The following is a 144,179-nucleotide window of genomic DNA, read 5'->3' as shown; positions in this document are numbered from 1 at the left end:
GGTTAGCAGAAGGAAAGGTAAGGTAGGCTGATAGAGGCAGGAAAGGGCAAATAACTATTTTACCAGTTTAGCTCAAATTTTAGTACATATGTAAACAGAACCAAGAACATGAGACTTTAAGTTATTTTTTTAAGTGAAATAAAACTCAAAGCATGGGCTGAAGGACAAAAAAGGAGTTCCAGGGACTAGAAACTGAGCAGTTAGTGGCCAGGAAACCTTTTATGTAATGAGTCTAAGGCGTAGGGAGATGTCCCTCAACACAGTCAATAGGAGCAGAGGATGGAGAGGCGACTTGGATTTAAGACAGTCTAACCAAAGTGCTAGCCATTTGTGTATTTTTATAATTCTATAATTTTATAACCTACGTAATTCTGCTTACCAACTGAAACTCAGACTAAACACCTCTTGTAGAAAATTCCTGGCATCAAAAAATTCCGTTTAGACCATCTCTGCATCTTATCTTTTGGTTTTCACCTCTAAACTTTTTCAGTCACCACTCGGATGTATTCTGCCCTGCTATCTCCAGTATTTTCCTACTTTTCCCTTTACTGCCCTCCTCACCCCACCTTTTCTATCCTTTACTACATATATGACATTTTCCCATAACACCAACTTGCTGATTTACTCTTAGTATCCCCTACTAGACTGTAAATTCCTTCATGGATAGAGTCCTGCCCTGTTAGGCCTTCTATCTTCAGACCCAAGATTAGTGTTTGCAACTAGTAATAGGTAGTCAGATGCTATATGATGTGTGGAAAGGTTGACTCAAAGAATGATTGGAAAAATGGGAGGCTGTGCTTTATTGGCTGATGAACGAATTGGTCTGGGGGAAGAAATTATAAATTTTGGGATGATTAGAGGAGTCAATGAGAAAACTATTACACTAAAAGTGTTCCAAAGACTTGAATTTATTTTCATTTTACTTTAAAAATGAACTTATTTGACTTTGTGTCTGCTTAAACTATTTTTTTCTTCAGTTATGTCCAGGTTTAGGAGAATATTATTTGGGATTGTGTTTGACAAAGATTATCTATCAAATGTTCAAGACAGTGCAAATGTGGAATAGGAGATTCAGTCTCAACTCACAGTGTCTGGAGCTCCCAGGTCAGAACACACTGTGATAGGATGAGCCCAAGAGACAGTGGGCACACTGGATTTGGGTCACAGTCCTGTGCTGCCGCAGGTAACACATAAATCTGAACCACAGACCTTTTCAAGTGATGGTAACGTTGGCGTTCACTCATTTGTCAGAGTCCTTAGTAAGAATGACATAGTCTGAGTTGAGTTCCCAGCACTAAGCAGCCTTTAGCAAGATTGAGTGCTGCCCCACCTCCAACTCCAAACCCAAGAGAAGAACATGGGTATTTGCTATCTTGCCAGCAACTGTGTCTTACCCAATGATAAGAGCTGGGGTTTAGGCAGAAAATGCAGGGTTTGAACTCCAACTCTACCGCTGATGTCAGTGCTTGCTTGACACTGTCCTTTGCCTGCAGACCCAGCTATCTGCAGAATCCCTGGCTTGTGCCACTGCCTCTGACATTCTTCTAGTTGTCTCATTCACTCAGCACAGCATCTGGGGAATCAGGGGATTCTTGCAACTTAATCTAAGGAAAGCAGAGTGCTTTCTGTGTAGTCTACTATTAATATGCCAATTAGGGCTCAGTCTCTGGGTTTCACTTATAATTCTGCTTTCTCCCACAGTGTCACTTCCTAAAACCCCTAAAATCAAGAGCTCAGCTTTCTTTTATAATGGAATCAAGCAGAAGAGAAGAGTGATCCTGTCTCCTCATCTTTGGCCATTGACCTTATTGTCGCTCACATCTATGCAAGCTCAGGAACCGCCTGTTTGACATTCAGACTATCCTTTTCATGGCCATCTGGGCTCTGAGGAATCATCTCTGGTTAGTCACTGAATTCCAGCCTTTTGTTTCAGCTTAGCTCTTGCCTGATGTGCTAATCATGGGCCAGGCCCAGTGGGGCAGGTGGAAAGCATCACAAATCAATGTCAGCCGAGAAACAGGTCTGGGGAGGAGGATATTGTAAGCTTAATCAAGAATCTGGGCTTACTGGCAGAGCTGTGGAGAGCAACTGAAGGGACTCAGGCAGAAGAGTGATGCTTAAATTTCCTGTGGCTGCTGGAAGCCAGGTGTGAATAGGTTACTGTAGGTGATTGGCACATGGGAATTGGCCAGTATGAGAGGTGTGGAGAGGAGGAACCTGGGCACTGTTTACTGGGTATAAGCCTTCATCCCTCAAGGGTCTCACCTTCTGGAGCAGGGAGACGACACTGCACAGGCAGCCATATAGATAAACAAGACACCTTGAGATTAATAAGTATGGGGAACAAACTAAAACAATAAAGTAAGGCGGCATGACAGTAGCAGGAGCTTCTTTCTGAGAAAGTGGCATCAATTCTGAGGTCTGAGTATCAGGGGACCTCAAGGGACAGAACTGCAGAGGCTCAAAGTAGGAAGGAGCTCAACGTAGCACATTGTTGGAGACACAGGTGGAGTCAGGGGAAACAAAAGAAGTATGCTGTTTATTCTGCTGGGCTCTTAGGAGGAGAGGATGACCTGTGATTAGTACTTGGTGCATGGCTGACCCTGAGCTGTGAAGGGAGAGAGCCAAGTGAAGGCTGGGGTCTCGAGTTGTAGCCTGGGCACCATAGTCAGTGACATGGCCACATCCTGAGATGGGGGCATCAAATACCTGAGTGACGTGGCTGGCTGTGTGAATGGCAAATAGATAATGGGGCACCGAGTTTATACCTGTGGTCCTTATAAATCAAAAGGCAAAGTTTGATACACAAAGCCCATTTTAGGGAATGGAAATGCTCTTCGCACAAAGCCTGCAGGTAAAGCCCCTTGGCTTCACCCAGGTTTTGTGTGCCCGAGGATGGGTATCCCACTGTGGTCTGAAAGACAACAGCTGAGGAAAAGTTTGCAGAGGTGGGCAGGGCTTGAGGGAGCTGAGCAAGGAAAGACAAGTTACTTTCTGATGTTAGGATTCTTCTAGGAAAATATGCTCAAAGGTGATACAATCTCAGGACCTTCACTGATATCCAAATACTGGAGACTGTGCAAAGTACAAAGTGTATATCACACCATTCTTAAACTGGGAGATTAAAAAAAATTAAGAAATTTGACATCACAAAAGGCACAGTCCTGGGCATATCAGATATGTGCTGTAGTCAAGAACATGGGCTCCAGGCCTCTTCTGACACTACATTGTCATCCAGTATCTTCTAAAACTCTATTTAAAACAAAAATCTAAATGTTTTGGCTTAGAATTGAAGGTCTTCCCAAACTGGGCTTCAGCCTGTCATTCCAGGCTTCAGAGAATAGGTGGTCCTTGAGTTGTGTGCTTTGAGTAGCCATGGGAAATCAGTGTTCCGAGTACGGAATGTGGGGATGATAGTGTAAGGAAGATGACTAAATGCCATAACGTTCCAGAACTCAGCAGGGGGGACTGGAGACAGGGCTCAGCAGTAAAGCATGCTTGCTGCTCTTGCAGGTGACTGGAGTCTGGTTTCCAAACACACACTGGGTGGCTCACAACTGCCTGGGAGCTGGTAGTCTAGCTCCAGGAGATCTGACAGGCTTTCTGACCTCTGGTGCACCTCTACTCATGTACACACACACACACACACACACACACACACACACACACACACACACACACACACACTTAAAAATAAAATCTTGAAAACTTTTCCACTATTTCCTCTCCTCATTAACAACTTGCAACATAGACACATTATCTTCACTTCTTAAGTGAAAAAAAAAGTAAGAAAGTAAAACAAAAACAAAAAGTAGTAGCCATTCTGCCAGGAATGAGAAAATTTGAACCAGGTGTTTTTGAATGTAGGGAAACCAATTGTAGCACCTTACCATACAATGGTCAGAGTTCAAGTACACGCTCATTAATCATAGTCTTGCCTTGACTTTCAGACATTTTTATAGTATTGCTGGAAACTGTGATTATAGTGATAATGAAATGTGGCAAAATTATAGTCAAATGGTGTAAAATCTTAATGGCATCAAACACATGATATTTAACAGTGGTGGCTCTTTGTGACCTGGGCCAATAGCTTAAAACATACTTTTGTTTCCTTGAAGCTCTATTGGATTTAATGGGTTTTACCTGGTTGGTACAGTGGCTTAATAAGTAGACCAGTTCTGGTTAAAAACCTGCTTTGGAGATGTTACAGTCACTTAATTATATGCAGGCACCTCATACAAAAGGTAGACCAGAGAGACAAGGCAACCATTGTCTTTAAAGCTTCATTCATTTTAGTTTATGTGAGTGTGTGAGGCACTGCATATATATGTGCAGTCCCATGTGTGTGCCTGGTGCCCTCCAGGACTAGAAGAAGGTGGTGGCTCCCTTGGAACTGGAGTTACAAATGATTGTGAGCAACTTTAGGAAAATAGAGTAAGGGATTATGTTAGAGACATCCAGGAGGAGGCTGTTTCCCTGAAATGACCTTGATCATGACCCCTTGGGAGGAGATCCAAAGGGAAAAAACGGAAGTCAAAGGCAGCCTTGTCAGTGGTGTGCAGATCTAGAAAAAAACGACCAGAATTTGAGGATCACGTTCACAGCCACATTCATAGCCACGTTCAGCTGGACTCAAGGGAGTTGATATGCTCCGTCATGGTTAGAGGAATTTCCTCCTGTGTTCTCAGCCATTGTGCTTATGTTGATGGGTCAGAGGACAGAGATTTAGGCCAAGGCACAGGACCAAAGCTTGGAGTTATCCTCGCTCTGGAAAGGAACAGGCCTGTCTATCTAGGCCTGCGGGCTTGGGGTGTGATGGGAACCTTGTTTCGCTACACAGTCTATGAAAATGTCCTTCAGTCATGGACTACCAGGGATATGGTTAGCACAGCAAAATCGACTTTACTGACTTCCTGCAATACAGGAAGAGAGGACGGTTGAACTGTGCAAGGTCTAATTGGAAATGAGGGACACAGAGAGTTAATGATGAGCCTTGTCCAGTGGTTCTTAGAGGAGTCAGGATTCAGTTCTCTGAATCACTTGTTTTGAGATGCACAGTTTGAGGGGGAGGCGGAAGTTGCCGAGCTGGACCAGGATATCTTTTGTAAGACATCAGCAGCCCTCGAAGAAGAGGGTCATTACACCCTGCTGCGGCAGCAGAGTGACCTTTGAAGAAATACTTTACCTGTGCACTTTGCAGCAGGCTTTATCTGCGTCTGTTATCACAATCTGGTTAATGGCAGGCCTGATATTTAGTGCCTCAGAGGAAAAGTGTAAAATGTCCCTGACATTTTTAAGAAATCAGGGCTACAATCAATAGTGTTTTTAGCCCCATGTGCTGGAGCAACAGTATAAACTCAGAGAATGGCTCCAGGCCAGGTTCTGTCACACTGCCTTTCTTCCATCCAGGTCAGTCTGGCCCTGGGTAGAACAAGAGGCCAAACTGAAAAGGCCTATTTTGCTGAACTCTGCTGAATTTAAATATGCATTTTTATTGAACATTAACAAAAAAATCACCAAAAATATTTATCTAAGGCAAGATAACCCAACAAGCTCATTCAAGTGAAAATTTAAACAACCTTTCAAAATTAAAAATATTTTTTATCTTTAGAAACTGTATACATGCATATGAGCATTTTAACCACCCCCATTACCCTCCGTTATTCTCCTCTCGCTTCTAAAATAATTTCTCTTGAGATAGTCTTACTTGCTTTTTAGCCTAGGCTGGCCTAGAACTTGCTATGTAGCCCAAGCTGGTCTGAACCCCTGATAATCCTCCTTCCTCAGCCTTCTGAGTGCTAGGGTATAGGCATGACCCAGGATTCCCAGCTCAACCTAGTGAAACTATGTACTGTCATTATTATTAGTGTGTGTGTGGAGGTTGGAGGATAACTTTGAGAGGTTGGTTCTTTCCTTCTACCTTGCTGAGGAAGGGTCTTTCTTTTTTCTACTTTGATATGTACTCCACACTAGCCATCCAGTGACTTCCTCAAAGATTCCCCTGCCTTGGTCTACCATCTTTCCATAAAAATGCTCAGATTACAGATGAACACCAAGAGCGTTCATTTTTATCCATATGGGTTCGGGCTGGAAATCACGTTGTCAGTCTTGAATGGGAAGGCTTTTACCTGCTGAACCATTTCTGCTGCCTACTCCTGTTTTAGGTGTTCATGTACTCTGTGAACTTCATTCAGATAAGTGCCATTAAGTGCTGATTTTGCAGAAAAACTATGTGGTTAGAGATGTTTTGAAGAGGCTTACAGAGCACGTACCAGCATTGTCTGAGTTTCCTGAGGTGGAAGCAGAACTCTCCACCCTCTTTTATGCTTCTTTTGCTCTGTGAACAAATTTTTTAGATGTCACACCAGGCACGTGGGAGACAAAGAAAAACAATGATGGCCCATGTTCTTCATTTTTAGAATTATAAACCAAACTTCAAAAAAACTTAGAGAAATTAACTTAAAACTGTTTTGGGTGATTGACTAATCTGGGATGTCCATTTGTGCATGCCCGAGCACAGTTCCAGTAGAGAAAACCTTTGTTGGAAAGAAACCTAGAGTCTGGGATGATATAAGCATCTATTAAAGGGTCTCTTGGGTCCTTTCCCCTTGTACAGTCTGCTTTCAAGTCTGTTCTGTCTCACCCCAGACTCATTGTCCCTTTGTAATCCACACTGACTCAGAAGTCTTCCATGGACTGGTGTGCATGAATGACACCCTTCTTTTGTGCTGCATGAAAGAGGCAACCCTAGCTTCCTCCAGGTTCAGAGGGAAAATTAGTCTTCGATAGGGAGCAAGAAATTGGCTGAGCTGATATACGGCTTTCAGGAGAGTGGCCTATATATTTTCTTTGCTCTGGCTTCTTTTCTTCTACTTAGAAAATGAGGGTTAGTGAAACTCACCTCCCAGTGAGAGCTTCTACCCTCGAGATTGATAAAAACCCAGTGGAGGTGGCATAGATATTTCAGAGAACTGCACTGTGGAGCAACCCTGCAGTTTTCAATTAGGTTCCTGGGAATGTGGCTGTCAAAGTAGGGGGGAAAACCCGCTGAATGTCCACTCGAGGTTTTAGGTGGCTGGCCAGGGTGATAGTGGGCTATCAAGGAATTATTATGGGAGGGGACGCTCCCTCTTCTTTTCCTCGCCTAATAAGGGGTTTGGGCAGACAGGAAATTAGAAACAGACTCAAAGTGCTGCCTTTGAAGACCTCTGGCCAGGAAAAGGACAGCTTTCGTGCATGTCCATGCTGGGAAGAAGAGCAAGAGAGACTGAAGAACTCTTTATTACATTTCATTCTGTTTGGTTTCCAGGTAAAATGTAATCAGGGAATACAGTACAGAACAAAATATTCCATTGACTTTTCACTCATTTGTTTAAGGTGTGGTCTTTTCTTTCCCTTCCCTCTTGTACTTGTAAGTGGTGACAGAGGTGGGTGGGGGCAGGGTGATAGACACCCACTTTTCTTGCATCCTTAGCTGATAAAGTTACAGAAACTTGGAGCAATGACTAGTGCTGTCCCTAATTAATCGAGAATGGCAGCCTTTATAAATGCTTTGAAAGAAAGTTGATCCTCTTTGGACATGGAGGACACAATATGAGCAGCTGATGTAGATTATTTTTTAATTTTCTTAAATAATTGGACGAGATACTATCAGGACTGCATGCACAAAATCTTAACAGTGGGCAATCTTGTATCTCTTAGGGTGTTCCATATGCCTACATTTAAACTAATTAAAATATACGCCCAGCTGTTGTGTTGCATTGTATCTGCAAGAAAAACAATCTATCAAAACATCCCAGAGTTCTTTAGAACACAGTAAACTGCTTGTTTTTTTCAGTATCTTGGGGGAGATTTCTAACTTTCACGAAAGCCTTTGTTTGCTTTGCTACATGGAATCGGAATAGAGTTCTGTCTGTGAGAACTAGCCAGAATTTGAGCTCTTTTATCAAATCCATTACTAAAAGAAGAGACAATGTGTCTACGCCAGGGTTTAAGATTAAACATTAACAGTTCCTGCTCTGTCCTTATGTAAATATTATACTCTGACAAAGGCAGACATTTTCTAGAACTGCATCTCCTAAGCGCTGCTGTATGCCTCCTTTCTGGCATCACTTTGTTGCTCAGGTGCAAGAGGCTGGGGCACAGATGTTTTGCAGACATCATTTAATGTTAAAAGTGACATGAAAGGTCTCAGGTTCATTGAGAACTTAGGGTAAATTTGAGAAACAATTCACCTGCTTTTTGTTATAGTAATCATGCCAAAGGTGAAGGTACTTTTCATGATACACTAACAATTTTCCTTTAGGAAAAGAAAATCTGTCCTGAAGAGATGATTCAACACTAAAGACCATGTGTGGCTCTTGCGGAGGACCAGAGTTCTGTTCCCAGCACCTACATCAAGAGGTTTGCACTCATACACATGCACAAACCCACCATGCTTTAAAAAAAAAAAAACTTTAAAAATCCACAACAGCGTACTATCAAAGTACAACAGATTGCAGTGAACAAAATTTTCAACATCTTGTTTTGATTTTTAAAGAATGTCATAAATGTGATTAAAAGTTTTTCTTTCTTAAATATTTTATTAGCATATGGAAACATAACTGACTTTGGTGTTGATTATGTATCCTGAAATTTTATTGAATTCATTTATTAATATTTCTCATGTGAGGAATCTGGAGTTTTATACATATTAGATACTTTTATTTGTGAACATAGGTACATATACCTCTTCTCTTCTGGTTTGGGTGCTTTTTATTTCTTTATCTCCCTTTTTTATTTAATTTTTCTTTTTCATTTTACAAACCAACCACAGTTTCTCCCTCTTTCCCCTCTCCCATCCACGGAGAGGGTAAGGCCTCCCATGGGGAGTCAACAAAGCTTGGCATATCAAGTTGAGGCAGGTCCAAGGCAACCTCCCTCCATCAAGGCTGGGCAAGACATCCCTCCATAGGCAATGGGTTCCAAAAAGCCAGTTCATGCACCAGGGATAAATCCTGGTCCCATGCCAGAGGCCCCACAAACAGACCAAGCCACACAACTGTCATCCACATTCAGGAGGGCCTAGTTTGGTCCTATGCAGGCTCCCTATCTGTCAGTCCAGAGTCCTTGAGCTCCCACTAGCATGGATCAGCTGTTTCTGTGGGTTTCCCCATCGTGATCTTGACCCCTTCTTGCTCATATAATCCCTCCCTCCTCTTTTACTGGACTACAAAAGCCCAGGCCCAGTGCTCGGCTGTGGATCACTGCACCTGCTTCCATCAGATACTGGATGAAAGTTCAATGATGACAGTTCTTTATCTTCCTAATTACCCTGACAAATACACGGAGTATAGTGATTCTCAGCCTGTGGGTCACAACCCCCTTGGGGATTGTATAACTTTTCACAAGGATTGCATATTAGCTATCCTGTCTGTATACTAGATATTTGCATTAAGATTCATTACAGCAGCAAAATTACAGTTATGATGTAGCAATGAAATAATTTTCTGGTTGTGGCTCACCACAACATGATGAACTGTTTTAAAGGGTTGCAGCCCTAGGAAGGTTGAGAACTGCTCTAGTGCTATGCTGCACACAGGTGCTAAGAGTGAGAGTTCTTGTCTTATTCTCAAGATTAGAGGAAAGATCATTCAGATTGTTACCACTATACATGATGATGTCTGTGGGCCTTTCACACATAACCTTTGTTATGGTCAGATAATGCCTTCCGTTTCTAGTTTTTTATTTTACTTCTTCGAATCTATGGAAGCGGCTAAAGAAAAATGCACAAATGGTAGCAGGAGTTCTTCACAGCAGCTCGGAGCCAGAGCCATCCAAACACTTCACTGGTTGTTGAATGGACAAGACTCAGACAATGAAACACCACTCTACCATCAGGAGGTAGATCATCTTTGGATATATGCAACAGATGTTTAAATCATTACACTGAAGTGCAAGTAGTCAGACTTATAGGACTACGTATGTCCTGACTTCACGAAACTCAGTTTCTATAAAAGGCAAGGCTATAGAGACACAGCAGTGATTGCCTATGATGGTTATAGAATGGGGATCAGAACATTTGGAGGTGAAAGAAATGTGCTCTAATTGTACGGATTTTCTAAATCTCAACATAGTGTGCACTGGAAATGGATACATTTTATATCCCAGGAACTTTACCTCATTAAAATTTGGATAAATGGACCAGGAAGATGGCTCAGCAGGTAAAGGCACTTGTAGCCAAGCCTGATGACCTGAGTTCAATCTCCAGGCCTCACATGGTTGGAGAAAGACATGACTCCTACAATCCCCATCCCCAAACAAACAAAGAACATATAATAAAAAAATCTTGGTTGGCAATGAGTTACCATGGTCTCATGTGACATTTGAGAATGGCAGATGAGACACTGTGAATCCAGTCATAGACTGTTAGCTTCAGAGAACAACTGTCCTTTGTAGATCAATGTTCCTTACTTCATATCATCCCTGGTAACTGTGTTGTTATCATTACACACGAAGAAATTATGTTTCTAAAGTTATCATTGCACACAAAGAAATTATGTTTCTAAATCAATATCTAGAATATGTGTTTTACTGTATTAAAATCTTGATTAATAATGATAGTCGTGTGTGTGTGTGTGTGTGTGTGTGTGTGCATGTGTGCACATGCCAGAGTGTGTATATGTAGGTCAGAGGATAACTTTTGGGGGGCACTTTTCTCCTTGCACTGTAGGCTCAGGGCATTGAAGTCAGGTTAGCAGCCTTACGCAGGAGGAACTTTCACTTGCTAAGTCATCTCACTCTCCTGGGGTTTTCTTATTGGAACTAACACTAACTCCAAAGCTCAGCCTCTCCTACTTTCTTGGTTGGGGGACTGAAGATTATATCCTGCTACGTCTGTCCTCCTGATGGTGATCTTGAACGGAAGGCTACACTGCAGGAGAGAGCAGCCTGGGGAATAAGCAACCATTGCCCTGCTTTGATGACTTTCCATTGGGCTACCCTGGTGCATCCTTGCAGGGCAGGATAAAAAGACCCACAGACCAGAATAGATGTGCTATGGAGTTTGTGATTGAAATAGGAATGAAAGCTTTGCAGTCTTTGAAGCAAGACATGTTCATTTTTTGCTTGGGCACCCTTCTTTAGAGAGGGAGCTCCAGCAACCAGGCTCCACCTTCCTTATCAAATGATTGGGGTGAGAATGGGGCTTTCAGGATCATCACCAAATGGTCTCATAAGTCTTTGCCATAAGAATCTCACCACACTCAAAACAAACTAAATTGCCTGCTAAGCAGACCACACAGTCCCAGGCCCAGAGTTTAAACAGGCAGTGATCTATCTAGAAAAAAAAAATCACTTCCTTCTTCAGTCTCATCATCAAGGAGACCTAAGTAGGTAGATTCTCACTCCTGAGGACATTACTGGGGAATTTTGCTGAAAGGTGTATTCTGTTCCAGCTAGTCTGGGGTGGCACTCCTGGGCCACATTTTGACTAACAATGACTTTGATGGTTTCCTACTTCTTAGAAAAACAGAATACAGTTTACATGGAGAATGAGTCTAGAAGAAATCATCTTCCTTTTCATTGATATTCCTTTAATTTCACACAGAAACAGAGGTGTTCATGGAACTCAAGAATCTAAGAGTAAGTTGATTGTTATCTTCGAGCACATTACAAAGAAACAACCAATTTGTTAGTCAAGGCATCTTGAACTGTTCAAACACTAAAGCTGTGTCAGCAAGTGGGTAGCTCTGGGGGAGGCTTGAATGCAGGAATGTGTTGTCTCTATGACGGTCAAACTTCTAAGAGTTTCTACTACTTATAAAATATTTTTGTGATTAAAACATAATAATTGTGCATGTTTGTGGGACACAGTGTGACATCTCAATATAGATATATGTTGGGTAATAACCAATGGTATTTACATACCCAACAAATGAAATATTTAATATTTCTTTATAATGAGAACATCCAAAATCTTTTCTTCTAGAAATTTTGAAATACACAGTCTGCTATTGTTTTCTATAGCCAGTCTACCAGGTAGAAAATGCTAGAATTTATTTTTCCTTTCTAACCCATTGTTCTATCCCTCCCACTCACTTCTGCCTTATCCTTGCCAGCCTCAGATTACCCCTATTCTTTGACAACAGATTTAGATTCCACAAACACTTGTGACCATGGAATGTTAGTCTGTCTGTGCCTGGATTGTTCCACTGCACATAATACTTTTCAATTTCACCTATAATGGAGCAAATAATAAGAGTATTTCATTCTCTTAGTAGCTGAGTAGCATTCTGATGTATATATGTGCCATATTTTCTTTGTCCATTCATTTATTGCTAAACATGTATTTGGCTCCATATTGCAACCATCATGAAGAGTGAAGTGCTGCAGAAAACATGGCTGAGCAGATGCCTCTCTGAAACACTGATTTCATTTCCTTTGTATTTATACCAAGTAATAGGATTTCTGGGTCATATAGCAGTTTTTTTTTCAAATGTTTTAGTTTTAACGTTATTTATGCTATTATTGTTTAATAAGAAAAGTTACTTATCTCTAAACCAATAGTTAACATTTGCAAAAGAAATGTTAAAGTTACTATAAGTTAAAATTCTACAATGTCTTGTCAAAGACTTTTTCTGAGCATCACTTAATCCCATTTACCCCTCCCAATGACCCATCCAGGCAGTCTCAGTATTACAGTTACTTTACAGCCAAAGATGCTGATGCTTAGAAAAGAATGCTCTTGGGTCATACCATTTGCATGCTTGACCTCTCCCACAATGCCTTCAGCTTCCTCACAGGTCACAGATTTCTTGCCATGGTTGTACATTGAAGTTGATTTCTTAGGTAAGGTCACTGTAAGAAAATAATAGCAGACTTAGTGGTGTAAACAATAGTAAAGGCTAAGGTCAAATTGCTCAGCAGCCCGGTTCTTCATGTCTCCTCTGCAAGTTTGCAGATGATCACATTGTTAATGTATCTCCACAATGCAGAGAGGGCTTCCCTCTAATATCTAATGAAGCTATTCATAAGGACTTTTCCCTCATGAGTTAATTAGCACCTAAAGCCCATGCTTCCAGACATCACAGAGTGGGGGTAGGGGTGTGGCATCAGACTTTAAACATATGAATTTAGAAGAAGTGTGTTTATTCCATAGCCATCACCTAGGGGACTTTACTAATACTGGTACCTGAATCCCACCAACACCAAAGAAATCATTTGAAGAGTACAGACATTTATTTTAGTACCTAAGGTGATTGTCGTGCACTTGAATTGAGTGGCAGAGAGCACTCTAGAGAGATGTACTTGGAAGTTGTTTTGGTTGCCAATAACAATACAAAGGCTAAGGGGTTGGTAGGGGAATAGATTATGAATAATGATAGTGGCTAATTGAAACAGCCATGCCACCTATAAGACCCTTCCTTTTCTTTGGAGGCTGATAAATAACAATTCACTATGAAGATCCATCTCCTCTTCAGCGATGGCTACATCTGGGAAGTCTTCCGAGAATCCAACTCAAACTGTGGTTGGCTGAGCCTGCCTAGGACTTACATCTGGAGAGGAGAGGGACAATCCTTGGTGCTGTAAGCAAGGAAGGGATTTTGACTGATAATGTATTTTTACTTTACTTTACTTTCATAATAACTTAAAAAAACACCACTCTTGCAAAAGTATTTAATTGCCATGTTTTGAATTCATATTGCTTACCTATTCTACTGTGGGTTTTTTCCTATTATTTCTCTTACCTACAGCCTTGTACTTTCCCTCTCATCCCTGCTCTATTTGCTCTCATTCATTCTCTTCATTCCCTCCTCAATATTCCCTCCTCACTCTCCTTTGCTCTCTATGCATAGGGAAGAGAGTGACCATTGTTTCCCACTACCACAAAATATGTAGTTGAGTTTCTCACTGCTGGAGAAATCACAGGGTTAGCACATCTGGAGAGCAAGGGATAAGCCTCACGCCTAGAGAGGGACTTCCATGATCACGACAGCTCTCCTGCCAGGTAATACCACATATCTTCTTGAATGATCATTTTCTACAGCTTTGATGATGCTTAAGCCTCTATTTACTCCAGCGCCTACTGTTTACTTCCCCCTTTCTGTTTCTTCTCCGCTGCTCTTTATGCCAATTCCTGTTCTTACTCCATGCATTTCCTGCCTACGGAAAGTTCCAGAAATCTGTTTTAACACATGCTTAGTGTGGATCTGATGCACCACGAAGCTAAAGATCAAACCACCTTATTCAAAGCCATTCTTCTCTGCTCACTCTCGTGCAAAATGTTAGCCCAGTCACAAGTTTGTTTTGGTGTGTCATACAACTCCTGTCAGGTCTACAGCAATCAGTCGTCAGACACATCCCAATTTCAGAGCCGTTAAGATGTGAAAGCCCTGTCTTCAAATCACCCAGATGTGGTGAGATGAAAGGAAAGTCTATATCGACAGACATTTCGAAAGAAATCCTACAGGAAGAGGGCATGCGACAGGACATTGATTTTGCCCGAGAAGTCTGTGTGTTTCCTGTTTTCACTTCTTTTTCTCAGTGGTGTTCACTCACAGGGCTGGTAGACAAAGCGGGCAGAATGGTCTCATGGTTCCTAGATCCTTGGCCCCTTATCCTGAGCCCAGGACACAAATCCTCATTGTGATGCAGGGTTAGGAGTTCAGCTTCCTCAGGAGCAGCCAAGGGATTTCCACATGGTAGTGTGCATTTCTGTTATGGAAACAAAATGAAAGGAGATCTCAGAAATGTTTTCAATGCACACAAAATATAACTGTGGGGGAGATGTATATGCTAATGAACATATTTTTAAAAATTTGAACAGAAATTAGAAAAAGTGTAACATGAATCTTAAGAGGTCTTAAAATAAAATAAAATAAAAAAAAAAAAACCAGAGCCAGATATCAGGGTGAAAGCTGAAAGATCAGAGAAGCAGAATGCCAGCCACTAGCATACCTCTATGAAATCCTCAGTCTAAAGAGAGTGAGTTTTTGTTTCCTTATACCTTATATACTGCCCAGACATCAGTTCCTGGGATTAAAGTCATGTGTGCTTCACAGTACTGGGATTAAAGGTATGTGAGACCACTGCCTGGCTCTGTTTCCACTGTGGCCTTGAACACTCAGAGATCCAGACAATCTCTGCCTCCTGAGTGATAGGATTAAGGTTGTGTGCCACCACTGTCTGGCCTCTATGTCTAATCTAGTGGCTGTCTTTGTCCTCTAATCCCCAGGCAAGTTTATTAGGGTATACAATATTTCACTACAGAAAATACTTGGATTTATTTTTCAAACTGAAAAGAGAGAATAGAGTTGGAAAATAAATGTATTGATATAGGAGGTATGGTTGTTTGAAAGAAAATAGCCGTCATAATCTCATAGGGAGTGGCAGTATTGGGAGGTGTGGCTTTGTTGAAGTGGGTGTGGCTTTCTTGAAGGAAGTGTGTCACTGTGGAGGCTGGCTTTGAGATCTCATATATGCTCAAACCACACCCAATGAGACAGTCCATTTCCTGTTGCCTGCAAGTCAAGATGTAGGACTCTATGCTCCATCTCCAGCACTATGCCTGCCTGCACAGCACCATGTTGTACCATGATGATTATGAACTAAACCTCCGAAGATGTAAGCTACCCCAAATAAATGTTTTTCCTTTATAGGAGTTGCCATGTTTATGGTTTCTCTTCACAGCAATAGAAACCCTAAGACAAGGGGATATTGGTGATATTTTAGATTGAAAAGTGGTTTAAACATGAATATATATTGCAGTACTTTATTTTGTTAATCACACATGTGTACAGGTATACACACATGCACATGTACACACATATAGATGGGACGAAGTTTGTAGTAAAGGTTAGGAGCAGATGTCCCTAAATAAAGGGTGGTATGTGTGTATATGTCTGCCTGTCTGTCTGTCTGTCTATCTGTGTGTGTGTGTGTGTGTGTGTGTGTGTCTGTGTTTAACTCCTTTTTAAGGTAATTTGTTCAGATAAGGACCATTTATTCTCCCAAGATAAAAAGCAGACTGTGAGGTGTTGCTGATAGAAGTCGGTTCCTATAAAGAAGATGGAAAGAATCCTAGCTCAGCCTTCTCTTTCACAGGCTGTGACTCCATTATTTAATAAAAAACACTTGGCTGGTGAAAGAGCCCTGTTTTGTGCCTGGAGTTTGTGACCAATTGCAGCAGAGTCTCGAATAGGAGAGTGTGTGGTAAGCAAATCCTGAACTTGCCACATTTACGACACCCAATGACAGTCTCCAGCAAAGATCTCCAAGTGTTATTATGCAGTAAGGTCTTTAGAGCACTTTAAAAATAGCACATACATGTGAATAGCGATCGCAGCACTTACTTGTAGATTTTGGTTGGTGTTGTGACTGTAAATTATACCAAGTCCTTTGAGTAGTTTGCCAATGAGTGCACATGGAATTAAAGGGGTACTCATTCTTGGAGGTCACTCGGTTCTAGGTGTTTTTAAGACATCTTATCAGCTCCAAGTTCTAGACAACCTCCGATTTTTAGTGTGGTAACTAACTCTGGTGCAGTTCCCACTTGATGGCAGTAGAGCAGGGCTCTCTTACTCTCAATGGATATTTAGAGACTCCACAATGCCAGGTATAACCTCCCTGCATTTGAAGGCAACTTTATTTGGAACCTGATACACATGACCATGACCTTAGGTGGGAGGTTTTAAGAGACTCCCTTAATGCCCTCCTTCTGTCAGGACCATGACAATAGTGGTGGGAAAGCCCTGAGTAATGCTAACCAAAGATAGTCCCATGAGGACCTTTCTCTATAAGCAATGGCCATGCAGAACCTCAGAGTGCTCTTCCCTGCACAGGCTTGGATGCCAGGGGCAGAAGCCAGAACCACCTATGCTGGTTTTCAAATGGTGTTTGCATTGGCAAATTCCTCCCCATAAAAATAAGAGCATGGATACTGGAATACCAATGTTTAGAGTATCATTATTCACAAAAGCCAAAAAGTGGAAATAATTTACACAACCACTGATGGATGATGGGTTAAAAATAAATGTGGTATATACAAACAATGGACTATTAGTCATGCCTAAAAGAGAGCAAAGTTCTATCACATATTACAGTATAAACAAGCTTTGACGATGTTATAATCTTCCCAAAAGCCAGACACAAAAGGACAAACTATGTAAGACTACTTACATGAAGTTCCAAGGAAAGTAATACCCACTGAAACAGGAAAAAGAAAAACGCTTGCCGGAGGCTAAGAGGAGGAAGGAAGGGGAGTCACTGTCTAGTAGATAAAGAGTAGAGTCTAGAGATGGTGAGGCACAATGTGAATGTACTTAGTAATACTGAGACATGCCCTAAAAAGACAAAAATGTTAAATTTTCATCATTGATTTTTTACCTCAACAAAAGTAAATAAACAAAAGTTATTCAACATTCTTTTGCACCATCATAATAAATTGTACTCAAACTCCCCTCCCCCCCAAAAAAACATAAGGAAAATCACTAGGAAATACTTGGTTTTGTTCATTCAGAGGGCATCCAAATTAGCAGTAACTGCCAACTTGACATAGCTGAGAATCACCTGAACAAAAGAGTCTCAATTGAGGAATTGTCTCTACCAGATTGGAATGTGGGCATGTCTGTGAGGGATTGCAGCGGTACCCAGCCCATTGTGAGCAGCACCATTCCTTGGTTGGGTGGTCCTGAACTGTAAAGTGAATCTTAAAAGGTCTTATTAATAAAAACAAACCCAGAGTCAAGTATTGGGGTGAGCGCTGAAAGATCAGAGAAACTATACAAGCCACATCCTTACCTTGCCAGTTCCTCAGCTGATCTTGTTTCCTCAGACTGAAGGCCTTTGAGTCCTCATCCAGAATGGATCTCAGCTGAACTGCTGCTAAAAACCTAAGAGCTTAACAGAGCCTAAAAAGCCTCTAGTTCCTGGTCCTCATGATATATATATATATATATATATATATATATATATATATATATATATATGATTTTGTATGTTTTACATATATATGTTTTATATATATATGATTTTATATGTATATATTATATATATATATATATAAACATGCCTTTCTGCTTCTTGCCATAACTTCCTGGGATTAAAGACATGTGTCACCATGCCTGGCTGTTTCCAGTGTGGCTTTGAACTCACAGAGATCTGGATGGATCTCTGCCTCCAGAATGCAAGGATTAAAGGTCCGTGTGCCACCATTTCCTGGCCTCTATGTCTGTCTAGTAGCTGTTCTGTTCTCTGACGCCAGATAAGTTTTTTAGGGTGCACAATATATTGGGGGACATAATATCACCACACTGGACTGTATCCTAGCTAAGGGTGAGAGGGCCAGCGAGCAACTTCCCTCCATAGTTTTCGCATCAAGTTCTTGCTCAAGCTTCTGACCTGACATCTTTTCAAGGACGGACTGTGACCTGGAGGAATAAGACAAATAAACCCTTGCCTCCCCCAAGTTGCTTTTGGTCAGAGTGTGTCATTAGTGCAACAAAGCCAGGAGAGTGAGTAAATGTATTGATGACTTGTGTAAGAGACAAAAAAGTGTTCAGCTATTTTGAGAGTTCTAAGTGCTTTTCGCACACGGCACTGATACACACAGCGGTGGCACTGTAGGCGTGAAACAAACACTCCCCTGAGCTGTAGATACTGTAATCTTTGCTTTGATGTTTGCAACACTTTCTTCCTCTTCCTCCATAACCTGCAGCTGCCAAGTACCCTTCATCAACACGGGTCTGCGTGAGGTCAGCCATCAGCAAGGAGTGTTTGGTGGCGTGAATACTGACTGCCTTCTTCATCCATTTGCAACAGAGTTTAAAAATAAGCAAGCAACAAAAGTGTGAAATAAACGAAATGGAATCAGTTTGAGGTCTCCCTTTCCTCGAGTGTTGCTCTTTGATTTTATGAAATGTTATGCACGTAATAGAAAGAGCAGGAGCTTTGGAGCTCAGTGTTGATTTTCTTAGTGTTAGAACCCAAACTTGTCTCAGCCTCAGTTTCCCCATGTGCAAATTAGAGGGAATGAAGTCAACCTTTCTGAATTTCTTTGAGGGATATGTGAGATAAGCAAAGTGCTTGAGCATAGAGGATCACGGCACAGCACATGTTGGATAAAGTCCAGCTCATCTGCCTTTCTCTCCTTTCTGCTCCTCGCAGCTGAACAAGACATCAGAGGTGCAGAGATGGGGTTGGAAGGCGCAGTGTGCAGGGTGAGGAGGAACGTGAGCGCTGATGAATGCCAGCTGTCAGCACTGGAATCCCAGCTCAGCAATTAGCCAGCTGTGCAGCCCCGGGCATGTTGATCTCTCACTTATTTGCAGAACTGGAATGTGGCATATGAAATTATAAATATACTTTACATTTTTATGGAAACAGTGTGAGATGGAGTTTATCAGGATACACTTCTGTAAGGCCACACTTACATGACTGTGTTGCACATGGGAGGCATGTCTACATGCCAACTGGCATATTTTTATGAATAAGCACCCACATCCAAATTAAAAAAAAATGCAACAATTGACCAGGCTAGAGGAAAATATAATAGCCCTTCTGTTCTTTCTAGACAAACTAGAAAAAAAATGGTCACATTTGAAAGTAGAGTATTAAAAATTCATAAAAAGTTATGTATTTTCTGGTAATGTGTTAGGGGTCTGATGCAGGAAAAATGCTGTATGTATAGTTTGTGATAATGTTGATATATATTTTTAAATTCCATGTGTATGAGTTTTTTGCATGTTGGTATGTATGTGGACTACATGCATTCCTGGTACCCTGAGAGGGCAGAAGAGGTCTTTAGATCCTATGTAACTAGAGTTTGGGTGGTTCTGAGCTATCTTGTGGGTGCTGGGAACTGATCCTGGGTTCTCTACAAGAGAAGCAAAGTGCTCTTAAATGCTGAACTCTCTCTCTAGTTCCTAACTTTGGTATTTTTATGACTTTAGTAAATTTTCTTCTTCTTGAACTACAAAACTACATATACTAAAATTATCAAGGGTACAATTCCATGACATTAATTACATTCCCATTGTAGTGCAAATATTCTCATTATTCATCTCAGTAATTTTCATCTTAGAAATCTGAATATTTGTACTTCTTTTCTGTTCTAATAATATTTTTATTCAATGAATAAAATATGTATCTATAAAATGTATATTGATTTTATCCATCCACTACTACTTCCCTCTGACTCTCGTTTCAAGATTCAGGTCCTATTTTTGTGACTTTTGATTCAAAATAAGCATGTACATTGAACATAGTTCTGTATTTATCTTTTTTCTGTTCTTTGTTCTTAATTGGGAAACACTGTTCATTGCTAGAATTATTGCTTTCCAGTTCCTTGTGGGAGGGAGATAATGAGAAATCATGGGTCAGAAAGAGGTAGTGAGGGAAAAAAATCACCAATAGAATCATGACATATTTAGATAACTGTTTTAAACAACTTCATTGGTAATAGTACATGTAAGAAAAAAGGAATGTTAATGACTTTTAAAATGATTTATGATGGTTTTTTAATTTGAGACTAAAAATTGTCAGGTTTATTAATCAGACCTTTTTATCACTTCCACAAAATACTCGACACGAACAGCTTCAGGAAGGGAAGAGTTGTTGTGTTTTTTTTTTTTTTTTTTTTTTTTTTTTTTTTTTTTATTTAGCTTATAGTTTCAGAGGGCTCAGCCCATGGTCATTTGACTCTGCATTTCTCAACTCATGTGCAACAAAACAACCATGGCTGTGGGAACATGGGAAAGAGGAGCATGTTCACATCATAGCAGACAGGAAGTAGTCCAGGGGACCAGACGCAACCTTTAAGGGCACTCTCCCACTGACTTACTTCCTCCAAGGAGGCTCTACTTCCTCAAGTTTGCAGAACCTCCCAGATGAAGACCAAGTGTTCAGCAGTGTTTGAGGCAGCGGGAGCATCTCAAATCCAAACCATAGCACGAGGCATCAATGAACACTTCTCATGCATTACTTCATTTAATAATCACACTTCTCTGGGGACGTATGCAGTCATTCTCCCACTGTAATAAGGGAAGAGACTGATGTTTGGAAGGATGATTGAAAAGTGCAAAACAAATAGAGATTCTGAGAACTCAGAAGGGTGGTGGGAATGCCATTTGAAGGCATAGTGTGTGCACATTACCTGTGTGTCACTGGATCTGTTTCTTAACATATTTCTGCTGTGGGTCAATGAATGAAAGGACTTGAGGGCCTCCGTTAAGACTGTGGGAGCTAAATTTTTCTAGTTACTAAGCAGAGAATAGGGCTTTTTAAAAATTAGCTTCCATTTATCACAACTAAAGAGGGCTAATTGGAGGGACAGGTCAGAAGTTTTCTATTGTTTATGGTTTTACTATGAAAAAATATTTCCTAAAACTGGCATGATTTGTTTTTACCATGATTAGAATAATCTTTTACATTATTTCCTTTGGAAAAAAAACTAAATGTGAGGGCTCAACTTCCTTGACATTGCCTATTCAATTAAAATGATTTATAAATAATATAAGACAATTAATCATCCTAACTGCACTAACATTACCATTTTGTGACCCACACAGAGGTCACACTATGTAAATGATGCAAAATAAAGAACAGGAGGGCTCTGTTTACTTTAAACAGTGAAAAATGATGTCACAAGTCAGGTCCTTTATTCTCCAAATTCATTTATGGGTTAGTTAATCATCACATAGTTTGTGTACATAGAGAAAAACACATTCTATGATATTATCTGTTAGGAATTTTGAATAAACAGAAAAATTTACAGTAAAAATAAGAGTACATATATGCAAAAGATTTGATCATTTGAACAGTTTGGTAGAGAAATGAGCATGAATTAGAGAGTGATGTTACAGAAATGGCATAAAATAGTCTGAAACTCTCCACAGTCCCCTTCTAGAACTTTTCATTATGGAGAATTCCACTCACACAGATAAAATACATTTAAAAATAAACCATAACAATCCTCTACTTGGTGCATGTCAACATTTTGTTCATTAAAAAAAAGATTCCTGCATAGTTTCTTTTGTGTGCTGACCCTAGAGTATTTTTAAGCAGCATGTCAGTATATCCATTGAAATTGCGTCTTGGGGCTAGAGAGATGGATAAGTGGTTAAGAGCATTTGCTGTTCTTACAGAGGACCTGACTTCAGTCCCCAGGTTCCATGTTCTGCAACTCACAATTGCCTTTAACTCCAACTTCAGGGGATCCAATGCTTTATTCTGGCCTATGGTTTACCTACACACACACACATGTACACACACACACACACACACACACACACACACACACACACAAATTCAAAATAAAATAAATATGCTTCAGAAATTGGATCTGATGCTGAAGGCAAATATAATTCATAGTCTCCAAGTTGGCAGAGTTGACAGTCTGTAGAGTCATGATCATGCACCATGTACCACATGAACAGTGTTGTTTACAATGACAGAGTGAAAACATGACTATAGAGGGTAACATTTGAATATAAACATAGAGATATGTGTAGATGAAACTCTAAACAACAGTCTTAGTAAATAAGAAACACAGAGCCAAATACAGAGTTAAAGCCTAAGAGATCTGAGCAAGAGCCATGATTCCCTTTAGCTTACCACTTGCTGCCATTGCTTCCCCTGAGAAAGAGACCTTCTCCTTTGTGACCTGTCCTTTTATTGCCTTTCTGTTCTACCTTCTCATTGGCCCTAAACCCAACCACATGATTTCCTCATCACTGCCTGTCTATACAGACCTCCAGATCTCTATGGTTGGTACTGGGATTAAAGGTTTGGGTCACCACTTGGCTGTGTCCTTGAACACACAGAGACTCTGCCTGCCATGTGATTGGATTAAGGGCATGTGCCACCACCACTGGACTTCTGCTAAATGACTTGCTTTTTGCTCTGATTCCCAGGCAACTTTATTTATTAACATACAAATAAAATCACATTTCAGCACAAATAAAATATCACCATAGGTATGTGTGTACATAGTAATGTTGGCTATGTCCTGAACCTAGATGGATTGGGAGACCTTAAAGAAAAGGACAATGGTTGTACAAGATATTTTGTAGAAGGCAATGGATTATTAAATTATACTTAATGTAGAGTAATAGATGTTGGATAACGATGATGATGATGATGGTGATGATGGTGATGATGGTGACGGTGATGGTGATTATAATGTGATGGGTGACTTGTTTGGGCCCGCTTGCACTAGTTCAGGCATGAAGTTATGGAAGACTATATTACAGTGAAGATTAAGGAAAAATGTAAAACCTCCAGATATATCAGTAAATACACATTTTGCCCATAAGGAAATTCCAGCAGGAGTTAATTGTGAACATGTACAGGAATATGAGAGAAAACTGCCATGTTTTCATTGACCAAATGAAAAGTAGTTACATTTTTTTCCTTTGGTGCATATGTATTTCATAAAATTGAAGTCAAATTGAATAGAGTTTTCATCTTGCCTTTTGTATTATGTTTAAAGTATTCAAAATGTGATTTTTTTTAAAGTATGCTTAAACTAAATAGGCTGCTGAGTGGTTAAGAATGTTTGCTGATTTTTCAAAGGGCTTGAATTTGGTTCCCAGCATTCAGGTTTGTAACCCTTTGTAGCTTCATCTCCAGGAGACCAATGCTCTCTCTGGTCTCTGTGGACATATGTACTTTTGCACACATGTACACATGCATACAGATGCAAACACACATGCACAAGCACACATACACACATATGTGCACACACACATTCATGCACACACAGGAACATACACACATGGATGTACACACACATGCACGCACACTCATATATACATGAATGCATGAATACACACAACTAAATAAAGATAAAATAAATCTACAAGAAAATAAGAAAAAGTACATCGTCTTGAAGGAGAATATAAACTCAGTTTTTCCCATGTCACCTTGCACAAAGGCTTTTGATACATGTGCATGTGTGTATGAAATCTCAATTTATATCCAAGAAATCCCACTTGTTTAGTAATCTGAAACAACTTCCAGTTGTTGCTTTGGGTTTTTAGACAGGTGCCATTACATAGCTATGACTCAATGGCCATTGGTGATCAATTGAAATATCACCTGTTTTGTTTTCCCAGGAGCCTGGATTGAGAGACCTTAAATTCCAACCCTCAGATCCTGTCTTGGTCTGTCATGTCACGTGTTCCTGTCATCAGCCTACCTAGAGGTTACCAGTCAACTCATAGCACAGACACAAAATCACTTATTTTAGGAATTGCATGATGGGAAAGATGAACTACATATTCATTATACAATATCATAAGATGACTCTACATTCAAAATGTTATATCATAACTATACATTCTGATGACTTCTAGAATCACAACTATACATTTTGATGGTTTCTGGCTTTGCCACAGTAAATATCAGAATTTATTGGTTGAAGGTATGACAGGAAATCTCTGCCCACTCATTAAATGAGCATCAAGGTAACTGAGCCAGTGACTCAGTGACAGTATATGACAAAGAATACAGATCATGTGGAATAAATCAGGAGAGTCATTAAATATGCAGAAACATCAGCAATCTGGATAAGAAGGGATATGATTTCTAGAACTGACACATTGTGTTGCATTTTCTGGTTTTCAACAAAACAAATTATGAGATGTGAAGAAAGAGGAGAGCAACCCATGGATAGGAAAGGAAAAGCCTTTGGTCCCCAGCAAGCTCAGATGCTAGGTAACCAGATAAAGATATATTATCTCTCATAATAAACATGCCCTAGAACTACAGCAAGCCACATTTAAGTTACTAAATTGGGATTTTACTAAACATTGCAGATAAAAAATAAACAGTGTAGATTGGAACCAAATACAAATGGTAGAGTTGAAAAGTACAGTAACTAAAATGAAAAAAAAAATACAGCAATACCAGAGCTGATCTGAGCAGGCAGAGGAATCAGAGACCATGAAATTAGGTCAATGGAGGCTATACAGTCTGAGAAACAAAAGGAGAGTAGCATGAAGATAAAGATAGGAGCTGAAAGTCCTGGAGCGCATTACCAAGAGAGGAGAGAGAGAGAGAGAGCAAAGAGGGTGTTGCAGGAATTAGATGCCCCCAATTTAAAGGTTTATTTTTAAATTTTTTAAGTTACGTGTTTGTGTGTGTATGCACACTCATTCAGGTGTCCATAGAGGCCAGAGGAGGGCATTGGATCTCCTGGAGCTAGAGTTATAGATGGCTATGAGCCACCCTACATGTGTTGAGAACAAAGCCCTGGTCCTTTGCAAGAGCAGCCATGCTTTTCTTAACAGCTGATCCATCCCCTCAGCCTCCAAATCCCCCAAATTTGATGAAAAAAATGTAACCTTCAAATCCAAGAAGACTTTAATAAATTCCAAGCAAGACAGTTTTTGAAATCTACACTAATGTGTTTCAGTCTACACTGTGGATAGCCTGAGAGAGAGAAAACAACACAGAGAAAGACAGAATTAGAGAGACAGATAGACAGACAGACAGACAGACAGACACACACACACACACACACACAGAGGGAGAGAGAGAAACAGCAAAAAGCTTCATTTTCTTTTCTATGAAGACAAAAAAAAACACACAAGTTAGGTATATCTAACAATTTCAATATTTGATATAGAATAATGAAACATAAATATAAATATTTCTTATTGTATATATAAAACCTCCCTTTAATTCTTCAGAGGTCAAACATTAGGACAGCTTATCAACATTTTTAGGATGCCACAGACCGAAAGTCCCAGGAATCCGGAATGGAGTGGAAATCAGACTGGTTGTTGGTACCTCAGCCGCTGCCTAGCGTTGTCAATTCTTACCATCTAATGCTTGCTGTTTTATGGCCACAAGATGGCTACAAAACCATGCACATTCTGCTTCCCACAGTTTGTAGAGGGCTCGGACCAAAAAGAGCTTCCTTCCTCTTGACTCTCTTTCCTTACATCCTCTAGACTGAAGGGGACCTCACAGCTAGCTACAGGGTAGCCTGGAAGCATCCATACTGAACAAAGGAAATGAAATAGTGCTAAGGAGCTTGGGCAAAGCAGAGCTCATTCTCCATAGAGTGATGCATTGCTACTCTGAACAAAATTTAAGTTCTGTTTTGTCTTTTGAGATAGTCTTATGTAGCCCAGGCTGGCCTTGGAGTCTCTGTATAGTCAAGGGTGGCATCAAACTTCTGATCTTCCTGCCCCTACCGCCCGGATGCTGGGATTACTTGCAATTGCCACGACACAAAGTTTTATATGGTACCGGGGATTGAACTCAGAGTTTCATGTATGCAAGGAAAACAGTCAGTCAACTGAGCTATGTTTCCAGCTCCAGAATCTATATTCTATTAATAAGAAAGAACGGATAGAAATGATGCATTGGTAAGCGACTAACCCATCCCAAAGTGGATGGTTTGGAGAGTTGATTGAGAGCAAGAACTAATTTTCATTTGTCTTCCACTCTCATATTTTTTCAGTGCTCAGTAGAACATATCAAAAGATACCTGCTTTTCCAGCTATAGGTTGGATGCATAAATGAATGGGTAAAATTCTTGGTCTTTGATACCTTGCAATTTGGGCTGCAAAATATCCAACCCACTGATAGAAATAGGAAGCCAGGAAAGTGTCACTACCCTGAAATTTTGTACCCAGAGAAAATCCTCAGTTATAACTGAAAAGAAGCTAAAGTACCATATTAACTAATTTCCTAGCTTTTATGTAAGTAGAAAAGTGCTGAACGTATCAAGGATTTAGTGTCCCCAAGCAGTGCTCAAACCTCAGAGGCAGATGCAGAAGCTCCCTTAACCATCTTCCCACTTAACTGCCAAGCACTGAGCAAAAGCCTATTGCAAACTCCTTCCCGGAACTGCAGCTGTTGACAGCAAGACAAAAGCTCTGAGGGGAAAAAGGCTAATCAGGGAGTAGTTTATCGGCTTCTCTCCTTTTCCATGTCCTGTAGCCACGCTTTCCCAGACGGTTTCCTGGTGCTCTCGGGAGTGGCTATCCAGAATTCTCCCCTCTGTGTGAATCTGAGACTTGAGACATTGTAGTTCATTTGGAATGACACATCTAGATACTTCACAATGATTTCTTCTATTATACAAAATTGGGGATCTTGAAGGACAAGAATTTAAGGCTAAATTCTTCAGGAGTTATAGATTTTTTTTTTTTTGCCACCAGTATATGATTTGGGTAATAAATGTCAGCTTGAAATCTTCAAAATTTTATGATCAAGACACTGGCTACTAATACTTTTGTAAATTCTCTTATTAAGTTGGAATTAATGTCATTGAAAAGCATGACGGTAATGCATATTCATTGTACAGAATAAGGAGAAGGGAAGAGGAGAAATCAGTTTGCTTCTTCTATTCCAAGAGCCACTCTGTAAAGTTAGGTCCTCTCAGAATTTAGTCATCCATCCCTACAAGCATTTTAAGATGTTTATTTATTTTAAAATTGTTATTTTTCATTTGTATTTATGTGTGTCTGTATGCGGCTTTGCATATGTGAGTGCAGTGCTTGTGGAGGTCAGAAGAGGCGTGAGATCTCCTGGATCTGGAGTTACCGGCAGTTGGGCACCTCCTAACATGGGTGCTGGGAACTGAGTATGTGTCTTCTGGAAGAGCAGTCAGTCCTTGTAACCACTGAGCCATCTCATCCATCTGTAACATGCTTATTGTTAAAACTAAGAAAGTTTTACTCATCATCTGATTCCATGAGAAAAAGGAGAATTGGATTTTGCTTACTGTAAGAAGACTCCTTTTTGTGGCTGGCTTCTGATAGATAATGCATTAAACTTCAATATGAAAATCTTTTATTTACAGTTCAGCCTAAGACTCACTTCTGAAAGATACTTAAGTCCTTTGTACTATTTATCTACTTGCAAAGTGTTATTCAATTAGTTTATAAATATTTATAGCATAGCTATAATGTGCTTGGTATATAGTGTTGGGCACCTAGCAGGGTATGAAAAGGTTGTCGAGTGAATTTGTATGTTCCTTGTGAGAGAAAGACACAAAGGTCTGTGCCTGTAGGTATTCTGGCCATTTAATTTGCATAACAGGTTCTCCTTGTGACCTCTGATGCTGATCGTCAGCTTGCCAGGATCTAGACTCACATATGGGCATCTGTGATGAAGCTTCTGTATTAGGTTACCTGAGATGAGATGGCTCACCTTCACTGTGAATGGCGCCATCCTGTAGGCGTGTTATTGGGCTGAATAAAAAGAATAAAAGGAGCCAAGCACCAGCTTTTACTCTCCCTGCTCTCAGATGCCATGTGACCTTATGCCTTATGCTCTGGCTGCCATGACTACCCTTCCCCTCCACAATGACCGGGACCCTGGAACCACAAGCCAAAGTAAGCTGCTTTTGTCAGTCATTTTGACAAAGCAGTGAGAAAAGTAATTAATATACTCCTACTGCTTGATGGGCAGTGGCTTAAAACACAGCAGTCTGCCCACAAACTGGGCAAGCAAGCTGGGCTGAGCTCCACAGAAGGTTCTGTTAGCTGTCTTCATTGTCAGAGGGTGGGGTGGGAGGACCCGGCTGGTGGGGGAGGGTATACTCACAGGTGCCTCACTCACATAACAGGCAGTCCGTCCTGTCTGTTGTCTCAGAGCTCAGGTGGATAAGACGGCTGTGGACTTTGTTTCTTTCCTGCATGGGCTTCTGCATCTACTTTCCTAGAGTACTGTGGCTGCTTTCCCAGAGTGAACCCAAGAGAGGACCACTTATAGCCTCTGACTCTTTAGATGGAATGCTGGGAAGCAGACTCATTGCTGTATTCTATTGGCCAAGCAGAGGCAGAGCAAGGCTCAAAGGCAGGGACTTGGATCCACTTCTCAACAAGTGGCTCAGGAAAAGGATTTGACACTTCACTTTGTGTGTGTGTATGTGCCTGTTCATGTATATGTATTTGTGCATACCTCTGTGTGTATCTGAGTATGTATTCATGTGTTTGTTCATGTGTATGTAATATACGTGTCTGTATATGTGTGCATGTATGTTGTGTGTGTGTATATGTGTTTATTACTTCATGTAATGCTGCCACCTTCCTCTGAGATCACTCTCCTTCCCTGGAGGAATTTCATCTCTACCACTCATTCCACAGAGTGGGGCTTTCACTCAGCCTTCATTGAACTGATTGCAAGATGGCCAAGGTAAACACAGTATGCATAGGCATGTGGCCACAATGGTTGGTGCTGGCTCCTGCTTAAGAACATCTACTTGGTTTATCACGCCCCTCCTCTGTTGCTACAACACACAGAGCCAAAGACAGGAACATTCTTCATGATTGTTCTGAGACTGTTGTAATGGGGTGTAAGCCTGAAAGCCACGTTTTCATTTCTTGTCATAATTTAAAAGAACCTTGTTGGCATTATGTTGGCATCTTGGTGCCACCTAAATCCTTGTACATATTAGATACCTTTCCTAGGTGTCAGTTCCCCCTTACTAATAGTGTCTACCTTACAGTGTTGTCATAGAGACTAAATGAGACACTCATAAATGTAAAATATGATTTCCATAAAATGTTGATTAGTGTCAGTGTATAAAATGGCAAAAAAAATCTTGATGTTTTATAAAACAGAAGTTTCCAAGTGTTTGAAGCTGCACTGTCCATGTATTTCAGAAGGCATGAAAACTTGATCAAAGACAGATAAGTGAACCATCGAAGTTAACAAAAGTGGACTTATGCATGAAATGCATATTAGATTCTGTATGTGATTCCCTTTCTTGGATACTAATTCATAACAGTGCCCTGGTCTAGATGTCCCATTTGGAGCTGGACATTCTACAACAATGGTTAGCAACATGTGGGTTGTGTCTCCTTCAGGGGTCGAATGACACTTTTCACCAAATATCCTGTTTATCAGATATTTACATTATGATTCACAAAAGTAGCAGAATTACAGTTATGAAGTAGCAATGAAATAATTTTATGGTTGGGGATCACCACAACATGAGGAATTGTATTAAAGGTCACAGCATTAGGAAGGTGGAAAATAACTGCTCTACAGACACATATTTTCTATGCTTTGACCAGTTGTGAGTCTTTGTATTAACCATCATCTGCTGCCTAAAGAAGCTTCTTTGATGATGGGTGAGAGTTACACTAGCCTATCAATAAAAGGCTAAGTATTTAGAAGGCAGTTTGATACTATGCCCCTTTAGTAAAATAATAGTAGCAGGTAGGTCCTCTATCTTAATGGATCATTCTTCTGTGAATGGACTAATTTATTATGAAGTTATCTATCCCATGATCCAACCACCCCTCAGCAGAATTACCAGCTTGTGACTAAGTCTTTAATAGGTGAATTTTGAGCCTCATTCTAGATCCAAATAATAAACTGGATTAACAGAAGCCAACCTAAAAATCCTTAGATATTATGATAGCTACAAACTCATATGTGAATCAACACTCTGATAGTAATCACAAAATACCCTTTAGATTCCAACCATTCACTTTTCTTATTAAGCCATAAATAGAGAAAATGTGTGAAGGCCTGAAGTGAATAGACCATTGGTTTAGGGATTCATCTTTGGATAATTACACAATCTTTTATCTGGCTGGGGAGACCTGTCACCCTTTTCTATTTACCTGGTCAATGGAGAAGATGCGATATTCCAGGTGTTATACTTAAATTACTTTGAAAAAAAAAAGCCTTACTTGAGAAAGCTGTTCAGTTGTATCCTTTTGGCCTTTTATTTTCTTCTCAAAACATACCCGATCCTTACACTTAAGCCAAGATGGAAAATAAGACAAAATTTAAAAAGTAGTTTTATATTTGTAGGGAAGTTTACTACCAATTAAAGTTTCTCAACATAGCATAAATTAGGAAAGAGTAAAATAGTACAGTAGGATGTGTGAGTAGCAAAAAATGTGTCCCTTTTTGAGACTCTCAGTAATACGTATTTTTAGAGGAAAAAAAAAGGTCATTCCTCATGTTGCTACATTAAACGTGTTCACAAAATTCCTCTTTCATATTTACTATTCTCACTAGAAGATGCATTTGGTTTTCGCCTTATGTTCAGTAATATCAATGTCACTTTGAAAAAGATACCAACATGGTAGTGTGTACCAATACAAACTTGATTAGAACATTTAGTGCTATGTTTTAGGTTAGCCAAACAACGTCAGTTCTCTCTCATGATTTACACTTCATGCGTCATTCATTGCCCCAAGTATATTGGGGCAGTACTTGACATCAGTTAAAGCAGTGATATATATGCTACATTGTCCATCATTATTCCATCGAAAAAGCCCTTAACAAAAACATGAGGGGCTGGAGAGATGGCTCAGTGGTTAGAAGCATTTACTGTTCTTTTTTTTTTTTTTTTTTTTTTTTTTGGTTTTTCGAGACAAGGTTTCTCTGTGTAGCTTTGCGCCTTTCCTGGAGCTCACTTGGTAGCCCAGGCTGGCCTCGAACTCACAGAGATCCGCCTGGCTCTGCCTCCCGAGTGCTGGGATTAAAGGCGTGCGCCACCAACGCCCGGCGACATTTACTGTTCTTGTAGAGGACCTTTGTGCAGCTCCCAGTCATTGGGGATCTAGAACCCTCTGTTGGCCTCTGTGCTTCCTAGTAGTCACTTGCATGTACCCACACTTACATATTCAGGCATACACATAATCATAAAAATAATAAAAGAAATTTTAAATTGTGGACTATAAGAGTGTAAAATTGAGAGGTTGGAGAGATAGTCCAGTGGTTAAGAGCACTTGTTGTCTAAATGAGAAAGTTCTAACCTAATACTAAACTATACAATAGGAACAATTATCAAGCATTGTCCAGGAGAGGGGAAAAGTAATAACCTAAACAAAATTAGAACTACAACCAGCAAGAACAACATCAAACAAGAGACACATACTAAAATCCAGAGATATCCAGAACATAAGTAAATGGCATGTTATGGAGATTATTCCAAAAGTTGTCCTATCCTGAAGAATCTGAATCTAGTACTTAATATGTTCTAGCTAAGATACGAGAAGATTGTAACTGTAACTCTCTAGTCTTCAACTCAATCAAAGACTCGAGAAGGGACATAATAATACCTGAGAAAATGGGAAATGTACACAAGTAATTTACAAAAATCTTGCGAGAATGGACAGAGACAGCTGGCAGCCTAAAGTTTCTTAGCACCATTGGGGCATCTAACTTGGCTACAGGCCTAGAATATCTGACAGATCATTTTCAGAAGCAGGAATTTTGAAAGATCATCCTGCCCTGTCTTGGCAAGTTTCAGCAGTCGATTTTCTTTGTGCCCTGCTCATCTGGAAGGGACAGCATTCTTACTGTCAGTTGTCAAAGCAAGGGCGGTTCTTTGCCCAGCAGGCCATTTTGTGCCAAGAAGAAGACAATTTCTAATGGAGTGTCTTAGAAGCCCAACATTCTCTCAGAATCAGATCAGTGTTGCCAGGAGCAATTGTGCCTCAAGTCAACAGAATTCTAAGTTATGAAAACATTTAAATGCCATGTTCTCTAGGTCTATAAAGTGTTTGAAGATTACCTGTCCATCTGACCTGTTTCTGTAAATCTGAACAACCTAACCAACATAACTATAGAAATGACAAGCATGGGTGACTATAAATCTGTAAACCTTATCTACCTAAATAACCTAAGGACCAAGGATTCACATTAACAAGGTAAATAGTCTGTAAACAAAAGTACAGTAAAGGACGATGACCTCAAATTGTGACAATACACAAAATATCTTAAACAGAAGTAGAAATGTATAGTGCAATATGCAATATGACAATGACTTTCTGCTCTTCAGAGGATCTGAGTTTAGTTCCCAGCTCCCACATTCAGTTCCAAGAACCCATATCCACTTCCTATTGCCCTCAAAACCTTGTAACTCTACTTCCAGGGTAATCTCACACCCCTTTCTGGCCGCTGCAGTTATCTGCATACGCGTGGAAGCTACTCACAAAGACACATAGGCAGACACATAAGTACAAATCAATTACAATGTAAAAAATTGAAAATCCAATATGAAATTGGAAGAGATCTCAGGCTTTGTGTCACCCCTTCTTTTTTCATATTTCCAAAACACTCCACATTGCACCACACAACACTCCCAAGCAAATACATCTTAACCAAAACACAAAGAGAGTTTTAATGGAAACAATCTTTCTCACAGGTATAATTCATTCTTGCTTAATCTTTACCATCCACAGAGTGGTTTCTCAGAAGTTTGTGTGGCTGGAAGCGCTGCTGGAGGACACAGAAGTTACAAGGAGAAGATTATTAAACACCTGCTGTATGAAACTACACTTCATTCCCACACCTGCTGAAACACCTGGTTCCCTGCTTGGGGACAGAGGCACAGAGAGCCCACTTTAATGAGTTACCTCTTTTGATTTGAGTCTGAAGAAAATTTACTATAGTGGGGGAAAATTTTCATAAGTCTTAAGAAAAATTATAGCCTGTTAGATGGAATATCATTTGGCTCATCTGAACAGAGGTTCATATCATCCACGAATGGCTGCATAGTGGTTATTTTAATAATATTTCCTTTTTTATTTATTTTTCTTTGTTTTGTGTTCTTTTTGTTTATTTATACCTTCTATAGCCCAAGCTGCGTTGGAACTCACTATATAGCTCATGTTGGCTTCTAACTCATGGAAATCCTTCTGTCTTATCCTCCAGTGTCTTGAGGTTATAGTCATAAGCCATTGTGCTTTAATATTCTTTCTGCTTTTATTAGATTTTTTCTCAATTTTCTATAATTAATATCAATGTATCTTCTAATGAGGAAAAGTTTTTTTTTAATATCATATTTTAAGGAAGTGGAGAGATGGCTCAGCTGCTGAGAATGTTTGCTGCTCTTGTGGAAGACCCGAGTTTAGTTCCCAGCACCCATGTAGGGTGGTTCACAGCCACCTGTAGCTCCAGCTCCAGGAGATCCAACCTCCTCTTCTGGCCTCTGCAGGTACCCACATGCTCATACCCACACACAATTACACGCACAAACATATAAATAAAAATAGAGCAAACCTCTAAGAAATAAATTACAATTTAAGCATCTCCTACCTTAAAGGATTATAAAATAGCAATCAATTTTGTAAGATATTTCATAGGAGAGTACTGTCTTGTCGTAATGATTTCCCGACAGGAGGCTTTCATTACAGAGAGATGAAAGCATGTGTGAGGCATTCTGTCTCCTGGCAACTACCCTTCCCCCCAAAATGAAGGTGGAGACAGATTTCTTCCCTAAGTGTCTCTCTGGAAGTCTTCGCTCTGTCCCAGTCGGGCGGCACTGCTGTTGCCTGGTTCCAAGGTAAGGCAATTTTCAGAGCTGTGGAGGAAGGCAGATGGTTTTCTGGAGGCAAGGACCTGATGGAAGGAACAGAAAGCTTCAGGAGGGCTGGGGTGCCCAGTAAGAGCAGACAATAAATCACTCAACTTGTAAAATCTGACTGGACTGGGCCTGAGAGCCATGGGTTACTCTCATCTATCCCACGGCTGCTTAATTTACTTTGGGGGCAGTTCTGTCTCTGTGGGCTCTGGAGCTGGGAAATAGACTTCTTGATAGGTAAATCCTTTTGAAAGATTAGGTGTCGGGCTGGCTGCTGTGCTCCCTGCAAAGCAATTCAGGTTTCTGGAAACATGGAAGGCTCGCCATTGCTATTTCCTCTAGTGAGGGAACGTGGGGTTTCCTGGTGTCGGTAGACAACCAACTTTCTCGTGCCTACCATCTGATATAGTTCCATGCAATTGTGACCATGATATCTTTTCAATGAAGGAGCAATAAAATATTATGGACTATGGACTTGCTCCACCCGCCCCCCCCCCAGCCTCATGCAGAGATGCCAAGGACAATCCCCTCCTGAGTTTCCTTGTTTCCAGTTTGTCCTCCACCTCACCCCTTCTTCCTTCTTCGACTGGCTGCTGGAAGGTCAATCTGACATGCATGTCCAATCTGCTTGGTTTAAGTCTCTCATTGCCACTGCTTCCGTTTTCAGGATCTTATGCTCTGGGCTTTTTCTGACCTACTGGAGGTAGATGCTTCCATTCCCATTTCTCAAAACTCTTTTGTGCCATAACCATATGCTTTGGAAGTGTTTCCAGCAGGTCTTGTTCTCTTTCTTTCCCACCTTTGGAGATCCATCTTCCCTGGGGCATGGATGCTCATCTCCCTCGTTGCCTCTGGTTCTCCTGTATATCATGACCCTGCTCTCAGAGCATGCTCCTCTTCCACACTCAAATTTACCCTTTCTCTAGAGTTATTGCTACTGGGTTACTTATCTATTTCTAAAGCATATAACAAATTTGAGTTTGGAAAGATGTATGTACCTCAAATTTTCACCTATTTTTAAACTTCTTTCATTGTTTTTTCTTACTACCTAGCCATGCCTAGCTTGGAACTCTCTGTGTTGACTAGCTTGGCTTTGAACTCACAGAGTTCTATCTAACTCTGCTGCCTAAGTGCTGAGATTACAGGCTTCTGTCACCACACCTCACCACCACTTATTTTTGCTTTATTATAGAGTTTGCCTCCAGACTGGCAAGCTGGCTCAGATGGGTAAAGGTTCTTGCTGTCAAACCTGACCTGAGTTTCATCTCCTACAGCCCACATGGTGGAAAGAAAAATGTTTGAAAGTTGTTTTCTGATTCCCCTACACCAGTAAATGTAAATAAGCTTTAACAAAAAGTCCTGCTGTATTGCTGACAGCATCTAATTCCCTTCACTCTGTATTCTCATTTGGCTCCCATGCCTCAGAAAGTGATGGCAGCCTGTTTTCCCTCCTTTAACACCCATAGAGTGTTCAAATGATGCAAATAGCATCCCAGGCATAAGAACCCTCATCCTAGCCACTGCTTATAACCAATACCAACACCCCCACCAGAAATCCCTTCTGTCTGCTCACCCCAAGAATTTCTCCATTTGCTTGGGAGTCTACCCAGCTGTGTACAGGGCACTTTGTTATATGAGCAGTGAGTGTGTCCACACCTTTGTGATGTGTGGAATTATTTATGTCTCATCATCTGATCCAATAAGAATTTCTATCTGCCTCTGAGGGGCAAATATAACAACTCTTGATGCACGTGTCTCTGGGCTCAAATAATATCTTATATACTGTGGGATGTCATTCTGTATGCTGTGAATATGTGTTGCTCTGATTGGTTGATAAATAAAACACTGATTGGACATTAGCCAGGCAGGAAGTATAGGCGGAGTAAGCAGAGAGGAGAATTCTGAAAAGAGGAAGGCTGAGTCAGGAGTTGCCAGCCAGACACAGAGAAAGCAAGATGACAAGAAAGAACTGAGAAAAGGTACCAAGCCACATGGCTAAACATAAATAAAAATTATGGGTTAATTTAAGTGTAAGAGTTAGGCAGTAATAAGCCTGAGCTAATGGCCAAGCAGTTGTAAATAATATTAAGCCTCTGTGTGCTTATTTTATAAACAGCTGAGGGAGCGCACAGTGGGGCAGGACACAGAAAAACTTCCAGCTATGCTTATATATAGAATAGTCACATAATTCCTGTAGTATAGCAAAAAGCAAGGAGTGCAGATTACGGGCACCTCAGTGTGTAGGTTGATAAGCATGGTTTAGCTTTTTATCGGAAGTTTGAGAGGAGGTGGGATAAGGATTTATAAGCATTTAAAAACCATGAAGGAAATTTTGGAGGCTGTTCCTTTTGCAACAAAGTGGCTGTAACTAGTGGGATGTTTTCTGTGAAACTGACTTTAATAAGTACACAATGTTGTCCAAGAGTTTGCTTCCTGGTTCCTGCCAGCTTCTTTGAAATAAACAAAGTGGGCATGGTTGACTTCTACCTAATAAACTCATACCTACAAACATTCAGAGTGAAGCCTCATCCAGCTACTAAGGTCCTACTTGGAGGGCATGAGGATCCAAGACCCCTGTATTAGTCAGCTTTTAATATACATTAAGAGGAGATTTATTAGATTGGCTTATGCAATGAGGTCTGGGTAGCCCAACAATGGTTATCTCACACCAGAGACAGGGAATCCAGTAGTTGCTTAGTTCACGATGCTGGATGTCTCAGCCATCCCAACTGGGCACTTGCATCCCTGAGGAATTCCTGGAGCTGCCAGTCTTCAGGCTACACAGGAATCCTGAAGAAGGAGGTTCTAACTGCAGTGAAGGAATACCTCAGCAGAAGGCTAGGTGAACTTGCCAATAAGAGTGAAGATAGGCAGGCAGGTAGACAGCAATTTCCCCTTGTCCTTTTATTTGGGCTTCCTCTGATAAGTGCCACCTGGGTTCAGGGCGGGTCTTCTAGCTTCAGATAATCGGATTAAGGAGGTCTCTCCTAGGAGTGTTCTGTGACTTGGGTTTTAGTTGATTCCAGATGCAGTCGAGTTGACAACCAAGATTAGCCATCACAACCTCTTAGTTTCAGCATTATCATCGACATCTAGGACATCCTCTTGGGAGAGTGTCAAGGTCAAGGTGGCTCAGCCTTCAAAGGGCTAGGCACAGGGATGGATCCTGCATTCCAGGCCGCATGTGAACTGTGTTAGTGACTGAAAGAACAAGTTACTCTTATTAAGTAACTAATCCCAATTCAAGCACTTTGAAAATAGCTATAATGAAAATTCCCATCAGGAGAAGGGCATCAGACGTCTGTTCCCAGAACAAAGGCTAATGAAAGCCTTTACTTTACTCAATTACAAGTACCCAAACCACAGGCTACTGAAGAGATGCTAAAGAATGCCATTTCTTTCTTTCTTCTTTTCTTTTTGAAAAATGTCACTGATGTAACAACACAAAGGAAATGTCAAAAATAGAAAATGTGTCCTGTAATCCAATTCTTTTCAATATGCATCATTACTGTTCAGGACTCGTTCCAGTGATTATATATTTTTAAGAAAGTATAAATCTTTTATGTTCTACTTCGTTTTAATGGGTCATATATTTTTTTTCCTCTTAGAAGCACTGTTTTCAATGTGATGTTTTAAAAATAACTGTATGACAACATGTGTAATTAATGAATCAACTTTTCCAGAATGATATCACTTTAAAAGTTTTCCATTGTAATGCCACATACTTTGTGTTTTGTTTTTGTATTTGTTTTTTGTTTTTGTTTTCCAAATTTTGGATCTGTCTTTATGTTGACACATTTACTGAAACAGATTGAACTTATCTTACTTGAATCTCTAGATCAGCCTGTTTACAAAAGGAAGACTGCTAAACAATGTTATAACCAGTAGCTTAATAGGAGTCAGAGTTCTTTTGGACTGCATTGTTAGCGAAATCCATGAGAGTCTATTTAAGGGGTATCAGGGATTTCTTAAGATAAGAAATGGGGAAATACAACCATGAATACAGAATATGGTAAATCCAGTTGCAGAGTCCTTGGAAAACTGGGTACCGATCACACACTGCTTCATTCCGCCTGACCTGGTCTTCACCACCCAAGAGAGAGCCCAGCTTCCCTTTCTCTTCCCTTTTAAGAGGTCAAGTAGGCAGACAAGAAGTACCACCTCTATTGTGCCAGGTAGCCCAAGGTCATTGGCAGAGCGAATAACACTATACTGCATGGTACTGATGGGCTTAGCCATAAATGTGATGTATGTAACTTTATCTAGAATTATTTTTTAAGATTTATTTATTTAGTGTGTATGTACATGTGAGTGTGCACACATGTGCATGAGTGTTTGTGGAGGTCAGAGGACACTCTGTAGGAGCCATTCTCTCCTTCCACCATGTGGATCACCCAGGCTGTCAGGATTGATGGCAAGTGCCTTTTACCCACTAGGCCCTCTTACTGGGCCATATCTGACTTTAAACAAGCACAGCAGAGCTGGTATGTACTCATAATTGGTTAGCACTAAACTGTGATGACCTCAATAATTTGCAGTCTATACCAAGTAGCTTGTTTACAAAGACATACTTCGAAAGAGATGGCATTAGCTTCTATAGTTCATTAATATTGTACCTAAAGGGGAAAAAAAAAGCAATGGGTTTACTTGACTCAAATATTATTCTATAAGCAAAATGCTAATAATGGAAGCAAGAATAAATATTTTAAATTAAGTCAGGTTTGTGAAATGGCATTTTCATGGAAGTGAAGAGGTGACTGAAGGTGGTGAGCTGCTGGACCAGCACTGGTGTGGCCTGCCTACTGTTTGCTGTGTGATTGAGAAGAATCCCTGATGTTGTTATGACCAGGGGAGGGAGGCTGGTAGTGTAAACTGTAAAAGACTTTGAAATGAGAAAAGTTGATAGACAGCTGTCTGTACCCCTTTCCAAGTTACCTGCTCTCCCCCATGCCCCTGCACTTGACCTGGTTTGTACCTCTGTAACCAGTAAAAAGGTTTTGGTGATATAATTGATCACTGCCCATAAAACCATAGATGCATCTTGTCTCATGCTGTATGACTGACGGTTGCTTGGTGGACACATGCTAATTTTACACTTATTTGGAAGTTGATCTCAGCATTTCTGATTACTTATGTGTGTATATGTATGTTATCAGACCATTTACACAAATTTTTACCTGTTATTGGTTTCATAGTAAAAAAATGGATTTGATGAAACCACAGTTGGTGGTTTTGTTTGTGTTTGACAGTCACAACTTTAATTTTTGGAAAAAGAGGCATCTTTTAACAACAGGAGCCAGAGCAGCCAAGTGGTTTTCTGACATAGCCGTTACTAAAGGCCATACTGGGAGTTTCCTAGGATTTCTTTTTCTTTTTCTTTCTTCCTTCCTTCCTTCCTTTCTTTTGCTTTTTGTAGTGGTATTTTTGTTTGTTTGTTTTTTTGAGACAGGGTTTCTCTGCATAGTTTCGGAGCCTTTCCTGGAGCTCGCTCTATAGCCCAGGCTGGCCTCGAACTCAGAGATCCGCCTGGCTCTGCTTCCTGAGTGCTGAGATTAAAGGCATGTGTCACCCTGCCTGGTGCTTTTTGTAATTTTTAAATTCAGTGTTTTTATTGTTCTCTCATATATTACACCCTGACTGCAGTTCCCCTCCCCTCCTCTCCCTTCCCCTCCCCTCCCTGCAGTCTCTTATCTCTACTCCACCCCCCCCATCCACACTCCCTCCATCTCTGCTCAGAGAAGAGCAGGCTTCCTAGGAACATCAATTAAACATTACATAATACACTACAATAAGACCAGGTACATACCATCATGTCAAGGCTGGACAAGGCAATCCAGATGGAAAAGACTCCCACACGTAGGCAAAAGAGTTGTTGACAGCCACCACTCCCACTGTTAGGTATCCCACAAGAACCCCAAGCTACCTAGGTTGGACCCCTATAGTTCCCTGATCTCTGTGAGCCCCCATGAGTACCAGTCAATTGATTCTGTGGGACCTTTTCTTGTGGGGTACCTGACCCCTCTGGTTCCTTTGAACGCTCCTCCCTAGCATTGCGGAACTCTGCAAGCTCCACCTACTGTTTAGCTGTCGGACTCCGCATCTGCTCCCATCAATTGCTGGATGACGTTTCTCTGGTCTCTTTGCTGAGGATTCTGCTAGACTCGGGTCCCGGAGCACTCTGCAGGCAGGACAAACTGCAGGCCAAAGGTTTTGTGGCTGGGCTGTTGTCCCAGTCCCTCTACTTGAGGCCTTGCCTAGTTACAGAAGATGGCCAGTTCAGACTCCCTGTCCCCATGACTAGGAGTCTTTGCTGTGGTTACTCTGTAGATTCCATTGCACGAGGTTTCTACCTTGCCCTGGAAATGTCCCCCAATTCCAGTAGTTTCTCCCAGAATTTTCTCCCTCCCTCCCCCACTTTATCCCTCCTGTTCCTATCCACCTGCCCCCAGTCCACACATGAAATCTACTCTATTTCCTCTTCTCAGGGAGATCCCTGGTCTTCCTCTTTACACCTTTTTTTCTGAGTCTGTGGACTGTAGCATGACTATCTTCTACTTTACTCCCAAAATCCACTTGTAAGTGAGTACATATCTTGTTTGTCTTTCTGGGTCTCAGTGACCTCACTCAGAATAATTGTTTTAAGTTCCATCCTTTTGCCTGCAAATTTCATGATGTCAATGTTTTTAACAACAGAGTATGACTCCATTGTATAAATGTATCACACATTTTCTTTCAGTTGAGGGCCATCTAAGTTGTTTCCAATTTCTGGATATTGTGAATAAAGCTGCCATGAACATAGTTGAGCAAGTGTCCTTGTGATAGGATGGAGCATCTTTTGGGTATATACCCAAGAGTAATATAGCTGGGTCTTGAGGTAGATCGATTCCCAATTTTCTGAGAAACCACCATGTTGATTTCCTTGGTGACCGTACAGGTTCACACTCTCACCAGCAATGGAGGTATGTTCCCCTTGCTCCATATCCTCTCAAGCAGGAGCTGTCACTTTGGTTTTGGTCTTAGCCATTCTGACGGGTGTAAGATGGAATTTCAATGTTGATTTGCATTTCTCTAATGACTAAGGATGTTGGACATTCCTTTTAAATGTCTCTCAGTCATTTGAGTTTCCTCTATTGAGAATTCTTTGTCTAGAGCTGTACCCCATTTTTAAATTGGATTATTTGGTTTGTTGATGTCTGGTTTCTTGAGTTCTTCTTATATTTTATTAGCTCTCTGTCAGATGTGGAGTTGGTGAAAATCATTTATCATTCTGTAGGCTGCTATTTTGTCCTTTTCACAGTGTCTTTTGTCTTATAGAAGCTTTTCAACTTCATGAGGTTCCATTTATTAACTGCTGATCTAAGTGCCTGTGCTATTGGTGTTCTGTTCAGAAAGCAGTCTCCTGTGTCAATGTGTTCAAGGTTATCCCCCTACTTTCTCTTCTATCAGGTTCAGTGTATCTGGTTTTATGTTGAGGTCTTTGATTCACTTGGACTTGAGTTTTGTGCAGAGTGATAGATATGGATCTATTTGCATTCTTCTGCATACCAACATCAATTTATACCAGCACTATTTGTTGAAGATACTTTCTTTTTTCTATTGTATATTTTCTGGCTTCTTTATCAAAAACCAAGTGTCCATAGGTGTGTGATTTTATATTTGACTCTTCGATTCCATTCCATTGATTAATGTGTCCATTTTTATGCCAACACAATTCAGTTGCTATTTCTACAGCTCTGTAGTACAGAAATAAGGATGGTTATACTTCCAGAAGATCTTCTGTTGTATAGGATTGTTTTAGCTATCCTGGGTTTCTTGTTTCCTATATAAAGTTGAGTATTGTTCTTTGAAGGTCTTTAAAGAATTGTGTTGGAATTTTGATGGGGATTGCATTGAATCTGTAAATTGCTTTTGGACATTTTCACTGTGTTAGTTCTACCGATCCATGAGCATGGAAGATCTTTCCATCTTCTGATATCTTCTTCAATTTCCTTATTGAAGACTTTCTAAAGACTTGAAGTTTTTACAAGACAGGTCTTTCACTTGCTTGATTAGAGTTACTTCAAGGTATTTTGTAATTTTTGTGGCTATTGTGAAGGGTTTTGTTTCCAATTTCTTTCTCAGCCTGTTCATCTTTTGAATATAGCTACTAATTTTTTTTTAAATCTTGAATCCAGCCACTGAAGGTGTTTAATCAGTGGTAGGAGTTCCCTGGCAGAATTTTTGGGGTCACTTACGTATACCATCATATCATGTGCAAGAAGAATACTTTGACTTCTTCCATCCCAATTTGTATCCCCTTCATCTCCTTTACTTGTCTTATTGTTCTAGCTAGAACTATAGAATTCTAGCTAGTACTATACTGAATAGATGTGGAGAGAGTGGACAGCTTTGTCTTGTTCCTGATTTTAGTGGCACTGCTTTGAGTTTTTCTCCACTTAATTTGATTCTGGCTATTGGCTTGCTGTATATTGCTCTTATTTTGTTTAGGTATGCTGATTGTATCCCTGATCTCTCCAAGACTTTTTTTTTTTCGTTTTTTTGAGACTGGGTTTCTACGTGTAGCTCTGGATGTCCTGGAATTCACTCTATAGACCAGGCTGGCCTTGAACTCACAGAGATTCACTTGCCTCTGCCTCTTGAGTGCTAGGATTAAAGGTGTGCACCACCACTGCCTGACTTCTCCAAGACTTTTTATCATAAAGTGATGTTGGATTTTGTCAAAGGCTTTTCAGAATCTAATGAGATGATCATAAGTTTTTTTTTTCTCTCTCAGTTTGTTTATATGGTGGATATTTTACATTGACAGATTTTGGTATGTTGAACTATCCCTGCATTTCTGGGATGAAGCCTACTTGGCCATGATGGATGATCTTTTTAATGTGTTCTTGGATTTGGTTTGTGAGTATTTTAGCATCAATGTTCATGAGGAAAATCGGTTTGTAATTCTTTTCCTTTGTTGAATCTTTGTGCAGTTTGAGTATCAGGATGACTGTGACCTCAAAAATGAATTTGGCAATATTCCTTCTGTTTCTATTTTGTGAAATAATTTAAGGAGTATTGGTGTTAAGCCTTTGAAAGTCTGGTAGAATTCTTCAATTCTTCATTAAAACAGTCCGACTTGGGCTTTTTTGCAGGGTGGGGTAGACTTTTAACATCTGCTTCTATTTCCTTCAGCATTATAGGTCTATATTGTTTGTCTCATCTTGACTTAACTTTGGTAACTGGTATATATAGAGAAAACTGTCCATTTCTTTTAGAATTTCCAATTTTGTAGAATATAGGTTTTTGAAGTATGACCTCTAGATTCTGGTGGATTCTCTGGGTTTCCTTGGTATCTGTTGTTATATTCCACTTTTTGTTTCTGATTTTATTAATTTGGACATAAATATGTCTTTTAGTTAGTTTATAAGGGTTTATCTATCTTTAGTTAGTTTATAAGGGCTGATTTTTTGCAAAGAACCAATTCTTTATTTCATTGATTCTTTGCATTATTCTCTTTGTTTCTATTTTATTGATTTCAGTTCTCAGTTTGAATAATATCTGCCCTCTACTCCTTTTGGTTTGTTGTTGTTGTTGTTGTTGTTCTAGACCTTTCAAGTATGCTGTTAAGTTGCTAGCATGAGATCTCTGCAATGTCTTTATGCAGGCACTTAGTGCTATGAACTTTCCTCTAAGTACTGCTTTCATTGTGCCCCATAAGTTTGGGTATATTGTGCATTCATTTTCATTGAATTCTAGAGAGTCTTTATTTCTTTATTTCTGCCTTGACATTGTAGTCATTCAGTAGAGTTTTTCAGTGTCCATGCATTTGTAGGCTTTCTGTTGTTGAAATCCAGCTTTAATACGTGGTGGTTTTGATAGGATACAGGGGGATATTTCAATTTGCTTATGTTGTTTTTGAGACTTGCTTTGTGACTGAGTATGTGATCCATTTTCTATTTTGGAGAATGTTCTGTGAAGCGCTGAGAAGAAGGCATGTTATTCTATGTTTGAATGAAATGTTCTGCAGTTATTGTTAGGTCCATTTGATTCATAAAATTCATTAGCTCCATTATTTTTCTGTTTAGTTTTTGTCTGAGTGACCTATCCATTGCTGAGAATGGGGTTTTGAAATCTCCCACTATTAATCTGTGAGGTTCGATGTGTGATTTAAGCTTTAGTAATGTTTCTTTTACAAATGTGGGTACCTTTTCATTTGGGGCATAGATGTTAAGAATTGAAATGTCATCTTGGTAGATTTTTCTTTTGATGAGTATGGAATGTCCTCCATCTTTTTTTTATTATTAATTTTGAAGTCTATTTTGTTAGGTATTAGGATATCTACATCAGCTTGCTTCTTTGGTTCTTTTGATTGGAAAATCTTTTTACAACCTTTTACTCTGAGGTAATATCTATCTTTGATGTTAAGGTGTGTTTCTTGTATGCAGCAGAAAGATGGATCCTGTTTTTGTATCCATTCTGTTAGCCTGTGCCTTTTTATTGGGGAATTAAGTCCATTGATATTGAGAAATATTAATAACCAATGATTATTAATTCTTTTTTTTGTTGTGTTGTTGTTGTTGGTGGTGGTGATGGTGGTGGTGGGGTGTGTGTGTTTGTGTTTCCTTTCTTTGGATTTGATGGTGTGAGATTATTTATTGCCTGCGTTTTTGTGGGTATAGATTTCCTTGTGCTGGAGTTTTTTTTCTAGTACTTTTTGTAGGGTTAGATTTGTGGATATATATTGTTTAAATTTGATTTTTTTTTTGTCAAATATGTTGTTTTCTTCATCTGTGGTGATTGAAAGTTTTGCTGGGTCTAGTAGTCTGGGTTGGCATCCATGGTCTTTTTGAGTCTGCAAGACATCTGTCCAGGCCCTTCTGGCTTTTAGAGTCTCCATTGAGAAGTGAGGTATAATTCTGATAGGTCTGCCTTTATATGTTACTTGGCATTTCCCCCCTTGCAGCTTTTAATATTTTTAATATCTTTCTTTGTTCTGTATGTTTAGTGTTTTGATTATTGTGTAATGAGGGGACTTTCTTTTCTGATCCAGTCGATTTTGTGTTCTGTAAGCTTCTTGTACCTTTTATAGGCATGTCTTTCTTTAGGTTGGGAAAGTTTTCTTCTGTGCCTTTGAGCTGGGATTCTCTTTCTTCTATTCCTATTATTTTTACATTTGCTCTTTTCATAATGGGCCAGATTTCCTGGATGTTTTGTGTTAGGAGTTTTTTAGATTTAACACTTTTTTTTGATTGATGAATCTATTTCTTCTATCTTATCTTCTACCCCTGAGATTATTTCTTCCATCTCTTGTATTCTGTTGGTGATAGTTCCTGTTCACTTACCAAGATTTTTCCATTCTCAGAATTCCCTCAATTTGTGTTTTCCTTATTGCTTCTATTTCAATTTTTGGGTCTTTAACAGTTTTCTTTTTACATGTTTGTTTGTTTCTTTGCTTTCTTGACATTCTTTAAGGGATTTATCGATTTTCTCCAATTTTTTGTTTGTCCTTTCCTCCATTTCTCTAAGGAATTTCTTTCATTTCCTCATTATAGACCTCTATCATCTTCATAAAGTTATTTTCTTGGCTTCCACTGTGTCAGAATATTCAGGTCTTGCTGTAGTAGGATAGCTGGGCTCTGGTGGTGCCATATTGTCACTGCTATTGTTGATTGTACTCTTACACTGGCACTTAGGCATCTGGGTTGGATGATTATAGGTCTAGTCCCAATTTCTGAGTTTGTCTTTGATGGGTATTTTGTTCCTTGGTTTCTGTTTCCCCTTTGGTCTTCTGGTTCTTGTGGCCTGGTTTTCTAGAGACTGGCATGACCTCTGATCTAGTAGAGTCTTGGTACAAGTTGGGGGCTGGCCTTCTGGAGGCTAGCTTGGCCTTTGGTGCAGCAGGACATCTCTGTCCTTCTGACTGGTGTGACCTATGTTTTTCTGACTGGAGTGGCCTGAACCTGCACCTGAGCAGTAGAAGTCACTGGGAGTTGGAGATAGGGGCCATCTGTGGAGCAGGTGATGAGGTGGAAGGGGGTGGACAGTGGAATGGATCTTTAGGAACAGAATCTAGGGAGTGGGGCAGTTCAGCTGGTAGGCAGGTCATTTACCTGATCTTTTCATTGGTGTGGCCTGAGCAGCAGAAGTCTTTCTTGGGGTTTCTATCAAGACTGACTCTTAACGGTATTATTTGGCAATTATCCAGCCCAATTTAAGTCCAAAAGATTTATTGAGACTTTGTTCCATGCAGACAGGTGAGAAATCAATAAGATCCATGTGGACCCTAGATCATATACCTGGGTGCAATTATGACTCTAACCTTGATGACACAATATGTGTAATGATGGAGCTCCAGCACAAATGTCTTAGAGTCCAGAGCTGCCTCAAGAAATTCCAGACCAGGATGTGCTCTGTGCTACAAAGAAAACAGCACTGAGTCTTATAGGATTAGTCATTTTTACTGAAGAAATGACAACAGCCCCTGCTGTCCCTTGACATCCCTCCTTCACATGGCCTCTTAATTTCTTCCTGCCTTCTATGGGGACTCAAAGGTAAACACACAGCTCTAAAAACTCACAGGTAGCACTCACAAATGAGAGAGAACATAAAGCTTTTGCCTTTCTGGGTTTGGGTTAGTTACATCTCCCAGGATGACTATTTCTGGCTCTGTTCATTTACCTATGCATTTTTAAGTTCATTTTTCTTTACAGTTGAATAATAGCCCATTGTGCATATGCGCCCCATTTTCATTATCCATTATTCTGTTGATGGACATTGAGGATGTTTCCAATTCCTGGCTCTTGTGAATAGAGTAGCAGTGACATGGATAAACAGGTATTTCTGTAGTAAGATATGGAGTCCTTTGGGAATATACCCAGGCATGGTACAGTTGCATCATGTGGTAGATCTATTTCTAGCTATTTGAGACCCTCCCCCCACCCAATGGCATTCACAGTGGCTGCACCAGATTGCATTTCTATCAACAGAGAGTAGATGTTCTCTTTTCCCGGCCTCCCAGTACTTGTCATTTTTAAAAATCTTAGATGAACATTTTCAAAGGACCATGGAATGGCATTTTGGCTGAAAGGCAGAATCTCATGAAGAGGCTGTGGGTGGGCTGAGACATTCTTTCAGAGACATGGAATTAGGGTCAGCACCCATTTGTGTTGCTCTTTGCTGCCAGCCCCCAATTCAAATGCCATTAAGGTTATTTGTGACTTCTTATCCAATGCTAATTTTACATGAATAATTTTTCTGTTCTTCCCTGTAAAGGGATATTTTCAAATCATAGAGATTCAAGTTTGTTGAAGTCTGGACTCACCCTGGGTATGTACCAGCAGATTCATTAGAAGAAGGTGATGTAGCAGGCAAGTTTGGGATGGCTCTTGCATAAACCATTGCACAGGGACTCTTAACAAGTTCAGTGATGACCTAATTACTGTACTCTGTAGGTAACTTGCTCATTTTTAAAAATTCTAAAGATATTTATTGCATGCAAAAACTAAAAAAAATATAAGTGATGAAAAATTGGTTTCCTTCTCACTTTACTCTTGATTCTTCAGGTTTTCCAACTGTAATCAACATTTGATTAATAGGTCCTCAACATTCTCTCTCCTACTCATCTGTATATGTGTCTACGTGCTTATGTGTGCATACAGATATGCATCTACTATACATGCAGGTATGTGCTCGTGTTTCCATTTGCAGTTTATATATTATAGACATTATTTTTTATTGCAGTGTGGAGATAATGCAATACATAATGTTCTGAAGCTTGCTTTCATTTAAGTGTATCAGAGTTCCCCATATTGGCAGAGTAGAAACATCCCTTTATATTTAGCATCATTAATATTGCCTAAGATGGAGATATCTCAGATTTGTCAAGTATTGGTTTATTGAGAAGCACTGGGGTATATTCTAATTATTTGTTAGTGTCATGAGCATCCTTAAATACACAACATTGTACAACACCCTGCACTTCTATAGGATAAACTCCAAGAAACCGAATTCTTCAACACTGGAGAATAAAGCGATACGTGTGACCATGAGATAGATAGAAGAATAAAGGCAAACAAAATGGTGAAAAATAAGATCTAAATGGAAACTTGTCAAAACAGAGAGAAACTTTACAGCAAAGTACAGGTTTTGGGTTCCAATAGGACTGGAAGGTAAGAAGAATGGTTTGGATATACCATGAGATTCAGATGTGAGCCTGTTTCATGGATGTTGTCAAAGGCATCTGTGTGATGTTTAGTGCCAGGGCCTGGAGACCATTGTGAACATAGATCAAAGGTTTGTCACAGTAAAGGGGCCCTTGAGGACAGCAGTACTTGGCAGATTGTGACTTTACTGGAAAAGATACTTCCACAGGTGCCTTCTCCGAGACTAAATCGAATGGGCTCAGGATGACACAGTCAGAATGAAAGAATGTAAACCATTAGTCACTGCAAGTCACTTAGAAATAATCACAAAGGAATGCAAGCATGTAAAAGCCACAGCAACCTGTGCTGCTGACAGAAGGTCATGTTTTTTTAACCTCTGCTGCTCATTAGAATGACTGGATGGCTTTAAAAAGTTCTGGATCCCAGCTGGATCCTAGCACTCAGAGGGTGCACCAGGCCTCAGGTTGGCCAGTCTGGGCTACCTAGTGAAACCTCGTCTCAAAAAGATATATGCATTATATTATTCTCTGGCTATTGAGTAGACCAATTATATCATAAGCCTTGAGAGTAGAGTATCAGGACAGTAGTCCTCCTGATCTATTGCTTCAATTTCTACAGATTCAATTATGTATGGTCAACTGTGGCTCGGAAATATTAAATGGAAATGCCCAGAAGTAAACAACTCATGGACTTTAAATTGCTCAGCACTCTTGATAATATGATGAAGTCTCATACTATTCTGTCTTGAGTGGACTAGGACACAAATAATTTCTCAGTCCAGTATAACCATACCGTATACATGACCCAACCACTAATCACTTCCTGGCCATATTGTTATCAGATCAACTATCAGGGTATCTTGCTGCTTGTGTGTTCAAGTTACTCCAGGTTTCTTTCACAGTGACCCCAGAGAACAAGGATCGAGTACAGTAAGATATACATAGATAGAGAGATGATAGATAGATAGATAGATAGATAGATAGATAGATAGATAGATAGATACATATATACATACATACATACATACACACAGACACAGAGGGAGAGAGAGAAGAGGGAGATCATACTCATATAACATAGACTATTGTTATAATTGCATTTGATTAGTGTATGTATCACTTGCTGTTGCTAACATATGTTAACCTTTGCTATAATTTTTCATGCATATGTGAGAATAAAATAGAGGAGGTTCAGTACTATCCAGCATTTCATATATCTATTGGACATCTTAGAATGTGTACCCCTTGGAAGAGGGGCTATTTTTTTAAATCCTCTACTCTGCCCTAGTAATTCCAAGATTTCTTAAAGCCCAATGGAATTAGAAATTACTAATGATGGACATTAATCAGCCATGTAGAACTACAGATGACAGATTTTTCTGGGACACTCTCTGCCTTCAAATAACATAACATTCAGTGAAAGTGTCTGAAGCCCCCCCCCCCCACTTTCTGTTCTCAGAGGTAAGTAAGTCAGCTTGTAGGTGTGGAATCCGTTGTGAACCCAAATGAAGAAAATTCCACAAAAATTGCTAATAACCAGCTCTGATTGATAGGTATTCATACAATGTGCTTTTCCTTGGCTTTGTTGATTTATTTTTAGGATTTGATGTTTCCTGCTGTGTCCCAGAGATGAAAGCATTAGTGTTTCACATAAGGCATCCTTGTCTTTTTGAGTGTAATTTATCATCTGAGGTGGGGACCTGCCTCAGGTTCACCTGTAATTATTTCTTATAATTAGAGTTGCCCCTACATGTAATGTTCTCCCCACGAGATCCCAGAGAATGCATTCAAGGGCAGGGATCATTTTGTTCTTCCCTGGTGAATTGATCTATCACCCAAGTATGTCAATCTGTATTGAACAACGCCATGTGGGGTCAGTCCTGAGGCCTGAATATGCTGTCCTGTCACTGCCGTGAAAAATTCCTACAGGGATTTCTTTTAGCTTAACAAAAATAGATCTAGTAGCCATTAAGGAATGAGAAAAGGCATACTGTCTTCCTGCTGTATTTTTCTTTTCAAAGCAAATTTTATGAACTGTTACAACAAACAGTTCTTTAACTTCAATTTATAGTTAGCTTATCTGTTAGTATGTTGGGTCCCCATTATACACCAACGGAATCTATATTTTCTAAAGTGTTCTGCATTTTAGATTTTACTTTCTAATTTTTATTTTTATTTTCTAAATTAAAAAATAATGAAGGTTCTACTTTAAAAAAAAAAATCCCATGGTGGTCCTAATCCTATTCTGTCTTTCTCAGATGTGTCGATATGTTGATGTGGCTTGACATGTTTTAACTTCTGCCTTTAAACAGGAAAATAGCAGCTTCCCTGAAGACAGGACTTTATTTGTTTTGAAATACAGACTTCCAAGCCACCTTTGTACAAGCTGGTTTTCTCAATATTTGGAAACAGCTGCAGGAAGCGTTCCCTAAGTCCACGCTGATGACATGGCATGTTTTGTTTCTTTCCTCTGTCGTTCTGAAGGAAGAAAAGCAAAGTTTCTTTCACTTGATTATTCTTTTTTAATTAAAAAAATTGAGATCATATCATTTCTCCCTTTCCTTTTCCTTCTGCCAATTCCTCCCTCGTACCCCTCCCTTGCTCTTTCTCAAATTCATGGCCTCTTTTTCTTTGTTGTCGTGTGTGTGTGTGTGTGTGTGTGTGTGTGTGTGTGTGTGTGTGTGTGTGTGTGTATTCCTAAATACACAAATACAGACTGCTCAGTCTGTATAATGTTACTTGTATGTTTTTAGGGTGGATCATTTGGTATTGGATAACCACTTGGTGTGTTCTTCCCCGAGAGACTGTGTCTCCTGCTCTCAGCATGCTTTAGTTGCTGGTCGTGTAGTGCTGAGGCCTTCTAGCATCCCACACCATCTCCATTGGCACGCCTATTGGTGTAGCTTATGTTTAGGCAGCCATGTTAGTGATACTCCATGGGTGTAGCTTTTGACATTTCCAGGAAACACAATCTCACAGCAAACTCCTCGTTCTTCTGGCTCTTCCACCCTTGCTGCCCCATTTTTCATAATGTTCCCTGAGCCTCGGGTGGAGGAGTTGTGTTGTTGATGTATCTGTTGGGACTGGGCTCCCGTGACTCTGGGTTTTGCCTGATTGTTTTAAAGGGAGTGAAGACTGAGAACACACAGAGGTAAGGAGAAGACAGGGAGAAAGAGCAGGGAAAAGTGAGAAGATGGGGGGGCATTTCCAGCACACTTCATGGTGACATTGCTCGTTGGATGGCACTCAGAACATTGTCTTCTCACCTCATAGTGTCTGCTAATTGTTAGAGATCGGGTTGGCTGTGGAGAATGTCAAGGGGTAGGAAAGCGACCGGAGCAAGCTGTGGTAAGACCGATATGCAGACATGGCATAGGTTGTGCTAACACTCTTCCTCTTGTCCTGCAGTGCCCAGGTTTTAGACATCTTTCCATAACAAAATCCCTTTCCATTTCCTGGGACCCTGGAGAGGAGTGTCCTAACCAGACACTCTCAGACAGTGCAGAGAAATCAGTTTCTTTGGACTGTACCCTGGAGGGTTGCTTCCCCAAATCACCACTGTGTATATTGTCTGTTTCTTTCTACCTATTAAAAGTGATTTTGGACACTCGTTAATTTTTACTGCATTGTTTAGATTTTTCAGTGTTGATAAGCTTTTAATGCATTTAGTTACAATGTCTTAGGCAGAGCAGAAGTTTGCAGAAGAAAAACTCACTAACCACTCTAGAGACTGAATTAAGAACATGACAGAATCAGGCCGTTGTTTGTTGTGCAGTGTATTAGCCGCTTAATAGAAAGAGGGTTTCAATATTGTGTTTATGTGCTAAGAATTCTGAACAACAAAAGGCAATTTCTTCTTAAATAATGAATCATTACCATTTGCTGAGTAAGTACTTAGTTCCAAACTGATATACATTTTTCTCTAATCTTGAACACAATCTATCAAGATGTCGAATCAGGACTTTGAAAATTCACAGATAAGTTTTCCCTCTGGGCTGATATTAGTTAAGGAGCAGATATGGGAATTAGAATGTGATTTTACCATCATCAATGTCCTTGTCCCTCATGGCACATTTCCATGTGTCTAAAGATGTTCACAGCAATAGAAACCCTAACTAACATAGTAATATAAGACATAATATTATATATATGTATATAATAATATAAATGAAAGCTTAGTAAAATGATATCAACATTTAAATTATGTAGCCCATTTTGATGTTTTTTTAATTTGATTTTATTTTAAAATTTATTTATTTTTTTAATTTAATTTAATTTTATTTTACAATACTATTCAGTTCTACATAACAGCCACAGATTCCCTTGTTCTCTCCCTTCCTGCCCCCCTCCCCTTCCCCCCAGCCCACCCCTCATTCCCACATCCTCCAGATCAAGGTCTCTCCTGAGGACTGAGATCGACCTGATAGACTCAGTCCAGGCAGGTCCAGTCCCCTCCTCCCAGACTGAGCCAAGCGTCCCTGCATAAGTTCAGGTTTCAAATAGCTAACTCATGCAACGAGCCCAGGACCTGGTACCACTGCCTAAATGCCTCCCAAACAGATCAAGCCAATCAACTGTCTCACTTATTCAAAGGGCCTGATCCAGTTGGGGGCCCCTCAGTCTTTGGTTCATAGTTCATGTGTTTCCATTCGTTTGGCTATTTGTCCCTGTGCTTTATCTAACCTTGGTTTCAACAATTCTCGCTCATATAAACCCTCCTCTTTCTCACTAAGTAGACTCCCAGCGCTCCACCAGGGGCCTAGCCGTGGATGTCTGCATCCAGCTTCCTCAGTCCTTGGATGGGGTTTCTGGCACAACTATTAGGGTGTTTGGCCATCCCATCACCAGAGTAGGTCAGTCCCAGCTGTCTCTCGACCATTGCCAGCAGTCTTTTGTGGGGGTATCATTGTGGATTTCTGTGGGCCTCTTTAGTACTTTGTTTTTTCCTTTTCTCATGTGGTCTTCATTTACCATGGTCTCCTATTCCTTGTTCTCCCTCTCTTTTCTTGATCCAGCTGAGGATCTCCTGCTCTCTTTCCCTCGACCCTCGCCCTTCATTGCTCCCACTCATATCCAGGCTGTTCATGTAGATCTCAGCCATTTCTCCGTCATTGGGTGATCTCCGTGTCTTTCTTGGGGTCCTATTTTCCAGGTAGCCTCCCTGGTGATGTGAGTAGCAGTACAGTCATCTTTGTTCCACATCTAGTATCCTCCTATGAGTGAGTACATACCATATTTATGCCCTTCAACTGAAGAATGGATAAATAAATCGTGGCACATATACACAATGGAATACTGCTCAGCAGAGAAAAACAATGACACCATGAGGTTTGCAGGCAAATGGATGGATCTAGAAAAAATCATCCTGAGTGAGGTAATCCAGACTTATTTTTTATTTTAACATTTGGCAAGTTGATTTTTTTTTTTAACATTTAGCAAGTTGATTGGGTGATCCAATGACGCAAGGTGAAATTTGAAAGAATATATCCATTGTATCAAGTGTGTATTCATATCATTGTCCAAATATCCTTTTTCCTGATGTGGAAAATTCTAGCACCATGGGGATATTAATTTAAAGTCATAAGCATTCCCTGTCCCTTGAAATATTAACAACATAATCAGGAACCTGCATATGGATACATAAGTTTCAATGATTAATCTAACACAGCCCAATAGTAAAATAGACTTAATGAAAATAACCTCATGATAGAAAGGCTGGGGTGAGCTTGGCCCTTACCACCCCCATGCCTCCAACCAACACCTTGCAATTCCCTATGAGCATATCAGCCTTAGCCCCAGGGTTCCTGCCTGTTACCTCCCTACCCCCATGGCATTCTCTATTCCTGCCACTAATCTCTAATGATTATGCTTTTGGATCACTTGCCTCCATTCTCAGCTGGGGTACTAATTATCTTTGAAGGCTCAGCTAAAAACCTGAAGTTATTAGTAACACACGCACGTGTGTGTGTGTGTGTGTGTGTGTGTGTGTGTGTGTGTGCGCGCGCGCGCGCGCGTGTGTGTGCATGTGTGCATATGTATGCATGGTCCATCCTTTTGTTTTTGAGACAGTGTATCTCACTGACCTGGAATTCACCAAGTAGAGAATTTATCAAGGACGGCTAGCCAGCGAGCCCCTTCCCCTGTCTCCTCATGCCCAGTGCTGGCATTGCAAGTGTACACTCCCCCCCGCCCCCCCTGCACACACACAGTTTTATTTTTTTAAGTATGTGCTTGGGATCCAATTCAGGTCCCCATGCTTGTCAAGAACTCTGCTGGCAGCTATATCCCCAGCCCTGGCATCTATCTATGTTCATCAGAAAGAAAAAAAATCTAAAATATATTTAGTGTGAATCTGTCATCAAAGTGGTGGATGATGTATTAGTAACTCACACGAGTGCCACTTTCCTCCTATTATTCTGTTCTGGGATCTTACCGTTGGTATAAATAACATTTCTCTTCTATATCTCTTCTATAAGACTCCCTTGTTCACTGGAGGGGAGGGTGGAAATGGGAGTCGGGGGGAAGCTACAAGTACACATCTATATTTTAATGAAACATTTGATTTTGACATTTATAATCAACACGTCCACAAAATACATCCTAAACATCATATTTTCTAGTTTTCGACACCAAGGACATAGTTTAAGCCTAATCATTCTTCTAAGAAAATATTCATGTTGCCAGACAGGCAGACACAGATTTGTCACAACGTTCCTTTTCCTCCACATTCCTTAACAAAACCCAGCATCGTCTGGAGCACAGCAGACTGTGCTCAGGCAAACCCCACACACTCCCTGACCGCCTTACCTTCAGCAACATTGATGAGCACAGCTGCCAAGGAGAATTTGCGGCCCACTGGCAACGTCTGTCGATAGAAAAGCCTGAGTCACTTTCCCGTTGACACACGTCCCACTTTTTCTCCTCCCTTAGCTCCTCGAGGGGTGGATGGAAAAAAAAAAAAACTGACCACGGAGCAGCTGCTGATTTATGCTTCTCTTTTGGAGCAGGGGATTCATATTGATTAGTTGGATGAATGAGTCTGTCCCTTTGTTTCAAATGATTAGAGTGAGTGTCTGCCCTTGGAATATATCACAGCTCCACTGTGACATAATGAATAAGATCTGCTGTGTTTTCTGTGAGTCCTAACGCCGTCTCTGGACTTGGGAAACACTCCTGCCGATGATGCCTACCTTAGTAAGGGGAAAAACAGGCCTTCGGGGAGCTCTGACAAGTGTGAGCTACAGCAGGGACATGAGACATGTTGTCAGCTCTTTCTTTGTGCCCTTTCACACTGCTTGATGTACTTAGTCTGGATTTGTCATCAAAGTGGTGGATGATGTGTTGGTGACTCGCATCATACAACCTCGTGTTGTTCTGCGACCTGAGCATTGGTATAAATGTAAAAATAACTTTTCTATTGCATTACCCTTTATACAAGACTCTCCTGCTCATTGTAGGGGAGCTACTGTGCACACTTTTGTATTTTGATATATTCTGATGGAATGTTTGTCTTTAAAATTATTTTTATTTTTATTTGTGTGTATGGTCTCTATGTTGCATGTGTATGGGTACCCATGGGGGCCAGAAGAGGGCGTTATATGTGAGCCAACAAATGTGGGTGCTGGGAACGGAAGTCTTGTCCTCTGAAAGAGCATCAAGTGTTCTTAACCTCTGAGCCATTGCTCCAGTCCTGGAATATTTGTATTTGACATTTATAATTAATGTGTTTACAAAATACTTTCAAAACATGGTATGTTTCAGGAATGATCTGGGTGAAATTAAATGGTGATTTACTTGGTGAATACGTATTTTTATATTGTCCTCTTGGCTCTCTATGTTGACTTTTGAAGGAAAAGATTACCTTTTAACAAAACCCCCTTCAGTCCTTAAGTGTTTAAATGAAAGGCTGTTTCTTTAATCCTTCCCTTGGTGCATTTTCCATTTTCTTACTCCCCACCTCAAAGCAAGCACTTTCCATCCGCAGCTCGGCTCCTTCAATGGCTAAAAACAGTGCTAATGTTTCCTCCACATATTCTTTTCTCCCGAATAGCTAACCTGTAGGTTTTTCAACCATTCACAAGTTAATTCAACAGTACATATTTCTACATTCTTGAGTTCACCCACTGATGTCTCTGCAGGTAGACAAGGCTCAGCACAAGAGCCCAGAGCTGTCCCTTCTTCCCCCAAATGGAATCCAGCTCCTCCTTCTCTGCTGGAGTAGATGTATGCACTGTAGTTGCCGCATTGATCTTGTGTATCCACGATGATTTGTGACCATCTAAGCCACCCTCCTGGTAGCACTTGGAGTCCCCTTTGTTTTACAAGTGACTTGTGGACAAATCTAATTAATCTGACATTCCTGTCCCAGTAAATTCACACATGGACAGGATACAGAGCCAGAAGACTGGTAAGGAATGAGCAAAGAGTGGTGGATTGGGTTTTGGGAGATTTCCATGTTCTCTGGGTGCCAACACCTCTGATGCTGAACTGTTTCTGAATGATCCTGATAGAATTTCTGGTGACAAATCTACTTAGAAGTAAAATTTTTATTTAGTTTTATTTTTATCAAAACAATTTGACATTTACGTTATTCTTGTCAAATCCCTAGATAAATACATGGAATATCTTTAAATCTCCTCAAGGGATTCCAACTCGGACCTGAAGAGTCATGCTGTAGTTTTATTATTTGACCATTTCATGTTGTTTTATAAAATCCCAAACCTGCATTCAGAGAATGAAGAGCTGTATTCTTCCTTTTATAAAGCCAGAGCCCACACACTGCTCACACCACTGCTTTGAGTCCAGGACAGAATTTACAAGGAATTTCTCTTCTTATTTTAGTTTTTGGCCACCAGCCCTGTCTGTTCCAGCCTTATTTTTATAAGTTCATAGAGCCCTTAACTTTTTGACTTACTGAAAGGTTCATGCTTTAAAACATAAATTTAGATTTTAAATATGGATTTTTAACACATAGCGTTCCCTTAAAGTGTCAAGAGACTGCAAACCTCTTGGTTTCTTCAAATACCATCAGATGTTCTTTGAAAAGGTGTCACTGTCAGGCTCTTGATTCCTTTCAGTCCTTGGCAGCTTCACCCTCTAGTGTCCTTGCTAGGTCACTCTCCCTTACCTTATTCACAATATCATGTTCAGTCAGTAGACAGTACTTGTGATTATTATGAAGCAGAAAAAGAAAAGAAAAGAAAAGAAAAAAGAAAAGAAAAGAAAAGAAAAGAAAAAGAGTGCCCAGGATCCAGGGGATAAAGTAAAACATGCATAGGATTGAGAGTCAATGAAGCAAGGAGCAAACTGCAGACGTGTGGCTTGCCAAGCCTAAAACCAAACATGTGAGGACAGATGAGCTGGGGGAGATAAGACATGTATCTATTTCCCTCACCTGCAGAACCTCTGAAGTAGAGCACTGAGTCCAGATGCGACCTCACTGATAGTGTGTTGGCCTCAGTAGCTTCCATACAGGCTTGGATCCTCCAAGGCTCTTCCTCCTCTGACCATAATAATTGGCTCAGTAACCTTATCCACCTTCCCCCAGCTGCAGAGACTCCATAGCTTACCCATCTCTTTCTTCTTAAATCTCACGGCACACTGGCTTTTATCTGTGGGGTTTCCAAATGTGCCATTACCCTTTGCTAGGCTTTGCTAAGGCTTTTAGGTACAGTGGTACCCAGGGCCATGAATCATCTCTGTTTTGCTCTTTGCAGTGGGATTCCAATGTCACTGTGGGTATTCTGCTTTATAGCAGAAGCAGGATTGGAACTTGGGAATTCCAGATCGTGGAAAGATTGTGAAAGCCAGAAGTTTGGGAGGCCTGAGTCAAAACAGTGTCTTGTGGACATGTCAGGGCCATTGCACTCATGAATGTATAGCTGCCATGGTTGCCTGCACACAGCATGCAAAAAAGCAGCCTGGTTACCATTCCAATGGAACTGGGAGAGGGGCTCACCAAGTCCCACTCCTAGCTGAGGAGCTATTGGCAATTGTCGGCTGTGGGAGGAAGGAGAATCAGTTGTCTTTAGGGATGTGGCCCCTGGTAGGTTGCCCATGTAACTGTGGATGACCCTATGTCCGTGCCCGTATGGGAAGCACTAACTGGACTCAGTGAGTTATGAAAAGAGGACATGAAGTTTTATGTTGGGGAGGTGTCATAGAAAGGCTCTGTAAAGAGCTGGAGAGGAAGAGTAGGAAATGGATACGATTAATATGCATTGTATACATGTATTCTCCAATAATAGATTAAAAAATATAAAGCACAATCAAGCTGGTTGGCTCATTCAGAAGAGGGCTGTCTTTGGCCTGAGAGATGTGGCAGAGCAGTTTGATATTTGGTATAAGAGGAACTGATGGTATTAAACAGAGACAAGCTGTAAGCCTGAGGATGGCTGATGCAATGCCAGGCTGTCCTAGAAACATTCAGAAGTGTGTGAGTTCTGGTCCTTGGCTACCACTATCATTACCTGGAGAGGGAGCTAAGCCACGAGTGAGAAAAGCAATAACAATATATTAGGACATCAGTAGTGAGAAGGTACTAAGGGAGAGAGATATGTGGAAGAGTTATGGGCCATCTTCACTGCTCTTATTTTACTCTGATTTATGAAAAACTGGTTATCTGTAGGAGTGAAATTTTGCAATCTAGCTGATGAATGAGTGGGCTTTGTGATGTTACAAATGCAAGCTTTCTCAGGAAAGGATCATTAATAGATTGCTTTAATGTGAAATACACTTTCCATGGAAATAGACACTAAACATGGTGGATAGGTCTCCAGAAGCCAATTTAAATCAAAATGCAACTGAAATACAGTAGTGCTGTCTGGCAGTTTCCCATTCTTTATTCAAAGAGTAAGCAACCCATATGTTACCTGGTCACAGTCATATTTGTTAGGGACACATACCTAGTCTGTGCATCTCTAGCTTTAGGGTTTATTCTTTCTACTCTTCAATCACCAACCAGTATTTTCCACGGCTCAAAAAATGTTAGATCATTTCTGTCAATTTTACTTTTCTACTTTTAAATGATTAATAACTACTGCATATGTGTGTATGTGTTGTATGGTCACATGTGTGTCTTCTTTCATAACTCTTGGCCTTTTATTTTTGAGGCAACAGCTCTCATAGAACGAAGCTCACTGTTTTGGCTAGGTTGGCTGGAGACCAAAAAAACTGGCATCTGCCTGTCTTTGCTGCAACAATGCTGGTGTGACAGGTATACACAGCCACTCATGGCTTTTATGTGGATGTTGGGGATTCAAACCCAGGACCTTGTGCATGTACAACAAGCGCTCTTACCTACTGAGTCGCCCCCTCCCCCATCCCTCACTTTTCTGCTTTTTAAAGAAAGTATTTTGGTTTACAAATTACTTTGTTCTATTTTACAGTTGCACATAATGGATCTCATCTAGAAAGCTCGTCCATGTAGATGCAGTCACCTGGCAACCAAGGCTTTAATTCCTCTGGAGGGCTGATACGTGCGTTGGGACAACTAGGTTCATCTCTTTTATAAAACCTCTCATCTCCATCCTGTATCCCTTGTGTTGTCTCTGTGTGCACTCTCTCCACTTGAATATCTGCACTTCATTCATGCACTTTAGGCCCCCAAGAGCATTGAGGAGGAATATTAAAGAGGTTTTAAGGCTTTGGGTAATTTCTGCTGCTATGGCTTCGGGTTCATAGACCTCCCTCTGAAGCATCTAATTTGTTGCAAAATCTACAGAGTGAAGCATTCCTTTCAGGCATTCCATTTTCTCCCCAGAAAGCCCCACTTTTTTATGTCCATTCTGTAGCCTATCCACTACCCTCTAACACCCGCCTCCATGGCCTCATTGTTATGGTTACTTTTGATCATCAACCTGATGGCATTTGGAATCACCATGGAAACAAATCTCTGGGGTTTTCTAGATTGGGTTATTTGAGATGGGAAGACCCACTCCAAATTAAGGTAGGATGTACCCCATGTCCTAGAGTCCTGGATTGAATGAAAAGAGGAAACTAGATGAGCACCAGCATTCATTGCTCTCTGCTTTCTGACTAGAGAAATGATGAGGCATCTGCCTCAAGCATCTGCTGCCATTTCATCTCACCTTGATGATGTGAGTCTTCAAACCACGATGACATGAACCCCTCCTCCCTTAAGTTGCTTCTGTCAGGTATTCTATTATGGCCACCAAAAAATCATGAATACACTCTTCAGCAAATCCCACCATCTCAATTACTTCTGGTCTATTTTTATCAATGGATTTTTTTCCTAATATGGATTCTATTTTCCTGCTTCCTTCGTGTCTAGAATTCTAGTGGTCATTGTGAGATTTTTATATTTTCAGTATTTTCCATTTTTTTTTCCTTTTGAGATGGCTTTGTTAGGGGTGAGAAGGAGCTAATGGAAGATCTATCTGTTGCTTCTGGACTTGCTATTAAACTCTTTTTGTGAATGCAGAGGCGAGGGACCCACTTCCTTGATATGTCTAGAAAAGAGATGTTTCCAAGGCTTGCAGCTCCAAAACTAGGAAAACTTTAGGCAAGTTACTCATCCTCAGTCTCTAGAGTAGACTTTAAGAAACCTGAAAAGGTCATCTGGAAAAAAAAATCCTTGAGATTCTATAGATTGAAGATTCCTTCAGTCTACCTTTGAAACTGACTGGTTATAAACGAGGCAGCAAACTCAGTTAAAAAATATTTTTCCTGATAGTTTTGAATATACTATTTTGGTGTTTTTATACCCAGTGTTGCTATTAATAAATCTGAAAATGTTTAGTTTCTTGAACATTTGTTGATGTTCCTTTTAATTTTTAATTATGTGTGTGTGTGTGTGTGTGTGTGTGTGTGTGTGTGTGTGTGTGTGTGTGTGTGTTCACATGAGTGCAAGTGTCCACTGAGGCCAGTAGAGGGCATCAAATTCCTTGGACTTAGAGTTATAGGTGTGAGCTGCCTGATTGCTGGCAACTGAACTTGGTCCTCTGTAAAAGCAGGACTCACACTTAACCACTGAGCTGTCTCTCCTATCTAATACCAGTTTTGCTTCTGTTAATTTTTTCTCTCTCCTGGAGTCTTTAGGTTCTTTTCCCTTTTCATCTCTCCACATTCTGCAATTTTGCAATAGCAACATGTCTTTGTTAGTGTCTATATTCTCAAACCATACATTTCCAATCTGCCAATTTGGTCTGCCCTAAACACTTATTCTTTCATTCATACATACATCAACAGTTACTTCATCTCTGACACAATTTATTATTGAGTTTATTTTGCTTTAAAATTTTCTTATTGAAATGCCTTGATTTCTGAAAGATACCTTCAGGTAAGTTCCTAATCTAATTTTTAGTTGAGTTTTTCCTAGTTTTAAGGAATGCCTCTATATGTAAATGTTGCATCTTTCGTTCCATCCCTCCCCCTGCCCCCCAGCTCTGTTGTTATCCTTGGCTGGCATAAGACAACAACTGTTTGATTTTAAAGCTTCTTGCTTGGTCTGCCTATAAGTCCTGCATGTGTATCTTTCTGTGAGTATGTGTTGGGTCCTGATCAACTTTTTGCTCCTTCAGTGCAGTTACATATTTCAGCCCCTTTATCACTGTTCCTGAACTGGCAATTTGAGGATTCTAGGTGCAAACTCCATTCATCTCTGTTTTCTCCAGAGCTGATATGATAATCATTTTCTTAAAAATTTTTTGGACCAATACATTTAAATCATTACTTCCTTTATCCTCACAAATACTAAGCATGTTGCCATTATTTTCCCACTTTCCTTCCAGTTTTCCCTAACATACTTTCCCTAAAGTCTATCCTTTTAAAAGATCCAGGCTAAATTAATCAACTTCAGAGGTGTTCTGCATTGCTCAGCTACCCTCAGGATGTCTACAACAAAAACAAGTGTCAGGTCCTGGGCAACTTGAATATCACAAAAACAAACAATGGATGCTGACTCCTTCCAACTTAGAGGGTCAGAAGGTCAGAGGTCAGAGAGTCAAGGTTAGAGAGGAAAGGAAGTGTCATCTCAGAGAGCCATGGATGTTCTATAAAGTGATCAAAAACAGGAGGAGGCTGACACATTTGGGGGAAACTGCCTATTAAAACTGTTACCAAACTTATTTCTAATTGTATACACTGATGGGGCAATGATGTATTTTAACACATGCACACATTGTGTAGTGTTCACAAATGGTTAAACATATCTAGCTTCTCAAATGGTTAGCATTTCTTCATGGCAAAAATAAAATTCCAAGTATTTTTTTAGCCTTTTGAACTGGACGGTTTACTGTTTTTCTATAGATAACAACAAGCACAGCTTTCTCACGCCAGCCAGGTCCCTGAAGTTCTGATGGTTCCCTAGTTCATTCTCACTCCTTTGTCTCGTCTTCATCTTCATGTCTCAATGTCTGGAATGTGGAAAGGAGTTAAAGTCTTTTCATGTGTTCAACATACCATTTTAATCCCGCTTTTTAAAAAAAGTTATTGTCTATATTTTTTCTGTTTCCTATTATGTTTATACTAATATGTTTGATGTATGCACTTTGGACATTTTATTTAAAATTATATTTGTATCTTATTTTTAATAGAAATATAGAAGTTCTGCGGCTGGAGAGGTAACTTGGCAGTTAAGAGCATTTGTTACTCTTGCAAAGGACCAGGGTTAGGTGCCTAGCATCCACATTGGCTGGCTTGCAATTGCCTGATACTCTAGTTCCAGGGGGTCTGACACATTCTTCTGATCTTTGTGGTCTCATGCACGAATAGGTGTGCATACATGCATACACATGTATAAATAAATTAATTATAAAAAGAAAAAATATAATTTCCAAGTACCTTAAATACATTTTAAGTTACATAGAAATGTGAAATAAATGATAATTATCTTTAACTTCTCTAAATTCACTCTATATAGCAAATAGTATAAAATTACCAATCAATATTTAATTGGAAATGGAGCATATTATTGCTTGGAAATCAAATGAATAATGGCCATACAACAAAATATTAAATTAAACATGAAATATAATTTTAATTCCTTTTAATTATGCCTGAATTTTAAGTACTGGGATACATTTTATTGACTGTGTTTCTTCCTAAGACCTTCAGCGCATTTCATATCTTCAAGTGTTACACTCCGAGCTCCTTCAGTTGAGCGAATTAATCACCTGTGAGAAAATATACAAAGAAAACACGTCTTCTTTTTCCTTCTCTTTCCTCAGAGCAAGCTCTGCTAGCAACATATTTATTTGGAGGGAAGTGCTGTGATGTGATTTCTTCCTGATGAAAATCAAAGATGCAGGAGACAGTTGAAAGCCTGAGCAAGGCTGCATCTTGAGATGGCCAGGCTGCTGAGAAAAATAGCTTATTGCTTTTTGAATTGCCTTATATTTTCTCCAAATTCTTAAACAGGCCCCAGAGAACAATTCACCGGATGCCTCTCAAAACTGGCTACCCGAAGAAATGCTGATTTTGTTTTTTAGTAAAAGTTGCAACAGTTGGAGAAGATGATCTAAGATTTTGGTCTTGTTGGTGTGAGCCACCAGCCAGCAGACCTCTCTGGTGTGTTAAAGGCAATGCCAAGAAACTCTGAACAGATATAGGAAAAACAATTCAGATTTGATCATTCTCTTCTTGTAACTTTCTGGGTTCAATTCATTTTTTTTTTTCCTTGAGTTCTTCTCCACTTTTAGTGGCTCATTTATTCTTTTCATTTTGTTTGGGTCAATTTCCCTCTTGAAGTCCAATGCAATCTAGTCCAATCTAGTCCAATCTAGTTAAATAAGTATTCATGATGTCAACCTGCCCTCTGCTTCCCTTCACAAAGAAAATCACACGGTTTGAGCCCTGAGTACCGAAACTTATTTTAATTTGCTTGTGTCCTATCTTCTTTTTTTCCAGTTAGGCTCAAGGTGTCACCTGCCTACCTGTCTGGCACCAATCCCATCTACCTGTTCCGGGACCCCATCCAGTCCATTTGCAGAGACATTGTGTCTCACTGTTAACAAGGCCCTAGCTTGAAGAGCTGTCATTTGCCACCCAGTAGGGTCCTTTCCACTGGAACCTGCATGTGTCCTGGTTGTTCAGCTGAAACAAAAACAGACCCTGTACTATTTTGCCTCAGCTCCTCTCTCTTGCCAATCCACTGTCCTCTGTTAACCCATTCTCTGTGAGGGAAATCGGCAATCACACTTTCATATCCTGGCCGTCCGCTCCTACCCATCCCAGTTCTGTGTGTCCGCTGGGCCCACTGCCCCACTGAGGCTCCATCTGAGGCTGCATGGCTGCATTTCCTGTTCTGTTTACTTGGCTTCTCAGTCGTATCTCCTGCTGTATTTCCCCTAGGTGGCCTCTTGTCCTTCTCTCCCTATTTCCTCTCCACACCACGTTCTTGGAGATACCTCTAAATATCACTTTGTCTGGACAAGTACAGAGTGAAAGGTCCGGGGCATCAGAGATAAGGAAGATAGAACAGGTGGCCCAGGAAGTCTTGGATGAGCTGTTATATGCCAAGCAAGCCTATTAAGAAGGATAGCACCTCATATACTGTTTCCAGGGGGGAAATGGGAGAGAGTCAGCAGAAACTATCTTACAATGGGACAAGTCAGCAGGAGGATCATCAAGTGATGTTTGCATGTGCTGCTTCCTGTTCCTAGAAAGTCTCACCATTTTTCATGCCCGGTTAAATCCCTCCCTTTTCCCCCTTTCATGGCAGATCTACTGTTATTTCAAGAGGAGTACCTTTCTTCAGATTTCTAATCAGGTAAATTTTGTCTGGTTATGCCTCTCAATGCAGATGACTATGTGGTATACCACTAAAATCACTTTTCTACCAACAGTAGGCTCCTTCTAAGGCAATACAGAAACGTTGGAAAGAGTATTCTCCATGTCATACAAAGCAACACAGTAACCTGGCAAGGCAATTTGTTTTTGTGAAAAGGGTTCACAACAGCACTATGGCAGGAAGTTCACTTAGTTTTTATTCTAAAGCACATAGTGACTATGTCCCATGCCATTGCTGGAAGCTCAACCTCACAATCTGAATAGGTTGACTAATTAGTGTGAAGAGGGAAGGCATGATAGTCAAGTCTTGGGAATATCCAGGAGTTGAACAAACATGCCCATCACAAGATAAGATGGGAGAGGATTAAGAAATACTAGTCCTTGGTGGGCTAGCAACCTTTGACAGAAATAAAACAACATTTTCTTTTCACAGAAGACAGAATTATGATGATGCAGGAAAAGAAAGGAGTCTCATCCTTTCTCACCCTGGAGTCTAGTTGAAACCCCTTGATAGCTGAGAAGCAAGAATTTGAACACATTACTTGTGAAAGGCAATCACATAGATTCCTTTCACATACACATATTTTTTGTTAAAGTAACAATGAGTCAAGTTTCCCTGGATGAGTACGACCTTAACTAGGGCTTCTTTTTCACAGGCAATTTCTGGAATCTCAGAGAAGGCCATAAACTCTGTTTACAGTTAATATATCCAACCTTCCTGCTACCCTTTGATCTAGTTTTAGCTTATAACTATAATCTTGTCAGGTTACCCCCCAGAACCACCTTGTGACCTCATTTAGGCTTCTTAGAAATCCTTGAAGATAATAACTTCAAAATTTACCAAACTGATCTGTGACTATTTTAAAGATGAAGGAATGTATATTCAGACAAGCCCACCTCCATAATCTGGGTATGTCTTCCTTTCTCCCCAGGTGCCTTCTTTCTATTAACCTTTGTACTTAAAATCTACACTAAGGTCTTTTAATGAACCCCAACTTTCATAGGGGGTCACCCTGAAATTTTTTTTCTGTGTCAAAGCCAAAGATTCAATTTTGCTGAAAAGAGGTACCTAAGCAATTAAGGGAAGGCCTCAGGATTCTTATGTAACAGAGTTCATCTTCATACTTGCCACCTTTGAGAATTACTTCTAGTTGTTGGACATGCTGGCCACTGATGCTGCCCAACTGTGTCCTACATCAAGCCTTGCCCGTAGCCAAAAGATATAGTAACAGTTAATATGATACCTCATCCCTGAAGACAGCCCACATTCCACTATCCATGTGTCAATAGAGGGGGGAAATATAAACCCTAGCTCCATTATTTAAATTTAAGGTATCTCCAGAAAGGCCACTGTACTCCTGGGACTGCACAGATGTTCAGCTTCTCCCTGTACTCAACTCTGCTTCTCAGGGTCCCTCATTGTGTAATCCCTAGGGCATTCTCCAATAATGCTCCTACACATTCATCACCAACCCAGTGTCAACAAAACCCAATCAGTAGCCCCAGTGTTCCTTTTCAACATCTGTCATAGTTATGGAGTGATGTCAATGGCCTGTCTCTGATTATCAGGTGTAGTGCCCCCAAAATCCTGTGACCTTGCAAGAGTCTCTTAAACTCTTCTGTCTTCCATACCTTACCTACTTCACTAGAAGAATTAAACTGCTTGGAATAGGATCTTAATTGCCCAGGGACAGAATGGCAAATTAGAAGGTGGCTTAAGCAATACATATTTGTTTTTTGAGGTTCTAGAAGCTGGAATGCTCAGACTATGTCATGAGAGTCCCACTCTTATGACATCATCTAACCTGCAAAAACTTTCAAAGACCCTACTATGCTGCCTGTGATAGCTCCACACTGGGAGCTGGTGTGGTAATGAATTTAACAGGTCTAGCTAACATATCCAGTCAATAGCAAATAGCATCTGGAGATAGCCAATTCTCCGTGATAGCTACTGTGCTTATGGGCACTATTATTCCAAAGGATTTTGTTGCTTTTATCTAGAGACAATCTGAAATATAGATACCTTTTAGCAGGTTAACATCTTAAATTGAGCTTTTACAGCTGGGTTACTACAAATATGCTAATTCCATGAGATGACGCATAAATAAAGGCTCTTTTGTTTAAGTAAGTGTGAGGAAAGCTCACAAATCTCACACTTGGAGCACCGGAGCACAGAACTACTTGATAGCTCCGACAAGTGCCTGGAGAGATGGTTCAGTGAGTAAAACACTTGGACCTGAGTTCAGACCCCCAGAATCTATGTGAAGCCTGTTGTACACACCTGGGGTCCCAATGTTTTCTTTGAGATGGGATGCGACATGGTCGATTCCTGGAAACTGCATGGGCCAGAGAGGGTGTCACATGTAGTGGGAGACCCTATTTGAAAGAAGGTGGACACCTGAGTTTGTCCTCTGACTTCCACACAAGAACTATGGTGTGCACATACACACACACACACACACACACACACACACACACACACACACACATACACACACACACACAGTGGTGGGGGGAGACAGTGAGACAGAGAGACAGAAAGAGACGCAGAGAGAAAGGATTTAATTTAAATAAGAAGGTGGAGAGTGAAAAGAAAAGCTCAGCAAAATACTTTGAGTTCATTACCTTTGGTGGAGCCATTTTTGCTCCTACAGCTGCTCTGACTTGCTAGTGTGCTCATGTCCCACACAAATGTGATTGCTCGGGCCACCACTGCAAAAGCCTTAATAACGACTAAAATAACAGCCCTGAACATGACAAATTATTGGGTAAATATTAGGTCTTCTAAAGACTGAAATTGCCTAGAACTTCCTGGATGTAAACAGTAGATGTGTTTGTAATGTCTCCTTGCTGTGAGCAGCACAGGATTCTGATCCTGGATTTTTATCAGTGTCTTTTGGTGGCAGTGACTGATGGGTGTAGTTAGGGAGTCCCAAATCCAGCTGAGAAAGCCTCCTTGTTACAGTTACTTTTAATAAGAAGATTTATTGCCTTACACTCACCGAGCTTCCTTTTTCGATAAGCAAGATGTTTCCAGTGAATAAGGCAATATATGAATAATTCTTTTGTGTGTAAATGGTTAATAGGAATGGAAGGGGAGAAAGGATAGAAAAGAAAAACTAACACATGAGTGAGTTAGTAGCCATCTCAGTTTTCTCAAACATTTGACAACAAAGAAAAAACCCTGTATGTAAGAAGGTACACACACACACACACACACACACACACACACACACACACACACACACACACGTATATGTCTATACACATACAATGGTAAGCAATGACATGAGTGTTGGTGTTCCAAATACATCTGTTGAAAACCTAATCCCAATGTAATAGTGTTTAGATATGAGGCCATTTGGTCATGAGTGTGGAACATTAGTGAATATAGTTAATGCCTTTATCAGAGGAAGCCAGCTAGCTTCCTTTCCTCTCTGTGAGATACAATGAAAAGATGGTGATGTGTGAACCAGGAAGCAAGCTCTTAACAGACATAGGATCTGCCAACACCTTGACCTGCCTTAGGCTTCCTACCCTCTGAACCATACAACAGTGGTGTTTGAGACACCCATATATATTATTCTGTTATATCAGCCTGAAATCAAACAGGGCCAGGTCTGTCTCCACCTTCGACTCCCTTTTCATCTCTCTGTCATTATCTTTTCTTCTTCATTCTTGGTGTCTTTGTTCCTCCTTCTCTTCCTCTTCCTTTTCCTCACCTCCTTCTCTCCCATCTCTTTCCTTCTCTCTGTTTATTTTTCTCTCCTGATTAATGCCAGAAATTGCACTGATATACTTTTGTGTAAGAGAATTCAGGCTCTGCTTGCTGTTGCTTTTTGTCGGAGAGTCCTTTGTGGCAGAGGTGACTCCTTAGACGTTCATCCAGATTACACACATACACAATTGTATCTCATGAAAAACAGCTCTCTAGTCATCTGGGAGTTTGTTGATATTTTCTACCTTGGTCTTTTTGGCATTTTGTGTCTGAATAGACCATCAGAGATGAAATGTTTATGGATCTACAACTGAAAAGTTTTAGTAATATAAAATTTCTCTTTCTCAAGTACTTTTTAAGAATGTCCTCTTACAATGCGACTTTTTTCTTAACAGTTTTGCAGCATCTTTCTTCTAGGTTTGGAGAGCAAGGCTCTAATGAGCATTTGGAGATCAAAGAAATGTAAGTCTGTAAGGGTTCTTCCTTGATCCTGGGAAAATGTATGCAAATCAGTTTTGGCCTTGAGGAAAGAAAGTTTATCATGAGCTGGTGTTGTGCAAGGGGCAAAAAGATTCCAACTGCTCCACATGACAGTAAGAAGTGTTTAAAAACAGGGCAGGGTTTCCCACACATCAGGGTACTTTCTACAGTAGTTTGAGAGCCAGACTGTCCCAGGAAGGCATTCCAACATTTACCATCCATCCATCTGCCCTTATACCCAACCTTTCTACCAATCTGTCTAACCATTCTTCACTGATTGATTGATTGACTGATTGATTCATTCATTCATTCATTCCCATAAACCAACACGAACTGAGGTCAAAGCAAGTAGAAGTAAATTTGACTTAGCCCCCCATTTGTAGATGTAATTCAGAATGGTCTTATTAAATAAGAAACACAGAGCCAAAAGCAGAGTTAAAAGCCCAGAGATTGAGCAGCAGCCAAGAGCTAAGACCTCCTTCTTACCCTTCACTGTCACTGTTGTCCTTCCCCTGAGAGAGAGACCTACTTCCTGTGTGTCTGTATTTTTATTGACTTTCTGTTTTGCCTTCTCATTGGTTGTAAACCCAACCACATGACCTCCTTGTCACTGCCTGTCTATACAGAACTCCAGGTCTCTATGGCTGGTATTGAGATTAAAGGTGTGTGTCTCCATGCTGGCTGTGTCCTTGAACACACAGAGATTCTGCCTGTCTTGTGATGAGGATTAAGAGCATTGCTACCACTGCCAGACTTCTGCTAAATGGTTTGCTATTAGCTCTGACCCCCAGGTAACTTTATGTATTAACATACAAATAAAATCACATTTCAGCACAAATAAAATATCACCATACCTGTTCACTTAGGAAAGACTTATTTTGCATGTTTAATACAGGGCAATCGAGGAGGTATAGCTGAGAAGCACACCAACTACAGTCAATTTCAAGCCCGGGGAATATTCTTCAGGAAATTGTCCTAGGGTAATACCATTTGCCTGGTGACTCAAGGGGGCACTTTAAAGCATTAGCACCTTAGGATGACAATGAAAAGAATGTTGTGAGAAATCCAAGCCACTATAAACAGAAAACAAGAATGGAATGGTGCGACCTGAAGTTGTGTGGGCAGGCATGGGTATAATAAGGTCTTTAAAAAACAGAGTAAAAGACAAGTCATTATCGAAAACTCTCTAACTTCCCTTATCACAGAGATGTTTCTAATAATACCAGAAATAATAGACCTTCCCGATGTCTAGTAGTGTTTTCCAGGTGGTAGTATTGTTCACACCCAGGAACCTATATAGTTCTTTCTGTATTAAAATTAACTTATGAAGGCTGGTGTGTAGTTCAGTAGTCAATGGCAGAGGACCTGTCCAGCAAGTACAAGTCCCTGGATCTGACTCCCAATTCTGCATAAAAAAGCTTTATTATTATTGTTGTTGTTGTTATTTTATTACTTTATTTTGACATAGGGTTTCACCATATAGCATCATTTGTTCTGTAAATCAATATGTAGATCAGGGTAGCCTTGAACTCAGAGCAGTACACCAGCCACTGCCTCCTGAATGTTGACATTAAGGGTGTATGTCACCAAGCCTGCTATGAAAACTCAAATAAATTATTGCTTTCTTCCCTGATATGGATTGACATCTCTATTTCAAAGCACAGTTCCTGAAGTATGGCCTCTCTTCAGGGGTGGATAGATAGGACACATGTACAGTATTCTTGCATACACACATATTTTATTAAGAACTCCAGATAGCTTCTTTTATATTGGATCAAAGGCAAGTTGAAATAAAGCCTCTGCAAAACTTTCTGTCTTGAGACTATGTTCTTGACTTTTATATCTTATTAATTATGAACAAAAACACAGTAGCATAAACACAGTAAAAGCAAGAGGAAATAAGCCATAAAGGATTAAAAGGAGAAGGAAAAGGCAAGATAAAGGACAGTTTGGAAAGCAATGTTATTTTTTATTATTTGGTGCAGAAAACTGTGAAGCACATAAAACAATCTACAGGAAGTGGAAAAGATTTCTTCTCATTACTGGCCTTGAGGCAATTTTTTAAGCTGCCATAAACTGACAAACAGACATGATGGATATCATTATAAAATACACTGGGTTGGAAAATGGAGCACGGAATGAAATGGTCCACATCAAAGGTAAAAAAGAGAAAGTCCCACCGAGACTCTACAGGGTGAGCAGCTCTGAGAGTTGTAAGGAATAATATCACAAAATTAGCCCCAACCTGCTGTTATTTTTTCTAGGCACGAATATGATCATCTATTCCTTCTACCAATTTCATGACAAGATCCACCAAGTAAAATTAAGGCCGGTGGTGCTAATTTTGCAAAGTGATGTAACTAGATTTTTATTCATATTCAAATGAAACATTTTCATTTCAAAATATGTTAATGATTATATTATTGGTGTTCAAATATAGCTGAGGTAGGATGTGAGAACTCTGTCTGGCCCAGAAGGACCACTGTGTTTATGTGAATATCTTCAAAGTTATTGAAAATACTAACAATAGAATGGATGTAATAAGGCATTGCCCTCTTGAAGTCAAAATGGCTGTGGTTACCCACAGGTGATGGTCATCAGGTTGTGAGATTTTGATGTTGGAGAGACAGCTCAGCAGTTAAGAGCTCTTGCTTCTCTTGCTGAGGACCTGGGTTCAGTTCCCAGCACCCACATCTGGTGCTCAGAGAGCTCTGTACCTAAAGATCCACAGAATCCAACACCCTCTTCTGGCTTCCATGGGCTCTCTGCATGCACGTGATTCACATACATAACCCTCAAGCACACACATATATACATAAAATATGTGAATAGATCTTCAAGAAAAAAGATTGCAAGATTGGGGCCTATTAAAATTCCCTTTTAGAAGGGAATAGGCAGAGGGTCATCTGAGATTTTAGGTATCCTCCCTTTCTCATGCCCCAGCTGCATGTAGTCTTAACCAAGCATGTGTGTGCATGTGTGTGAGTGTGTGGTATGTGCTGTATTACACTGGTGAGGGTGGGAACTCCATGGTGCAGTATCTGTGGGTTACATGTGGTGGGAAAGCCTCTGGTACAGCTGCTCCAGTCATTGCAGTCCTGGAACCCCTCACCTGTGCTGAGTAACTAACACAATAAACTCACTGGTTCACAGAGCTAGACATGGATGAGTTGTTTCTTTGGATTAGGGTGAACAGATGTTTCTTTGTGACTCTCCAGGAAAGATCACCCAGCACCGCTGTTCTGTGGCCTCACAGTGATCAGTTAAGGGCTAGTCTTGAGAGAGTCCCTTTTCAGTTCTTCCTTCAGAGTCCTGGGCCACTGCAGATGACAGAGAACTGTGCATAGGGCATAGAGATATTTACTGCCTTCAATTTTGGCCTTGTCCTAGCTATTCTCTGGCCAAGTTATTTAAGTTTCTGGCATGTTATCACATTTGAAATGTGTATGATATTGTTGGGCATGGCACTTCATGCCTTTAGTCCCAACTCGGAAGAGGTAGAGGCAGATGGATTTCTATGAGTTCTAGGCCAGACTGCTCTACATAGTGAGTCCAAGCCAACCAGTTCCAAATCAGCCAGGGCTAAGTAGTGAGTTCCAGGCCATCCAGGGCTACATAGTGAGAGATTCAAAATAAAATAAAATGAAACATTAAATAGAATAAAATGGAGTGACAAATCTTATCTCCCATGATTATATAAAAAGTGAGAAAAAGAAAGTTATCTATGAAAGTCACAATCCTTACTTTCTCTCTGCTAATTAACTGTCTTTAACAGGATGTGCCTTACAGGAACTACACATGGTAAATAGCTACAGGACCTGTGCGTTGATGAGGCCTGCCTTCCTGCAAAATGTCAGGTAGGCAGGCATGTGGTATTGATCCTAGCTAACTCTCTCCTCCTATATGTAAAAATATCCCACTTAGTATAGACAGCTGATTTTTATCTAGCCAGGAGAAGGATGTTGTCCTTTGATACATAATACTTATCGCTGCTTTATTAGACCATTTGATGGTCCACAACCTCAAAACTCTTATGCAACCTGGATAGTGAATGAGTTCCCTGAGTCTCAGTTTTCCACAGCTGACACCTTTTACCTTTCCCTCTTAATTATGTTGTTGTACTGCAACATTGAACTACAGGAAAGGTAGTTTTGTAAGTTTTTACCTACACATGTGTCTTATTAAAAGCAGCATTCATTGTGAAAGTAAACTAAAAACCACAGCATCTATTGTATAAAATAGTCTATTTCATTTCTAATATGTGTAAGTGTTTTACATATTTATTTGTAAATATTAAACCTTATATGTTATCCATTAAAATTTTATACAGGTGTGGTTGTTTGAATAAGAATGGCCCCCATGGGTTCATATATGTGAATGCTTCGTCACCAGGGAGTGGAACTGTTTGAAAGAATTGCAAGGAGTGGGAGGTGTGGCCTTGTTGGAGGAAGTATGTCATTTAGGGTGGGATTTGAGGTCTCAAAAGCCCATGACAGGCCCAGAGTCTGCAGATCTGGATATAGAATTCTCACCTACTTTTCCAGCACTATGTCTGTCTGCATGTCACCATGCTCCTCACCATGATGACAATAATGGACTAAACTGTAAGCCAGCCCTCAGCTGAATGCTTTCTTTCATAAGAGCTGCCTTGGTCATGGCGTCTCTTCACAGCAATAGAACACCGACTAGGATAACAAATATGCAGTGCACTGAGATGTCCAGCAGCAGAGGAATAGATAAAGGAAATGTGGTGGGAATGGAGAGGTGGCTCAGTAGGGAAAGGTACCTGCCACCAAGGGTGATAGCCTGAGTTTGATACCCAGGACACACATTGTGGAAGGAGAGAACCAGCTCCTGAGGGTTGACCTCGGCTCTCCCCATGTACACATGTGCACTATGTCACTTGATGCTCACACTTGCTTCCAGAGGGGGGGCAGGGAGGGAGGAGAGGGAGAGAGACATTAAGTAAATAAAGCAAAGCAAAACAGAAAGACAAATATGAAAGACACAACGAAATTTGTTTCCATCTGAAAGAAGAATAAAGGAAAAATAGATGCAACTGGAGATAGCTACTTTATTAGTCCCGACTTAAAGAAGCGTCAGAGTTCTAAGGTACAGTCAGTCCACCATGGGAAGAAGTCACGGCAGCAGGAGCTTGAGGCAGTTGGGCACATGGCATCTGCAGTCAAGGTCCAGAGTGAGATGAATGCTGGTGGTCAGCTCGCTTTTCCCTTAGTATTTAGTTCAGAACTCCAGCCCAGAGAATGGTGCCATCCACTGTCAGATGGGTCTGCCCATCCATATTCACCTTATCTGGATAATCTCTCACAGACATATTCAGAGGCTCATCTCTCAGGAGATTATGTCAAGTTGACAACACTAGACATTAAAATCACACCCCCTTTCTTTTCATTGCTAAAGACTCGAGTGCAGTCATAATAGATGTTTGATTTTAAGCTAGCATAGACTGGTCTGAAAATTTTACCAATGGGCACAGGTTGAACACACCAACCTACGTGAGAAAAGCAGTCTGTGCCATGACACTGTAGCAGCATTTCTTTAGTGTTTAAATGACCCAGTGGAGAGATGGGTGGGTGGGTCAGGGTGTATAGGAGGAGGCCATGACTACTCTGTCCTTTTAAAATACTTTCACAGGGTGCCTAAATCTTTGATGCACTTGGAACTTATCTGGGTGTATTATTTGAGGTTTTGGTGCAATTTCACTTTTTTTCTGCAATGTCTCTCTGGGTTCCCCAAAGCCATTTATTTACTAAACTATGCTTTCCCCCATAGATTGTGAATGCCAGCTCAATCTCTGCTACAACCACTGGAGTTTAATCAAGAGAGGGACATGATCTATTCTTTTATTCATTTGTGTCTGAAGTAGGGCTTTTTGTTTTTATTATCTTCTTCCCACAGAAGATTTACAATTCCAGACCCAACATTGCAAAAATGCCCATCCATATTATTTTTGTATTGTAAAAGAGCAGGCTGAGTTGCATTCTGAACAATACTACACAAACATTTACAACGAAAATCAAATGCCTTCCCCAAGGGAGGAGCCCATGATGCAGGGAAATGAGCTTCCAAGTTGAGCTAGAAAGCTCCCATTCCTTACTAGATTCGTTTCTAATATTCATCCTTAGACTACTATGAATTAGTAATATCCATACTTAGTGGCTGAGTAGCTAGACTATGCAGAGGGTAATTTGATATTCATTTGCATTTCTGTATAACAGCTGTTAGGGCTCTAGACTTTACTACACACTTCGGGTTTGACGCCTCGCGATGATCTACAAGTCGCTGTTTTAGCTGCCTGTTTCCTCGCTGGAAGGAGAGACCCAACAAAAGCAACCCAGGCAAGGAAAGTTTTGTTTCAGTTTGAAAGTATAGGCCATCATGGGAGAGCGGTCATGGTGACAGGAGCTCGGGGCAGCTGCTCACATCGCATCTGCAGCTAGACAGCGAAGACAGATGGCTGCCCATGTTCAGCTTTTCTTCCTTTTTATGGAGTCCAGTGTCCATCTGTGGAGTGACTCTGCCTCCATTCAAGGTGGGTCTTCTTACCTCATTTAACCTAATCTAGATAATCCCTCCAAGGTGAGTTCAGAGGTTTGTCTCCTAGGTAATCTGGGAAACACTTTATGTGCCTCAGTTTCTCTATCATTGAAATAGAGATAAAAATCAACACCCGCTGTCATGGATGACTGGGTAACACCCATGAAGCTCAGTGCATGGCATGGTATGGGTAAATGAGCTCTCCTGGTTTCCTATGTGAATTAAGGTCTGGTAGTATTTCAAGGTCATACAGTTTTATATTACCAAACTGAGGGCCAGGAGGAGTTATCTCATCCTTTGCCCTTGGTGTCACACAGACCTGGGTTTATTTTCATTTAGCTCCTTGGCTGAAAGTTGTAACCCACTCAGTCTGTTTCTTTATCTATAAAGAGGGCTTTCTGGGTCCTCGTGGTGATGCAGTATGGCACACATCATTTGATTGCAGGAACAGAGTCCAGCTGAACACCTGGCATACAGTATAGGCAACTACAACCACATATTTTCCTTTCTCTCCAGAGGTTCTAGTGGTCACTAACTTCCCTAGTAACCTGGCCACTCCTCCATCAGCCATTCCCCTGGGAGAACTGCCTTTCACCACCCTATCAACAAGGAACCAAGGCAAAAGCCTCTTAATCTTGGTTCACATTCTGGAAATATTTACCCCGAGTCCCTTGTGGCAGCAGATCCACAGCTCTGGGATATGGAGAGAAACAAGGAGAAGGAGTCCAGCCTCAGGGCAGCACAGGCCCCACAACGGCTTCAGTTTGCACTGGTTTCCTACACCCAGCTGAAGTCTTCCTGCTTTTTCTTTCCCCTCTTGCCTGTTCCTTTTTTGACCCTAGAGCAGCGGTTCTCAACCTTCCTAATGCTACGACCCTATAATACAGTTCCTCATGTTGTAGGGACCTCCAACCATAAAATTATTTTCATTGCTACTTCATAACTATGATTTTGTTACTGTCATGAATCATAATGTATTGCTAAAGGGGTCGCAATCCACAGGTTGAGAACCATTGCCCTAGAGGATAAACATTTGTTTTCACTTCTACAGGGTGGAGTTGATGATACTCTCCTCCCACAGCCCTGAGGCTGCTTCCCAACATAACTAGCTTCTGCCCATGCTGCCTTCTTGCATCTCTAGACTCTGCTATGCCCTATGGATTATGGGGGCTAGACCTACGATCACAGATCTTTCCTAGAGGCCTGATTATTACTCGAAGTAATGCCATTATTTTTTTTTTCTCTTTCAGAGACCCCACAACACAGCCAAAATAGGTTACTGTCACAAGAAAGGGTCTGGAGAGAAAGTTTATATTGTTTTGTAAGAAAGATTTTTAGAGATTATTATTGGTGTGTGTGTGTGTGTGTGTGTGTGTGTGTGTGTGTGTGTGTGTGTGTGTGTGTTGTATGTGCACACATGAGTGCAGGTACTTGCAGAGGCCCCAAGAAGTCTTGGATTTCCTTGAAGCAGAGTTACAGTGATTGTGAGCTGCCTTGCTTGGGTGCTGAGAACCACACCCCAGTCGTTAGGAAGAGCAGTATGCACTCAACTGCTGAACCATCTCCCCAGCCCCTGGTTCATTTTACTGGTACCAAAATGACAACTAGATCCAGGGCATAATTCAGTACTACAAAGCTGATTATTGTTGAATAATGATAGTTAACATTTCTATTCCAAACTACCACGTTGCACACTCAGCACTTGGCGTGATGCTTTTCAAGTAAAATGAGAAAAGAAGAAGCCTGTGAAGTCAATTCTGCAGTGCACACACTTTACAGATGAAGCAGTATTGAGACCTGGAGAAGTTAAATGACATGCAATGCATAGTTAAAAAATGGCAAAGATCCAACATCCATCTGCCACACATAAAGTTGAGGCCACGATGGATGGTAGATGGTATCTCTTTTCTAATTCTTGGTCTCTTAGCTAAGGGACTATCCATGGTTTCTGGTGGAAGACTTTCTGTATTTTTTTTTTTGCCGGGGGCAGGTGTTAGTTGTGGGTGTCACAGACAGGAAGATGCTCACAGGTAGACTTCTTTCTTCTAGCCGGTTGTGTCATGGCTTCTGGGTAGAGGTGGCTTAAGGACATCCAGCAGTGTTGCTTCTGTAGGCCACCTGAGAAAGATCTCAGAATTACAGAGTGTCAGAGCCATTTACTCTTCAAGGTCATTGTTTTGCACCCCAGAGCAGGGGGCCTGTCCAGTGAACTGAAAACTCAGTTTCCTTTTGAACTTGGCGTTGCCTGAAGAAAACTTGCATCAGTTTTCTTTTTCATGATGGATATAGGCCCTGGTGTCTTTTCCTTAATTGTTAGACCTTCCTTCAGCTGTTCTTAGGCTGATGATGCCGGCTGTCCGCTGCCAGGCCTCAGGTAAATCTCTGAGGTTGTTTTCCTTCAAAGAGTATATTCAAGGGCTTGAACGGATACCACACTGCTACTTTGCACAGTGCAGGTCCAATGATAGGTGTGCCCTCAGGCTCCTGCTGGCTGACACAGGACTTAGAAGGAGTCTATTCTGAGAATAAAAAGCACAGGGCATGTGGGGACAATTCCTCCTCCCCAACTTAGTGAGCAAGCCAGCCATCTCTTAGGCCTTTTCAGGGCTACTTCTATTCTTGGAGACAAGCCTTTCATGCTGCTTCCTATCTCCCCACTTTTGTATGTTTTCAAATAACTCCAGGCAGAGAACTAACCAGAGAACAGTCACCAAAACCTGGGGCAAACTTCTAGCAAAAATCAGAACACATCTGCAATCACCAAGATGTGGAATGCACCTGAGTGCCTATTAGTGGTTGAATGGATGAAGGAAACATAGCACGCACGCATGATGGAATAATGTTTAGTCATCAGACAAATGGGATCCTGTCACTTAGAGTCACATGAATGAAACGGGAGGATATTGTAAAATAATCTGAGCACAGAAAGAAGAGGACCGTGTATTCTCATTCTTAGGTGGGCGTAAAAGAGTGCTGATCTAAAATTGAGAGAGAACAGTGGTTAGTAAGGCCTGGGGACGATGTGGGTGGGAGCATAACTGGGGCATGGTTAATGGGTGGAAGCACACATTCTAGTGTTCCTTAGCCTAGCAAAGCAAGTAAGGTTGTTAACAATTGACTGCATACTTAAAAATAGTCAGTAGTGAGGATTTTCAGTGCTCCATATACAACAAACTGGGAGATGCCAAGCGGACCAGTCAGTCACTCTCCTCCGATAAAGACTCATTGTATGTATCGAAATAGCATACTCCGCAAATGCAAATTGGAATGCATCACTTTAAAAGAATAATATTTATGAGAAGAAGGGAACTGATGGAAAGAGCAGGGCACAAGCAGCTAGAGTCTCTAGCACGGGCAGGCGGGCATGGGACTTTGGCTCTCAATGCAGTGCCAGCAACAGGGGCTACAGCAGCTGAACACAAATAGATTTGGTTGCCATGTGTTAGTCACAGGTACCGCTTTTTTTTTTTTTTTTTTTTTTTTTTTTTTCAGCATTGAAGCTGAACTACGAGCCAGGCTAAAATGCTGGCAAGACCCCTAATGGTTGAATGAGGTCCACTCAAATGAAGAAGGGCAACCTGCTTGTCCAACTATCAATTAAAATGTCAGTCACATCTTAACACCTTCACAGATGTACCAGGACTAGCATTTGATCAAATATCTGAACACTCCACAGTCAAATGTTAAATAAATCCCTCACCTCAAACTGAGGTCATAAAACCGGCCCAGGGCATCAAGAAAACTGCCAAATAAGCAGCACCACGTGTCCTGGAGGCAGGGGCTTGAAAAATCAGGCAGCCTGGCCCTTCTTTCACCACGCAGTTTATTTATTTTATTTTTTTTTTAAAGCCGTGTTTCTGGTTCTGGTGAAGCCAGGCTCTCCCCTCTCCCTACTCCCACTTATAAAATCTGATTCTCAACCCCCACAAGGGTTCTATCTGTACTCTCTAATACAGAGCTGCCAAGTTTGGGAGCACTAACCTCTCTGGCCAATAAAGTCAGTTTTGAGGTTGCAATGAATCTATCCTTTCATTTTTCTCTGCTGACTTATTTCTTACACACTAGATGCACACAATTAACCACGACAAACTCTATGAGAACGCTATTCTCATGTTGTAGATGGAATTAGCTAGGCACAAGCATTTTGTCTCCAAATCACACAAAACCCAAAGGGGATGATATCACCTAATCAATGTGGAATTTCGAGAGTTTAAATGCTGACAGGACAAATACATGGTACCAGGTGAGTCTTAAACAAGGGGTCAGAAAGACATACCTGGAAAGTGATTATTGGGCTAGGTTCTTTTATTTGTATTTATTTTTTGAAATAGTGTCTCATGGTGTATCCCTGGTTGGCTTAGGGCTTACTTTGTAAGACCAAGCTGGTCTTGAATTCACAGATTCTGCCTACATAGGCTCTTAAGATTGAGGAATAGTTGACACAGGAAGGTAGCAATTATATGAAGGCTCCAGACTGAGAAAGAGCCCAGTGGGAAGTGACTAGACAGATAATGCATAAGACTGGAGCCCAGAGGGCAATGTGGGGTTCAAGGATAGAGAAGGAGAGGGAAAGTCGGGTGCTTGCCGGCATTTGCAGGCTATGTGAAATAGGTCTATGTGTTGTGATCCTGACAGCATCAGATTGCCATTGAAGACTGTTCTGAAAGTCATAGGAAAACAGTCTGCACTTAGCGAAGGTGCCCCTGGCTGTGCTCTCGGTACCTGGCTGAAGGAGATGATCAGTGTTATAGTTTGAATCTGAAATGTCCCCAACACCCATGTTTTGCTGCTGTTTCCCAGTTGGTGGTACTATTTTGGAAGGCATGGAACCTTTAAGAAGTAAGTCATTAGGGTACGCCTTTGGAGGTTGTATCAGGTCCCTGGTTCCTGGCTTGCTTTCTGCCTCCTGGTCCACCGTGGTGTGAACAACCTGTTCCACCTATTCCTGACTGCCATGGACTGAGATGCTCCACAAGCCACCCCTGCTATGATGGACCGAAGCTATGAGCCAGAGCTAACACTTCCAAACCCCAGGTTGCTTCTGTGGTTTACATGAGTTGCAGAAATGTGAGCACTAAGTGATGCAGCCGGACTGGGTGGAAAGGAGCCGAAGGGGCTGTAGTGGGTAGCCATTCCAGCTTGGATCTGGAAGTTCCAACCCCCATTGAGACTCTGGCAACTGTCACGCCTACGAGGCGGGGCGAGGGGAGGTGCCTGAGGACCCGAGAGCAGGATGGGCCAGGGCTCTCTCTCTCTGTGCGCTTGCTCGGTGCCTCCCCTCGCCCCGCCTCGTAGGCGTGACAGTTGCCAGAGTCTCAATGGGGGTTGGAACTTCCAGATCCAAGCTGGAATGGCTACCCACTACAAGGGGCTGGCTGTGGTCCACCGTGGAGGCACTGGGAGCTTGAACATGAAGGGAGCCCATGGAAAGGTTCAGTAGTGGATGAGCACAGTGTGCTGTGACTCAGAGGGCAAGAAAGAGGAGATCCAGGTGGAAGCTGTGCCCTTGAGAAGCTCTTGTTGGGGCCAGAGAAACTCATAGCTATTGGGGTTTTCCTGTCTTCATCCGTGTGTGTGTGTGTGTGTGTGTGTGTGTGTGTGTGTGTGTTGTGTGTGTGTGTTGTGTGTGTGTGTGTGTGTGTTGTGTGAACATAAGTGTACAAGTGTACAAGCACACGTGTATATATATGTGTGGAGATCATAAGACAAAGAACCTCAGGTGTCATTCCTCAGGAGCTGTCTACTTTTTTTTTTCTCTGAGACAAGGACTCTCACTTGTCTGGACATTATCAAGTAAACTAGTTTGGCTGGAGCCCCAGTGATCTACCTTTCTCCCAGCAGTGGATTTACAAGTATGGGCCACCACTCCTTGACTGTTTTAAGGCAGTATCTATAGAACAAACCCAGGTCTTTGTGCTTGTAAAGCAAGAATTTCACTAAATGACCTACCCCCATCCCAAGTCCCCCTTTTTCCTTTTCTTTTCCTCCTCCCTTTTCTTTCTTTCTTTCTTTTGAGACAGGAGATATATATATATATATATATATATATATATATATATATATATATATATATATATATATATATCCCAGGCTGATCTCAAACTCAGTATCCTCCTCAGCCTCCTTAGTAGCTGAGGTTCCAGGCTTGTACCACCATAGCTAGATGGCTATTGGACATTAAAGCGGGGTGTTTCACACAATACCTTACTGGCCCTGTGTGAGTCAGGCCTCCCTCAGTGATTTTATTTTATATTTTTGCAAATATTTAAAGACCTGTCATTTGCAAGCACTGATTTTTAGATACATCAGACTGGATTCAAGGTTACTGCAATGACACCGTGCTGCAGAAGATGACATAGCACACCGGTCTGGGTCTGCCTGCGAGGTGCTGCTTCTGTGGGGCACCCTCTCGAGGGTTTGGGTGGCCGTTAGGGAGGAAACTAGGTTCAGAACAGCTATGCACTAGTGACAACCGAAGACAGAGTGAGGCACCACCAACCTGCTGTGAACCAAGGGGACAGAGTGATTAATTCTGACAAGAACCTTAAACACACAGGGAAAGCAACAGAAATAAAGCATAAACAGAATCGACAAATAACCTTTCACAATAAATAATGCGTATCGATGAACCACCCTCATGCTGCTGCCCGCCGCTCTCAGGCTTTCGATATCTGTGCTGTGTCACCAACACACACAGTTCCAAGTGGAAGCCACTGTTTTCCTGTGAATGTATGTCTGAGGGTGCCTGCTGACCTAATTTCCGTATTTCTTAGCGTTTACCCAGATTTTCTCCTCTCTGATGCTGGAGAGTTAAAGTATTTATCTTTTTGCAGTCAGGTATGAGTGTTGATGGCAAAATAGCTCACTTCATCCTGCTTACAAAACTGCAACAGGGAAACCATGTGTCCGGAGGCTGCTGGAGAAATTGATGAGAAAGCTGGGTGCTGGCAGCGACACCAGGAGCTGAGGGTCCTTAATCTTCCGGCCTAGCCATGGGCTCCTGGGCCTTCAGCATCCAGCGCACTGAATGTTCTAGCAGCGGCAGCCCTGTTAACCTCTCAGGAGAGGCATTTGAATAAATGCTGCGAACTTCTGCAGTATATTTCATCTGGAAGGACAGGAGTCCATAGTTCACCCTGACATCTTACGTATTTCAAATTACTATCGATAAGCACTAAGCTGACATCTTTTGGAGGATAATTTTCCAGTAGCTTAAAATAACATTTTAGATGCTCCTTGTAATAGCCATGTGAAATTGGACCAGGCATTGTCCTTCTTTATGTGAGATATGGAAGCATTGGCCCCAAAGGAAAATACCTTTGAGGAGTTGCCTCTCATGTGATTTATAAAACTCTTTCATATCAGAATGGTGTGTTTAGATATCTGAAGCCACTTAATAACTGCTAATGTGTTTTTACTTAGGGAAAAGAGCAGGCTGGCTAAGCTTATGATTTTTATAGAAATAGAAATTGAGGACATGGAAGGGACCTTGGAGGGAGAAAACAAGGAGGAACCATACATCTTGTTATTTTCTTTTTCAGCTGGAAAATGTAAGGTATCAGATGGGAAATGGAGGCAAATGTACTGCCCCGCTACCAACTCTAGTACAAAAAGGAAGCTTCTAGAAAGGCAAATCAGGACAGAGAACAGCTTGGGGTAGCCTGTGGCCATAGGCTATCTGCCCACGGTCCTCTGGAGGCCACTGTACAAGGAGACACCATCATGAGGTTGTGTTCAAATTATCGCAAAACTCAGCCTGGGAGAATCTCACAAGGTCAGCCCATAACCTAGAGAAAAATGACACCCAGTATAATAATGGACGCAGGCTCAGGATGACCTCACCACAGTTTGGGATGGATCCCTGTGCCTTGAGGCCATTTTCATTTTTTATTTTTTGACATCTTCTTTCTGTACCTCAATACTAGAGAGAACAAATGTAATATTCTTCTGAAATAACTGGAATAATATTGTCCTTAAGTAAAATTTTACATATTTAAAAAGCAATTTGAAGCTGAGCTTGGTGGCACACACCTGTAATCCCAGAATTTGGGAAGTGGAGGCAGAAGCATCAGGAGTTCAGTTGTCCTCAGCTCTATAGGCATTTGGAGGGCAGCCTGAGCTATAGGAGACTGTGTCAAAACAAACAAACAAAAACAAAAACAAAAAAACAAAACCAAAAACTAAATGGGAACAAATAAACAAAGCAGTGAATTTATTATAGAAATCTTGGTAAGTAAGAATTAAAACATTTTGTCCTCTTTTCTCCCAGCATTTAATGTCTGGCCTATAAAGAGTCAATAAATATTTACTGAGTGAATGACATGGACCTACAAGCCAGCCAAAGATAACTTATTCATTTTGGTATTTAGCATAAAATTAAAAAAACTTTTGTGCATCTGCAATTTAATTAATAATACATTTGCAGGGGCCTGAGGGTGTAGCTCAGCTGTAGAGCTGGCCTAGCATGTGTGAGGTCCTGCACTAGATACAATCAAATTTGTATTCAGCCTGCTGTCTTCGCATGTATGGTCACAAGCCATATTTTATATAGCTAGATTATATCTGTAAGTAATATATTGTACACAGTATAATTTATATCTACATACATATCACATACATATACAAAGGATCATGAGGATTATTCTATAATGACTTTGAGGGAGTTCTGAGGATGGAACCCAGACCTAGTTCTTGCTATGCAAGTACTCTGAGACACACCTGAAGCCTCCTAATTTCTACCCTTTTGTTCACACTATTTACCCAGAGGTACCTAAGAAATGAGTAAAGGACACCTCCCTTAACTGTATGGGCATTTTCAGAGATTGATTATAGCAACAGGGCACTAATCCAATGAATGGCTCAATGCATCCAGGGCACTAGGGGAGGGTAGTGAGAAGTAGGAAGTGGGGCCTGGCGGAAGGAAAGATTCTTCAGAGGGCATATCCACTGCATCTTCCCCAGAAGCTTCCTGTATTTCACACTCTGGGCTTCCTGAGGAATCTCCTCTGCCACAGATTCCCACTACCATGATGTACTGACCCAAGCACAGGGGGTCAAAGATTTCAAGGTGAAATCTCTGAAACTATAAACAAAGACAAATCTTTCTTCTTTGAAGTAGTTTTTAATCACATATTTTGTGATAGTGATGACAAGGAAAGTGACCAATCCGAGGGACATACAAGGACTAAGCTGAGGGAAATAAACGGACTGAACTGATCACCCTGGCTGGTCTTCTGACCACATCAGTGGGGGCAGAATTAAAATGAGGAGCAATTGATAAAGAGAGCAACTTTTATTTTCTGTCATATTCATACTGACTTATACTCAATATTTAGTGCTGTGGAATATTATTTAAGATGTGCTACATTTGTTTATGCTGTGGAATATTTGTTTAATGATGCAAAGATGTGTTGCATTCTTTTATGTTGCATTTGTTTAACTCTGTGAAGCTGTGTTACTTTGCCTGTCTGAAACATCTGATTGGTCTAATAAAGAGCTGAAGGGCCAATAGCCAGGCAGGAGAAAGGATAGGCAGGGCTGACAGGCAGAGAGAATAAATATAAGGAGAAAAAGAGAAGAGGAGGAGAACTCCAGGGACCAGCCACCCAGCTACACAACCAGCCATGGAGTAAGAAGGAAAGAAAGGAATATAAAATAGAGAAGGTAAAAATCCTGAGGCAAAAGGTAGATAGGATAATTTAAGAAAAGCTGGCAAGAAACAAGCCAAGCTAAGGCTAGGCATTCATAAGAAAGGATAAATCTCTGCACGATTATTTAGGAGCTGGGTGGTGGGCCCCCAAAGAGCAAAAAAGTCAAAGAGTAAAAACAGCCAACTACAATTTAGTGCTACTTTCTACAGAGATTCTGAATCTCACCAGGGTCTGCCTCTGTAACGCAACCATCCTGGAAATGTTACAAAGAGTCACTTGTGCCCACCCACCTTTGCCTACTGACTGCTGAAACAATGGACCCCAAGGAAGTGGAATTTCTCAAGAATCTTGGGGAGAATGAAATGGCTGTGAGCCAGGTGTTGGCCAGAGAAGAAGTCTATGTCCCAGAAAAAGATTCCACAACTTGTGACAACTTTTCTCACCCCCTTGCAGGACAGACTAGAATAAAGACAGTGATGATGGGCAGGAGCACAACTTGGCCAGGACTACTTAGTTCTTGCCTTCTATTTAATCCTAAACCTCATGTTAGGACACCAAGGCTGGACTTGGGTCATTGAACCTATTTGACGATCTTCCTCACACGACCCCATTGAGTAATTCTCCTCCTGCTTTGCATTGTCACCTGTTTGTGTAACTGGCCTACCGAGGAGCATGGCTGATTCTAGTCTGCTAGGGCTGTCAGGACCCAGATCCTGATCCTAACAACTTTGGTGACATTGTGACTTCACAGGAAATACTTATGAAGAGATTTGTCATAGGACCTTAGTTCATGCAGCTGTCAGGATTGAATAGCTAAGTTATAAGTCTGTGGACCCGGTCATTAACAAGATCTTAAGATGCTGGTCATGGGGTGGGGGAGTGTGGGCTTTCTTCTTCAGGGGGCTACAGCTCTGGCTTCACAGCTGTTAGCAACTGATGAAATCAGGCTGCCCAAATTAGTTTAAATAATTTCCATTATTTAAAGTCAATGTATATGAACTTTAACCACATTTATTAAAAATAAATTTATGTCAATGCCTAGATTTGTGTTTGTATGCTGGGGATGCAGACTCAACAGAACCACAAGATCATTGCATTCATCTGTGCCTTAATCCAAGGACCACCTGTCTCACAGCCCATACAATGTTACAGTGCTAGAACCCAATAGTTATACATATATATTATTGTTTTCTTTCTTAGCCCTTTGAAGGATAGGAATATTTTCTTGCATATTGTTCTCTGACTACTGCATAAAGAATTTCCTGGTATGTTGTAAAGTTTCAGAAAATACTCGTTGAACACACAAATGAATAAATGACCTCAAGCTATATTTAGCTAATTGCATTGTGTCTTTTAGTTCCTACAGTTGTTTTGATTCTGAACTTTGCATCTGCATGGTTGTCTACTATAATGGCTAATATTGACTGACAATGTGACACATATGGGAAAGGGGAAGCTCAACTGAAAAAAAATGCCTTCACCATGCCTATAGGCATGTCTGCGGGGCATTTACTTCATTGCTAATAGACGTAGGAGGGTCCAGTCCACTGTGGGTGGTACTATCCTTAGGCAGCTCAAACTGGGCAGTATTAGGTAGCTAGGCATGGGCCTTGGAGGAAGCCAGTTAACAGTGTTCTTTCATGGTCTCTGCTTCAGTTCATGCCTTTTGTTCCTGCCTTGAGCTCCTGCTCTGCCTTCCATAAATGATGGACTATAACATGAAATAAAATCCACCCTTCCCCAACTTGCTTTTGGGATGGGTGTTTATTGCAGAAATCAAGCCAGGCAGCTGCTCTCCCACAGTCCTGCAGTGCAGTTGTGTAGAATGTGCAGTTTCTTTCTTTTCTTTGATGTGAGAGAGGCTTCTTCAAATGACCGTCCTCTAAGCCTTCTGTCAGTACAGGACCATGCCATCTGTGTATCATTCAGTATTTTGTACCACCCAAGGTTTTTTCCTGATCTTTAAGGACTTCTGTGTTGCTTTCCTACCTTTCTTTATGTACTAATTCAATGAAACATCCCAAGAAACCAGGTCAATGTCTCTTGGCATGTGACATGGTATTTGGATTTTTAGGTTGTAGATTTTCAGTGCAGAGACTTGTCTCATCTGTGATTACAGATGTTTGACTTCAATTATAGCACACAAAGACCTCTACCTGTCTCATGTTTCATAAGGTTCTTTTGAGAGTATTATTATTATTATTGCTATTATGATGATGATAATGATGTGTGTGTGTGAGTGCTTGTGTGTGTGTGTGTGTGTGTGTGTGTAAGTGAAGTCATGTGCCTGACACAGAAGGCACGTGGAGGTCAGAGGACAACTGTCAGGGGGGGTCAATTCCCTCCTTCCCACAGTGTGTTCCAGGGTTGGACTCAGGTTGACAGGTGTGCAGCAGGCACTTTTCCTCGCTGAGCCACTTGGCAGACCTTATCACATTTAAAAAAATTGTATGAACTCATTGTCAAGTTTGGGTTATTATATTGGCAGATTCATAGCATGTTTTTGCTGTTGTTTTGTTTGTTTTGGGTTTCTTGAGATAAGGCTTCCCTATGTAGCCTTGGCTGCTCTGGAACTCATTATGTAGACCAGGCTGGACTCTGACTCAAGAAGCTTTGCTAGATCCTGCAACTTGAGTTCTGGGATTACACATGAACCACCATGCCTGGCTGTGTGTGTGTGTGTGTGTGTGTGTGTGTGTGTGTGTGTGTGTGTTTGTGTGTGTGTGTGTGTGTGTGTGTGTGTGTGTATGATAAGATCTTGCTGTAGCTTGAATTTGTTTCAAACTTATGATCTTCCTGCGTCAGTCTCTCAAGTGCTGAGATTACTGCCCTGTGTCATTATCCCCTGCATAGTCTTATTCTAAAAATTTTCTTCAATAAATTCATTTCTATAAAATTACAAATATACATTAATAATATATTGTTTTAATATGTAGTAAAAACACTTAATATTTATCAGAGTGTTAAAAAAGATTAGTATGTTTTGCCTTATATCATGTATTTTTCTTTTCTAAGCTATGTCTCTAATAATGTGAACCTAGTATTTGTTGAATTCTTATTTCTAAAAGTTATGTTGATTGTTAAAAAGGGTATCTATATTTTGCTTCAAAATTGAATCTAATGATAAATAAATGCAAAATATTTGCATGTTTAAGTAACTTATGTCTGTGAATTGTAATATTTTTATTCTTAAAAACATTTAGTTTCTGTGTGTGTGTGAGTATATGTGTAAGTGTATGTGTGTGAGTGTATGTGTAAGTGAATGTGTGTGAGTGTATGTGTAAGTGAATGTGTGTGAGTGTATGTGTAAGTGTATGTGTGTGAGTGTATGTGTAAAGGTATGTACCATTTTGAGCATGTCAAGGTCAGAGGACAAGTCAGCTCTCTCATTCAACCATGTGGAACCCAGAGATTAAACTCGGGTCGTTAGGCTTGGTGGCAAATGCCTTAACCCACTGAGCCAACTCACTGGCCCTAAACCATAATATTTTTATATCTGAGGGAAAGTCTATAAATGCTAAGCACTAGGTTAAAAAACATCAGAGCAAATCCTATTAAATGAGGCATATCCCCAAGTCTATTTTTTTTTACATAGAAGTGTGTAAATATTTAATCCCAAATATTTTCCTAGCCACTGGCTTCTTGCCTTCTCACAGAGCACTGAGTTTATTAAACATATCTCTAAGCAAAACTTTTAAAAAGTTGCTTCTATTTATGATAATTTTGAATGATTTATCAAATTTACAGAGTTCACCAAATCATAGGCGTTCTTGATATGATTCCAGCACAGAATATAAAATTTATCCAACTATGACTAGGAACTTGGAATGTTCCAGAACACCTGATGAGAGAGCAGAAGGTTCAGGGCTAAGTCTTGTGTGTCATTTTTGTTTTGGGTGGTCTCATGATTTTTGAGCACAACTACCCTAAGAATTCTCTTTGTCATTCTTATCAAAAGTATTGCAAGTTCCCAGATGTTCCCAAAGCCATGACTTGTTAGATTTCCAATTACATACAAGGTAGAGGACTTTATTTTGGCAGACATATACGTTATTATACATTAGTTTTTGTCTCCCTCTCCCATTGCCTTTCCTCATCTGCTCTGTTCTCCTCTTGTTGGTTCCCTGCCTAGCCTCCAGAAAAGCTGCCTCTTTTGCTTACATACAACATGTGTCCTATCACCCCCTCATCGTGCCTCCCCTCCTCAAGTTCTCTTCCCATCTCATGGTCAGCTCTCTCCTTTCATAATACACACACACACACACACACACACACACACACACACACACACACACGAGAGAGAGAGAGAGAGAGAGAGAGAGAGAGAGACTGTGTGACTGTGAGTTTGTATCTCTCTCTCTCTCTCTCTCTCTCTCTCTCTCTCTCTCTCTCTCTCTCTCTCTCCCATTTGCCTTCAGAGTCTGGCATATTTAGTTTTACATAATGATTTTCAGTTGAATCCATTTTCTGCCAGCCATCATAATTTCATTTTGCTTTACATCTACATAAATTGTATTGTGTTTTTAAATCACCTTTTCCTTATCCATTCATCTGTTGTTAACTAGCTTAGATGATCATTTCTTGGTCACTCTGAATAGTGCAACAATAAGCATAGGCACACAAATATCTCTATGGATGTTGACCTAAAGTTCTTCAGGTGTAAATCCAGGAGTTGTACAGCTGGGTCACATGGTCACTCTAGTGTGAGGCCTCCACACTGACTTAATGCCAACATCAGTTCACATTCCCATCAGTGGAGAATCAAGGTCTCTCTTTCCCCACATCTTCACCAGAATTGATGCCATTTGACTTTTTTGTTGATAGCTGTTCTGATTGGGGAAAATGAATCTTAAAGTAGTTTTAATTTACATTCCCTTGATGGCTAAGAGTGTTGAGTACTTTTTCAAGTATTTATTGGCTATTTGTATGTCTTCCTTCAAATAACTTAGCTCCTTCATTAATTTATTGACATGATAATTTTTTCCACTTCTTTAGACATTCTAGGTATTAATCCTCTATCTGATGTGTATGGATAAAGATTCTGTGATGGTTTGAATGGGAATGGTTCCCATAGGGTTATATGTTTGAATGTTTGGCCCATAGGGAGTAGCACTATTAGGAGGTGTGGCCTTGTTGGAGGAAGTGTGTCACTGTGGGGGAGTAAGTGTGTTACTTTGAGGTCTCAGATGCTCAAGCCAGGCCTAGTGTCATTTTTACTTCAGCTGCCTCGGGATCAAAATGTAGAACTCTCAACTCCTTCTACAGCACCAGGCATGGTGCCCTGTCCCACTATGATGATAATGGACTAAACCTCTGAAACTGTAAGTCACCCCAATTAAATGTTTTCCTCTATAAGAGTTGCCATGATCATGCCAACATCACAGCAACAAAAACCTAACTAAGACAGATTATTTTCCTGTTCTATAGGCTATCTCTTCACTCTGGTGACTGTTTACTTTGTTGTTTATTAATTTAATGTAATCTCATTTACCAAATCCTGGGATTATTTCCTGGGCCATTAGAATCCTTTTCAGAACATCCTTATCTATGCCTATATCTTTAAGTATTTTCTCTATGTTGTCTTCTAGCAGTTTCAAATTTTCAGGGTTTACATTAAGTCCCTTGACCCATTTTGAATTCACTTCTGTGCAGAATGAGAGCTATAGATCTAGTTTTATTCTCCTACATGCAGAAACCCTGTTTGCCCAGCAGTATTTGTAGAAAACATGCCTCTTTTGCCAGTGTATGTTTTTTGACACTATCATCAAAAATTAGGTGGCAATCAAACTACATTGTATGAAGTTCTCAATTAATAAAATATTATTTAAAGAAAAGAAAATCAGCCGGGCAGTGGTGGCGCACGCCTTTAATCCCAGCACTCGGGAGGCAGAGGCAGGCGGATCTCTGTGAGTTCGAGGCCAGCCTGGGCTACCAAGTGAGTTCCAGGAAAGGCGCAAAGCTACACAGAGAAACCCTGTCTCGAAAAAGAAAAAAAAAAAAAACAAAAAAAAAACAAAAAAAAAAAAAAAAAAAAAAAAAAGAAAAGAAAATCATGGGTCACCATTTTTGTGGGTTTATTTCTGGTATCTGCAGTCTATTGTATTGGTCTACATGTCTGTTTTCATACCAGATCACACAGATTTTGTAGCTCTGTTTTATAATTTGAGGTCAGATGTTGTGATACATTCAGCCCTTCTTTCTGCTTAGAATTGCTTTGGTTGTTTGGGGCCTTTTGTGCTTTTGTGGATAGTTTTATGCCAACTTGACACGACTAGAGTCATCTGAGAGGAGGGAAGCTCAATCGAAAAAATACCTCCCTAAGATTGGGCTATAGGCAAGCCTGTGGAGCATTTTTTTAAAATTAGTACTAATGAGGGAGGGCCAGCCCAGTGTGGGTGGTGTTATCCATGGGCTGGTGGTCTATAAGAAAGCAGACTGAGCAAGCCATGTGGAGCAAGTCAGAAAGCAGCTCTCCTCCATGACCTCTGCATCAGCTTCTGTCTCCAGGTTCCTACCCTGTTTGAGTTCCTATCCTGACTTCTTTGACGATAAACAACGCTGTGGAAGTGTAAGCCAAATAAACCCTTTCCTCTCTAAGTTGCTTTGGTCATGGTGTTTCGTCCCAGCAATAGAAACAATAGACTAAGACATGTGCTTTCCACAGGAATTTTAAGATTATAGTTTTGGGGCCACCAAAACAGTTCAGAGGGTGAGCACTCGTGTGGCCAAAGCTGACATCCTAGGTTTGATTCCTGGGCCCCAGATGATGGAGAGAGAGAACTGACTTCCACAAGTTTTTCTTTAATCACATGCATGCCATGCACACACAATATGCAATAAATAAATGTTTTTCTTTTAATGAAAAAAACAAACAACAAACCTGAAACCCAAACCAAATAAACAAAAAGACTATAATTTTCTAGTTTTGTGATATAAATGACATTTTGATGGGGACTGCATCCTGTTCTCACCTTCTCGTGTCTTCTTTCATCTCTTTCTTAGGTGTCTTAAAGTCCATTGTGCAGGTCCTTCAGTTGCTTGGTAAGGTTTATCCACAGGTATTTTATGCTTTGATGCTATTGTGAATGAGATCCGTCCCTCCTGCAATTTATTTCTTGGAAAATCTGTTATTTATACATAAAAAGGTTACTGAGTTTCACATGCTGTTTTTATATCCTGCTATGTGCTAAAAGTGTTTATCAAGTTGAAGAGTTTTCTAGCAGAGTCTTATGTATAAAATCGTTTGCCAGTAGGGACGTTCTGTCTTCTTCCTTTCATCTTTAGTTCACCTTCTTTCTTTCTTTCGTCTTATTGGTCTGGCTAAGACTTTGAGTGCCATGATTAGCAGAGTAGTGAGAATGGGCAGTCCTGTCTCGTTTGTGGTTTTAGAAGAAATGCTTCCTTTTCTCTGCAGGTTGTCTAGTGGTAGCTATAGGTTTGTCTTGTATAGTCTTTATTAGGTTGAGATATATTTATTCAGTTTCTAATTTCTTCAGACCTTTCATCATGAAGGGATGGTGCATATCCTCAAGGGCCTTTTCTGTGTCTAATATAATGATTATATCATTTTCGTCTTTAAGTCTATTTATGAACTATATTACATTTATTGATTTGCATATGTTGAACTAAACTTTCATTCCTGGTAGGAAACCAACTTGGTTATGGTGTATGACCTTCAATATGTTTTTGAACTGAATTTGTATTTGTGTGTATTTTGTTGAGAACATTCCATTTTTTTTACTATCAAGGAAGTTGAACTGTGGTTTGTTTTTATTGTGTCTTTATGTGATTTTGGCATTAAGATAATACTGGCTTCATGGATGAGTTCGGTAGTATTTCTTCCCATTTTATTGTGTGGAACAGGTTGAAAAATATTCCTGTTGCGGTCTTAGATCTATCAGAATTCATTATTGAGACCCTTCATTCTTGGTCTTTCTTTGTAGGGAAATGGTCTCATTACCGATTTGCTCTCATTGAACACTGTGGGTATTTTTAGGTTCTTTATACCTTCCATACTTAATGTTAATAGGTCATACATATCAAGAAATTTCCCTGTTTTCTTATATTTTTCAATCTTCTTAAAACATAAATTTCAAAATGTTCCCCAATGATTCTCTGGATCTTATTGGAATCACTTTCAACACCACTTTTCAAGTCCAATTTTATTTTTATGGGTATCCTGTTTCTTTTGGTTAGTTTGGGTAGGTATATTAGTTTCTTTTCTATTGCTGTGAAACACCATGACCATGGTAACTTATATAAGAAAGTATTTAATTTGGCTTATGGTTTCAGAGAGTTAGCTAGACTCCATGATGTAGAGTGAAGGAACAGCTTAAAGTTCACATCTTGATTCAGAAGCATAAGGGGGAGGGACAGAATGATGGAGAGAGAGGGAGATTAGAAATGGTGCCAGTCTTTTGAAACCTCACCCCCAGTGACACGACCCCCTCCAACAAGGCCACACCTTTTAATTTTTCCCTAATAGTTCCACTAACAGGGGAATCAAGTATTCACATATATGTCCCTATGGGGGGCATTCTCATTCAAATCGCCATAATAGGAGTTTGTTTTCTTGTTTACCTTTTGAACAAACCAACACTTTGATTTTTGTATTGTTCTTTTAGTCTCTATTTCATCAATTTCTTCTTTGATACTTTATCATTTACTTTTTATTTTATTGTTTTTTTTTTTTTTTTTTTTTTTTTTTTTTTTTTTTTTTTTTTTTTTTGAGACAGGGTTTCTATGTGTAGTTTTGCACCTTTACTGGAACTCGCTTTGTAGACCAGGCTGGCTTCAAACTCACAGAGATCGACCTAGCTCTGCCTCTTGAGTGCTGGGATTAAAGGCGTGTGCCACCACTGGCCGGCATCATTTCTTATGACCTACTGCTCTTGGCTATTGCTTGTTCTTATTTTATTAAGACATTAGATACATCATTAGCTTATTGATTTGAGATATCTTTGGTTTTTCTTTAAATGTAAGCACTCATAGGTATTTATTTTCCACTTAGACCCACCCTACCTATATCCTAATCTCTCTCTCTCTCTATATATATATGTATATGTATATATACATACATATATATGTATATATAATTTATATTATATATAAAAATTATGTATTGTATATATAATTTTTTAACAAGGGAACCATGGCAGGGTGGGAGGAGGAAAAAAAGAGAAAAAAAAAGAAAAAAATGCCCAATAAAGAAAAAAAAAAGTGTGAACAGTATTAGATCAATGTATGATGCCTGGCAAAATCTAAAATCATAATATTTTTGTTTCAATAAAATAAAGTGGGATAACATATGGTAAAGTAAAATAAAATGTAAAAGAGAAAAGAGGATGCATCATGCATATGTAGAACCAAAGAAGAATAAAGGAAACAAATTGGAATTGATTCTTTCTGAGTTCTTGAAATTTGGAGACTGTTTCCAGCATATGGGGTGGAGTGCCATCTAAACTTGTAGATTCTGTGCTTCCTGTGGCCTATGGTGCTGTTGAGCTCCCATGGGATCATTATCTACAGTCATCCTAAACCAACTTCACTTTGGCATCTTCCTTTTTTGTGAACCTAAGGCCTCTGCTGGCCATACTTAGCTTTGCAAACAATGGGCTGAACAGGTTCTCAGGAGCTCCACAGATTTCTCAGATTGTAGGGGGTAGGGTAATTGTTCTAGCTGAAGGAGTTCTTCCAAATGCATCTTGAGTGGAGGAAGCAGCTACCATCCTGCTCTCTGTCCAGGCAGTGGACCTGTTTTCATGATTTCCCTAATCATGGATCTCTTGCTGGAAGGATGTAGCTGTGCATTCTAAGTATTTCATCAGAGCTTTAAAAATTTCAGACTCTATAGCTGTGATGGCAACTAGGTTTCTCCAGATGTTGACCCACTTGCTAACCTGATGCTCAGGACTGCCAGTCTCCAGTCACTGTCCTTCATAGGCCTGTTCCTTGCATGTCACTGCTTGAGCAAATCCTCCTACAATCCCTATGCTTTGCTTGCCAGCATTCTGTCTTCCTGCTCTCCATGAGGGCTTCCCAACACTAAGTCTCAGCCTGGGGACGTGGCAGGTTAAATCCTGTCTCCTTAACTGTGGTTTTGCCTTGTTCTCAGGACCCCTAGGTAGCTCAGTTCTAAAGAATACTTTCCCTCTCAGCATCCTGGTCACTGTATGTTGAGTCATAGCGGGTAACACAGTAGGTTGGCAGTGAAAAGAAGCCCTGTTTTGTCAACTGGATTTGAGGCCTGTGTTAGCTGTGGGCTTGTCCTAAGGCAAGACTGATAGGGCTGCCTGGAATATCTTCAGAATGAACTTCTGTTTACCTTCCCACTGCTGGGGACTCACATAGGAGCTGTGTTCAGCTTGGTATCTTTTTGGTGAGTCACTGATCTTTTCTCCCATAATTTTTAATAGTAATAATAATAATTAATATCATTATCATCATTTGTTGTGCCATTTCTACCTTGGTGGAAGCCCTTTCCTCTCTCTTTTGAGTCTATTCTTTCTTGTATTAACAAGGCCACACACAAGTGACTTTTAGCCTGTCATCTTACCCAGGAGTCAAGAACATGGCTTTTTACCAAGATGCCATGCAGCACTGAAGTTTCTATTTGCTGTATTGTCATACAATTAAAGAATTTCCTCAAAAATAGAATTTTACTGAAATTAAAGTGTCACATACAATGATGATGGTTTTTTTTAAAGCACCGTGAAGATAAATTCCCTGTCATTATGATGATACAAAGCTATTGAAATGTGTCAACAAATAAGTTTTCATTAACAATATGTAATGGCCCTAATGTAAAACTGACAACATTTGAGGTGGAAGATATGGCTTGGTGGTTAAAGAGCACTGGCTGTTCTTGCAAAGGACCCACATTCAATTCCTAGCACACACATGGTGGCTCACAACCATCTGTAACTCTAGTCCCAGGTGACCAGATGCCCTCTTCTAGCTTTCTTGGCCACCTCAATCACATGGTACACATACACATATGCAGACAGACACTCACATATGTTGAATAAAAGTAGAGGAATTATTGCTAATACAGACATTATTCTTACAGATTTGGCAGATGTCACTCATGAAATAAAATAGATATGTCACTTCTTTCATGTACATAAAAATGGAATTAAAACTAAAGAAAATTAGTGAACCAAATGACTTACATGAAAAAAATCTAGCACTTTCTCCAATTCAATAAGAATTGGTGGCTTCAGGCAACATCTTCTCAAAATCAAAAACAAGTTTGCAACAGACGTTGCTTTGTTGTGAAATTGTATCTTCCAGTTTTCTTGTGGTTGTTATAATTTAGACATGGTATACACCACGTTACATCAGATTTCTTGATGCTTTAAAATTAAATGTGCCTTTTAAGGCTCATTGGTGTCAAAGATTTATTTTATACTAAAACAAAAAGCATTACGATACCTAAGTGAATTAAAGAGATTTATGTACACAATAAATGACAGAACCTTTGTAGTGAGAGTGCTCAGGCTATTACAGCTTCTCACTTATTTTACATCCTTAACTTGTTTCCCAGGATACTCCCTGCTCCTGTGTCTTACTTAGCTCAGCACAGACAGCCATGGAGACCCCAAGTGACCAGCAGGGGCAGAGCATGGGGCTCCTCTTTCCTATTACCCACAGACAGATGGGGTCACTGTCTTAGCTGTTCCTGTCTCAGAGCTCTTAATTTATCAGCAGCATGCTGTCCTTGAAAGGAAGGTGTTTCATTATCCCGTGTCTATAAAGTGCTTGGACAAGGAGAGAGGGCACAGCTAGTTGTTTTGTGGTCTTAACCGCACGTTTCTGTAAGTGGTCAGTTTTCCTACACCTGGGGCTGACTTCTTTTGTGGGTCCTTTGAAAAGTTGGAAGAAACAAGATTACTCTACCAAAGGAAGGGCCACTTGTGTGAATGAGGGTGTTAAAAATCACTCTCCATTAAAGTTTGAAAAATCTAGGACAAGGGTTAAACCAGGCGGGATCAAACAATACACTGGGACAGCAAGGGTAACCCAGGCCACTCACGAACAGGGTTAGAACTATCCAGACAGAAATTCTGAGCTGACAGTAAATTAATTGCCTATGAATAATTGAAGCTCTGATTATGTTGGCTTAACCAAAACCTCAATTTTGGAGGATAACTTATTTCTCAAATCTAGATGCTATCATTTTTAGTAAAAAATGAAGTATACTTTTATTTATCTAGTCATTTATTCCATGGATGCATCTAGGCAGTGTTTTCTTTCCAAAAACAAAAGGCTATTTACAGAGTAGAACAAGAAAGCATGTATTCTCAAGTCTACTTTTATTTATTTTATTTTGTGTGTTAGAGTGTAGTCATGTGCACACCACAGCACACATGTGGAGGTCAGAGGAGAGCTCTCTGGAGTCAGGTGTCTCCACCCATGGGATCCTGAGTTTGAATTCAGGCCTGTTTGTGAGTGCCTCCACCAACTGAGCTCAACTTCTGGCTTGAGGCTACTGAAAAAAAAATTTTAATTATTTGTGAGTGTGTTGAAAGGCCTGATGCAGGGCAGAAAATAAAATTTCTCTCTAGGAAAGACATACCCATTCACATGTTCCCACCATAATAGTGAGACGCTCCTGGCCTCCCAGACTCAGGTTGTGCATGCCTTTCTCCAGGATCTAAAGCTATTTGGATATATGGGACAGACGACCAGGAGAAGTGGTGTGTGAAAATCAGCAGCTCAGCTAGTGGCTAGGGCCACAGGGTCTTCCTTGTGATTCCCACTGAGGAGAAGGCATGGTGAAAAGCCACCCCAGGTCTGCAGACCGCGTGTGTGAAGAAAGCAGCTTTGGTGATTTCATTCAGGTGCTGTCTGCCAGCGTTTCCAGCAGTGAGCTTATTAGCTGCCACTTTCTCTACTTTCTCTACTTTCCCTCACTGACAGAAAGGAGTCCACAAGTGCATCCCACAGGGAGGAGGGCGAAAATCCCACTGGGTCTCTTGTGGAGAGAGTGTTGAGGAATTCAATTAGAAGCACTCTTCTACATGAGTTAAATGCAGAAGATATCCATCTTATCTATCTATTTGGGAAAAAAAGTATCAAGACCAAAGATATGAAGTTATGTATTTCTAATATTTGAGCACACTGATGGTTTTGTTTTCCAGGACACCAATACTTAGTGTTATTTAATAATATTTTTATACCATTTGTTATCCTGTCTATGAAAGGTGCAGTTTGAAGGTTATTCTTCCTATTATTATTTTTTTGGTTTTAGTGTTTTAAATATACTACACAGAGCAGGGGGTCAATCTATATATAGTAAAGTCTTCAAGCTCAAAAGCTGAAGATGTGCACAGTTGTGTACTTAGACATTTCTAATGGTTCATAGTATGAAGATGTTACTTTTATATTTATTGCATCTTGAACTTTGATACCATCTTCAGCACAGTCAACTAGTCAAAAATTCCCCATGTCACTCTGTCTTATATACATGTACACTAAAAGTTACTTAATGTGAGCAAAAAAAGGCATGCAGACAATTAGTGTGTATTTTGGGGAAGCTAGGCAGGAGACAGGGATGGATCCTGATTCTTCTGAAAGCTTCATACACTAACTCTCATTCCACCATGGATTTTGCCTATAGCAGTCACTGCTGTGGAAGCCTTCTGGGTTATTTCCAGTTCCCTTCATTCCTTTTATATTTATCTGCAAATCTCTAGGGAAGGAATATTTGTCCCACTCTCATTTATTCATTAATTTATTTAGTTTTTTAAAACAGTATTTTAAAAGGTTTAATTATGTGTGTTTGGGATGTATGTGCACGTGAATATTGGTGCCCTTGAAGGAAAGAAGCAGTGATAAGTGTACATAGAATAAATTATATATTTATATCCCTCGCAAGAAGCTACAGAGAGTGAGAGAGCTTCTTGCTGGGGAAATGTACTGCCTGGTTGACACAAGCTAGAGTCATCAGAGAGGAAGGAGACTCACTTGAGAAAAATGCCTCCATGAGCTCCAGCTGTAATGTATTTTCTCAATTAGTGATCGATGGGGGAGGACCTGGTCCATGGTGGGTGGTGCCATCTCTGGGCTGCTGGTCCTGGGTTCTATAAGAAAGCAGGCTGAACAAACAAGGGGAAGCAAGCCAGCAAGCAGCTCTCCTCCCCGGCCTCTGCATCAGCTCCTGCCTCCAGGATCCTGCCCTGTTTCAGTTCCTATCTTGACATCCTTCGGTGGTGAACAGCAATGTGGAAGTGTAAGCCAACTGAACCCTTTCCTTCCTAACTTGTTTTATGGTCATGGTATTTCATCACAGCCATAGAAACCCTAACTAAGTCAGATAATGAGAAACTCAGCTCCAGTTATGGACAAATGATTTATTTATCTGCTTAATCACAGCATGCAGTTAAAATAGCCTCACCATTTCCATTCTCTTCTTCATGAGAAACTCTTCTAACAGAGTAGAATGTTTGCATTCAGTTCCTGTTGTCAGAGCGCTCACCTCCCCCTTCCAGTAAGGAAGTACTGTACATTTGTAACAAAATTGTTTGTCTTCCGTTGCTGTGTTACTTGGCAGAATCCAGTGGCTGATGACCTATCTGTTGAGTCACCCATAGCCTGCCAGGCCAAGGAGTCTAGGCAGGTTTCACTGTCCCTTTGTGAAGGGTTTCATGACAGACACGGAGATGGATTGTTCAGGATATGGAATTTATAAGAAGAGTTGTTAATTCTATGGACAAACATATGGACAGACAACAGCATGGCAGGAGTCCTGAGGAAAATCCAGGCCCCAGCACAGGAGAGAGACAGCATGGCAGGGGCTCTCATGTGAGGAAATCAGAATCCGTGAGACAGAAGCAGGCATCTCTTCCCACACCTTTCTGGGGGTAGGAGTGATTTCATAGCATAAGCCTACACCAGCTGGTCTCTGATTCCAAGGCAGAGCAAAAAGGATGTAGGGAGCAGGATGTGTGGCCACCAATACCGCTTTAGATGTAAACTCACTTCTCAGGAGAGAGGTCCTGGCACCTGAGGTCTGCTAGCTCGGGACTCACAGTGTCTCAGTAGGTGCCCGCTGGTGATTGTGGGAGGGGAAATGCTGCTGCAAGGTGTTGCAGTCTGTGCAGCAGCTGGGTTCCCGCATTACATCCTTAGGCTTTGCTTAGGGTCTGAACGAGATAGACACGAAGATGTTGGCTGTGCTGGGGTCTTATCTCATGGCTCTGGGGAAGACACGTTCCAGGCTGATTCGGACCATAACAGATGCCAGCTCTGCAGCTGTATGAGTGAAATATTCATTTCTCTGCTAGCTGTCAGCTGAGGTCACTCTCAGCTCCTTCATGTTTCTCTCCAGGTCTTACATGAGCCCTTCAAAACTCTAAGCAAGGGAGAAAAACCTGGAATCCTATTTCCATTTAGAATCTGACCTCTGCTACCAGCTGGAATAAATTCTGCTTTTAAAAGTCTCTGGTGGATAGATTAGCCCCATCCAAAAAGTTCCCTCTTTGATGACCTGAAAGTTGACTGACTGAAAATCTTAATTATATCCAAAAAATTCTACTTTATATGTAATATAATATGATAGGTGTGTAACATATCCAGAGTCCTAGGGGTTTTCATAGGAAACCTTAGGGTCCATTATGAAATCCTGCTTAAGATATGAAGTTGCATCCATTTGTTACCATTGGTATGTCATCCTAGGATCCCTCATATCCAGGTTGAGATGTGAAAGTCTCTGAGTGTTCAGCGAGTATCTATTACTGTGGTGGTGAAGATGGTATCATGCGCTTTTAAAATATGTGCTGTATTTTCTGTATAAATCATACTTCAGTGAAATCGTTCAATATAAAAGTTTGCATGTAGTTACATGTGTTACTTGTGGTGTACAGATTCATTGACTTGTCTGTTCACCCCTAAAGGTCAACACTGGCCAGTGCATCATACCCCACGTGTAGCCCACTTGGTAGACAACATCTTCTCCTACAAACCACCCTTTGCAACCCCAGATTTAGATTTATTAATTTCTTTCCTTATAATGTGATGTCAGGAGTGGCATCATACAGTACATAGCTTTGGGGTTCAGTTTGTAGCACTCAACAAAATGTACTTAAGAATTCTTTGTGTTGTTGCTTTAACCAAAAGTCCCTACCTTTTCCAGCGGGGCCTCTCCACTGTAGATGGCGACAGAGCTTGTTTGCAGCCACGATGATGCTATGAAAACATTGTAAGGTTTACCAAAAATGACAGGCTTGCCTAAATCACTCTCCATAGGACTTTGCTTAAGGGACTAAACTCTCTTAGATCTCTTGCTTTTTATAAGTAACAAGGAACACACACACACACACACACACACACACACACACACACACACACACACGCGCGCGCGCGCGCGCGCGCGCGCATGCATGCACACAGGCACACACACGCGTGTCACATACGCTTCAGTGTATGTTTGACTTCTAGGTGGAGCTGGCTTCTATATCATATTGACTCAAGGAACAGATGCCTGTGTCATACTGACATGTGTTGAAATGGAAGGGCATTTCCATAGGCTGGAAAATCAAAGCACATCTGCAGAAAGCCTTCTACAGCCAGGCTCGTTTGTTTCCTAGGGGTCAACTGTGACTCACAGATTCCTGTTTGTAGAGGCTCAGCCAGATTTCAAGTAGTTCCTTCAAGGCTATAAAAACAGAAAGGAAACTTCATGATCCCTGCCCAGACTATTACTAGCATTAAAAATTGATTATGAAATCCTCGAAGACAAAGAATTTAAAGCAAGGATTAATGAAATCTTTAAATGACCATATTCCCTTATAACCTTGCAATCGCAATTTGATTCATTAGTTCTAATAAGTTAAGGGATATATTGTAAGAGGTAGAAGAATATTTTCCATGAAAAAAGATGAGAAAAATTTGCTAACTGTAAAGGCATAATTTATGTATAGTTTTTTTTAAATAAACTTATTATTTGTCCACGAAGATAAATCTTTATCTCTGTAGAAGTAACTAATAAAAAAAACTTTTTATTTATTTTGTGTGTGGGATGGGGTGGGGTGGGGTAGGGTGGGGTGGGGAGGTGCTTGAGAACACGGTGCACACTGGAGGTCAGAGGACAGCATGTGGAAACCAGTTCTCCCCTACCACCATCTGTGCCCTTGGAAATGAACTCAGGACCTAAGGCAGGGGCCTCAATACCCACTAAGGCACATTTTTACTTAAATGCATTGCTAATCCAAATGTGTCTGTCATCAATGATTCTTTTAAACATGAGGTGGGCATTTAAAATATATATGTATATAATAAAAGAAAAGAAAAATAACAAAACAGGGCACACAGGGGAATGTGACTTAAACAGAACTATCTTGCAGATTTGAATATAGTATTCTTCTCATGGTGCTTTGAAAGCGTTCACACCATGCTTGGGTTGGAAAAGTGTTTAGAAAAATAACTTCATAGTTATTATTCACAGTGTAAATATGAATTTTGAAACAATGTTCATGATTGAGGGCAAAATAATTTTCATGAAAGGAAAATATTTCCTTTAAACAGTTTAAGCTCATAATTTCCCTGCAGATGTTAGGAAATAAACAAAACACACTTAAGTGGGGTCATTTTCAGATGCCATGATATTATCAGCAAGATTTGCATTGGTTTTTCTTTTTCTCTTCCTACTTAAGTTCCTTGTTTATTGGGAGACTGGAAATGTTCTCACATACATTTGCATGGAAGTTAACATTCTCTGGGAGCTAAGTAGTCACAAACCCTACTGTACTGTCCTTGAACCCATCATGATTAGTTGAATCACATAAAGATTAACTTTGTATAGATAGATTAAAAACTTTTCAGTAGGCTGGCAGGATGGCTCAGTGAGTAAAGGTGGCTGCTGAGGAAGCCTGATGACCTGACTTTAATTCCCTGATCCCAGGGTGGAAGGAGGAAACTAACTCCTTAAATAGTTATCATTGACATCCACATGTGCACTGCGGTATGCATTCACACATATAAGCACACTCACACACCCACATAATAATAAAATTAAAGATTTTGGAACGGTTCAACAATTACTAAAGGCTAAACATGCATGGAACGGCGGCCACCATCTTCCCTTCCCCATTTTCAATCTTGCTTTGGAGAGAAAAGCCAGCAGATGCAGGTGGACTCAGAACCCTGGCAATTTTAAATAGAAACTATCAAATGATCTCCCTTTTTCTAGGAGACACGTCCAGTTTCCCCTGCTGGGCTCACGTAAACAGGCATACCAATAATAACTACTTGTTTCATCTTTAAAATAAAGGTTTTTTCCCCCCTTAGGCTAGAGATCTTTTACCTTGCTCACATGCAGGCAATTTATTCTGGGCCGTGTTCTTATGAAAGGAGGTTAAATGACAAGAGTGTGAAGCAGGAAGGTGGCTGAATGAGTTAAGGTCTGTTTTTGAGTTAGCTTTTCCCCTTACAGAGAGCTACATGGAATGCATCTCAGCTCCTCCATCTAAGGACGGCTGCAAAAAGATTTACCCGCTGACATCCATGTCAGCATGGGCCACCTTCACAGTGGCCTGTTAGACTGTGGGACCCTGAAGGCCAAGCTGACCTTTCAAGGCGCTCCAGGGGGCTGGATTCCAAGGGGGAACGTGGAAATTGAAGAAACAGTGGAGGCCAGGTGTTGCCATTGACACCTGTGGGATGCAACGTGGCAGTGGGCAGTGGCTGGGGTGGAGCAAGAGCTGAGATGAGGTAAGGCAGCACACTGGAGGATCTCTTGCACTTCGAATTGGCTGGAAGCCCTACTGTCTTCATCAGAATGCCTTGGAGAGAGGGACTGGGGAAGTAGTTCATTGTATAGTGCCTGGCTAGCATGCATAAGGCCCAGGTTTCCATCCCAAGCACCAAAGTAAATAAAGGAGTTGCCCTGGAAGATGGACGGCTTGCATCCAGAGGTCTCGATCCAGTAGTTCTGGGTTTGGTACCGAGTGATGCTAATGCTGCTTGCTGGTCAGGTGATGACGCTTTGATGGAGTGTCTTTGATGAAGACCACTGGTTTGGGGAATCTCAACGTCCCCCAAGCCCTTTAGGCTATGGGGGTTTTGTTTGTTTGGGTGTGGGGGCAGTACTGAGGATCAAACCCAGGGAGTTAGTTGCATGTGCTAGGCAAGGGCTCTGCCAGTGGTTTATTTGCTCAGTCTTGTTACTTTTTATTATGAGACAGGCTGTTACTAAATTGTTTAGACTGGTCTTGAACATACTCTACAGATTAGGCAGGACTTGAAACTGCAACCCAGCTGTCTCAGCCTCTCTAGTAAACTGGATCACAGACTGTGTATGTGCCATCAGACCAGCTAGGTTACAATTTTAAGAACTGGAGAAAAATTGCATGGGAATACAGAGTATGACTGATATAAACTAAATGTTACTTCATGGGAGCAATAAAGGAGTTAAAGAATAAGGCAACATTTAGATAAGATTGATCAATAACCTGAAGCAACTTCTGACTAAAAGTAATGTCTCTAGCACCTTTTAAGATCCATTTTAACCATCCACATCTTTTCCATTTTTTTTTAAATCTACAACTAACATACTGTTTTAGGTAAAAAGGAAGTTGATGCATATATTATATACATGTTACATTGGGGGGGGTCAATGTAGGCTTTTACATGTTTGTGCATATTCATATATACATGTATAATTATAAATCATATACACATAGTTTATAATTAAAGCATATGGAAATTTCAAATAAAATTAGTGGTAGTTAACTGCAATATTGTCAAGTGACTCAAGAACTTCCCTTTTGAGTATCAAACTGTTATCTTCTGAGTGAAAAATTTAGAAGCTTAAGTCACCTATGATGGTATAATGTATATTATAAGTCAAGGAATTATAGCCGACTGCCTTTGCTGGGTGTTGGACCTTAGCAGCATGCATAATTCATAGAAAAGTATGGAGAGGAGGCATATGGAGTAACCTTCAAAAATAAATCAAGGAAAACCCAGTTACTAATCTACAGAGCAGTTTACCTGAAGGAAGGTAATGTGAAGGAAAACAGTCCATCATTCTGCATAGCTTAGTGCCACCCCTGATGACAGTTATCCAGGGCTACATATTACATGTGGAATAGAAAATATTTGTGCCTGAATATCTGCCACATGGAAAGAAATCAGCCACACATATTGCTAAGTGAATAGAGCAGCACAGATATTAATTAAGCAGAAAATCTCTCTTTGATATTTCACTTTGATTGTGGAGTTCAACCAGAGAGGAGGAGGCTAGGAGAGGAAGCCTTAGCTTAGGGCCCAGAGGGCTCTGGTTGAGAGTATAAACTGCACCCAGGCGGGCATTGGTACTCACGTGATTAATGCCCCCCCCACCTCACCCCCCCCCCGCCATTACTGTATATTCCATCACTGAGCAACAACAAGGTGGAATAATTGCCTTGATGAATGGGAAACCTCTGGACAATGGTGATGAGCAAGGCTCAGAAATCTGCCCTGTTTAAGAAAGACTTTGCGGGCTGGAGAGATGCCTCAGCCGTTAAAGGCTAGGCTCACAACCAAAAATATAAGAAAGACTTTGCTTTAAAGAAGTTATTTTTTTTTGTTAAGTTCTAGTGATGTTTATAGATTTTTTTTTTTCAAAATATTTGCATCTGTGCTGGTTAAGGACATTGGTCCTGATTTTATATAAATTAAGATACTTCTTACACACATGAAATGGTAAATTTTCAAAGTAGAATTCCTCTCCTATGAGTTTCTACAAAAGTTGGTAAATAAGGTAAGAATCCAGAAAGGCGTAGATGATCTGAGGATCTAACTTGATCTCTGTTCCTCAAAGAAAATGTTTCCTACAATAACACAGAACACTTGCTTTGCTTTGATTTTTGTGTGTCTGTGTGAGAACAGGCAGCTGGCTTTTGATTGTCCATGGCAGCTAGACGAAAGGAAGAAATAGGTCAGAGGAGAACAGAGCAGTGTTCCAGAATTTTCTCTGGGAATAAGGGAATGAGTTCCTAGAGAGGGGTACCTCTGTTCTTAGTCCCCTGGGTCTCTGAATTGCCCTTCACTATTAAGATTACATTATTGGAGGAGTAACTGGGTTGGAGCAGGCTCGATGTTCTCAGGTGTATGTATGTTTTACATATGCTCACATGGACTTATACTGCTATTAATTGTATCAGTTCATCACAGAGCAGACCTTCAACACAAGTAGTCAGCTTGTGAGGTCATTCTAGGAACTACTGAGGGGAGCAGGAAGTCGAGGAGGGGAAGGGAAGAAGCCACTCAAGTGTCCATGGAGCAATTTTCTGCTGGGCAATGAAGACTGGGCGCTGTTGGGAAACATTGGGATTTAGTAACAGACCTCAGGATTATCCAATCAAAGGACAATGAAGATAGAACATTCAAGGGTCTGGGGTTATGTCTCAGTGTGTAAAGTTCCTGTTCAAGCATGCAGACCGGAGTTCAATCCCCAGAATTCCTGTAAAACGTTGGGTGTGGCAGTGAGCACCTGTAATCCCAGTATAAACAGACAGACAGGAGGACCCTGGGTTCATAGACCGGCCAGTCTAGCTGATCAGTGAGCTCCAAATTCAATGGGAAACCCTATGTCAGAAAATAGAGTGGAGAGCAATAGAGGAAGGCCCTGGCATCCTCCTCAGGCTTCCACAGCACACACGTGGGCACACACGTGCTCGTTTACCACACACATAGAAAAGATGGAGTTTTGGTCCTCCAGAGCCTTCCTACCCAGCTCCTCAGTGTTTTCATCTGGTCTTCCACACAGAGGCTGAGAGCAGGGGCCTCAGACAGGGTCCTCAGTCCATATGTACTGCAGCGGTAACTTCTGCGGGTGATGAGGAGAGCACGGACTGCAGCTGCAACATGTTCACATTGCTGTGTCCACTTGGAGGTTTCCTGGATAATTACTTATCTCTCCCTCAGGAGTGGATGTGAACAACAAGAAAAAGTGTGGGGGGGGAAAGGGGGGCACGCCAGGCAGCCTGGCTGGTAAGAGCATAATATAGGCAACCCTCACCTCCAAAGGTGGAATTTAGAGGCAAAGCTAAGTCTTCTTAAACATGTTTAGAGTATATTCATTGTATAAAATAAGGGGCTTGGCTCTGATGCCTTCAAACGTGTACACGAGGAATTCGATAATGTTTATTCCCCCATTTGCCTACATCAATCCCCTCATCCCTCCCAATGACCTCTTCCTAACCTAGCTCTAATAGTTCCCCAGTCTTTTTTTCATTTTCCCCTTTTTTCTTTCCTTCTTTCTTTCATTTTTCTTTCCTCCTTTCTTCTTTCTCTCTTTTTTCTTCCTTCCTTCCATCTTTCTGTCTGTTCTTATTTCACAGACCAGCTAAAACATTACATTCTCATGTTTCTGAGTGTTTCCGAGTGTTTTTGCTTAATAAGATGATCTCCAGTCCCATTTGCTCCCCCCCCTCCCCAAATTTTGCTCTCCTTAATGGTTTTCTGTTGTATAGACATATGCCACATCTTCTTGATCCATTCATCTGTTGATGGCCAGGTAGGTTGATTCCATGACTTAGCTATCATGAATAGTGTAGTAACAATCCTGGGCATGCAGGTATCTCTGTGGTGTGCTGCAGATTCTTCGGGTATATTCCCAGAGGGATAAAGATTTTGTTCTCTTTCAGCTTTTAGGAAACTCCAGACTGATTTCCACAGTGGCTGCAGGAGGAAAACACAGGGGAGGCACTTGCTGAGATAATGGCTTTGTGAAAAGAACCCCAAGCACTCAGGAAGTACTAATAGCAATTGACAAATGGATTCACAGAACTAACAAGCCTCTGCACAGCAAGGGAAACAGACAATGAACAGGAAATCCACAAAAGGGAGAAAGTCTCGGTCATCTTTGAATCCAGTGGGTGATGAATGTCCAGAATGCATGAAGAACTCAATAAAATAAATAAACACCAAGGAACAAAAGATCTCGTCAGTAAACGAGCTTAGCTTATAAACACGTACAAGATGCTCCTCATTCCTTACTCATCAGGAAAACACAAATTAAAAACTACGCTGAGATTCCATCTCACTCCAATCAGAAAGCCTTCAATCAAGAAACCAAATTCAATAGCTGTCGGTGAGGTTGGGGGGTAAAGAACCCTTCTGTTCCGCTGGTGGGTGGTTTCAAGTATTCAATATCTTTGAAGCTGGGCTTCTCTCTCATTTATCTGAGCCTTAAGGGATGTGTAGTAATTCAAATTCCACAGAAGGGGGTAGAGGGGGGAGGTAGCCACCAATGCCTTCATGGATTTTAGAGGAAACCCATTGTTTTGTTTGTTTGTTTGTTTTACCACCGTGACTGAAGCAACCTAATGGAGAAAGAGTTTATTTTTATTATTTATTTCCTGTGATTTGGTCCCTCATAGCGTGAAAGGCTCAGCACTAGCAGGAAGCTGGTTGGTCACATTTCATTCACATTTGCAGAGTAGAAAATAAAGAGAATAAATAAGAACTGGGGATAGGCCCTGAAGCAATGGTTCTCAACCTTCCTAATGCTGCTGCTGCTACTGCTACAGCTCCTCATGCTGGTGTGACCCCCCCCCCCACTGTAAAATTGTGACTACTTCATAACTGTAATTTTGCTACTGTTATGCTATTATGAGTCATAATGTAAATATCTGATGTGCAGGATATCCGATAGTCCACCTCCAAATGGATTATGACCCTAAGGTTGAGAACCAATGCCCGTATAGCCTCAAGGTCCAGGCTTCATTAATTTACTTTCTTCAGTGACGCTCCACCTCCTAAAGGTACCACAACCTTCCCAAACGACACCATCATCTGGAGACCAAGCATCCAAACACATTAGCCTATAAGGAACATTTCACCCCCAAACCACGACACCCATCTAGACTTTAGAAGAGGTGACCTTCAAAGAGATTTTGCTCATTGTAACTGCATTGATTCCAGTCCAGTCAATGGAATGAAGTTCCCAAAAAGGAAATCACAGGAGCGTGGATGGAGATGGTTCCCTACACTTTACGAGATGGGCTCTCCCCGAAGACTCATCAATTAGAGGTAAAGGCAGTAAAAGAAAAATTTTGCCCCATCTGGTTCCACATAAAAGTCCCCAAGAGCTTTGACAGAGAGCCTCCTCCGTAAAGCGAGGGCCGACCTCTGGGGAGGAATTTGTTTTCCTGCCTCCACGCAATGCTTTCTCTTCTTCGGGGTGTTATTTCAGTAGAGCCAGATGACACGCTCTTGCTATTTTTATAAGATTTTAAAGGCTTAAGCAGGGCAAATATGTCTCTTCAAGCTGCCTTCTGCAATAAGCCTGATGCTAAGGCAGCTTTATGTGCCATAAAGAGTAACATTAGCCTCATGGAGCGACAGGCGATTTCCAATAATCTAAAGGATGATTCCTCAGTTTCAGATCAGGGCAAGGAAGGCTTTATATGATTTTCCAATTTTTAAAAGACGTACAAGTATACCATAAATTATACTTTGACCAGGATACTGTTTCTCCATCCCTATAAGGTACTGGTATTTCAATGTTTTTGTTGAGTATAGAGAGTTATGTTCATAAAGATTTTTGTTGTTGGTCCAGGATCTCATGTAGCCCAGGCTGGCCTAGGAGTTCTGAGCCTGTCATCACCTCCCAGGTGCTGTCATTACAGGTGTGAACCACCATGCTGGTTTATGTGGCGCTGGAGATGGAATCCAGGTCTTCATGCATTGTGGGAAAGCATGTCCACATCCTGGGCTGCAGGTAATTTTTTATATTCAATGGGCAGAAACTTTTCTCACATTTTTGTGCCTGTCTGTGACCACTGATGTCACAGCTAAATTCATGTCTTTTTTGACAGCCCCACCTGGCACACCTGTTATCGTTTAAAATATATCCAGTGTGGGGATTGCATACCAGATATTTACGTTATGATTAATAACAGTAACAAAATTACAGTTACAAAGTTGTAATGAAATAATTTTATGATTGGGGTCACTACAACATGAAGAACTGTGTTAAAGGGTCAAAGCAATAGGAAGGTTGAGAACCGCTGTTCCAAAGGCTGTACCAGATTTGATCCTGCAAGTATTGGGCCTCAGGGCTGAGACTACAAAGTTGACCATCAGTGATTTAGGAGAGCCCTGATCTCCATGTACTCCATTCTCACACTGAAGGAGACAAAGGGGCCACTCTGAGGGTGGCTTCCATATTGAAAGTTTCACGACTTGTGCTATCATAAAATATTGTGTTTAGATCCATCATACCTGGCAAACACCAATTATCACTTATATTATTGCAACACTGTTTAGTGTCCAGATGTTTATGATGGCTAACATATGTCTCTGTCCTGCTATGAAATTGCAAGCCCCTGGAGTTTGTCTGTGTTGGGCCCAGAGCGTGCATTGAGAACACATATGAACGGTTGGATTGTGTCTTTCCCACACAGTTTGAAATGCAACTGCTAGCAATCATCATGTCCAATCATGACTGTCTGAAAAGGCATGAACTTGCATTTTTTAAAAAGTGTGCTATTTTCTCAACATCTTAATAACAAATGACAAATTTAAATTCCAGCAACATTTCCTCTGAAGTGAGGCTGTTTGCTGGCTTAAGTTTATGCACCCCCAATGAGCTGAATAATAATACGTCTGGAGCTAAGTCCTCCTCCACCATGTCTCTGCCATATTTTACCTTGGAAAATTCCACATCATACAGCAGTGCCCAATGTGATCATTAAGTAAAACTGTAATTAAGGTGACATCGGCAGTTTCAGTAATTAGAGTCTTGCTGTAACTGTAAGGTAAAAATAACATTCCTTGCCGCTGTGACCGGGCAGCTGTGGGCTCACACTGATAATGTACCTTGGCAATTTAACATGACTAATGGTGTGAGGCTCTTCTTCACAGGGGATTGTGTTAATCTTCAAAAGTTCCAGCTTCCCAGTGTGTCCAAATGTTGTTTCTCTCTTGTGCTGCAACAGTCCTCATACCCAGTTTCATGGTTCTCAGCTGACTTCTCTGGAATTCACCATTGAAACTGTACCACAAAGTGTCAGATGTGACTCCAATGTTGAAGGATCTAGCAACAAACAGGCAGGATGGTCACTGGATGGGGTTTTTGACAGACTCCTGCCAACATTTCCTGTATAGATGCGCGTATGCGTAGTTTTAATTTTATTTTTTATGTATGTGTATGTGTGCATTCCTGTGTGCATTCCTGTGTGCCTTTCTGTGCGCCATGTGCACACAGGCATCTGTGGAGGTTAGGAGCTGCCGTGCTAGGAACTGGGTTCTCTGGAAGAGTAGTAAGTACTCTTGACAGCTGAGCCATCTGTTCAGCTTAGCTCCTGTCTGTGTCCTCACATTAGAATCTGGTTTGTTGTCTCAAACAATCCAGACATAAGGTCTGTTATAGTTCCCAAATGAAGTCATCCATTAAAGAAATCAGAAAAGGGCTTTGCCCATTATTTCCATTACTTTTATTTGTGAACCCTTTGAGTGTGACTCTTGCCCATTTTCCTCTCAGAACGTCCTCTGTTTTTAGATGCTCTTTATATATTAGGGTCATTAACTCTTCACTGTGATATTAATTGCACAGATTTCCAAGTCTTTTGTTTGCTTTTCATTTGCTCTTGTATTTTGACTAAATGTGTTTTAAAAACATGGTCAAATTTAACGATCTTTTCTCATGTAGTTTCTGGATGTTGAGTCATATTTAATTTTTTTTTCTATTTTTAATTTATGGAAGAATTTATCCATGCCTTTTCTCCTAATGTTTGTATACTTTCACGTTAGCCATTTCTACACTGCTAAGCAATGTTACAAATTCAGTTTTTAAGGAAGGATCACTCTTTTTCTAGTGCTTTGACATGAAGGCTTTATCGCATATTTCATATGGCACCAATTTCCACATGACTTGGCAACAGGATGTTTACCATATCACTTTTGTTATTTTGCAACCTCAAAATGGAATTTAAAATGTAAAAAGACTTAGAACATATAGTACCCATCCGTGTTGATTTTGTGGCATTAATCTAGGCAAGTCTAGAATTGGTTAATTGATAAAGTGTGACTCCTTTTTATTTTGTCTGTGTAATGTAACAAAGGAATTTTAGGGAGATAAAAGCAATTATAAATTAACAAAATAATATTTAAATCTATTAATAAAATGATATTTACCATTATGATTATGGAGTATGACTGTATGGAGTATGACTGCTAAAAATGACATGGTTGAAATCGAGTACTTCGAAGAGTATGGAGATATTACATTATTATTATAGTATGTGACTCTTCAGCCTAATGTGTGGATTAAAATTTGCTTTTCATTTTTTTGTATCTTGTACACCGAAAACATCATTTTTCCAAGGGAAAGCTCATTATCTGTTGCACTTTGCAGGTCTTTACTAGATAACTTATAAGGGATGCAGGATTTGGAAAGAACACCCTCTGATCTTGGCTGTCAGCCTCTGCAGGGTTATAATCTGCTTACTTGGTGATTGCAGCCTTCGTTTCTTTTCAGACTCTCTAAGGTAATATCAGCATTGAAACTAAGAGTTCTGAATTTGCATATTCAAACTCAAAGTGAGGGCTGGCAGATGGCTGGGCAGGTAAAGGCACTCAGAGCCCAGCTCCAGGACCTGGGTTTGATTCCTCAGACACCCCCGGTGGAAGGGGAGAACTGGTTCCTACAAGTTGTCCTTTGACCTTTGCACATTGGCTGAAGCACGTGCACACGCACACATCCTCCCCCTCGCCCACAATAGGTAAAATGTAATAAAAATTTAAAAACTCTTAAAGTGAGGTAACATTTTCCCATTAGAATTTGCATCTTTAAAAATGTGTTCAATGTTTATTTACCATTGAGTCTGAGGACATAGGCATTTTGATGCTGGAAGCAATGAGAAAGGAGAATTTTCTTCCTTAGGAAATGCCCTTTCTTTCATGGATGTGGTTGGTCTAACCTCTTCTCATTCCAACCCAAGCTTTGGCTCAGTTTGATCTCTTGGGAAGTTGCCTCGACTCAACCCACATCCACTGCCTCCTTGTTTATCCCTGTGAGCAGGATGACCCTGCTTTATTGAGGTGTCTCCTTTTGTTCTTTTGAGCTATCTGTCTATGTATTTCTTTAAACCTGGAATGCTTTGCTGAGATGCATGCTTTTCTATCTATGCTCCACTGCCTGTTCCTAGTAGGAGAGATGACCAATAACTTGTCCTTGGGCCTGTTTTTCTTTTTGGGAGTCATGTGACCCAATGTCAAAGAAATGTGCCATTGGCATGCAGTCATCTCACTGTTTCGGCCACTTGCTTCGTCATAGTATTTAACTTCTGCATTGCTTCTTTCATTACTTCTTTCATGGGCATAGATGCTTAGAACATTTCCAATCCAGACCACCATGAAAAATGCTAGTTAATAACTCCAGATATTTGGGCATAGAATAAACTTGAGTGATACCCTAATCAGGATATGCTATCGCAGAGATCTGTTATCCAGGCACAACAATTAACATACTATGAATATTTCAGAGTAGGGATAGACAGTACAAATTGCACCATGAATAATTGCACATGGAAGACATAATGAATCTTTGTATGATTGAAAGTCTGACGGAAAATCAAAGGACCAAAGGGAGTGGTGCAGGGGATGAACGGGATAAACTGAGAACTAGTAAAGCATGTTAAATGTGCTCCAAATCGGGAATTTGAAGGTGAGAAGCAAATAGCCACAATAACAGCTCATCGAGGCTCATGAAAACACTCCACTTAGCAGTAGATAACCTTTCACATGACAGTGTGATTGTAGAAGGGGATAGCTCAATAATATACTCTAGAAATGATCACTTAGCTCACTCCATTTTAGTTTATCATGCTTCTTCAAAGCCTTATTTTAAAATAGGCTTATTTTTTATTTCATTTTAAATTATGTATATGTATGTGCATGCCTATGTGTGGGTATGCACACTTCAGTACAGTACCCACAGAGGCCAGGAGAGGGTGGTGGATCCCCAGTTTGGGTTACAGGTGGTTGAGAGCCTTCAGGTTCCTCCTGGATACCAAACTCTGGTCATATACAAGAGCAGCAAGTGCTCTTAATCTACGAGCCATCTCTTTGGCCCATTTTCTGGTTATTTTAAATATTGTAAGATATTGAAAAAAATCCAAGGAAACAAAATAATTCAATTTCTGTCCCACTTTATGTCCAGTTCCAAGTCTCAGAAGAAACTGCCTATAAGCAGTCTGGTGGGTCCTTTCCTCGGCCATTTCCAGACTGTATGATTTGTGTGTATTTGCCATTATCATGCATGCTTATTTGAGCATGTATTTGCATGTGTGTGCTGATAAATCACATCATGTGACATGGGGTCCCTCCTGGACATCATTACAATGATGTTACACATCATTTTTGTACAAACCCTGGGATCGTAGGTATACCAAACACAGAATTTTTATTTGTTTGTCTCTTGTTTGTTGTTTCAACAGGCCTACCTGTTCTTTGCAATGTACTTTGGAATTGTTGGCTTGAAGAAGGAGCATAGAGAACTACACTGTCTTGTTTTCCTAGTCAGCTTCAACTGTCAACTTGACACAGCCTAGACTCATCTGAGAGTGAGTCTCAATTGAAGGGTTGCCCAGATCACAGATCAGTCTGTGCACACGGCTGTAGGAGATTGCCTTGATTGTAAACTGAGGTAGTAAGGCCCAGCACACTGAGGGTGGCACCATTCCCAGGGCAGATGGTCCTGGGATGTGTGAGAAAGTTGAGCATGAGCCTGCATGGTAGCTGTCAAACATCATCCTCTGTGGTTCCCTGCTGTACTTCTCTGGCTGCTTGAAGTGTGAGCTCCTTGATTGGAGATAATGCTACATTGATCAGCAAGCCAGCCTTGCTTGTAGGTTCCTGCCTTGAGTTTTTGCCTTAATTTCTCTCAAGCTCTTCCATCTCCTAAGGATTTTTCGTTCTGTGTTTTTGTGTTCAAAGTGTTTCATCACAGCAACAAAAAGGAAACAAAAACACAAGACATCATGAAATAGTAAGAGGCTCAGTGTTCAGTTCAAAGCAGACAGCTTTGTGGTTCTCATAATGTGCATCTTGAAAGGATGCATTAAGTGTTTCAGATTTAATTAATTAGCCATATATATGTTACATCTGTACATGGAAGACAAAATTTCTGAAGTCAGCCATGGTGTTTGCCTTGGACTAAAGCAAGAAGAGTGAAATGGTGTCAGCAGTAAAGAGTCTGAAAGTGTAAGGGCTGGCTTTCCTATTCATCTGAGCTCCATACCACACCAGCAGAGAAGACAACAAAAGCAGAAACAATGGAGCCATTTATGACCCACTTCTGCATCTGGGTTTTTGTGTTTGCTTAGTTTTTTGTCAAATATGCAAAGCATTTCCCCAAGGAGGCCATTTCTTTCCAGGTATTTTCCTCTCAAACACTTGAGTGGGAAGAACAGCTGGTCACAGCCTCAGAGAGACATCAGGGAGAAAACAGCAGTTGCAGAGGACGTGGGGGCTCGGAGCAGCCTTAGTGGCATGCGGACTTAGGCTTGCACTCGGGAAAGAGCAGTGGCTTTTGGCAGAAACATTCACTGTTCTGTTTCCTATCATTTCACAATATTGACAACTACAGATTCAAGGGCAACCCCGGATCTTATTTTGCACAGTCTGTGAACATCTTTATTTAGAATACAAGGAGGGAAGAATGACATCAATGGAAACATTGGTCATTTTCCTCTGAAATGCTGGTCCAGTTCTTACTCAGTTATAAACTCTAACTCTGTGTTTTCTACACAGGTAACTGGAACTGTGGCCCTTAGACTGAAGACAGCTAAAATATGCAAATTTTTGTAGCAATAGCATGTTTTCTCTGATCATTCAAATTTGGTATATGAGAGGACTAAACATGAATCTAGTGTACCATTCTTCTGTTTTAAACAAAGAATATGTTCTAGGAACTTTAATGGGTGTATGGGATCACAACACCGATTTTTAACATAGAAACTGCAACTCTCTATTTTCTTTCAGCACTGTGAAGGTAGGGTGGCACTATCCCTCCTTGGAAATATTGGTTTACTTTGTTTCTTGTAGAGCTGATTTTTTTTTTTTTTGCTGGGTTGAGCTAGAGAGATGGCTCAGTGATTCAGAGCATGCAGTGTTCTTTCAGAGGTCCAAGTCTGATTACTAACACTCACATTGAGCAGCTCATAACTACCTGTGACTCCAGTATCAGGGAAGTCCTATGGCTCTGGCCTCTGTGGGCACGTGTGCACATGCATGCAAGCACACACACACACACACACACACACACACACACACACACATTTAAATAAATAAACATGTGAAAAACAATGAGAACTTTAACAATATTTTGAATTATCTGGACTTTGGTAAAAATTTTGAGTTTTTGTAATGTGGATACCATTTCTTTTTCTTTCTTTCTTTTTTTGAGAGCTAATATGGCCCTTGTACTTTTAAGATGTCTGATTCTGCAAGAGAATAAATGAGTAACTGCTTGCATTTCCATATGAATAGGCTGACAGTTGATTGACGCTTGAGTGACACAGGCTGTGTGTGTTCTTGTTGTAATAAAGCAATGATTTTTATATGAATACCACACAATATTTAGCTACTATAAAATTTGTAATAATGAAGTCTCAGCTGTTTCAGCTAAACCCAAACGTGAAATCCTCTCAGATGGCATATGCACATTCACAGTGAAAGAATAACACTTCCATAGACTAATACGACACTCTCATGCAGTCCTACAGTAACATAGCAAATACTGAAGCAGGCCCTTGGTTGATGTTTAAAAAGACAAAGACATAAGAATTTGGGGTAGCTAGGACAGCGAAACAACAGCTGTATCTTCCTCAAGAATTTTAGGGTCCTGTATGACTGCAGCCATGTGCCCTCATACCTGCATATGTGATATTCCCAAACAGCTGGTCAAGGGCAGAGACTACTCAATGTCCTGGTGAGAGGTTCTCACAGGTAGGATCTGGGAGAACATGCGACATCCTCACATGCTCAAGGTCATGTGTTTGGAAGAAGGAATGGCTTCAGCCTATGTGGACACAAATGTCCAAAAGAACAATGATAAGCTATTGCTAGAGTGGGTTCACGTGAGCAGGGAAGACTTTCTAAGAAGCCGTTCTCATCCATCTCAAACCAGCAAGAGGCCCCTCAAAAATACATCAGGGATTTTCACACATGTGTCTTAGGCTGTAGCTGCAAAGAGAGCTAACTGCACAGCCGGTGAGATGGCTCAGTGGAGAAAGTACTTGTTGCACAAGCGTGAGGACCTGAGTTCAGATCCCCAACACCCACATTAAAAAAAAAGCCAGATGCAGTGGGCTGTGCCTGTGTTCCCAGTGCTGGGAAGGGGAGAATGATTCCCAGCGCTTGCGGGCTGGTCAGCCTAGCCAAATCGGTGAGCTCTAGGGCCAGTGGGAGACTATCTCAAGAAACATGGTGGAAAGTGATTGGAGAAGAAGCTTGGAGAAGAAACCCAACATTGTCCTCCGGCCTTTACATGTATGCGCGTGTGCGCACGCACACACACACACACACAGCGAGAGAGAGAGAGAGAGAGAGAGAGAGAGAGAGAGAGAGAGAGAGAGAGAGAGAGAGAGAGAGAGAGAGAGAGAGAGAACCAATTACAACTCAGCAAGTCCCTGGCTTCAGTCCTTTGGTCCCTGGTAAGTCATTGGAAGCAAAGGAGATAGATTCTTGCAGACATAAGACTGGCAGTGCTCAAATACAATCTGATTTTGTTCTGTTTGAAAATGCTTTGTAGTAGCATAATGTTCCTGCACGTCAGGAGATGCAGGAATTCAAATGAGCTCAGGGAAAAGGAAGGAAGGCATGAGAAGACACGTTGAAGTCCCCCAGCGCCTAACAGATGGCATCAAACTAAAATTGAGGGTGATAATCAATGTCAAAACATCTTAGGGTTCTATTGACAGGAGGTGTAGGGATGAAAGCTAATCTGAGATGCTTAATGAAAAATGCAAACCAAGAGAGTAGATGGAAGAAACAGAGAGACCTGAAAGACATCTTAGAGCAGAATGTGAACCACAGCTGCAGCCAAATGTGAATTGTTTGTAGCTTTCTCAAATGTATTTCCCAGTTAATATGAAGCAGAGAAGTCAATGGTGTGCAGATTCTGCTCATATGCCTGTTAGCTTGACTTTATTTAGAAGGACCCATGAATGCCACTAATAGATTATTATTACTGTGGTGGCTTAAAAGAAAATGACCCCCAAAGGGAGTGGCACTATTAGGAAGTATGGCTTTCTTGGAGTAGGTATGGCCTTGTTAGAAGTGTGCCACTTGGGGGGGGCACTTTTAGGTCTCCTATGCTCAAGCTATTCCCAGTGACACAGTCCACTTTTTGTTGCTTGTGAATCAAGATGTAGAACTCTCAGCTTCTTTTCCAGCATCATGTCTGCTTGCATGCCACCCATCATGATGATAATGCACTAAACCTCTAAACTCTTAAGGTAGACTCAATTAAATGTTTTTCCTTTATAAGAGTTGCCATGGTCATGGTGTCTCTTCACAACAAGAGAAACCCCAACTAAGATAATTCTTGTGCTGTTACTGTTTGAATATGCCTGTTCCCTCCCCAAAGCTTCCTCCAATGGAAGCTTGGTCCCAAGTATGGCTGTACTGAAGATGGTGGGAGCCTAAAGGCGTGTGGTCTTGGGGCAATTAATTAGGCCCCTGGGGTCCACGCCTTTACCAAGGACTAACGTTAATTTAGAGACATGCCTTAGTTCTTTGGCTTTCACAAGAAGCTGAGTAGGTAAGACCCCAAGTCTTAGAGTTTGAGCCTCAAATATGGTGAAGTAAATTAACTTTTTCCTGTTTATAAACATCCAGCTTTGGGTATTTTATTACAGCAACAGAGCATGAATACCACATATATCTATATTAACTTCTAAAATGTTGCACAGGGAAACTCAGTAACAGGTATATATCATGTGGTTGCAGTCCTGCACAGATTGTTCATCAGTCAAGTGTGGTTTTGGACATCGCTGGGGGAATTTCCACACATTGCATCACACACGAGCCAATAACCAGCAGTATTGTGATGCAGTACCCTCAGTCTATGGTTCTACAACACTCCTGATTGAAGTCATGAACAAGTAGCAGTAAGACCACTGCAGAGACATTTTTAAAAGGAGATATGAATGTTACTATTATTATTCTTTCTATAAAGAAGGCTTCTTTTGCTGTCTGGTGCAGACCTGAGACTTCTTGGTCTCCCACCTGTCAGCATTCTTAGCGAGACTCTAATGTGATAGACAACCCCCAAGCCCCAGGGATTCAAAAGGGAGATTTATGAAAAATCATTCCCCCCAAATTTGGCAGAATTTAAAACGTGGTAAGTGTAGGGAAAGTGAATAGAACTATGTGCAGCATTTTAAATTTTTGAGCAAAACAGAAAAGCAAAGGAAAAAGAAAATCAAGCTCTAACTGGCTTAAATAATTTAGATTTATTGACATATATCTGAAATACATGAAAGCCACAGAATTCAGACATGATTTCACCAGGGCTTTGAAGTATTTTCCTATAATGCCACTGCATTTTATCCCCTCTGTCACATGTTATAGATGGGGACAGCTTGCCTCTCTCAATCTCTCCAATCCCAACCAAGGCGACACATGGATGCACGTGGAGTAAACAGCCCAGTTCCTTTCCAAGCAGGCAGGCCAGGGAAGCTAAGTGTACCTTCAGACAGGACAGAGCAAGTAGGCTGACCTCTGTGTGTGGACTTTCAAGTCTTGGGCACTTGGTATATCCTTTCTTCTCTCTCCTCCCAGTGCTCGCCCCTGAGCGGTCTGGGTGCTCTACTTTCTGGGCAGGTGGAGGGTTTCTAAGAGTCTGTCCTTACCCACTATTCAGTCTGTTGCAGTTGGGCACACAGGATGGAATGTATAAAGGTGTAAAGCTGAGAATGTACTGGGATGAAGGACAGTGGAAGGACTTGCAGTGCTTCACAGGGCAGGACTCCATAGAGTTGGCTGGAGCCTGCCAAGGCCAGCTTTGCAGGTTTTCCCAAAGACCTGCCCTGCTCTTACTGCTTACCCTGGCTGTCTCTAGCGCCATCTGCAAACCCTTGTATATCATCCTCAGTGTTCCCAACCACAACATCTTATGTAACATTTGTTTTAACCTTCAGGACATGACAGTTCCCATGCTGAGTTCTCCCAGGGTCCCAGGAAAGCTTCCAGGAGGAATTGGGTGTCATAACTGACCATTCACCCCCAGAAATAGGGAACTCCCTCTTCACATGTTCCAGAGCAAAGGCAAGACCATGAATTCACTAACTTATTCTTGGGGTGCTGACTATGTCCCACCCAGTGCTGTGAGACAAATGAAGTTCCCTTGAATAAGTTAGCCATGCCCTAACTCCAGCTTCCAGGAAGGCTAGGGTCACACCCACCAAGACTATAAAACAGTGAAAGTGAGCAGAATGTTTGGGGGAGGTAAACAAATTTTACAAACATATTTTACTGGTATCATTTATAATTCTTAATAATTATTATGATGGAAATTCACATGGTAATTATGACAATAAGTATTCTATTAACTCTGTGTGACTGAAGCCACAAAATATCATATTTGTTCATTCCTCTCCTACTTTTGAATTACGTATTTTAGGTACATCACAGCACGATTTGGGGTATCTGTATATGATTTTTAACCAGAACATACTTCTATGCTAGGTACAAAAGCCTCTCTCACTCTCCTTACTCCTAGCGCATCATTTTTAACCCCACATAAACATTGTGATGGGGAATTTGGTTATTTCTGGAAGTCTTTTATGCTCTCCTGTAATCTGCTTAGTTTGCTGTGGTTTGACTGCTCAAATGATTATACGTGGACTCCAGTGGGCTGCCGGTAACAACAGACAATGGAAACTGCCAGCCAGGTGTATGTGCCTCTTGTCTTCCACTTTCTGGAAGGTCTTCTGCTGTAGGGATGCCTGTCCTTTGTGTTCTTAGCTCCCATCTGGCCTGCAGGTTCTCCTCCTCCGTCTCTCGAAGTCTGTGCTGTATAACATGAGCTAATCCCCAGCTTGCCTCTGTTCTTCATTTGTCTGTTCACATTGTTTACCACCACTGCGGCTGGTGCCCATATTAGCTATCCTCTATTGAGTTACATGGAGCTAGCGTTTATATTCCTGCCCGACTCTCACTGATAAACATCACTAAACTCCCAAATCCTGAAGTTCTTATTTTACTAATGACTTTTCCCCCATAAATAAAACCTATTCTTTACAGTCCTAATGTGATTTATTTTTTTCTAGAAATATAGATTTCCTGATAAAAAATTACTGAGGTTTTCTTTGAAATCTATAATTCCTACAATGATTTAATTTCTCTACTTCAAAAAGGTGTGCGTTGAAACATATTAAAACCAATTATAAGCACATTATTGAAAAACACTATTTCTACTCCTTTTGATCGAATTCCCTTATTGGTTCATCTTTGAAATAAAATTGAAGATATCTGTTTTATGAAAAATGACATGTTGAGGGGGAGACCATATCATTCTAATTAAAGCTTATATAGCTTATTGAAACCCACTCATATTGAACATACAGCACTTTGGTAAACCACACAAAACATACAACGTGATGGCTGTCTGGCATCCTGGGGGCATCGATCCCCTTCATAGCTGGTCTGCGTTTCAGATGATAAAGATTTTACCCATTTGTCTTAGTGATAAATTGACCGGTCACCAGGAAGAGAAATTTACTGCATCTGGGATAGGCCAAAATAAATAAAATGCTGACATGACTTGCGGATGCCAGGGAGCTCCAGGGCTGACCTGGTTCCTGGGTTTTCTGGAGGGAGCATGTGGGAACTTAAGAATAGTCACAAATCGGGCTGGTGTCACACATCTGGACTTCTTTTGGGTGGCTTTCCACTCTCCTTTCCTGGTCTACAGACCTCCCCAGAAAGGGACAAGAGTGCATGGAGGGTGGTATCTGGGTCAATTTCATCCTCAGAGGGCAGGCTATTGGTTGTAGCACACTACATATTACTTTGTCATTTCTTTTAATAGTGCTCTATGATGTTCTTTTTTTTTAATAAAACAGTTTTGCAGGATTTTTATAAACCCAGAAAGAATATTCTGAAGAGAACTTAATCGTTTCTCAGTGACGTATAATCCCATTCATTCTTGTAGCAATGTCTACACCTATCGTGAATGTCCGTCTGCTGTTTGCACTCATGTGTGTGGTAGGTATTGTATTTTCACGCTATCACTCCTTAATTTCGTCTTTGCTGCAGATGTCATTTGTCACTGTTGATTGGTGTTTGTCACTTCCAATTTGTTACTGCTGAGTTAGCCGGGGCTTTGAAACCAGGGAACCTTTGTTATAATTGAATATAAAATAAAGCTAATTAAATTTTAGTGAGGTCTTTCTGCTGAGAAAGGCGCACAGACCTAAGGGCGTGCACTTTGTCATGGTGTGCGTCCAACCATGAGTGAGAAGGGAAGTCGCTTGTTTAAGGAGATATGTTTCATGGATGTGGAGTGACCTTATGGAGTCCCCAGAATCATCAAATTTTAATGTTAATTGCTTTAATTTTGTTGCTATGTTCTTGCTTGAATCAAACACATTCTGCCTCTAGTAGGCAGAATTCAACTCCTAATGATATGAAAGTTCTGGTCCCTAGCATAGTGTCTCTTACATAGTGTCCTGGCTAGCTTTAACTGTCAAGTTGATACCACCTAGAATTATCTGGAAAGAGAATCTCAGTTGAGGAATTGCCTGGACCAGATTGGCCTACAGATACATCTTGGGGAGACTGTGATGGTTATTAATTGATGGTGCTGGTTAGGTTGGTCAGTTTGTTTTATGGTTTTGGCTTGGTTTTCATTTTTGTTTGGTTTTTGTTTTGTCTTTAACACAAGCTAAAGTCATCTGGAATGAGGGAACCTCAACTGGGAAAATGCCTTCCATAAGATTGGCTTTTACACAAGTCTGTGAGGCACTTTCTTGATTAGTGATTGATGTGCGAGGGTCCAGTCCACTGTGGGTGATGTTACCACTGGGCAAGTGGCCCAGGGTTGCATAAGAAATCAAGCTAATGCAGCCATGGTCCCTGCCTCTAGGTTCTGCCTTGAGCTTCTTCATTGTGACTTGGAACATGGGAGTCAAAAAAAACTCTGTCCTCCCCAAGTTGCCTTTGCTCATAGTATTCATCACAGTAATGGAAAGCCATCTAAGACATTAATGTAGGAGGGCTATCCCACTGTGGCAGCACCATCCCTAAGTGGTCTTGAACTATATAAAAAAAGCTAGCTGAGCATTAGCCTCGGTGCCACACAAGCATCCTCCTCCATGGTTCCTGTTGCACCATTTTGTTCTTGTTTTTGTCTGTGAAGTGAGTTCCTTAATTACCATGCAAAATACATGCTTTCAAGTTCCCTCCCTGAGCCCCTGCCTTGATTTTCCTCAATGATGGGCAGTGACCGGGAACTGTAAGCCAAATAGACCCCTTCTTCCCCTATCTTGCTTTTGGGCAGTGCTTTATCACATTGGCAAAAATGAAACCACAACACATGCCCAAAGGATGGGACATATTTACAGAGAAAGGGAAATGACCCAGGTGGGATCATTCTCATCTCATGGACCCTTCAAAGCAGAGACTTTCTTCTTCCGACAGTCAGAGATCTGTGACGGGAGAATGCTGGAGGAGATGAAATGGGAAAGTGGGTGTGATTCACTGTTGATGGTCATGAAGACGGAGAAAGGCTGGTACAGTACTCATACAAAAAATTCTAAAAAATAAAATTCAGTTTAAATAAAAATAAGCTGTCCTCTAGAACTTAGGTATGGTTTTCAGCGGACAGTGAACACTGAAAGGGGACTTTGCTCCTGAAATTGCAAGGTAGTGAATTTCAAAAGCAGTTTCAGTGAGCCAGTGTCTATACTCTCCCTCTTTAACTTAAGGAGGCACAGCTCTGGCCATTATAAACCCATGCCCAGCTCCCAAATGCGGAACTACAAGGACGTACGTCTTTGTCATTCGAAGCCACTGAGTTTGCGACAGCTCATTGCAGCATCAAAAGGAAACTCACATGGTGTCAGTGTCTTCATTTCCTCCCTCATAAACTGGAAATGACGTCCTGACCTCGTTGGAGTCTTCATTCCAGCCGGCTTTAGGGACAGAGAGCACAGCATCTGAAAGCGGCTGGAGTAGTGTTTCTGCTGCCTCGTGCTTGTCTTGGGCTTTGCCACACCCTTGTCAAGAACAGAGACGGTCATTCTCTTGAACTTTAGTAAACTTTTGGGACCAGCACTAAAGCAGTTTGATAGAAGTGCTGTTCTGTGGCTTCCGACAGCAGTTAAAGAAGGGGCAAGATGCTTCTGATGGTTCCTCTTGTGATCTCAACTTTGGGAGGGATCCCGGGGTTGCAATCTGTAAAGTCTGCTACTTCTGAGGTCACTGTGTGAAGAGATAATTGGAGGTGATCACACAAGGATGGAAAGTGCTACCCACCCAACCCCCACATATACCAGTCCCTAAATCCTCAAGTCATACCTGTGTGAGTGAAAAACACCTTCGAACAACTCCAGCCCTCCACAACAGCTGCCTATGGTCATGGAGAAGAAACTTAGCAAGAATTTTCCAGATAATTCTAAGAAGGAGACTCATCAGTAACATACAGTATTATTATTTTTTAAGTTTCTTTGGAGTGATTTGCAATGTAACAACAACCACCTGGAAATATATTTTTTGCTATGTATGCTATAGGAATTTGTGCAAAACTGTATGATTTTTATGTCAGATGTAAGAGAACCCATCCATCCAGCATTCAGTCAGTAATTATGCTATATTTAAATCTAAAAGTTCACTGACCAACACTGATGAGCTTTGCTGTATGATTTTTACATCAGATATAGGAGAAACCATACATCCAGCATTCAGTCAGTGATTAGACTGTATTTAAATCTAAGAGTTTACTGACCAATACTTATGGGCTTTATTCTCAATTACTCCTTGTTATTTATTTATTTAATTTAGAGCTATGGAGAATCTTCTAGATCTTCTTCCCATACTCATTGTGTCTGATGACACAGAGCCTCTAAAGCCTTCTAAGCTGACCTGCTTTTTCTGTTTAAAGTGAATCACAGTTTTATAAGGAACCTCCACTTCATTGACTGAAGACTATTGATGCTTTATTTTTCTTTCAATGCCTGGGAGACCAGGAATTGGCTTTTGAAATCCATCATTATGTTCTTGAAGTGAACTAGATGAATCTGTTTTCAATTTATATTGATTAAGGGGAAACAATGGAGCAATATTTAAAACATAACCCAAACTAAAACTTGCTTTTGTGATCCCTGATGTCGATTCTAGTGTGTAGCTTACACACAGACTTTGAAAACTTCTTGCAGGTGTTTAACCCTTAATCATTAGCAACCACCGAAAACCTCTACTTCTCCTGTCTTGTCTGAGGATACATGGTACAGCACAGTGAAAACTTTAATAATTCCTTATTCCAGTTGTAGTTGATTGTGAGAACTCTTTTGCATTCTTCATTTTCAACCCGCACCCTTATGAATTCCACACAGAAGACTCTGGGCTGGCCAATATTTTAATATCACCCTGAAGCAGAATAATAAGCTGTAGAGACTTCCAAGAGATGAGAGCAAATATCCAGTTTAATTCGGGCATTTTAAGACATGGCATCATTAATCCAAAGAAACAAATTAGCTGCTGGCACTGCCAGAATTGGAAAATCAATTTAGCACTGCATGTCAGAGACATTCTCCCCGGAGGTGTGTTGGAACTCTGGGTGTGCTCATGGCCTTGCTGCCTTATTAGGCTGCAGAACCCAACAAGCAAAATCCTCTCGGAGATCATTTGTTTATTGGGAGCCATGACATAATTTGCTGTCTAGGAAAATGGTGAATCTCTTTAGAGAATGAATCCCCTTACTCATTGTTAGTGTAGCTGGTAACTAATTTTAGAACACTCATTGTCATCTCTGGGAATCTCTGGCACTTTAAATTTTTTGTTTCTTGGCTTACCTTCCTCCCATACTCCCCAGCCAGTCAGTAGTTAGTGTGTTAGCAGCTCACCATCCCAGGGAAAGGTGACAGTAGAAAGCAAGGAAATGAGACCTTTTCCTGTCATTCAGCTTCCAACATTCCAGGCTCTCCTGTGCCTGATGTGATGGCCAAGGAGAGACAAACTTTGGATCCATCCAATCAACAACCCCAAATCCAATGTCTACTTGTGGCAGACAACAGCTTGTTTTGTATTAGAGAGATACTTGTTAACAGGGATAATGGAAGATGATTGTACCAGCCCATCTTCACACAGAAGTCCTCCAAACTGTCATGGTGCCTCAACCTCAGAGAACTAAGGTGCATCCATAAAACAATGTAAACTGCTTGGTAAACCAATGAGCAGAATCAAAGCATTCTGATTACTTGCTGTCAGTACAAAGTCATGTGCCCTGAGTGGCTCAGAGCAGCAGAAATGTATTATTCTAAAGTTTAGGAGGCAAGAAATCCCAAGTCAGAGTATCATCAGGGGCTACTCCTTTTGGAGGCTCTAGGGGGCATCTTTCTTTGTCCCTTATAGATTCTTCTGGCTCCTGGAATTCCTTGGTTGGAAGTATCATGACCTTAATCTCTGCTCTGACCTTCACAGACCCTTCTTCCTTCTGTCTTTTCTGCCACCTTCACTCCATGTCTGTCTTTCTGAAATCTGTCTTTTTGAAATCTGTAAGGAACCTTATTTACTTATTGTAGGCAGAAGTTTCTGTCCTGCAGCAGCTCTCAAATAAACACACTGAGGCTTATATTAATCATAAATGTTTGGCTGATAGCTCAGGCTTGTTACTAACTAGCTCTTACAACTTAACCCATTTCTATTAATCTATATGCTGCCCCGAGGCTTGTGGCTTTTATCTCTATCTCATTTTGTATGTCCAACTCATTCTCCATCTGGCTGGCAACTCCCCTGACTCTGCCTTTCCTCATCCCATCATTCTCAGTTTGGCTTTCCTGCCTAACTTTATCCTGTTAAGCTATTGGCCAGCTGTTTATTTAACCAATCACAGTGACATATATTCACAGTGTATAGAAGGATTATTCCACAGCATTTCCCCCTTTTTGTCTAATCAAAAAGGAAAGTTTTAGCAGTAACATAGTCAAATTATATACAACAAAAACAGTTATCATGTAAGAATTACAGTTACAATGTCCAAGCTATTCATATTCGGCAAAATTAGGAAAATACTCCATTATCTATCTTACCTTGGTGAGTCTAAAGTTTTTTAGCTAATTTGCTTTCTATCATAACTAAGGAAAACTGAAAGTTTAACTGTTTAGTCTTTAACTCCATCAAAGATCCCAGAAGGATGGAATGTCACCTAATAACAGGTACATCAGCATGCCTGGACAGTTACCCAAAGTTCCTCTATAACATTGGGGCATCCATCTTTGGCCTGTAGGCCTAACATATCTGACAGACTTTCCTGTGAAGCAGGGATTTCCGAAGGACTGTCCTACCTTGTTTTGACAAAGTTTGGCAGTTGCCTTTCTTGTGTCCTGCTAGTCCAGTTTGGACAGTAACTGTCAGCAATTGAGGCAAGGGAAGTTTCTTTGTGTGGTGATATATTGTGTACCCTAATATACTTGTCTGAGTGTCAGAGGACAGAACCAGGCACTAGATTTTGTGTAGAGGCCAGACAGTGGTGGCATACACCCTTAATCCTATCACTCAGGAGGCAGAGATCCATCTGAATCTCTGTGAGTTCTAGGCCACACTGGAAACAAAGCCAGGTAGCAGTGGCACATACCTTTAGTCCCAGTACTGGGAAGCACACACACCTTTAATCCCAGGAAGTGATGGCAGGGTGCAAAGAGGTATATAAGATATGAAGAAACAGGAACTAAAGCAGTTCAACTGAGACCCTTTCAGGTGAAGAGTCAGAGGATTTTAGTCAGAGGATTCATGGAGTTGGTGAGGTAATAGGTAGTGGCTGTCACTTGCTCTGTTTCTCTGATCTTTCAGGCTTTGCCCTAATATCTGATACCAGGTTTTTTATTAAAATACCATCTAAGACTCAAGCAATAACTTTGCCATATGACTAGCTTTTGTTATAAAGAAAACAAACCCCATATGGCATTTCTTCAATGCCTATCATCTTCTCAGAAGTAGATTGGTGCTGTCAGGAGCAGATGTATGTGTCTCACTGTCATGAAAAACCTTAGGTTATTAAGCATGTTAAATACCATATTCTGTAGGTCTTTGAAGTGTTTGAAGACCATCTATCTAAGTATATCTGTGTATAACCTTGAAAACATACCTAATATGACTATCAGTTTGACTATTAGAGATGACTATTAATCTGTATTTTTAATTATACATTATATTTTTAAATGAGCTACATAAATACAATACCTTAAATAAGAGTAGAAATGTACATGTAGTATAACACAACTAACTTTAAATTTGTATTAATAAACCAAAATTCATACCAATGTAAAATATTTAAGATTAATAGTTGTTTTTGAAGTAGATTTAATAATTTATACTTTTATCCTATCATTTCTATATCCCCCCCTTTTTTTTCCGAACGGGATCCCTTAATCTAATCTCCTCTGTTCAGCTTTTTTTCCTGACCATTATCAATAACAACTTGTAACCAACCCCCCTTAAATGATAATAAATATCCATAACCCATCTTTTGGGAATGTGGAAATAGTCCTCTAGACTGCTTCCTGTTGTTTGTAGGTCACTGACATCTTTTAGGGAAACGAGAAAAATCAGGATAATTGTTAGGTTTTTTTCTAGAATATTCTGTAAGGCTGGATCATCTCAGTCTTGAAAATAGCCTTGAAGCTATTTTAGATGTTGGGTCATCTGAACCATCTGTTTTCATTGGTGTCTGGTCTCCTTGTTCTGAAAATACATAAACTTTTAAAGGTAACTTAAGTGTCTGCACTAATAGAAGTATAGAAGTACAGACAAGTCAGCCGAAGATGATTTTTTGTTATATGTTTGAACAGGTAAAATATATATCACGTGTCTTGTAGTTCTTTTAGGTTTATTTCTTTATGTTTGTAGTCAGATATTATAAGAGGCTTCCTTTGATCAAACCTGATTTTCCTTAACCTGGAATGAATCCATAGATTCTTATTTCCTGTGGAAATAAAAGCATAATCTCTTCCCCATAGTAACATATCTTTTGACTTAAATTTTGAAGTCAAGATATTTTTAAAATATATAGGTTGGTTGAATCTAGCAGTTTTTATCATCTAGTATCTTTTAGCCAAAAAATTCAAAGACAACACAATAACATACAGGATTCAGATTCTTTGTGTATTTCCCAGCTTTGCATGACTTATTTTTTTTATATTATTTTACACCCCTTTTAAAGACTTTATGATTATAAAACTACACACACACACACACACAAACACACACACACACTATATATATATATATATATATATATATATATATATATATATACCTTCTCTGTTCTCTCCCAAGCCTATGTATATTTTTAAACACACTGTAATGCATTTAGAGGTTTTTTTTTCTCATCTGAATATGTCCTTTACTGGGCATCTGTAACCTTTTCTTTATGAGCAAAGCTTAAAACTGCTTAACTTAGATCATGGTGTGCTGGCAGCTGGCTTCTCCCCCTTGGTTCCCTGAGAGCTTATTCTCATGGTAGAAGTAACATTACCACCAGCTCTGGAAGCCGTATTTACCACCCCAACTCTGAGACATTTCTGGGTTTATGCTGCCACTGAGCAACATGCTGCCCACTGCTCACAAACCCCATTTAACTGTTTGGTAGCTGTGATGATATTTTGTGTACTTCAATAGAGCATATCTGAGGATCAGAGGAAAAAGCCAGCCACTATATTAAGTATAGAGGTTAGGCAGTGGCAGCGCATGCCCTTAATCCTAGCATTTGGGAGGCAGAGATTCATCTGGACCTCTGTGAGTTCAAGGCCACATGGAGAACAGAGCCAGGCATGGTGGCACATGCCTTTAATCCCAGCAGTAGTTAACCATAGAGGTCTGAAGGTCTGTACAGGAAGTGATAGAGCTGGGTGGAAAGAGGAAAGTGATGTAGCTGGGTGGAGAGAGGAAGTAAAAGGGCAGGAACAGAAAGACATATAGGAAGTATACAGGTATGCAGGAAGTAGGTCTCTCTTTGGCTGAGGATTTCTAACAGTAAGAACATGGCTGGCTTCTTTCTGCTTCCCTGAACTCTCAGTTTTTAGCCTAATATCTAGCTTCAGGGTATTTGTTGTTGTTGTTGTTGTTAAAAAGACCATTTAGCAATTTGTCTTGTAGGTAGCAGGGCCTCTGAAAAGAGCTGCATGGTTTTTGCCACTAACACTGAGCCAGGAAGTCATCTCTTAAAGGAGCTGCACTTCTGCTCAGTGCTAAGAAACAGTACCCACTGGAGAAAAGGTGATAACCAAGAAGCTACATTTGACTCCATTTTTGTGTGTTTAGAATCCTTTCTCAAGCTCTCTAAGGTTTTATGTGGATGTAGTTGCCCCACATTGGGTGCCATTTGTATACAGAAGTTTCTGTCCTGCAGCTGTTCTCAAATAATCACACTGAGGCTTATATTAGATACAAATGCTTATCCAATAGCACAGGCTTATTACTAACTAGCTCTTACAAGTTAACACATTTCCATTAATCTATGTGTTGTCCCAAAGTGTGTAGTTTTTACCTCTATCCCATTTTGTGTGTCTAACTAGTTCTTTATCTAACTGGCTCCACCATTCCTCATCCTATCATTCTTAGTTTGGCTTTCCTGCCTAACTTTATCTTGTTCAGCTATTGGCCACTCACTTTGTTTATTTAACCAATCATAGCGACATATATTCAAACATTGTACAGAAAGATTATTCCACAGCAACTTATTGTGTATTTGTGTGGGTGCATGGGTGTGCCAGGGTTCAAGTGTGGAGATAAGAGGACAACTTGCAGGAGTCAGCTTTCTCTTTCCACTTGGTGGGACCCAGAACTTAAACTCTGGTGGACTGGTTTGGTGGCAAGTGCCTTTATCCACTGAGATATGTAGCTTCCCACACTTACCCCTGTATCTCATACAACCCAGGCTGTGTAGCTGACAAGGACTCTCATCTTTTCATCCTTCTTCCTCTGCCTTCTGAGTGCACTCTTTTCTCTTATAAAGACATCACTTATTAACTAGAGGACTTGTCTTACTTTAGTGTGACCTTGACCCTGATGATATCTCCAAAGACTCTATCCCTAGATAAGGCTACCATCTCAGTCACCAAGGATGAGGGCCTGCAGAGATCTTATTTTGGAGAAACACAGTTCAGCTAACAACAGGTGCATTTAAAACATTCCATGTGTCTTTCTAAGCACACATCCCTCACTAAGCTTTGTCTCCAGCTATTTCATGCATCTTTGTTTCACCTTCCTGTGTTTGCTTCCACAGAGCAGGGACTGGGTTAGTTACACATTCCCTGGACTCCTGGCCTCTGCCTCAGTATTTTCCAGACAGCTGCTGTTCCATAAATATCTGCTGATTGACAGCATGGCTGTTTATTTGCCATGGCACATTGACCTTTTCAAGACCTGTCAAAGCAACAAGGAGATGTGGTCTGAGTGATAGACCACCAAGCAGATGTATTTCCAGATTCAAACTGCATTGGTGTGCTGTCTCCAAGGGGGCCTTTGTGGAATGCACCATAAAATAAAGAAAGCACAGGCCTAGACACCATTGGTTGTGTTGGTGGCATGTGGTTGAAGTGAGAGAAAATGTCCTAAGCATGTTATTGAAGGCAAAACCCAGAAAGGAATGACTCAATAGAGTTGACAGTCTTTAGAATTTATTTTGCCAAAGAAGATAATTACCAAGTTAAAAGGAAAGTGTGAGCCAGGAAAGAACAACAGGAGATCTGAGGCTACTCTGCTTTGATGAATTCAGTAATACAGTGGATTCTGGAGTTTTCCCCATAGAGAATTATTGATATTGCTCTAGGGTGAAGGATGCTCCCTTTTGGTTTGATAAAGACAGAATGGATGCTTTGGGAAAAATAAACTAATCAATGTTTTTATGTGATGTCTAAGTTTGCCTTACCCTTTCAAAACATGACTATTTAAAGTGAAAACTGTATTTCAAAACTGTGTGCATGCATGCGTGTGTGTAGATGATCATACTGCACAGAAGTGATATTAAGGCCAGATAAAATGAGAAATATTCTTTTAGGAGTTGAGAATTTGAAAAGTAATATATGCTGACTTGATATATTTTACCATGTTTTAGAGCTCTTTTAAAAACTATGAAACTGCAAAGTAATGTTTTTTCTTTTAACTCAGTTTACAAGGTATTTTATTTCAGCTACAAGTAAGCCTTTGCATACACAGACGCTCTTGGCTCCTCTATAGCAGACCCTCCATCTCTCTTTTCTGCATACCCATTGCATTTTTCTTCATGGTCCCATGACTTCCGGGGGGGGGGGGGGGGGCTGCTGTTGCATGTGTGGCAGAGATGCAAGGATGCTTTCTCTAATGACCCCTGCAGCTGGGACAGCCCCTAGGATTCTCTCTGCTTACTGCATTATCCTGTAAAGGTTTGCCTTCAACATCTTAAGGAAGCATCTTAGGAGGCTGAGTATCCCTTATGTTGTCTAAGATACACATCTTCCCTGCTATTCTAATTCCTTGAATTTGATACACTAGACTTTAGTCTAGACAAGATCATGTCCCTAAATTGAGCTCAGGATCACAGTGACTCAGCCAGCTCTCTGCATTCCACAGGCCAGTGAGTGCCACCAGGTAAGGCCAGCTTGTACCATTTCCTATGAACCATTCCCAGGACACCAGTGAGGCAGGGAGGACTTCTGAAGCATATGGCTAAGAAAACATGTCCTAAGACTAGACTGCACACCAAGAGGCATTACCAAGAGGCTTTGATGGTTTTAATGTCCTTTAGCTAATGAGTTCTCTGTTTTGTTTGTCTATAGTGTCTTTTATATCAAGGTTTGAAAAAAAAGGAAAAGGAAGGAAGGGAAGGAAAGAAAGACAAAAGAAGGAAAGAAGGAAAGGAGGAAGGGAGGAAGGAAGGAAGGAAGGAAGGAAGGAAGGAAGAAAGAAAGAAAGAAAGAAAGAAAGAAAGAAAGAAAGAAAGAAAGAAAGAAAGAAAGAAAGAAAGAAAGAAAGCAAGCCTGTCCAGAACCTTGGGTTTCAAACAGCGATCAGGACAAACTGTGGGAGACAATTGGTTCAGGAAATGGGAAACATTTGTAATTTGAACTCAGGTGGGCACATGTTCAGAGACATTTTTATTTCTGATTACACCCTATACAGTCTATTAATCACCAGATAATTTGGCTATGTATTTCAGACTTTTCCATGCTTGAAAATAAACTGCTGGGCATAATGAACACAGCAGGCCTCTACTTTCAATACCCAATCATTTCCGCTCTGTACTGGTTAGTTTCATTGTTAACTTGGCATGACTTAGAGTCATCTGGGAATTGTCCTCACGACACTGGCTTGTGGATGTATCTATGAGGAACTGTCTTGACAGATGAGTGATGTGGGAAAGCACAGCCCCAAAGTAGGCAGCACTATCTCTGGGCAGGTATGAAAGTTAATGCATGTGAGTGAGTGAGGAAGCCAGTAAGCAGCATTCCTTCATGGTTGCTGCTCCAGTTCCTGCTTGAGCTCCTGCTGACTTCCCTTAGCCCTGTCGCTGTGACCTGGAAGTATAAGCTGAAATAGATCCTTTCCTCTCCACGTTGCTTTGGTCATGGAGTTTATCACAGTAACAGACAGCCAACTAGGACAGGCTCCGGGTCAGAGGGCACTGGAGAATCTGCTTACTAAGTGCAGGATGTGGTGGGACATGTCTTTGATCCCAGCAATCAGGAGGCAGTGGCAAGCAGCTCTCTGTAAATTCAGGCCCAGTCTTATCTACACAGCAATCTCCAGGCAAGCCAAGGCTACATACCGACCCTGTTTCAACAAACAAACAAACACCCCCCACCCCAAAGCCAGAGTCTGCCTATTTAAAATGAATATGTTCCCTTTTAATTGTTTTTGAGGGTGAGTCTCACTCTAGAGGCCAGGCTGGCCTAGACCAACTACGCTGCAATCCTCCTGTCTCTGCTGGGATCACAGGCATGAGCCACCACACCAGTTCTCATATCTTTTCTCCTCTTCCTCCTCCTTCCTTTGGACAGTGTTTCATGTACCCCAAGCTGACCTTCAGCTCTCTGTGTAGATGAGAATTAAACCTTGATCTTTCTGCCTTGCCTTCACCCCCAAATCCCAGGATTACAGGGTGTGTGTGTGTGTGTGTGTGTGTGTGTGTGTGTGTGTGTGTGTATGTGTGTGTGTGTGTGTGTGTGTCTTTTCTTATCTAATAAATTTTGATACTTGTGGCTTAGGCTAGAATGGAAAAAATTAACATAACAATGAGCTATTCTTTGCACCAACGCCTCCCCTCTTAAACAAAGAGCAAACAAAAACTAAGCACTTCCTCCTTCCTTGGATTTCTCTGCCTTGCTCTGTCCCCTTTTGTTCTCATCTTCCCTCTTTCCCCATCTCTTCATTCATTTTCTTCTTTCTCCATCACACCAGCATAGTTTTGAAAAAAATAATCTATTTTATTTTTATGTCTGTGCCTGAGTTTATGTATTTGTACCATGTGTGTAGTATCCACAGAGGCCAGAAGAAGCACCAGATCCCTTGGAACTGGGGTTATGGATAGTTATGAACTCTCGTGTGCACTGGGAATCACACCTAGGTCCTCTGCAAGAGCAGTGAGTACTCTTAACTGCTGAGCCATCTCTGTAGCCCCCTGACATATTTTTACAGGTGGATAATGATGATCAATGTTGATAACATGAAAATGTTAGTCATGGAAGCAATAGCCTGGACCACCTGTTGATTGCTCTTGACCCTGCACTTTGGCTGACTGCTTTTCACATAGAAGTTCAATTAACTCCAGGGACCTCTCCCATCTCCTCTTTCAGATAGGGAAACTGAGGCTTGTTTTCCTAATTTTCTCTCTAATTCTGAAGCCCAAAACATACTACTAGCCTCACCGAGGGATTATGGAAACATGTGCATGCAGTTTCTCTGTGGTTAATTAGATAACAAACATGATATACTTGAGAAAGAACTGACTTTTGCAGATCCCTGACCTTGGATATCTAGATTTTACCCTCACATAGTCTTTAGCCAGAGGGTATGAAAGACTAAGGTGGTGTGTGGTCAGGCACCAGGAAGAGAAAAAAAGACTACCTTGTGGAAAATTGAGCACAATCTGCAGAAAAGTAGGTTGATAGTGAAATGTCCATCACTTGGACTCTGTTAGGACTTAGTCTAATAGATTTGGTAAATGTTCTGGTCCATTTGCACTGCTAAAACAAATTACCTTAGCCTGGGTAATTTATAAACAACAGAATGTTACTGCTTATAGTTCTGGAGGTTCAGAAGTCCAGGGGTGTGATGTCAGCAGATTCTATGTTAAGTCTTTAAATTTTGTGGTGTGACAAACTTTTCCTGGGGAAATGCAACACACACATCTATGCATCCAAGAAAAGGAACTTACAACAGATCAAATTAATGACAACAGATCAAATTAATGAATGAGGCAAAGTCCAACTTGGTAACCCAATGAGTTTTATTGGAGTTACTTGCAACAATATAGGTTAGGGGTTACTTACAGGAGTAGATATGACTCAAAGACAGCTGTATCACCAAAGCCCACCCCAGCACTGATGACAGCTCACAAAAGCTGAGAACCTGGAGCACACTGCACAGCTTGCAGGAAGCTCAATAGGCTGGAGAGTGTCCTTTCCAGGTAGTTCAGTTGGTCTGAGCCTCTTCTAGGCAGTTGGGGTGATTTCTTCTTCTTTTACTATACACCATGGAGTGTTTCACCTCCCCTTAGAAAGTCCAGTTGTTTCACTTTCTTATAAACATCCTGTCCTAAATATATCCTCTTTTGTTTCCTTTTCTTTTATATCCTGTGTTTTAACATAGACATAGGAAAACAGAGGGCTCCTTCAAGAAGGAAGGCTTTAACCCTAGAGGAAAACGACTGCACCAACTCTGTGTCATGAATAGTTAGTTCCTTTGTCCTTTGTTCCTTTGTACATGAAGGTACAAATGCACTCCCTAGGGCCTCTTCTGCCAGGCCATTGGTATCATCCACAAAGGTCTCATCCCTCATGATCTAATTGTCTCTTAAAAGGTCTACCTCCAGGATCTTGGAGCAAGACTGTGGTCTCACCCAAATAAAGAAATATTGAACTACATATCCCTATAGCTCTGAGTGCTAGTTTCTAACATTCATGTGTTATATATCTCAAACACCCAAACCTCAGCTTACGTCTTAAAGCTAGAAGCAGACTTGTGGTTTCAGTGATTAGTCCACTCATACTTCATCATTATCCTTCTGTCCTGAGCTGCCACATTTTAGAAGTCTAGTTTTCCTTGAACACTTGGTGGGTTTTGATTGTTGAATCTCACCCTTGCCTCATTGGGTACAAGGTGATAGTCTGCCCAGGCCCTGGTGTCCTTGTCATAACTATAGATGAAGACACCTCTTAGGGTCTAAAGCTCTTGTTATTGCAATATCCTTTAAAACACATTTTTTTTTCCTGGTGAGTCCTTGAATCCATGAAAGGCAGAGCAGAGCCTCAGGGCTTGTGGCTTGAATGCATCCTGTACCTTTGGCTCTCTGTCATATGGACCAGGGCCTGACTAACAGGAGGCTAATGTCACCTAGTCAGACTAGAATGCTTTTAAGTTCATGACATTTTTTAGTGCATCCATTTAAATGTTTGAAGTTTAACATGTTGCATTTATTTAAGACAGTATTTATATTAGGTATTAGACACAGCCCTGACTGAGTAACTCAAATATGCTTCCTCCAGGCAGCAGAGTGTGGCAAAAACAAGGGACCTCCTAGGATGAAGGGAAATGGCTGTAGGTGGGCTACTTGTGCTAAGGAAAGGCAAAGGCTGGGGATATGGGAGAGCTCGTTGAAGGTTGGGAGTGGTAGGAGCTTCAGGGATGTCTAGAGACAGAGCTTGTGGGTCCCACTCTTCTGTGGCAAGCAGGATGGATGGCTTAGGCAGTGGAGGAGCCCCTGAGCCTGCCAGGCACAGGCACCTATGGGACAAAGCACTTTTGTTCCACTGATAAATGGCCTTAGTTCCACCAGTGAGGATGTAGTGTCCTAGTCGCATGAAAGCCATGGAAACAATTGTTCTAAATATGCAACAATGAAAAAAATCTCATACAAACACAGTAATTAATTCTTCTCTAGTAACTCCACACACCGGCCTATGGGGACAAACAAAGAGGCCCACTCCATCTGGCTCGGCAATGCATCCCAGAGTAACCAGAGGCTGTGCTCACTGGCCACAGGCTGTCTCCCCACCTGTGCTATATTTACAGGGTTACCTGCTTTATTTTTCAAGGCAATATCTGGATCCCATGTGATCAAACAGAGAACACAGAGTGAATCTGAGCATTTATTTGGAGTTTTAAATCTTTAACGTTATTTGGAATTAAGGTTAGCCAGAAGGGAAAAGCTATTAGATTTTCTTCAAAGCCTGAAAATCAGTAATGTCACCCTGCAACTTCTGCATATGGGGTAGTATTGGAGGGAAAACTACATTAACAGCATTATGAGGTGGTTAATGGGAAGCACTGGGGTTGGTGCCTGGAAACAGTTGAGTTGATGTGCTTGTGTGAATGGCATTCATAGGAATGACGTATTTTTATGTGTTCTCATTTAATAACTAAGGATTGTTCGTAGACATGGCTTCTAACTCCTGGGCTTCTGTAAGGGTAGATGCATATTTCTGAATGCGATGACTGCTCTGTTACATGAAAAGGAGCACAGTCAAGCACAAGAGAGTGAGAATGCATGTAGAACACATTCAAGTTCCTCCAGGCAACAGAGTGTGGCAAGAAGAAGGGACCTCCTACGACGTAGGGAAATGGCTGTAGGTGGGTTACTTGTGCTAAGGAAAGGCAAAGGCTGGGGATATAGGAGAGCTCGTTGAAGGTTGGGAGTGGTAGGAGTTTCAGGGATGTCTAGAGACAGATATGTGGGTCCCACTCTTCTGTGGCAAGCAGGATGGATGGCTTAGGCAGTGGAGGAGCCCCTGAGCCTGCCAGGCACAGGCACCTATGGGACAAAGCACTTTTGTTCCATTGATAAATGGCCTTAGTTCCATCAGAGAGGATGTAGTGTCCTAGTAGTATGAAAGTAGAATGAAAATACTGTGCTCACATCTAACATCTATCAGGGTTACTATATTCAAACAGTTTGATTTAATGTTTACAAAGTCTATCAAGGGCTGGCGAGGTGGCCCACAAGGTCTAGGCACTTGCTGCTCAGTCTCATGACTGGAATTAATTCTCAGGACAATGAACGAAAAGAACTGACTCCTTCAAGCTGTCATCCGATCTTCATATGCACACTACGGCACATGCCTCACCTCCACCAACAGATAAAATAATGCAAAAAGATCTGTTCAATGAGAATGATAGTCATAGTCCTGCTAATGACATTCTTGGTCCTGATTCCCAGGATACATTGCTGAGGAAAAGCACAACCTCTCTTTGCCAAAATGGAGTTTATAATGTAATAGGACTGGGAGAAATATAATCAGATGATTGATGAATGTCTGTAAAATGACAGATCTGATAAGTGCTTTGACCAAAAGACACCCAGGCATGTATCAGAAGGATGTGTAAATATGGTATTTAAAGCAATCGAAGGGTGCTCACATACAAGGTATGATAAGGTATGGTAGAGATGAATTTGGTGTCACAGGCTGGTAATCCCAGGTACATGGAAGACTGAAGTGCTGGGATCCAAAAGTTCAAGACCTGTTTAGGCATCTGAGCAAGTTCAAGGCCAGCTCAGACAACTTAGTGAGACCCTGCCCCCATATAAGAAATAAAAATAGGGCTGGGGATGAAGTTCATGGTAGAGCACTTACCTAGCACATACAAGATTCTAATCAAATTCCCAGTACTGCAAAAAAGGAAAGGGGGAAAAAAAGCAAGAAAAGAAAGATAAAGAAAAAAAGATATGGTCAAACTAGAAGCATACAGGTTAGGTCTGGGGAGGTGGGCAGCAGCATAGTGTGGGAGATGTAGCTGAGAGTTTACGCCCTGATCCACAATCAGGAGGCAGAGAAAGTAAGACTGGACCTAGCGTAGGATTTTGAAATCTCCTTCAATAAAGCCACAGTTTCTAATTCTTTCCAAACAGTTCCACTAACTGGAGACCAAACATTCAAACATATGAGCCTATGGGGGCCAATCTCACTCAAAGCACAACAATAACAAATAGTTCACTAGGGAGGTGACACTTTTACAGAGGACAGACATTGCCAAGGTGATTGATTGAGAGAAAGAGATGCTGTGTGAATTTTTGCTTGTGAGAGGTGAACAACCCAGATTGGGCATCAATAACAGATCAAAGTAAAGAGTTCACCAAATCTAGCTTAGTGAATCTGTGAGGCTATTGGGGCTACTTACAGGACTGCAAATGAGGAGTTACTTACAACGGTATTGGTCACCCTAAAATCCACCCAGTGATAACTCATGAAAGGGGCAACCCTCCCATTTCCTTCCCCAGTGTGCAATCAGCATGAGAGATCAATCTCTCCTCGGTACTTCTTAACTACTTACACAATCTTTGGGGGGAAGGGCTTTGTGAATCTTGTAAATTTGGCGAACTTCCTAGGATTTGTGAGTTGTTTACTTTCTTAGCCTATTAAGTTTTATTTAAAGATCCTCCCTCCAAGATGGAGCGCTTCAATTCTGAGGAAATCACTTGCACACCAAGTGCACAATAATCAAATGAACACATATACTAACAACATCATAAGATTTGAACACATTTTAGATTCATTATTTTAGCACAGTATGAAAATCAAACTTCATATTTGAAATTCCAAAAGCCAGGAAATCAAAAACATTCTGAATTTAGATTTGAAAATTCAGCATTATTGCCTTAGCATTGTCTATAGAACATATTTAAAATAGTTGTGAGAATAACAGTTTAAAGTCATACAGGCAGCTTGCTTTTGCTTCTGGATTTTTCTCTCCTTTCAGTTACTGCTGCAAATTAGTAGGTATGTGGCATTTTTATTTCAGACCTTCTGAGTTCCGAATTCAGAAATCCTGCCTTGGGCAGGGAGAACAATCGTCAGTGCATGTCCCCCCATTACCCGCTGTGTGAACTTTGCAGTACAAAGGCACCACAGTGTACTAAGCTGGCAGGTGGGGATTGTCCCATGGTCCTGATATTTCAGGACTGCCCCTTTGATGACCATTATCAGGTATGACCCACAGAGCCGGCCAGGCTCCCACATGGTTGGTTCTGAACATTTTTGAGATAACACCTCCAGGCAGGAGTCAGGTCAAAGACAGCTCCTGTCGCCCAGTTCTTTCTTCCGACTGAGTTAAATGTTTAACAGAGAAGTTGAAAGCCTGCAGCCCAGAGGACCACGACGTGAAGGCCTGTTTACGTTCTGATGATTTACTTAGCTAGTTTTTCTCTCCTGTTAATGCTGAAGTTTTTAGTGATCTTCTGTCAGATAGTTTATTGGGCACAGTTTCACCTTTATTGTATAACTAATCGCTTTCCTTATATTCAGGGGACAATTTCCCTTTCATCATCATCACCAACATACTAAACCGTCTTTGATTTAGCATCTTTATTAGGATGGAGTGACAACAGCTATTTCCCTTGCATACCCATGATTAGCCTGCGTTATGTAGACAGACATTGCAGTGCACGTCAGGGTCCCGCTACGTGCATTTCCCTCATTTCCTATTTACCAGGCAGGACATAGCCATCAATCAAAAACTGACTAAACATATTCATGCTATTGCTGGCAAATAATTCCCCCTCACACTTTATAATAGTCTCACTCCATTTCTTGCAAACACAAATGGATGATGAGTTTGGCCGAGTTACCAATTTTTTTTTCCAGAGCATTGAAATAAACATCTTTTTATATATAAAAAAAATGTGACTGTAAGAAAGAAAACTCTAAGGAGCACTCTTATCTGAAAGGAACCAATTGCAAAATTGTGGCAAGTCACATTTGTATGGAAAAGAAGAAGAAACCCGCCACATCACTGAGTGAAGTTCTGTAGGAGGCTAAAGATGGTCCAGGGTCTCTTTTCAAAGTTCTTCGCACTCCTGTTTTTTGAAAATTCATGTAACTTTTTTCAGGGACTGTTTTCTAGCTACTCAAGTCACTCTTAAGATAAAATATTTTATCTGTCTTTGTTTAAAATATGAGTGTTGCCAAGGAACAAACAAATAAACAGGGGTAATGAGATGCTCTGGTGACAATGTCCTTAGTTTTCCATATCTTGACACCCCCGAGGCCCCTAGAACGGCCGAGTCACCTCTTAGAGCCTTTCTGAGAAGAATTCGGAGGCTCCTGAAAAGTCAGTGCTTAGAGATCTCTGGAAGACTTTTACGGGAAAAACACATTCTGAAGGTCACTGGAGCCATGCTGAGACAGAGCACTCCTCCCTGGAGCCCTTGTCAGGTCTTAAAGCTTTCCTGAAATTTGTTTTCACATAAATAATGGATTCTGTAAGCTCTCATAGTAAGCATTCATTTTGATGTTCGTTTTCCTGTACATGAGTGAAAGGGTTGGGGGCAGGGTAATAGGACTCCTTAATTAGCAGTGATTGGACTCTCCCCAGCTGCCCTGGCGGCCTCGAGAAAAATGACTGTCAATCAAACAGCTGGCAGAACTACCCTTGTGTCAGTACTGGGCATCCTGAGCACTTCACAGATGTCTTGAGACAATACAAGGATCACAGCTGATTTCTCTGGCTCCAGAAGGCACAGCCCCAGTCAGACGCATGCTCTTATCATGAGCCACAGTAAACTGTGTATAACCCTGCAGCCATGTCTACCTTGGTCAGAGAGGGATCACGTTCCATGGCAGCCCAGCGAGAGTGCCATGACTGATGCTCAGAGGCAAGGCTGTGATTGATCCAACAAATGCCCGAAAATTTGCCTAACTACTTCTCTTGTTCTATGATGAGGCTTACTCAGGGCGTCCCCCCCCCCCAGTCAGTGCCTCGAGCTGACTCCCCCAGTGTCACAGCATTAGGCTCCCCAAAAGGCTTCTCTGCAGTGGTTTTTGTCTCACGGGCTTTCGGTAGTGTGGGCTGAGCTGACAGCAGGGTCAGCAGAAAGCAGAGACGGTGACAGAGACAACGGGGGCAGCCAGCACGCTAAGAATGAAGCAGCAAGGCAGCCTGCTGCTTGACAGCTGAAGTGACGGCAGACTCCGAGGGAGTCCCACTGTGCGGTCATGGCCCTGATGGGTCATCCTGGCCATGGCATCTGGTGCCATATATGCAGGCAGCCCACCGGGCAATCTGGCTGCTGGGTTCCTCCAGCCCAGTCCTGGCAGAGGCAGACACCTTGTACAGTCCCAGGGGCAGCAGTCATGGTCACGGTCAGGCAGAAAGCTGTGTGACAGCTGAAGGGACAGCTGGCCAGTTTGAGAGTGGCCAAGGCAGGAAGAGGAAGTAAAAGAGAGATGACAAGGAAGAATGAGACAGCAAAAGGAAATAAGGGCTGTACAGGGCGAGAGGAGGAAGCCTGTAGTCACCAAGACAGTGCCAGACAGCCAACTTGTCAGCATCAAGATCCTGGATTCAAGCTGTGGCCAAGGGCTAAGACTTGCCCTACCTGAGGCCTGCATGGAGACTGGAATCCTGAGGCTCCTCTTGCCCTACCTGAGGCCTGCATGGGGACTGGAATCCTGAGGGTTCCTCTTGCCCTACCTGAGGCATGCATGGGGACTGGAATCCTGAGGGTTCCACTTGTCTTACCTGAGGCCTGCATGGGGACTGGAATCCTGAGGGTTCCTCTTCTCCTGCCTGAGGCATGCATGGGGACCAGAATCCAGGAGGTTCCACTTGCCAGTACTCCCACCTGTAATGGGTAGCCATTCCAGCTTTGATCTGGAAGTTCCAATCCCCATTGAGGCTTCAGTAACTGTCACTCCTACAAGGCGGGGCCAAGGGAGGACCCTGAAGACCCGAGACCCGGATGCGCTGGCCCTCTTGGTTCCTGGACCCTGGACGCTGGTGGTAGACCAAGCAGAGTTCTCTAGAAAACACCGCCGGACTGCACCACACCTTTCCCAGACCTTGTAAACTATCCCTTTACTTGTAAGTTACCCCACAAAATAAGTCACCCCTTTCGTGGAGTGGCCTTAATAATTTCACCAATACCCACCTGCTGAGGGCTGCTGATCATTCCTGCCAAATGGCAAATGAAAGCTGCCAGAGACAAAGAGTGAAGAGCTTCCTCTAGACTAACCAAAGTTCCTATCCAGGCAGGGCAAATGGAACCTAAGCCAGCTGAGGGGTGGCAGCATTGTGGGAAACGCCCCCTCCTTTCCCCAAGCTGGCTTTCTTTTTATTTTTGCTGAGAGGACCATGAAGGAGAAAGTCTGCCTTCTTCTGACCTTCCTGGCTTTCCAGAAGATGATTCAAATACCCACACTTATTATGGTCTATTATTATTTTTATAAACTATTAAACTTCCAGATCAAATATGACCTTGTT

At 41.0% G+C, this 144,179-nt stretch overlaps 3 long non-coding RNA genes and 1 other non-coding gene across 7 annotated transcripts; 2 read left to right on the top strand and 2 right to left on the bottom strand.

Moving 5' to 3' along the window:
* Positions 1-13,832: 13,832 nt before the first annotated feature.
* On the bottom strand, positions 13,833-13,994 carry LOC121829918 (U1 spliceosomal RNA). The gene has a single exon (XR_006072969.1). It is a non-coding gene; the product is annotated as a U1 spliceosomal RNA (small nuclear RNA).
* Positions 13,995-32,433: 18,439 nt separating this feature from the next.
* LOC121829430 (uncharacterized) lies at positions 32,434-50,959 on the top strand. Of its 4 annotated transcripts, none has more exons than XR_013051312.1 (6): positions 32,434-32,615; positions 33,150-33,904; positions 47,525-47,703; positions 47,815-47,933; positions 48,239-48,420; positions 50,726-50,959. It is a non-coding gene; the product is annotated as an uncharacterized LOC121829430 (long non-coding RNA). The 4 variants fall into 4 exon arrangements; XR_013051311.1 differs by having other exon boundaries at positions 33,150-34,252; positions 47,525-47,699; XR_013051310.1 differs by having other exon boundaries at positions 33,150-34,252.
* Positions 50,960-53,588: 2,629 nt separating this feature from the next.
* LOC121829734 (uncharacterized) lies at positions 53,589-77,297 on the top strand. Its single transcript, XR_013051309.1, has 6 exons — positions 53,589-53,787; positions 65,095-65,142; positions 69,276-69,342; positions 71,346-71,519; positions 73,136-73,217; positions 75,600-77,297. It is a non-coding gene; the product is annotated as an uncharacterized LOC121829734 (long non-coding RNA).
* On the bottom strand, positions 63,406-66,895 carry LOC121829735 (uncharacterized). The gene is made up of 2 exons (XR_006072800.2): positions 66,800-66,895; positions 63,406-63,547 (listed from the first exon to the last, which is right to left on the bottom strand). It is a non-coding gene; the product is annotated as an uncharacterized LOC121829735 (long non-coding RNA).
* Positions 77,298-144,179: the final 66,882 nt, after the last annotated feature.

The sequence above is a fragment of the Peromyscus maniculatus genome, chromosome 5, assembly GCF_049852395.1.
Source record: "Peromyscus maniculatus bairdii isolate BWxNUB_F1_BW_parent chromosome 5, HU_Pman_BW_mat_3.1, whole genome shotgun sequence".
NCBI lineage: Eukaryota > Metazoa > Chordata > Mammalia > Rodentia > Cricetidae > Peromyscus > Peromyscus maniculatus.
The sequence above is the reverse complement of the archived record's forward strand: the minus strand, read 5'-3'. Positions and strand labels throughout refer to the sequence as shown.